This window comes from Eublepharis macularius, chromosome 15 (assembly GCF_028583425.1).
Source record: "Eublepharis macularius isolate TG4126 chromosome 15, MPM_Emac_v1.0, whole genome shotgun sequence".
In the NCBI taxonomy this organism is placed as follows: Eukaryota; Metazoa; Chordata; class Lepidosauria; order Squamata; family Eublepharidae; genus Eublepharis; species Eublepharis macularius.
This window is the reverse complement of record NC_072804.1, coordinates 56525714-56646212: the sequence shown is the minus strand read 5'-3', so window position 1 is coordinate 56646212 and position 120499 is coordinate 56525714. Positions and strand designations below refer to the sequence as shown.

General features: G+C 48.4%; 7 protein-coding genes across 7 annotated transcripts; 4 read left to right on the top strand and 3 right to left on the bottom strand.

The window, feature by feature from the left end:
* The first annotated feature begins 5921 nt into the window (after nucleotides 1-5921).
* Nucleotides 5922-14818, top strand: LOC129343685 (calcineurin B homologous protein 2-like). The gene is made up of 7 exons (XM_055000042.1): nucleotides 5922-6088; nucleotides 9238-9310; nucleotides 9918-9998; nucleotides 11955-12064; nucleotides 12325-12386; nucleotides 13219-13341; nucleotides 13798-14818. Exons 1-7 carry the CDS (start codon nucleotides 6022-6024, stop codon nucleotides 13849-13851), a joined length of 570 nt encoding a protein of 189 aa, XP_054856017.1. The 5' UTR covers nucleotides 5922-6021; the 3' UTR covers nucleotides 13852-14818.
* Nucleotides 14819-19717: 4899 nt separating this feature from the next.
* LOC129343205 (ras-related protein ORAB-1-like) lies at nucleotides 19718-25117 on the top strand. Its single transcript, XM_054999291.1, has 6 exons — nucleotides 19718-19740; nucleotides 20689-20761; nucleotides 22240-22335; nucleotides 23792-23887; nucleotides 24520-24651; nucleotides 24896-25117. Exons 1-6 carry the CDS (start codon nucleotides 19718-19720, stop codon nucleotides 25115-25117), a joined length of 642 nt encoding a protein of 213 aa, XP_054855266.1.
* A 3066-nt stretch (nucleotides 25118-28183) lies between these two features.
* ADAD2 (adenosine deaminase domain containing 2) lies at nucleotides 28184-39744 on the bottom strand. Its single transcript, XM_054998964.1, has 9 exons — nucleotides 39573-39744; nucleotides 37539-37673; nucleotides 35274-35396; nucleotides 34820-34970; nucleotides 32818-32982; nucleotides 31639-31850; nucleotides 30807-31038; nucleotides 29780-29912; nucleotides 28184-29029 (listed from the first exon to the last, which is right to left on the bottom strand). The coding sequence occupies exons 1-9, from the start codon at nucleotides 39742-39744 to the stop codon at nucleotides 28919-28921; spliced, it is 1434 nt and encodes a 477-aa protein (XP_054854939.1). The 3' UTR covers nucleotides 28184-28918.
* Nucleotides 39745-45238: 5494 nt separating this feature from the next.
* Nucleotides 45239-51136, top strand: LOC129343440 (cytochrome c oxidase subunit 7A2, mitochondrial). The gene is made up of 4 exons (XM_054999636.1): nucleotides 45239-45365; nucleotides 47902-47988; nucleotides 48946-49030; nucleotides 50843-51136. The coding sequence occupies exons 1-4, from the start codon at nucleotides 45351-45353 to the stop codon at nucleotides 50899-50901; spliced, it is 246 nt and encodes an 81-aa protein (XP_054855611.1). The 5' UTR covers nucleotides 45239-45350; the 3' UTR covers nucleotides 50902-51136.
* A 1733-nt stretch (nucleotides 51137-52869) lies between these two features.
* LOC129343003 (synaptosomal-associated protein 25-like) lies at nucleotides 52870-59801 on the bottom strand. Its single transcript, XM_054998963.1, has 7 exons — nucleotides 59730-59801; nucleotides 58305-58346; nucleotides 57493-57541; nucleotides 56338-56455; nucleotides 55572-55703; nucleotides 54553-54697; nucleotides 52870-52938 (listed from the first exon to the last, which is right to left on the bottom strand). The coding sequence occupies exons 1-7, from the start codon at nucleotides 59799-59801 to the stop codon at nucleotides 52870-52872; spliced, it is 627 nt and encodes a 208-aa protein (XP_054854938.1).
* Nucleotides 59802-74242: 14441 nt separating this feature from the next.
* CAPNS1 (calpain small subunit 1) lies at nucleotides 74243-89693 on the bottom strand. The gene is made up of 11 exons (XM_054999296.1): nucleotides 89604-89693; nucleotides 85664-85889; nucleotides 82342-82375; nucleotides 81212-81301; nucleotides 80970-81027; nucleotides 80761-80825; nucleotides 80191-80259; nucleotides 78879-78957; nucleotides 77652-77768; nucleotides 76378-76436; nucleotides 74243-75965 (listed from the first exon to the last, which is right to left on the bottom strand). Exons 2-11 carry the CDS (start codon nucleotides 85846-85848, stop codon nucleotides 75939-75941), a joined length of 783 nt encoding a protein of 260 aa, XP_054855271.1. The 5' UTR covers nucleotides 85849-85889; nucleotides 89604-89693; the 3' UTR covers nucleotides 74243-75938.
* Nucleotides 89694-92102: 2409 nt separating this feature from the next.
* LOC129343325 (transmembrane protein 87A-like) lies at nucleotides 92103-114688 on the top strand. Its single transcript, XM_054999485.1, has 20 exons — nucleotides 92103-92247; nucleotides 96162-96234; nucleotides 97126-97214; nucleotides 100041-100151; nucleotides 100903-100971; nucleotides 101660-101860; nucleotides 102180-102267; nucleotides 103127-103191; nucleotides 103775-103958; nucleotides 104645-104744; nucleotides 105070-105163; nucleotides 105756-105826; nucleotides 106577-106683; nucleotides 107449-107507; nucleotides 107772-107875; nucleotides 109117-109196; nucleotides 109764-109822; nucleotides 110704-110756; nucleotides 111748-111778; nucleotides 112989-114688. Exons 1-20 carry the CDS (start codon nucleotides 92113-92115, stop codon nucleotides 113028-113030), a joined length of 1815 nt encoding a protein of 604 aa, XP_054855460.1. The 5' UTR covers nucleotides 92103-92112; the 3' UTR covers nucleotides 113031-114688.
* The last annotated feature ends 5811 nt before the right edge of the window (nucleotides 114689-120499 follow it).

The window sequence follows — 120499 nt, the reverse complement described above, 5'->3', positions numbered from 1 at the left end:
GCAAGGGGGGTGGAATTGTGGTTTGAGAGCTGAAACTTAACTATATATTAACCAGTCTTTGGCAACTGCTTTTTCTTGTTTAATTCTAGGGGTTTTTTAAAAAAATTGAAAAGGAAGGTTTATATTATCAGCCTCACGTCGTAAACATAATGAATTGTCCTAGAAACATTATTTGAGTGTGCTTGTTGCTTTTAAAATTGTTTTAATTTTTTTTATTTAAAACACAAGAAATTCTGTATACAAGAAGTCTTTTGGAGATACTTTATATACATATTTAAATTGTATATACTGTATATTTATGTCATGTATATACCTCTTTCCAGCCAGTTCCCTTTCCCTTTTCTTTCTATGTATGGTCCCCTCCTCAAAAGAAAGTTATATAAAATATCTATTTTACTCAATAAAAACCAGTCTGCCTGATGCAGTCGTCTCACATTATGTTTTGCTCCATCTTTACTCACAAGTCATAAGGTTAGAAGCCATGAAGTCCAACCTAGAGCCACGTAAGCACTCCTGGATGTATATGGAGCCTCATGTGTGAAGTAGCTTCTCCATTCACATTTAGCAGCCAGTTTGGTGTAGTGGTTAAGAGCAGCAGGACTCTAATCTGGAGAACCAGGTTTGATTCCCCCCCTCCTCTGCTTGAAGCCAGCTGGGTGACCTTGGGTCAGTCACAGCTCCTTTCAGAGGTCTCTCAGGCCCACCCACCTCACAGGGTGATTGTTGTGGGGATAATAACACACTTTGTAAACTGCTCTGAGTGGGGCATTAAGTCGTCCTAAAGGGCTGTATATAAAACTATTATTATTATTATTATTATTATTATTATTATTATTAAGCTACATATATCCAGTTATGCAATTCCAAAGACTTAATAGCACCTATGATTTCAAAAGAAAAGGCAATTTCTGCCAAATCTCCCTTTCCACTGCAGACCCCTCTGATGCTGTTCCTCAGGATCTGCTGACCCTCCCACTCAGGGACAACATTTCCAGGGGTTCAGTGGACTGCAGAAGGAGAGAGCACTCTGTGAATCCCCCACGCCCCTTACAACAGACATGTGGCTTGTTTGAAAAGTGGCAGGAGGATCAGGGCCAGGATTCAACCATAAACACTTTGCTGTCTCAACATAGTTACAAAACAGCTATATCGGGCACCAATATGCTAAGAATGTAGGATATAAAGAACTAGTACTGGAGGGCATCCTTCATGAAAACAAAAAGCACCCCGGGTGCATCTCTTATCTCATAGAGCCAGTTTGGTGTAGTGGTTAAGAGCCGGGACTCTAATCTGGAGAACCGGGTCTGATTCCCCACTCCTCCACTTGAAGCCAGCTGGGTGACCTTGGGTCAGTCACAGCTCTCTCACAGCCCCACCCACCTCACAGGGTATTTGTTGTTGTGGGGATAATAATGGCATGCTTTGTAAACAGCTTTGAGTGGGCGTTAAGTTGTTCTGAAGAGCAGTATATAAATCAAATATTATTATTATATTATAGACTCTGCACAGGCATTCCTGTGATGCGCCTAGGCTTGCCCCGTAAGTCTTTAAAGTGCCACTGAACCAGTTTTCTTTTGCTACTAACAGGGCTGAAATTGCCCTATAAGGACAGTTCTGCCACCCTGCACTTTATATCCAGGTCTGTTTTTCCAATCCTCGAGGTATTCCAAGCATTCATTTGTATCGGTCATCTTCAAGGACCTTTCCAATCAGGACCCTACTGGAGACCACGATGCCCCCAAGTGTCGTGGTGGTGGGGGATACTGCGGCAGGGACAGAAGATCTTTTTTATCGTCCAGAAATGGGCCTCCTTGCTGAGAGGCCCCTTTTAGATGAAAAGCTTCTCCCGCCCCTTCTAAACCTTTCCCCTTGCCCCCCTACCCCAACCACAGGGGACTTGCTCCCTGAACTAATAGAGCAAAGTGTTAATGGGGAAACCATCAGGGAGCAATGTGTTAAAAGTGCTGACATGCCCCCCCCCCCATAGCTGTTTACAAGCAGCTGTCAACACATCACTGAAAAATTAGCCCCCACCCTACCCTGGGGTGCCGTGCCTGGTGTTAAATGTTGAAAAGGGCAAGGGAAAGTGATGGTTCTATTCTCAGTCCTGAAGTTGCAGGGGCTGGGGGGGGGGGCAGCATTTTAAACTGGAAAAGGTGCATTTCCAGCGTCTCAGGGGTTGTATGTGGCACTGTACCAAATAGTCACTTTTTTTCTCAGCTACAGAGAACAAGGGCGATGGAAAGTTTAAACCTGGTTGATTTCCCCCTTAGCATCACTTGAAGCAGAACTTGAACCAGTAACGTATACAGTTCGAGCAAGCCTCCAGCAAAAGACATGGTGTGTCTGATGTACATATTGTTTTTGCCTTGCTTTCCATGACACCTTCTAGCACTCTGGTAACTCCTCAGGAGTGCTAGAAGTGTCATGGGAAAGTGGTTCAGGAATCACATTAGATGGTCACTTGTGGGGAAGAAAACCCTTTTGGGAAGGTCTTCTAAACTTTATTGGTGCTAAAATACAAATGTTATTTAAAGCTCTAACTCACTGGCCTTTTAACTCCTTGAAAATGTGAAAAAGAAATCCCTAAAAGAATTTCAGATACATATCGGAGGGAATGCAGCATATGGTGGCACCTGGTGTAAAACCCAACAAAGTATTTCATCTGATCCATTCAGCCCTGTAATCTCCACACCAGCCATTGTTTAGTGTCTTCTCAGAGGATCGAGAGCATCCGCTTCAGAAAGCGCTGAAATCTTTTGGGGCACCTCACAAGAAATCTACACCGCCACCACCTACTTGGCATGCTCGAATCTAAAACCTTGCGGACGAACTCCTGCGCCAGAAATGTCTGGCGAAATGATCAACAAAGATGGATTCTTTTGACAATGTTGGGCATATCGCCAGCTCTTCCCAAATGGCGCTTCTGTCACCCTGTTAAAAACATGCCGGCATAATGATGCCTCTTCTTGCTAGCATTCTGTTCCACCTTTATAATGCTGGATAACCCAAGACTTAATATTATTACATACGTATAAGAACCTTACTGCGCTCCCCACATCTCCTGTTACCGCTCGCTTTAGTTTATTGATTTCTTACTATGTTGTCATTCTCCTGTATAGATTGTTTTGTAAAATTCCAATAAATTTTTAATAAAAAATACTGTAGACCAAGCAGCAAGTGTGGTCCATAGGTATATAATCAGATCTAAGAGGCAAGCTGAAGATACTCCTTCTGGTTTTGGGCAAGTTACTGATTTCTCAGCTGCAGGGGGTAAGATCTTCCTGACCAGGGTGCAGAACTAACAATAAAAATCAGTAAACCGCCAGATGGATCAGAAATGTTCCACGTAGATGCAGCCACAACAGTGGTACAACTTAGCAGAATCCAATATAGTTCACACGTTAATCTAATTACCAATTCACACAAATCAACCACCAAAGCTCTCACTCCCATAAATGCAAAGCACAAAAGAGACTGCACACATCTGGACAAAAACAAATAGAACCACACAGAAAACTGCTCAAGACAAACAGGAACCTTGTGGCAACTTAAGGACTAACATGTTTTCATCTGACAAACTTGCAGATTTCAGCCCACTTCCTCCAATGCATGAATGCCAAGAAATGAGAACAACTCGGTGCTTGACTTCTAAAGTATGACGAGATTCTGGGTTCAGAACAGCCCAGATTTCAAACCTGTCGCCAAACTGGCTGTGATTAATGAATATTACGGAATAAATATTCAGTACAGATTTGGGGCCGATTCTCACTTGCCACTTGCAGCATTAAGGGATGGCTTGCATGTGTGAATGAGCCACATTTGCAGATACCTAGCAACATGGAACTCTCATGGCCCCAGAAAACAGGACATTTCAGTGATGCAAGTTCACACGTTCAGTTTCAATGTAGGCTTGAGGCAGAGCAAGAGCCAGGATGAAGCGGCAAAAGTTTTTTTTTGAGGGACAGACAGCTGAATGTAATGTAGTGGGCGCCGAGGCAAGTCATCACGGAGATATCCCAGAACAAGAATGCTTGCCCTACCACTTCCTTACTTTGGGGTACGTTGGCCTGATAATCCTAACCGGGCAGTGGAGTAGCACTGCATAAATTCGAGATCCCTTAACAGAAACAAACCAACCCTTTAACATGAGAGTTGTTTAAAACAGAAGCATTTCAAGGCTATGTACTGGAGAATGATTCTGCAGAGAAAGAAGGGCCATCTGATCTGTGTCCACGAGAACCCCCACCTCACATACAAACCCTTCAGAAGTGGCTTCTGGGAGGGCAGTAAGGCTTCACCCCAAAGCATCCCCACAGTGCCCTCTGGTGTCTGCTCACTTTATCAACAAAGGACAAATCGAGCAGGAGTATTCCCTGCCAGAGTGCTGTTCCCAGCTCACTAGTACAACCTTCTTATAATTCCGGATGGGTAGCTATGTTAGGGCCAAGCTACAAGTGACGAATGACACTTGCCTGGCAAGTGAACAGACTCACGTGTATTCCTCCCTGTTCACTTGCCATTCACTTGTGCTCCACTCAATCAAGTGAAGTGCAAGCGAATGGCAAGTGAACAACTGGGAGGAATACACATAAGTCTGTTCACTTGCCAGGCAAGTGTCATTCGTCACTTGTAGCTTGGCCCTATGTCTGCTACACTAAAATTAAAGCAACCCCTTTGGCACCTTAAAGATTGACTGCATTTTATTCCACCACTATGGACTAGAGCTCCCTTCTTCAGAAGCAATGAGTGGATCTTCTCTAAAAGTCATTTTTCATGTCTCTCTGCTGCATTTTCCCACACTTCCTGCTTAAAATGTCTGCATATGAGGCACTCGTCACCTCTGAAGAAGTGGGCTCTAGGTCATGAAAGATAGCACTGGAATAAAATCTCTAAGGTGACACAAGAGTCGTCTTTATTCTTTACGTTTCTTATTAAACCTAGCTACATATAAATATGGTATTGTCAATTTGCTCCTTTAAAAAGCAAGTTTGTAGACCTTATTATTGCACAGAGGGAATTATAAATAAGGTAGAAATTGTGTATTTAAAAACTCAGGACTCTGTTTATGTGTGTTTCTGCCTTAGAAATGTTCCAAATATCAACTCCCTCTGTCTGGTATTCATCTAAGAAACCTGAAAAGGGGCGACTAAATAACATCAGGCTAACTAATGCCACTGGGCTAAGTTATAATTTGCCTCTTAGGTAAAACTTGACTAAGTTTACATAGGGTCAGGGCTTTTTTTCATCAGGAATGCGGTGGAACGGAGTTTCAGCACCTCTTGAAAATGGTCACATGGCTGGTGGCCGCGCCCCCTGATCTCCAGACAGAGGGGAGTTTAGATTGCCCTCCGCGCCGCTGAGTGGTGCGGAGGGCAATCTAAACTCCCCTATGTCTGGAGATCAGGGGGCGGGGCCACCAGCCATATGACCATTTTCTCCGAGGGCAACCCACTTAGTTCCACTACCTCTTTTCCTAGAAAAAAGCCCTGCATAGGGTGATTCCCCTGGTTCCTTTTCTTCCTCTTGTGACTGTTTAGCCTGAAGAAGTTGCCTGCATTACTCAAAGGCTTGCATGTGTGTGTGTGTGAAGTTGCAACCAACTTTTAGTCAGTCTCAGCAAGAGGTTCTCAAGGCAAGTGAGGATCTGAGGTGGTGTGGCATTGCCTTCCTCTGCAGAGTCTTCCTTCATGATCTCCCACCCAAGATTCACCCTGCATAGCATCCAAGATCTGACAAGATCCGGTTATGCCATGCCAGCCCACTGCCTCCGAATATTTTAAATGCTTGTTGTTAAGAACGTAGGATCGCTCTGTTCCTTCTGCATTACCACCTTAAAATATCCCTTCCTGGTCTTCCTAAGTCCCTCCTCCTCAGCTGCGCATCTCTGATTAGCTGTGGAGCTCTGGTAACATCTGCCCTATGAGTTGCTTTGAGTCTGAGGACTGGATGTTAATACGAGGCATGGGCTCACCACACAAATAGATCTGGCTGCCCTGGGGAGGGACTGAGTGCTTCAAGATGGGAGCTGAGAGTTCCCTCCCCTTCTCTGCTCCTGACATGGAGGCGATCACGACAGAAACTGGCTGTAAGGAAAACTTCAGGGAAAGCTTTTGCTCCTTGTCTGCATGTGGATTGTGGGGACTGTTTCAGAGGGAAAACAGAGAAGCAGGGCTGATTTGCAATGAGAGGTGCTAGGGCCCCTTGCGTGTCTTTGAAGCCCTGCTGTGTAACTCCAGAGGCATGGAGGGGTGTAGAACACCCCGCAGTGCGCTCAGGGCCTCTTCTTTTTCTTATTCTTCATAGAACTATAAACAACATAAATCAAAATAGAGTCCTGCTTGGTGCTTCGGATAATCAGGCGGTAGGAAAAGATCTGAGCTTTATGGGGGGATGTGTGTGGGAGAGAGATCTTTGTAACTAGAAAGAACTTGGTACTTGCAGGACTGGGGTGGGGAAACTGTATCCTAATTATGGCTAGGGACCGGAGACCTGAATGTTTGCAGGATTCCTGGCCTAGATGCCAGAGCCCTGGGAAGGATTCTGGTTAAAAGGAGGGAGGGGAGGGGAGGGTCCAAATGTCTTCAGGGTGCTTGGCTGAAAAGGGGAATGGAATCTAACAGCTAGAGAAGGAGCAAGTGATGGGGGACGCAAAGATCCAGGATGCAGGGAAGGAGGCAAACATCCTAAACTTTGCTAACTGCAGCCACTAAAATCTGGACACTTGAGTTCCTACTCTAGCTTTGGTGGGCAGCAGCAGTTAAACTAATGTGGCAGATTAGACATCTGTAAGTTTCATTCCCAGCTTGGAAAGGAAGGAAGGTCTAGATCGTTCTGACACTGAGCCAAAAGTCCAAAGCTCATATTTGCTAGCCATGGGGAGAACGGCAAACGACATTCTTTTCTTGCTGCATCCAAACCGATCAAAACAGAGAACGGGAACATTAGGGTCCTCTTCCGAGGGAGAACCTGTTGCTTTGAGAAAGGCTTGTATGGGCTTTTCTGACCAAAAAAATAGACTTGGGGCCTTAAACGCAACTGTAATTAAAAGTGAAGTCTGTGCCCCACCCGAAGCTCTGCATCTGATCTGGCAGCCACCCTCTCATTGTCTGTGAGAATCTGCAAGGAAGGAAAGGGTGGGGGCTGAAGCTTATTGCAGAGCAGAGAGAGCTGCTATGAAGTTCCCAACTTTGCAGTGGCTGTCTGGAAATAAATCCCCTAGGCAGCAGTGCTACAGGTTTTTTACAATGAGCCACTGATTTCCTTTCTCACACTGGACATGTCCCTTGTGTCTGAAGAGAGACTGAATCAGGGACTTTGTGGGAAATGCTTTCTATTTCATGTGGTTCTTGGAGGGAAGGGATTAGATATAATAATGACATGGGGGAATAAAATGTCGTTTCCAGAGCACAGGTCATCTTCCTAAAACAAACTGGGTTCCCCACAGCTGTAAGTGGCACAGATAATGGAGTTTGCAGCCAGTTTCTCACTTTCCCCCAATAAAGCTGGGATCCAGCGTTCTCTCTAGAAGTGACCCATTCACATAAATTTGCCTGAAAGCCAGAATTATATCTGCTAGATTTGTGCTGGCAGCTCCAGAAAAATAGTCTACCTTCTCAACTCTTTCTGGGCTAAAAATAAAAGCACACCTAATTTTAGGAGGGCATCTGGGTTAGTCTGCAGTAAAGGTAAGCATCCTTTGAAGCTAGCTTTTGGTCGGGCGGATTTACTACCTCCGAGCAGATTTATTACTACTCTGTTTCAAGTTACTGATAAGAAACAGCTCCTTTTCTGAACTGCTGTAGAAACATATTGGCACTTTGGTAACGACTATACTGTCATATAGACTGGTGTATTGGGACATTTGGTTTTGTATTCATTTCCAGATTTACTGGTTATGTAACTGTTTATTTAAGAATGTGGATTCTGGTTGCCTTGTATTTTGGAAAATTGGTACTAGTAACAATATCTGTGCGTTAACTCTAGAAAGGACTGACTGTGATATATGTAATTGGAATAATATTTTGTATATTTATGATTGATTGCACTTTTGCACATTTACATCTTAGTATAAAATTGTTGTTATATGTTTGAAATTTAAGAGGAGAGTCTTTTTGTCTGGGATTTAGTCTGCAGTAAAACAGCGGGATTTGTGTCCGGTGGCACCTTAGAGACCAACAAGATTTTAAGGGTGTAAGATTTTGAGAGTCAGAGTTCCCTTCTTCAGAGACCTAGTCCATCTTTTAAAAATGAAGGTTCTGACTGAGAAAGCAGAAATTATAGTAACAACAACAACATTTGATTTATATACCACCCTTCAGGACAACTTAATACCACACTCAACTGGTTTACAGTGTGTTATTATTATCCTCACGACAATCACCCTGTGAGGTGGGTGGGGCTGAGAGAACTCTGAGAGAGCTGTGACTGACCCAAGGTCACAAAGCTGGCTTCAAGTGGAGGAGTGGGGAATCAAACCCGGTTCTCCAGATTAGAGAACCGCTCTTAACCACTACACCAAACTGGCTCTGTACAGCAATGCCTCAAAGGCAAGGGAAAAGATCTTCCAAATGGAGGAAGAGAGCCTCACATACCACCCTGAACTCCTTGGTGGAAAGACCAGGAAAAAGATGGAATACATAAGGCAGCTATAACTTGATGGCACTCTGCACACATGGTGATGCTCCGGATGGATCTCTGCATACCGTTAGAAGGCACATATCTGGGATGGGCCACGGCTCAGTGATTAACAGAAACCTCTGCCTGACACCCTAGAGAACTGCTGCCTCCCAGAGTAGACAAGACTGACTCTGACAGGCCAAAGGTCTGACTCAGGGGAAGGCAGCTTCCTGTGTTCACACGACACAGCTGCTTTTTGGAGCGAAGCTAGTCTGGGTCTCATCAGAGCCTCAACGGGAAACCTCCTAGGGATCCCCTCCCCCATGCATGCCACCTTGAGTTCCAGTAGGACAAAGACCAGGAATAAATTTCCAGTGTGCAGGTGGTGGGATTTCAACACAATCATTCCCCCACGCCCGATCTTTTAAGTAAAGGGAAATATATAAATAAGTACTAAGAGTACACACTTCTGATTTCCTCGCAGCACAGCAGACCTAGCTGGGCCCACTCTCCAAAACGTTCATCAGGGGAACGTTACTTTTTAATATATTCCTTTCAAGGTCACTACGTCAGCATTGTCTTGTGAACCGTTAATCTTCTCCCTTCCTTTGTTCCTAGTTTCCCAAGCAAACATCTCGCGTCTTTACCAGCGCTTCCAGGCCTTGGACAAGGATGAAAAAGGCTACCTCAGGTAAGGAAAGGTGGAGAAGCATTATAGCATTGGGTGGGCACTAAGAGGCCAGTCTCCAGCTGGCTGTGAGGCCTCAACCCATAAATACGCCTTGACCATCTCACATTGCCCCACACATTCTTACCATTGGAGACCCAGTTCTGTAAGAACTTCTGTGACTATCACAAAGCAACCAACTTTAAAGCACTTCACATTGTCATCACATACAGTACCCTCTCACAACAGCACTGTAAAACAGGCCCGTATTAACATCCCCCCGTTACAGGTGAGTGGCTTGCCAGAGCAGGCCACCTAGCAAGTTCATAGCAACATTTTTTAAAATCTGCACAGCCAATCAGATCTCCAACAGGCAATCAGAAGCTCTGCCAAGCAAAAGCCCCATCTGACCCCACCCACTTTCTAAAAGCACTTGGGGAGTGCCACATTACCCACGGATGCCACGTGGGGGACCTCTGCCTAGAGTCAGCTCAAGAGCTTCAGAACAACAGGGAGGAAGACTTAAGGTTGCCATGACCCACAAAACTTGGCATAACCCTACTTCTTAAACTGCTTCAGCTTAATTTTCTTACAATTTCTCTACTTTCCCCACCCCCCATTCTCTCTGCAGCAAGAATGACCTCCAAGGCATTGGAGAGCTAGCGGTTAACCCCATCGGGGACCGGATCATCAATGCTTTCTTCCAAGATGGGTCAGTGTGCATGTTGAAACAGATACGCTAACTCAGACTGGCAAGCAGGGCTTTTTTTCAGTGGGAACGCGGAGGAACGGAGTTCCGGCACCTCTTAAAAATGGTCACCTGACCGGTGGCCCCGCCCCCTGATCTCCAGACAGAGGGGAGTTTAGATGACCCTCCGTAGGGCAATCTAAACTCCCCTCTGTCGTGAGATCAGGGGGCGGGGCCACTGGCCAGGTAACCATTTTCACCTAGGGTAATTTAACCTTTAAAACTTTAAAAAACTCCCCCCTTGTTCCAGCTGACTGGAGTTCCACCACTGCGTTCCACCACCTCTTTTCCCAGGAAAAAAGCCCTGCTGGTAAGGAAAAGGTTTTGCTCCTCCTCCCTGCTACGTACAAGTTTTCCAGCACAAGGGGAAACAGACCTTCATACCCCATAACTGACACTAGCGGGCACCTGGCTGGTACGTGTGTGAAATCAGGCTAATAAAACGGATGGTGTGGAAGAAGACCCCCGACAGCCCGTAGAGGAAAATTCAGGGCGACTTCAGAACATGAGCATAGGAGAAGGGCAGCAAGATGTGCCAAGCTTCTCTTGCAGGGAGTTGCACAAGCTTTAATTCAGATGAGATGGGAAAGAACAAGCAGCTAGGAACGAGCCCCACCACTTAGCAAGGGAACTCTGCCAAACTAGTCGCTGTGACTCACTCCAGATACAGCTGCAAGTTGCAAACTCTTCTCCCATTAGGCAAGGAAGAGTATTATTTCTGCAGGCGAGGCACCAACATAAGGTGCCAGGAATGCTCTTATCCTGCCTGCTGCCACCCTTTGCGTGATTCCGGTCTGTTACAGAGGAGTCTTGCTGCAGTTGAGCATACGCTTGGCTCCCCACCTTCACTGGCCAGTCACTTAAAAGTGGCTGGGGAGCATTACCCATCTTGTACCTGGAAGCTACAAAATATTTCCAAGAGGCTGCAAAATCAGGGGGGCGGGATCCGGCAACTAGATGCCCATAAGTCCTGGTGGGGAGAGGCTGCTGACCGGGGAGTGTGGGGCACAGTGCCTCCCTGAAGGGACCCAAAACGCATCCAGCCAGTCTCTTGAACAATCCTTGTATGAATACCTGCTCTGAATCAACCTCCTAAGTTGAGCACAGTCAAAGATTGACAAACGTTTCAGGGAGCCAAGAAAACCTTGGTGAATATGGCCGTTTCCCTTTTTTGTTTCCCTCTGCGGCCAGCTGTTTGCCAGGTCAGCAGGCAGGCTTGTCCTCTCCACCCCGCATGCTCCACAGCAGTCAGAGGGACCTTTGTTTTTTAATGGCAGCTGTTTGCTGTGCTTTGTTTTGGCTTTAATGTCACTCTTTGTCTAATTCTGAAACTGTAGCTTGACCTTGGTATTCCAGGACAAAAAGCTAAAAAGAGTAACTGTTCAGCTCTTTGTATAACATTTACAGAAACAGTTCCTAATTCTATGAAATGTTATAATAATTTCCATTCTTTAAAAAGTGGATTTCCTCTATCCACAACAGTTGGTTCAGTTTTTGTGATTAGCATAAGTACCAATCCTTGCTAATTACTGAAGTGTTGTTGTGGTTTGACTAAAATTAATGCTTTAGAACTACCTGACCAATATCTGACCAGGCAACTGACTCAGAGCCAAGCTACAAGTGACGCCTTACACAGGTCAGACACTCGTCAGCTTCCCTCAAGTTTGGATGGGCAATGTAGGCGTCCTGGTTTTACAGCTTGGCTCTCCATTACAGCTGCAAGACCAGGATGTGCCTACATTTCCCATCAAAACTTGAGGGAAGCTGACAAGTGTCCGACCTGTGTCAGGCGTCACTTGTAGCTTGGCTCTAAATCTTTTTTGGCTGGTCGAATGGCCAATGCTACTGAAGTCGAGAGCCACCAAGCGCCTTCTAGAAGTAGCTGCTGCATTAATTATGGAGGATCTTCTTCCTCCCTAGGAGAGAAACTACCGACTTCCGAACGTTTGTTCACGTTCTGGCCCACTTCCGGCCCGTGGAGGGAACTGTAGGTTCAGAGAATATAAACAGCCGACTTAGCAAGCTAAAGTGTGAGTATGTCACTGGGGAGTGGGAAGAGGAATCAGAGACTTGCTCTTCTTCAAAAGACAGAAGCTGAGGTTCCTAGACTGCAGAATTTTGCAAGCAGAGCCCAATTCCCTGACTACGCAGAAGTGAGAGAGACACCTGAAAACCTGCACACAAACCTTCCTTATTGAACAAAGAGCCAGCCATTATTCACTAGATAATGCTGGAACCATCTCTGTTTTGAACCCCTTATTAACTTTTGGTCCTTCCCATCTCCCTTAAGTTGCTTTTCAGCTTTATGACCAAGACAAGGATGGGAAGATCTCAAGAGCCGAACTGCTGCAGGTAATTACCACGTGTGTATGTAGCCTGATCTCATCAGAGCTCAGGAGCTAAGTAGGGTCAGCTGTGGTTGGTAATCAGATGGGAGACCTTCAGTGAAGACCAGGGTTGCAGAGGCAGGCAATGGCAAGCCACCTCTGCTAGCCTCTCGCCATGACAACCCCACCGGGGTCGCCATAGGTCATCTGTGGCTTGAGGTACACTGAGAAAGGTTGTAAGGCTGGAGCAAATGCATACACTGGTGTGCATGAGCTGAGAAAGAGGAGGAAGATCGTGCTTCATTTTTACGAAGCAGCACACCTGGGCTCAATGCAGTTTGGAAGCCTTGCCCCTTAACCTAACCAGTGCACATCTTATCCTACCCTTCTTCCAAGGAGCTCTACGTGCTTTAGCTGACCCTTTCTTCTTCCATTTTACCCTGACTATGGAGCCCAGTGCCACTTGCTCTGGTTCATGGCAGGGTGGGAATTAGAACCCACCCCCACCTCAATCCCTGCCTGACACTCTAACCCCTGCACTGGCTCTCAAATGAGCAGAGAGATGGAACTACTCAGTAGTAAAGGGAATGCACTAGGTACTTGCTCAGATGCACAGTCTCACTCATTCACTTGCCCCAGACCAGAAAGTTGCAACATGAACACCCCCACCCCCCCACCCCACCTCTGAATACTTCTGCCTGCCCTATGACTGTGGTCCAGCATCAGGACTGATCCCCAGAAGCAAAAAATTTTCTTCACCAAGAGATGAGTAACTAGAAGGATGGCAAAAAACCATCCCCACCCCCACCCCAAACCCTCTTCCCTCTGCTCCTGCTGTCTTTGTCCCCCCCAACCAGGTGTTGAGAATGATGATTGGGATCCAAGTGACAGATGAACAACTGGAGAGCATCACAGACCGCACCATTCAAGAGGCCGATCGGGATGGAGACGACGCCATCTCATTTGAAGAGTTCTCCAAGGTCTGGTTGGTTAGAGACTGGGCTGTACAGATGTAGACTCCAGTGGGGCGTACAAGTAAGAGGAGCCTGGCTGGATTGGTCCAGCAGTCCATCTCGTCCAGCTTTCGGTCTCACACAATGGCCAACCAGTTACTTTGGAGGGCCAGCAACAGTGCATAGAGGCTGAGGCCTTCCCCTAGTTTTGCCTCGTGACGCACAACATGTTTGAATCCAGTTTCCTTAAAAAACAACCAACAAGTCTCCCCGTTAGCTGGATGCCCTAACTCCCCAGGGGCAGTGTGGGTACAGGTTTCTCAGCAATGGAAGGGCAGTGCTTTGTACCTTCTCAACAACGTCCTCTTATCTCTCCATAATCTTATTTTCCAAGACTGAGCCCTGGCACTGAAAACTGAGGCTAAGTTCTGACTAAAACAACACGTGGTATAACCACCACCTCTCTCCCCTTTCCTCTTGCAGTCTGTAGAAAAGCTGAACATTGAACAAAAGATGAGTCTTCGGATCCTGAAGTGACCTATTGAGAGGCTGTGGAATTTGTACCCCAGCTTGGAAATGAACAAATCTGATTCGCAGTTCAAGGCAGGAAAGATGGAGGGATCCAGCCAACCTCTCCTCTAATCCTAATGGCTTGAGATGATTACAGCCAGCAAAGGACTGCAGCCAATCAAGATTCCTCAGTGATAATGGGACTGTGGCAGAGTCAATTCACCACCTGGTGCCCACGGAGATCCCTTGCCTTGTCTAAGCAGGGGCATGCTCTCTCATGTCAGAAACAGATGTACCATTTGCTCATTTCTGGAAAAGCTGTACTCTTTCTCTCTGACTTGCTGTGCAGCAAATACCTAGCTAGAACTTTATAGTGTTTTTTTTAAGACAACAGTTAGCTTTCTTTCCTACACGCTGACAGAATCTCACAATTTTGACACTGAAAAATGTCTTTGGAAGTATTAATGGGGAAAAAATTTTAAATGTAGTTTGAGGCACACCGTGATAACTTGGTGTTAGTTTGGACGGCAAGGACAGTGTCTAATTTTGGGGCTGTGCTAGATTTGGTCGAAGGAGCCAGCATTCAAGACCTGTTTAATTCCAGCAAGTTGGCCACGTTAGCCTGTAGTAGCAAAATAAAAAAGGAGTCCAGTGGCACCTTAAAGACTAATGCAGTTTATTCCAGCTTCAAAATTCCCGAGTCAGAGCTCACTTCATCAGATGCATGAAGCATTGAGGCATTAGGAAAAACATACCTATATAACCAAAGCTGCAGAAAACAAAAGGGTGGGAACAGGGCACGGAAATGTTATCTCATCTCAACCATGCTTGAAGTCTAGTACAGCTAGAGTGTATCTAAACAACAAATGAAAATTAGTTTTTAAATATGTTATCTCTCTGAGGACATTGCTGCTCCACTGTACTTTGGATGAGGGTTCACAGTTTAAAAAGAGAAACAAGTGAGTTCCTAAATGCACACAAGGCTAACTGCGCAAACCAGGGCTTTTTTTAAGCTGGAACATGGGGGAATGGAGTTCCGGAACCTCTTGAAAATGGTCACATGGCTGGTGGCCCCGCCCCGATCTCCAGACAGAGGGGAGTTTAGATTGCCCTCCGTGCCACTGCTCCCTCTGCTGGCGGTGCAGAGAGCAATCTAAACTCCCCTCTGTCTGGAGATCACAGGGCAGGGCCATCAGCCATGTGACCATTTTCTCTCGAGGGCAACCCACTGAGTTCTCCCACCTCTTTTCCCAGAAAAAAAGCCCTGGCGCAAACACAAGAAAAAAAGGAGGAGAATACCTTGAGAGATTCCTTTGCAAGATGGGGAAAAAGTTTCTTGGCAAAGTAGGGATCGTGGGACAAGGGAGCCCCCACCCCTACAGTTGCAGAAATAATACGAAGGCCTGCCTTGGTAAAGGCAAATTCCTCTTTTGGGGCACTAACTGCCATCCAAGCAAGCATTCTTGCTATACAAACTATTCCGTTTGGGACTTAGGACAAACTACAGTACACATGCTTCCCACAGGATTTTTAGAGACCAGCCAGTCAGTAATGAGATGGTGCAGATATTCCCTTGAGCTAGATTTAAACATGAATTGGCTGAGACAAAAGACCGCATTTGTGCAACTTGCACTTCTACCATGTCTGGTTTAAACTGGGCTACTACCTGTGCCTAGACCCTCTGAGGGCCCACTACCGCAAAGTCCAAAACTGCCCCAACCCAAATGAGACTGTTGCATTATGCAAGAGTCCAGACCTGTGCGCTAATGAGACACCAAGACATTTATCCCTGCGCTACCTTATGGTGATAAATTTTTGATGATTCCATTAGCATGTGCATCTTTGTTCCTCCACTGGTAAATCTGACAACAGCAGTTCATCCAACTTGGAAACTGAACCCAGACAAGACTGAAGTGATGCTTGTTGGGAAGGCAGAGATCTTGAAGGACATGGTACTCCCTACTTCTGATGGAGTTCGTCTGACCCTTGCAGACTTGGTTAACAGCCTAGGGGTTATACTGGATCCAGCACTACTACTAGAAAAAAAAAGGTTAAGGCAGCCACAAAAAATGCTTACCGCAATCTCACTCTAGCCTGGAAGGTTGCTTCTTACCTCGACACGGTCAACCTGGCCACCTGGATCCATGCTATGGTAACATCAAAACTTGACTATTGTAATGTATTGTATTGTAATACATTGGTCTCCCATCTAAGTTAACTAGGAGGCTCCAATTGGTGCAAAATCCTGCAGAAGTGAGCAGGAGCTTGAACATCACTCCCATCCTACAGTCACTCCACTGGCTACCCATCAGTTACCGTGCTCAATTCAAGGTATTGGTTATTACATACAAAGCTCTTCACGGCCTTGGCCCAGCATACCTACGGGACCACCTCCCTTCAGATGTCCCTCCACAGCAGCTTCGCTCATCTGAACAAGGTCTCCTGCAGGTGCCAGCCTGCACATGGGCGAATTCAGCCACCCATACACAGGCTCTCTCTGTGGTGGCCCCTGCCCTGTGGAATGGCCTGCCTGAGATCAGGCGAGCCCCCACTCTCCTGGCTTTCCGCAAATGATGCAAAACCAAATTATTAAAAAAGGCTTTTTACCCAGATAGGAGGGAAGTGTAGTAGGGCGGGGGTCTCAGATGCTTCGCTAATAAGTTAGGGACCATAGACTTCACCACTATGTTGTCTTGCACATTATCTGTTGCTTTGAATATGTACTCCTATATACTACCTGTGTTTCATGTTATCTAATGGTCATAGATCCAGTCTATGTTCGTCTGTAATAGCAAAATAGTAAAGAGTCCAGTAGCACCTTTAAGACCTGTGGCGAAATAGTAATGAGTCCAGTAGCACTCATCTGACGAAGAGAGCTGTGGCTCTTGAAAGCTTACGCTACAATAAAGTTGGTTAGTCTTAAAGGTGCTACTGGACTCTTTACTATATTATCTAATGTCAGTTCTAGAATTGATTATGTTCAGTTTCAGTAATTCTTCAACTCTGTATTGGATCCTTGCTATGTCTTTGTAAAATCCTATGATGTTGTTTACGGAAATGTCCTTGACACTGTATGGAAATGTCCTTGATACTGACTGTACTAATCTCACACTATGTAATCCGCCTTGAGTCTCAGTGAGAAAGGCAGATTATATAAATGACATAAATAAAATAAACAAACTTGGGACAACTGAGTTGCATCATACAAGGTAATAATTCCAGAGGGAAATAAATCCAGAGGGGTGGCTGTGTTAGTCTGTTGCAGTAAACAGGATTCTGGTAGTACCTGAAAGATTAACATGATTTTGTCAGATGCACGTAGTGAGTAGTTAGGCAGATGTCATTTTATATATAAATGCCTAGGGCTCACTCTGCTACACACATCTAACAAAAGCTGGTACTAGAATAAAATCTTGCTAGTTTTTTTAAGGTGCCACCCCCCCCCCCCGCCATGCCTGTTTATATATTGTAATGTCCACGTCAAACCATCCTTTCAGACTAGTGTAAGTAGCGCTTGCCTCTCTCTCACCCACAACATACACACAACTGCAGCGTCAAAGCTGAGGTGCCACATACAAGATCATGCCTTCATGTTAACGAACAGGAGCCATTTGAGGCTCTCTGCCTCACAGTCAACCACAAAGTCCGACGAACATCTGTCTTCCCTGCCACTTCATCCCTGAGCATGCACAGAAAACCCCTGCTTTCACAGTAACTGAGAGTAAAGAGAGTAAAACAACCAACATCGTTGTGTGGTATGCCTTTTCTTCCTGCTTCCCCTGCAAATGTGTGAGCGTGCACAAGCTTGCACAGCTGTCCCACCTACCCACCCAATGCCTCCTGCAGGGATCCTCCCCTCTTCCTTCTAAGATGAAAGATGCCGGCAGGCCGGTCCTCTCCCATCCCAGCCAATCCTTGGCAGCATCAGACGAGGTCATCTCCAACAGCTAGCCAATGGTGCATCTTCAACAGACAGCATCTTTGCTGCAAGGCGGGGGGGTGGGGGGGAGGCCAGCTGCTGGGAAAACTGGGGGGGGGGTGAGTTCTTTTGTTCCTCCCCCCTTTGAGGCAGCAACCCCAGGTGCTCTGGGATCCCGCCGGGCAACTCCTTACATGCTGCTGGCTTGTGGGGGCTGCACATCTCGCCATCTCTTACCAGGGCTCTGTCCACCTGCATGAGATCTCATCCTTCCTCACTCTCCACTGGATACCAGTGAAGGGGATCCATCCTGCCCAGGACACTTGGTTCATCCTCTGTGGATCAAGGAGCTCTGAACTGGACTGGAGGGGGGTCCCCGCTAGGAAACGGCAGCACCAAACCCAAAAAGGTACAGTAAACATTCCACGAACCTTAACGTCTGCATCCTTCCCCGCCCTTGTTCCCAAAGCTGGGAAAGAGACAAGGAGGGTCCGGCCAACAGAGGGGAATGAAAGGAGGACCAAGAAGCAGACAGTGTTTCCTCCTTCCCACAAATGGCTACATTTTCAGAAAGGATACAGTGGAATGGGGGGGGGGGCATTTTACTGCAGAGCTGCCAGCGGGTAGGGGTGCAAGGCAGCCAGGGGGCAGCCAGCTCTTAAGCCTGGGCAGGTTCAGAGAGCAATCCATGTCACTGTGCCTGGGCATTCTGCCAATGCTGCACGTCTCCCCTCGAGCAGATTTTTATTCCAGGCCACCCTGTCTCCTTAGTAATTAGGGCTGAGACTAACTGGCGAGTGGGAGGACAATCAAGAATCTCTCGGGAGGTTCGTATTAAGCAACGCTGGGTATAAACTGTACATTTTGGTGGATAGCGGCTTCTAAACATCCACAAGTTCAGAGAAATGGGAAGCTTCCCATTTTATTTTGGAAAATCCAAACAACTCTGCCAGAGTCATCAAAGCTGTTCATCAAAGCTGAAAAAAACCCATTGTGACATGGGGTAAAAAATCTGCAGCGAAGGAGCACTGCCCCTCAAACAGTCAGGGAGCTTCAGTCGGTATTTTCCTAGCAAATGCAGAAGATGGTAATTTAGGCATTATCTCTGATTTGCTGTATTTTAATAAATGGCAGGTATTTGCATGTCTGCAAGTAAAGAAAAAATCTAAGTATCTTCTTAAAGAATGGCTAGTTTGTGGCAGCAAAAATACAGGAGCACTATGACAAGTTTGTGTATATCTACACTACAAACCTAAACAGGTTTAATAATTTTCCTCCTTCCCAGGGAAGTCTGGGAACTGTAGTTCTGTGATGAGGATCTCAAAGACTTAGCACAATCACCGAACTACAGTTCCCAGAATTCCTGTGGAGAGAAGTATGACAGACACAGTTATAAAACCAATGTGTTTGCCATGTACAAAGACTCATAGAGGCTTGCTGGTTTACTGTGGCAGGAAGTTCCATAGACACTGACTGGATTCAGCCTCCAGCTGCATGAACAAGGCTAAGCATGGAACATGTGAAGAATCCTCTGCACATGTGCAGAGTGCTTTTCCTTTGTCAGAGCTGGGCCGCTGCATATTTTGAACTAAGAAAGCCAAATAGGAGACAATCTATTTTTTGTACCAAGACAACCTCCTCATACTTGTGATAAACCTAATCAAAACTGAGAATCTGAGCTGAATTTGAAAATACTACTAGATGGAAACATTTCAGTTACCAAACACCTTGCATGCAACAGTTCCTTCTTCCGAAATAGGAAGTGATTGGTGACGCGTGTTCCTTGAATTCAAATTATTTTTTTTATTTCAAAGGGAAAAAATTCAAAAATTCTATATGCGATGCATCTTCTGTTTGTCCAAACCACAGACAGTATCCGGGAAGCTGCGACACGGCACCTCTGCTCTTCTTCTGTTCCCTTCCCTGTGCTTAGAATAGCAGGAGGACTGACTTTCTGCATGTGTGCCTGCTAACATGTCAACCATCAGCCCTGAATAGTGAGTACCAAGTGTTGAAGGAAAGGCTCTGGCCAGGAAGGTGTTGTTAGCCACACAGTTACACGGGAGGGGAATTTGCATAAAGGATTCGTGAATGGGAAGATCCATTAATGCAGAGGTTGGTTGCTTGATCTTGGGGGTCTACCTGGAGAGGGAACCAACTGCTGATAATTGCCCCTGTGCATGCTTGCAGTGACTGGCATCACTTGAGGTTATGGGCCACCTATTGCCCTCGTAAGAAAATGAAGAGCCCTTCTAGATCAGACCAATGGTCCATACAGTGCAGCATCCTGTTTCATAAAGCAGTGAACCAGTTGCTCTGGAGGGCCAAATTACAGAGGCCAAGGCACTCCACTAACGCTGGTATTCAGAGGTTTGCTTCCTCCGTATATGGGAGCTCCCTTCTGTCACCATGGCTAGCATCCACTGATGGATCTCAGCTCCATCAATCTAACCTTTTAAAGTCATCTGTGCTTGGCCGTTTCCACACGACTTACCGGCCTCCGGAACGTTGCGCAAAACACACGGAAGATAGCGTCTTCTGGCACGAAATCACGCCAGCAAGATGCGATGTCGCGCAAAACTCCCAGATGATAGCGTCTTCCTGGCACGATTTCGCACAAGAAGACACTGTCTTCCGCGTGTTTTGCACGACGCTCCAGAGGCCGGTAAGTCGTGTGGAAACGGCCCTTGTGGCCATCACTACCTCTACCTCCATTGGCAGTGAATGTCACAGTTCGATTACTTGTTGAATAAAGAGGTATTTCCTTTTCTCTGTCTATTTCCCAACAATTTCATTGGGTGCCTTGAGGCACCCTAGAGGGAGAAAAAGCTCCCTCTATCCACTTTCTCCTCCCCACGCATAGTTTATAAACCTTTATCACGTCGTCTGTGGCCCCCTAATAAAATCTCACCAAATCTTGTTTTTCTTTTCTTCCCCAACAACAGCGATTACTTGTTTAAACTCCTGTTGATCGGTGACTCTGGGGTCGGGAAGTCGTGTCTTCTGCTCCGCTTTGCGGTAAGCCCTCATGGCAGAGTTCAAGTGCTTTGGCTTGCTTTTGCTAAAATCTCAGAAGAGAAGCAGGCAGGGACTAAGGGTTGGATCCTAACTAAGCTTTGCTTCCATTTGTGTAGCCTCACCCCCACAGGGCACTGGCAGTGCAAGAAGCCAATTTACTTCAGCACTTGAACCCAATTTAGTGCCAGGGCTAGCCCCAGAAAATTGTATAAAATAATAAAATAGCAACATGAGCCTAAGCATGTGCAAAGTGCATTTCCTTCTCCATCAAACAACCACAGCCAATCCGTCTATGTTCCAGGTAACAGCTGACAGTCCACTGGGTGAAGTTTTCAGCTATGGACTGCTGATATTATCTGGATAGGCAGAGAAAGACCAGATCCAGACAAAGTCCTCTCATACGTGGACCCATGCATTTAAATGTCCTATTTCAGTGGAATCTGACCAAGACAAGCTCTTTATTTAATCTATTTATTTAACTAAATTTATATTCCTCTTTCCCCGCAAGCAGGCTCAGGGCGGATCACAACAATATAATAAATATATTAATAAAACAGCAGCATAAAATATAAAATCATCAAGCTATGTACTGCACTCAAACAAAAACAAGTCAAGCAAATTCCCTTGTTAATCAGACCTGAGGAGGACTCCTTCCTACGGCTACTGATCTATATTTTGTGATATTGTTCCTGTACTTCAGCATCTACCCAGAAGCCATAACAAGCAAGCAAGCTTCTTCCTCTTGAACTTTCTCCAGGTTGAAAACACAAAAGCCCTAGCAGAAAAAAACCCTATTACTGTAATAAAATTAAACTTATAAAGACAACCAAATGATGCCACATAATTATTTTTAGATAAAAAACATTAATTTTTCAGTCTCGCCCCAGAACATAAATCCAGGTTTTCTTGCCCTCTCAATAACCTTAAGAAAATGCAGCAGTCGTTTTTTCCTCTATAAAAACACAAGATTCTACTCTGAATTAATCTGGCACTTCCAGGCTCTGAATTGTTCGACTAACAGTGCAGACACACGCGTGTTTACTGAGAATGAAGTTCCACTGTGTTCAGTAGGGCTTATGTCTTGGTAAGTGTACACAGGATTGCATCCTATGGATCTCAATATAGCAGCTCCATGAAGGCAGGCAGGCAGGCAGGCAGGCAGGCAAGCCAACCCAACAGTTAAGATGTAAAGTTAAGAGACGATACCCATCCAGCAATCTTAGACTCAACTTGAGGAACAAGTTTTGAAGCTTTCAGTATGCCTTTCCCCTAAGCAGCTCAGGATGGTGTTTGTGGTTCCCCCTCCCTTTTGCACTTTTTTTTCAAAGCAACTCTGTAAGGCAGGCTGAGCTGAGAGAATGACTGGCCTCCCGGATCCTAGACTGACCTGCTCACCACAATGGTTTCTGAAACTCACTTTCTCAGCAGGAAAGCCTCAAACTGTTGGCTTACATCTCCTTGATTCTCTCTTTCCTTAGGATGATACCTACACAGACAGCTACATCAGCACCATTGGGGTGGACTTCAAAATTCGGACCATCGAGTTGGAAGGAAAGACCATTAAGCTCCAAATTGTAAGTACAATCTCAGGCTGCCAAAGGGAAAGCCAGAAACCAAGAGGGCATGGATTCTTTTCCCACTCTAGGAGATTGGGGAATAGTTTCAGTGAGCAGGATGAAAAGGAGGACAGAGTTAGTCTTGTTTTAGGTGGCTGTGTTGGTCCACAATAGAGGAGCAGGATTTTAGTCCGCTGGCACCTTAAGAGACCAACAAGATTTTCAGGGTATAAGCTTTTGAGTCAGTGCTCTCTTCTTCTTCAAAAAAAGTTACATTTGTGGCTCCAATAGATGGAAAAATGATAAAAACTTGGCAAATAACAGTTTGTCTCCCTCCTGAATGACAAGCTGGACTTGCTGAAAGTCTTGCTCCACAGCTAGGAAAGAGACAGAAAGGCTGCCCTCCTTTGCTTCATGCCCACAAAGAGACAGTAAGGAAAGAGGTGAAAAGCCACCACTCCCTTCCCATCACCTGAATCCTCCACTCCACTTACTCAAACAATGGAAACAGTAAAGAACCTTGAACTTTCAGCAAATCAATACTGTAGTTAAACTACTGTAGTGTTTTCTTGCAGGTGCCCCATGAGGCCAGGAGGAAATTCTGGGAGGCCCAAGAGTAAATTTGGGGTTGGCTGACAAAGTGTTATCCCTCATGCAGCGCTTCACAGCCATGAAAGCTGAAGTTAGAATAAAATCCCATTTCTCTTTAAGGTGCCACTAGGCTCCTCTTTTTATTTTTCTTTCCAACAGATTATGGTTGCTTCCACACACAGATTTTGCTCTGGGTTGACATTCGAACCAGAGCCGGGTTTTTCTGAGCTTCCACATGATATTGTCCCTTAACTGCCCCCTCCTTTGCTCTGATCTTTCTCAAATCTGGTTTCATATGATTTTTTTGGGAAAGACGGCAACCAAAGTGTGTTTGTGGGCAGCAGGAAGGGGAAGGTGTGCGTTTTCGTAGGTCTCCTCCCCCACATCAGCACTGTTTTTCCTTGCCTAGCCCCATGGCTACCATCCTCCCCTGTCTTCCCACCAGAGCACTTGTTCCATTTTTTAAACTGGTAATTGTCATATTGCTACAGTGTTAAGTACAGACTTTAAACAACAGCAATATAACAATTACCAAATGTTCCCGACATATGGCTATAGCTTAAAACTGGTCACTGACTTATTGCTGGAGCTTAACGCTATACCAATATGACAATTACAGATTTTTAAAGGCCTGGAAAAGCCCTCTGATGGGAGGGGGAAGGGGAGCCATGGGGAGGCGGAGCTGAGTCATGCAAAGTGCAGGGAAAACTGGTTGTTGACTCTGCATTCCCAATAGCAGCAAGAGCCTCATGGAAAATCTTTGCCACATGGAAGCAACCTGCCATGGCTACCTCTCCAAAATTTGTCTCACAAATAGATAAATCCTATCTTTGCCCACTAGGAGGCAGCAATGAGCATAAACACACTTTTCTCTGCCCCACAGTGGGATACTGCCGGACAGGAGCGTTTCCGCACCATCACATCCAGCTATTACAGAGGTGCACACGGTATCATCATTGTGTATGATGTGACAGACCAGGTGAGACGGAATAGCCCTGCCACAACCCTTCCTCTGGCCCAGTATACTAAAAAGACCTTTGTGGGAAAGACAACATTAAAAAGTACTACACTTACAGATCACAGCTATGGGATTGTACTATATAGCCCTTTGACCAAACCAGACATGGGAACGAGGGTTGCATCTGGCCTGGAGAAACAATGATGTGTCACCCATTACACCTCCTTAATAAAGGGATGGGTCATTTTTCTCCATGCCAATTAGCAATCACAGGGTAGCCCTCTCCCCTTTCTCTGGTATTTTCCCCCTATCTGGAGCACAGAATTCATTGTGTGAAGGGTGAGGGAGAACTTTTTAAGTGTCCTACAAAAAAACAAATCTTTCCCACTAGCCCTTCTGCCTGACACATCTGATCGTGATTAGGAGCTTGAAAGAGAATTAATTTTTGCTTGTTAATGTGAAGATTATGGTTTGGCGGAGACAAGAAATCCAAAAGCTCTTTACAAGGCACAATGATGAAGACCCTTTGGAGAGGCAAGCGAGTCTCACGCTCAGGGAAAAGCAACAGCCAAGCAGCAGGAGAGGGACAGCATCCAATCCGTGGGGCTGCTCAACTTGTAGGAACTCTCTTTCTGCCCTCCCTCCACTTTTAGGATTCGTTCAACAACATGCATCTCTGGCTGGAGGAAATCAACCGCTATGCCAGCGAGAACGTCAACAAGCTGATGGTGGGAAACAAGAGCGACCTCTCTAGCAAGAAGGCAGTGGACTATACCACAGCCAAGGTGGGAAAGGAAGGAGCATTTCATACCAGCTTTGCTGCACAGCACAGACTGCACATTATACTGGGGAGTCTGCAATCAGATTCTCTGATGTGTAGCTTAATCTTTAAAAGTAGCTGGGGTGGGGGGCGCCTAAATTGGATGGGAAGGCCTGGGGTGCGGGGGAAGGAAGGGTTAGCTCTCAACACAAGACACATCCACAATTTTGCTTTTCTTGTGATTTTATCTCACCTTTTCACCGGTGCAGGAATATGCTGACTCCCTTGGGGTGCCCTTTCTGGAGACGAGTGCTAAAAACGCCACCAACGTTGAACAGGCCTTCCTCACCATGGCAGCAGAGATCAAGAACCGTGTGAGCAGCGGCCCCACCCAGAACGACAGCCACAAGCTCAGTCCCCACATCCAGAGCGGCCCCTTGAGGCAAGAAGGGCCTGGCAAAGGAGAAGAGGGTGGCGGCGGCTGTTGCTAGGAAAACAGCCACCTGAGGATAAGACAAGCGGATGGTTCAAGGGACTGCATGGGGCTCACAACCTTTGGGCCCCAGAAATGGCCACAGGCAATGGGAACTTCTCTTCACAGCATCCCAATATATCCTTTATGGATTTGGAACAAACGGTGGGCCTTCCGTCCCGCTGGAAATGCTGCCTTGGCTAGTCTGTGTTTGCTTCATCCCTTTTCTCCGTCTTTGACCCCCTTCTGACCTGGTGCATTGACCCCACACATCCAGCCGATGCGTCTATGATTCCCGTGGGGCAATGGAACTCATTGCTGCAAAGTATAATAGCAGTCGTGATGCAGCATGGCAGAACTGTGGAGGCTCTTAGTCGGGAAGAGAGACTTTTGTTCCTGTCCCATTCATCTTTTGTCCCATCTGGAGTTACTGCAGCCCCCTGGTTCTGAGCGTGTTCGCAATATTCAGTGTAGGCAAGTGACCATCATCGCCCTCACATACCTGCTTTTAAAAAATCAGTCTTTTGTTTCATTGATGAAGGACGTTAGATTAATCTGAAAGACGGGCTTCCTCACCTCTACCACCCTTTCAATGTTATTACTGCCTGCTAGTTCTGTGAATGTAACTTACACTACAAACTGAAGTGGTGGTTTCACATCATTTCAACTGCCATGATCCCTGGGAACTGTAGTTTGTTGAAGATACCAAGGATTATCTGTTCGTTAGCTTCCCCACCACAACACAGACACATAATTATAGTTCCCTGGGACAAGGGAATGAGTGTTAAAGGCAATTTACCCCCGCAAAGGTGGGGGCATATTGACATGGTATGGTAACCTTTAGCAGCACCACCACCACCCTGCAATGGCTCAGAAATCAAGAGCAACAAGTAGCAAGATAATTAATGTTCACTTTATTTGCAGAAGGTTTTCATCACCAGTTCTCTGTGCAGTGAATTTGTACTTGCGCTGGGCCACAATTAAGACAGTGGACCAGACCTCATGGCTACTAGGCACAGGACCACAGCAAGCCCTTAGAAACAGTAGCAATAAATTTCTTTGGGAAAGCCCCTCAAACTAGCAGAGTTATTTTACTGTCTTCTAAGGGGCAGGCCAAGTGGCATCCTTACTCCCTTCTCTTTTCAGGTGCTGTGCATTCTGTTCATCCCACAGGTACATCAACACAAATGTACCTGGTGACATCCATACTTTTATTTTTCTTTCAAAAAAGGAACAGTAAATTTCTAGGCTTCATTATAATGGAATATACAAGCAGTGTCTCACAAGCAGTGAAGAAGCTGCAAACACAAACGGGCTGGGAAAGGATTCCAGTGACCGAGAGAGAGGGAGCTGGAGTCCTAACCAAAGTTCCCCATATCCATTCTCAGCAAAGCTGTGAAACCACAGAACTCTCATTTCTACAACTTCATGCTAATTCCTTTCCTTCTGTCCAACTGGGTCTTTCCCATAAACTGATTTTTAAAACAATCCTGAATTTGTTAATCAGGCCAGATTATTTAGAAGCAATCAGTTGTATGCAAATTTGTAACTAACACCAATTATTTCCAGCATTCATTTCTGAAGCATTAGGGCAGAGTTTTCGCACAAAGAGTGACAAAAACTGGTCGTTGGGTGGCAAGGGTACTCATGTGCTTCTTGACTATGTTAAAGTATCTTGCTATAAAAGCAGAAAGCATTCATGGATTCAGTTTGTCTGATTAAAAGCTTGATTGGATACCAACTGAAAAAAATAAGATCTCTGATTAAGCAGGATCATCCATATGGGTTTTACAGGGGTCTTCATGTTATGCAGAGCTCCTGAATTTAGCTCCACTGAGTCACTTGCTAGTGCAAACTGCAAAGGATCTCTCTCTCTCTCTCTCTCTCTCTCTCTCTCACACACACACACACACACACACACACACAATGTGTGTACAGTCTATATAAGTAACACATAAGTACCTATTTGGCTCATGTGCACTCCAGTTAATCACAACAACACACACATACACAGCAACACTAAATGGAGTGGGGACAACGCCTCAAACAATGACTAAAGAGTAGCACCCAGGCAAACACAGCAGCAACTGCTAACAGCTGTGTAAGCTACACACAGTCTAAACTCAATAAGAAAGTACTCAGCATGGGCTAAGCGGAATTGCCTATGATACAGCTGATACTATACAATCTAGAAAGACCTGCCCAAGCCAATGAAACAATGCAATTATTAGCTGTGTATAGAAACTGACTCACACAAGCCTCTTCAGTTACAAGATCTGTTAACTCTACTGGTTGGAAAATACCTGCCACTTATATTATCTGCTAATTCCCTACCCCTTCAGCTTCTACTGCACCCATGGAGGTACGAAAGCCAGGTGCCTGAAATTACCAAGGATTAATGATATTTTCTGAATGATTTTTTTTTAAAGTTCAGCTTAATAACCATTTTAGCAAACTGGGACATGTTTGCACTTCCCTAATAATAATAATGATTGCAATGATTGCAATATGTGTTGGAAATGTTTTGAACACTCTAAAGCAGTAAATAAATTCAATTACCATCATTAGGGGTGCTCCCATTTTACTCCCCTGGATATCAAAGCTGACAGAGCTTCTCATGAGGTATTCCACATCTAATAACAAATTATTTGCCCTGCTCCAGATGTGCGCTGAATCCACACAGCCTTGTTCTCCACTTTCTGAAATCAGTGCCAGACGTCTCATTTAAAATCAAGATGTTCAGAAGTCCTAGACTGAAGACAGGAGCGTGCAAGGAAAAAACAGTGTTTCCTTACCTGTAACTGTTGTTTCATCAAGCATCTTCTGTGCCGTCCCAATGTCAACAATGTGGGACTGCACAGAAGGACGACAACGAAAAACAGTGTTTCCTTACCTGTAACTGTTATTCGTCGAGTATCTTCTGTGCAGACACACACTGTTGACATTGGGACTGCACAGAAAGACAACGACGAACCTTGGTTTTGTAGCTAGTAGCACAAAGGGAGAGAGATTCTTGTGGTGTTGCCATTTTCAAATTACGTGAGAAAATTCACAAGACACCAGTCCCATCTCAAGTTCAACAAGAAATGCTACACAAGTTTCTAAGTCAACACTTCTTTTACTGAGATCAAGGCTAGCAAAGATTGTTTTACACAAGTAGCAGACTCAATATCCACTCAATAAGCTCAATTGAAATGTGTTAATTTCTCACTCAACTCCCCCTCAGAAACAGAATGGGAGCACTGAAAGCTAAACAGCTGGGAAAGAAAAAGGTCATATGGCAGCTTAGTTTGGCAGGCCTGGACGGCTTAACTGGCTCTTCCATTAACTGTTAAGCAAAGAAAACATCTAAGTGCAAAGAGGAAAAACTTAAAACCGTTCCTTAAGATTAAAAAAGGCAAAAATCTAACCCTCAGTAACAAAACTTGGAGACTTTTGCTCTTTGCATGTCCTAAGAGATTAAAATGTGCATTAAAAAAAAAAGATCTTCAGAGGTGTGCTAGCTTCCACCGAGTATCTTTCTCATACCATTGTGTGTGCGTTAAATGATGGGGGCACAAACAAAAAGGAGGAACCCACAAGCTTCCCCATATACAAACTTAAATACCTGTGATAACTTAACCCCCCCCCACACACTTCCTACTGCAACACAGGGAACAGCCCTTCTGAAGAGACATTATGGAAACAAATTATTTTAAAACTTCTAGCCCCATCTTCCCAGAGAAGGCAACAAGATTCAAGAACTTCACTCGCCTGAGCAAACAGCCTCTGTTCTTTATTCCTCTAAAGCCTGGAAGGTCTTTAACCTGCTAGCAGCAGCTTAGCTGGCAAACATGTCCACAAGCCTTTTTTGGGACCATCTGCCAAAATCTTGCAAGCTCAGCTGGGCATACACCTGCTGCTTGACCTTCTGATAGGCCTCTGCTTGAACCTATTGGAGGGAAAGAGAAGAGGTGCCGAAAATGAGGAGGAAGAGGACAGGCTCCATGACATTCTACCCAACGTCCCTGCGATTTGGCCACAGATGAAAGAAGAAAAACCAAAATAAGGAAGCCGAAATGTCTGAGCTTGTCAGACCTCAGAAGCTAAGGAGGGTTTGGCCACAGTTAGTACTTGGCTGGGAGACCACGAAGGAAGACCAGGGCTGCTATGTAGAGGAAGGCAATGGCAAACTACCTCTGCTCAAATATTGCCTTGAAAATACCATGAGAGTTCACCATAAATCGTTTGTGACTTGAGAGCACTTTACTGCTGTTGTTAAAACAAGGACATTATCTGTGACGCTCGGATTCTGTGACTCCAGATACATGCTGAAGCAGCAGAAAGCACCAATATGGAACAAGGTCACACCACTGGGGACAGGGTTAGCTCATCTCCCCCATCCTGATAGCAATTACCCCACCAGCTGTTTAAAATGCCAGGGGGAAGACAAATAAAACAGACTCCTGTTTTTATCTTCTTGGGCGTAAAGCTGTATTCTTGGTTGGGGAAAACTGCATGGGGTGTATGTGCAAAGAGTGCAAACAAAGTTCCCTCTGCACTAATGCCTGTGATCCGTCCCCTCCATCACCTGCTCACTACAGCTCAAATGCAGCTCTGAGGATTCAGTCACAGACCCTCGTCATGTGGGATGTGAACCCTCCCCTCAGCATACAATCTTGCAGGCGACCGAAAGACTCACTTTGGCTTCGTGGTAAGTGGCCAGTATGGGCAGATCCTCTCTGTTCATCCCCTTCGCCACTTTCCTGAAGGACTTCAGCATTGCAGCCTTGCAAAGCCGGCTGGGGCGATACAGTCCTTCCGGGCTCACAATGCTGACAGAGGCAAGCAAGAGGGATTTCATCACAAGAATCAACGTCAAGCCACAGAACAGACCAGCCTCCCCACTAAAGCCCCCTACCATCATTTAGGTCTGATTTAAATGTGATGCTGGCTGAGGAAAAAGACCTCTCGCTTGTGAGATTCTGCACTGGCCTTTTATAGAAGTCAGCACCAGTAGCAGCCCCCTTTGAATGAGATGCTGTGAGAGGACAAAGTCCCACATAGTCGTTCTTTTGCCTCAAGCCAGAGGCAGGTTTAAGAGGCCGGGAGCCTCTGTTCTCAGGAAAGCCCTCAAGTCTTGAGCTCCTGATTCCATAGAACAGACATAACTGTGTTGGGAGAATGTTTCTAACTCAGCCTTCATATTAGAGGCAGCGGTGCAAAGAGAAACAAGAATAAGACAAAAATTTAACACGTTGAAAGCTTTCAGCAAATAACCAGGAACGAGATGAGAGAGAAAGGGGGAGGACCCCAAGGAGCTGCGGATACTGGCACCCTTCGTAATTTCCTCTTGCCCCAAAAGCACTCAGGTAACAAACCTTAAAAAAAAATTAGGCACAAAGAAATTTTAAAAATAAGTATAGCCAAATACACCACCAGTTCTGTACAGTTCTCAACCATCTCCCATTCAAGCTGTCTATAAAACAGCAAAAGCACACAATTCTCAGAAATCAGACATAAAAGCCTCTGGTCTTACTTTTCAATCATTGTTATTGTTGTTGAATCCATCTGACTGATTAGCAAAATAACACTTGCGCAGAAAGTGCAGAAGTCACAGCATGTGGTTTCTGGGATGCAGGTAACTACCCTTCCAGTAAATCAAAAAGCCACACAAAGCAAAACCACAGAGAGACGACAGGCCTGCCACAGCCCCACCCAGAACTCACTCTCTTGCTGCCTTCCCGAAAGCCCCATTCACAAGCTCCAGGGCTTCATCTCCACCACACCAGTTGAGGCTTAAGGAGTGACACTTGGGCGGCACGCTGAGAGAGGCAACGCTGGGGCCTTCAAAGAGGTGCACAGGATTCTGACAGTAGGGCTTCGGCAAGCCTTCCTCGGCTAGCTGCAACCGGTCATTAATGACCTGGTGGAGGATGGCATCGTCTTGGTATGGGTCAGCTAAAACACAGAAGAGAGTTACAGTCACTGTGGGGCTCAAACAGAGCACAGAAGCCAGCAGGATCCAGGAGGAAATGAGTGGCACAGGCAAGGACAGCACAGCACCTCTGGGTGTGCGCTAGCAAGGCTCCCAAGCTTGCTTACAAGGAGGAAAGAGGGGCAGATATGCAGGCGCACACGCACATGGCTGATAAGCACCAAAGCAGCACCCGGGTCAGCCGCCACTGTTGAACCCCACCCTATATTGCCCCTACCGGCCTTTCACTGGGAAACCTCCCTGTTAGCTTTTGCAGATGGGAGACAGTTTCACTAGAAACGTTTTGGGGAACCATGGCTTCAGAGACCAGAGACATCCTACGCTAAAGAAAGCCCCCCAACACACACACCCCACGTCTCCTCAGGGCTTTGTGATGTAATCCTGGATCAGGACAACCAGTTGTGTCCAAAAACCAATGAGGGCTTAGTTCCCCAATCAAGCCCTTCTTTTCCTGTCCCGGTCTAGGAGCCAAGAACGTGGTTTCCTTAATCTGGAAACTGTGGCTGGCTGCCAGCAAGGTGCTTGGGCCCTCAAAGAGGACTCTGCTATCCCCAGTTACTTGCCCAGGACAATGCTGGTGATGTAGACAGGGTGGATGATATGGCTCAGGAGGGCCCCCTGAACACCCAAGACGGTCCAGCGGGTGAGCTTGTCACTGCCGGACACGCAGCAGACATGGGTGGCCAGCGTGCTGGGACGACAGTAGGCCACCGGCCTCAACATGCCTTTCACACTGACGTGGGGTTCGACAGATGGATGCGGCTGTGACGTCACACTGCAGGCAAGGGAAAGGGGGGGGGAATTATAATGAGTCAGAGAGCAGTGCAAGAAAGTCTGGGTGTGAGTATAGCTGCATGGAGAAGAGAGCCCAGATTAATCAAGGCCCTCTTTTCTTCTGCATCCCAACAACAGTCTCCCTCATCATTCATAATCTTGAAGACATAGGGTACCTTTTTTAATTGCTTGACAAGCTGTTGTAGGTGAGTTATCTTAGTGGTTTGTTTTCGTTTATGTTGACAATTTATGACTTTTTTAGAAAAACAACTGTATTCTATTGTTTTAACTTGTAAGCTGCCTCAAGCAGGACTTAGGAGAAACAGCACACAAACTCGCTGAATAAGTAAGCAGGGAACCAGCAAAGGGTCCCGTCCCCCACCCCCCACAGAGAGCAAGATTCCAAGGAGGAAACCTTGCTCCCCAAAGGTCCTTCCCCACCTAACAGGCACCCTGTCCGAATCTCTCACAGTCTCTTCCAAACTCAAAACTGCCATTTCTTTCACACACGCCTGCATGTACTCCCTCACCCAGGAACGATCTCTTCCTCCAAGCTCCAAAGGGTACTTAACAGTACCAAGGTGGTGTAGCGGTTGGAGCAGGATTGGGAGACCCGAGTTCAGATCCTTACTCTGCCTTGGAAGTGAGTGGGGTGATCTTGGGCAACTCACACAGACTTCGCCTCTCAGGTTTGTTGTGAGGGTATAATGGAGAAGGGGTGAACGTTGCACACCAGTATGGGTCCACACTGGCGGGCGAGGGAGGGGGGGAAGTAGGGTATAAATGAAATCAGTAAAGAGCTGTCAGGAGATTCTCTCTTCATGATTAGCACCCAATGTGGAACACATGCCTGAAAAAATTAGCGCCCACCCCCACAGGTTCTGACTCCACCAAGCAAGCGGGAGGCTGTTCACAACAGCTTCTAGGCAGACCCACAGCTCTCATCTGTTCCCACAAGCAGCACTCACTGGAAGTTCTCCAAAGCTCCACTGGGCCTGCGGCTCAGATAGAGATGCAGAAAGAATTTTGGTTTCAAAGCCAGGTGCACTCCATCCTCTGTGAGGCAGAAGATACATCTCTCAATGGCTGCAGGGTCGTTGCTGCAGAACATAAGCAACTGCTTGTAGAAGTACCTGGGAAGGATTGCGGAAACAATCATAAACAAAGGTTGGCTCACTAGAATGTGCAGCAAGGCTCTCAGGTTGTGGATGTCACCAAGAGACGAAGGGACAACTCACTGGTGGGTGCTCCTGTGCAAATCCTGCTAAAACAAACTGGGGTCTGAGGCAGTCTTGAGCACAAAGCATCGAAAAAGAACCCTGCATGGAAGCAGCTGCACTGGGGGGGCTGTTACTTCTGTCGGGTTTTCTTTAACATTCTAAGAGCCCTAATTTTCATTTTAGGATAAAGTAGCAAGTTCCCAGCCCTCCTGAATCAGACAGCCTCTACTCAGTTTCAGAACTCTGAAACTATATAAATGTAAGATGCCTTATGCCAAGTCAGATAACTTTATTGCTCATTAAGGGCTGCTCTGATGCAAAGTGGATCTTCAAGATCTCAGGCAAAGAAAGGTCTGAGATCCTTTTAACAGAGGTGCCAAAAATGAACCTGGGGACTTCTGCACGCCAAGTGTTCTCTATTACTCAGCCACACCCTCCTCCTCGATTGTACCTGCACATTTTGTCCTGTGATCCTTGGGAATCAGAAGCACAGAACTCTATACCCACATTCAGCCTAGCATCCCTATTCCCCTTCCCCCCTCCACTATCATCTGCCAAGGATGCTGTGATAAGACAAAATAGAAAAGAGTCCAGTGGCTCCTTTAAGACTAACCAACTATAGCATAAACTTTCAAGAATCACAGTACTCTTCGTCAGATGCATGTGATGAAGAGAGCTGTGGTTCTCAAAAGCTTATGCTACAGTAAAGTTGGTTAGTCTTAAAGGTGCTACTGGACTCCTTTCTATTTTGCTGCTACAGACTAACACGGCTAACTCCTCTGGATCTGTGATAAGACAGCTTCAGTTTGATCCTATAGCTTGGAACAAAACTCCGACTCAGTCCTGGAAAGATGCTGAAGAAATCCTGTTGAGCACCTAAGAACTTAAGTACAGCCTGCTGAATCGGACCAGAGGTCCACCTAGCTCAGCCAACCAGATGCCCTGGAGGACCAAACTAACAGGGCAGAGAGGCCGAGGCCTTCCCTTCTGCTGCCTCTCAGCACTAGCATTCAAAGGTTTATTGCCTCTGTATAGGGGGGCTCCTTTCAGTCACCATGGCCAGTATCCATTGATAGAACTCTTCCCCCATGAATTTAATCTTCTTTTGAAGCTATGCTTGTGGCCACCATAGCCTCCCCAGGCAGTGAATTCCACAGCTGCATTTCAAAGTCTCACTGCCACACATGCCTCTGACGAAGAGAACTGTGGTTCTCGAAAGCTTATGCTACAGTAAAGTTGGTTAGTCTTAAAGGTGCTACTGGACTCTTTTCTATTTCACTGCCACACAGTCTCCCTACTCCAGTGGGGAGCTGTATATGGCTGACCTTTCGTACCTCTTGGTCTTACTTATAGAAAGCAACATAATACCAAAGAAGAACAGAATAAAAACCAGAGCCAGTGCAGTGTACTGCTAGGAGTGTCAGATCAGGACAGGGAAAGCCTGGGTTCAAATTTCTCCTCTCTTCACACAGGGCAGGTATAGGGAGGGGAGAACTCTGGATGTGTGCCTCAGAGAAAGGGCAGGACAAAAATATAATAGAAAGACAGCCTTTCAGCACGTGTCATGACCACAACCAGTTCCCCACCTCTGCTGATTTCCAGGTAGGACCTGACCCCGGGTACCTATTATCTTAGAAATTATGCCTCATACATTCCCCTCTCTCTTCCTCCCAGAGCTACTCCTCCCTTAGGGAGGCTGAAAAGAAAAAAAAACAGCACCGCACACCTGGGAAGGGAAAGGGAGCCTTACCTCATCAGTGCCCTGCGGGCCACCACCAGCCCGTGCATATCATGGAGGACTCTGCCACTGAACTCCATCCAGCCCTCAAAGCAAACGTCTCCTGTTCCCAGGGCAACCAGCTCATATGTCTCCCCACAGGGGCTCTGTCCACCAGCGACCTCTGAGAGACAAGAAAGGCAACATGGAAATGTGGCTCCCTCCAAAAAAAGGCAATTTCCAGGGGGGGGGGGACATCCATTCAAGGGTAACCCCCCAGCCAGCATCAGGACAGGATAAACACCGCATTAAACACTTTGCTGAGTGGGGCCCAGGCTGAACTGGGCCCCTATCCTGAAGTTTACATAGAGGAGAACAACTAGATGGGATTCCTCAGCCCTCTCAACTCTGATTGTACTATGCAACTTTTAAAAGATGTTGGTTTTTTAAAAAAATAGCTTAATCCGCTGGAATGCTTGGATCTGACCTCTCTCCAATATGAATGCTGCCACAGTGCTCATACAGTCTTGGTAGGGCAGCTCTGCCAGAAGTATTTCACAGATGTCACTGGTAAGAGCAGCACAACGGTGGTCATGGGGAATCTGGCTATCTGATGGAGACAAGAGAAGCAGACAACTACCAGCTGCTTAGTCTTTCGCCCAAGAACAGCTAACATCAGCCAGTGCTCAGCCATAGAAACCACTTATAAGTACCAGAGAGAACGTGAGCTACAAAAATATAAAATAACTAGCAACAAAGCCCATTGTGGGAAAAAATACAATGGGCTCTAGAAAGGGCCGGGCAGCCGGGCCAGGCATTGCCCCCTCCACAGCATCCTAATCGGGGCGCAGGGGAGAGCAGGGCTAGTTGTCACCAATATGGTTCACCTTTATATAGTAGTAGAAGGACATACATGCGCCGACTGACATTCTCTAGTCACCGCTGAGGTTGAGTTTTAGAACAGAAAATAGAAGGCATGCAGTGGAGGCATTTAGAACAGAAAATAGAAAGCGTGCAGTGGGGTTTTGAATACGCTGTAAAATCTCTTTCTGTTCGATGACATGGTTACAGAGCTCCTCTGCTCCTGTAACAGCCCCTACAAGCACTGTCTATTTCCAGTCTCGGTAACCACAACTGATGCCAAAACATTGCAGTGGCTCTATCCACACTATCCTTAAACTAGCATTTTCCATTAAAGTAATGTAAAACCAGCCTTTGGAGGGCTAATGATACATTACACAGCCTTCATGTCACGCCCCAGGTCTGATACAAGAACTTTCTAGCACTAATGCCAATAAAGGTTCACTGACTGACTGGCTGAACTTTCTAGCAGACAGGCACTGCAAGCTTCCCACCAGGGATGCAATCCCTAGGTGCATGAGGGCAAACAGTGGTCTCTGGTGCCATTTCAGGTCAGGAAAACAATGTGGGCGTGGGGATTTCCACAATACCAAGCTAAATCAGGGCACACAGATACTGCATAATGTGTCATTAGACCCCCAAGTAGTAACCTTTAAAAGCAAACTTCAAAGCCTCATTCTTACCTGCAGGCAAACATTTTATAGAAGGAATCGGGGGCGTTGGTAACCCTAGAAGATTAAAACCCAGAAAGAGAGAGATTAGGGAGTACTGGCTACTGAGGGCTAGTGTATACATTACAAAGTCCTCGTATCCCCTATATCTGTTTACCTAGACATGCTCTGGGAGTCTGCTCAGAATTCAGACCAGGAGCACAGCATGTGGAGCTCCAGACTCCCCACTCCCTTTGCATCATTTTCCCAACCTCGAAACAGCCCCTGGGAACTGCTATGTACAGTTTAACTATTTGATCTGTAGCTTAATTATTTAAGTCTTTGTGAGTATTGATGGACTATATGTAAGTTTCCCCAAGAGAGAAAACAAGGGCTCCCGGGGGAGGTGGCTTCAGTCCTCTTTTCCTATGCACCGCAGTCCTGATCAAAATCAGAATTAAGTTCCAAACACAGAACTCCTAGAACACCCCTCTCTCAACAAGACACACAGAGGACACGAGGACCTAGTAACAGGCAGCATAGCCCATATTTAATTATACTGACTATCTTCCTGTCAACCTTTCCCCTACAAATTGCAAGCCTAGAATTTGCTTTTTTTTTTTTTACCACCACACAGAAATTCATGCATGACCGGTGCAACAACAGCTGTCAACGATAATGACTAAATAGGCCCTCCATGTTTAGTGGCAATAACCCTCTCATATCAGTAAAGGAAGAGGAATGACAGGCAAAGGCATTGACCTTTTAAAGTCAGCTGGCTGCCCACTGTGTTAAACAGGTTGCTGGACTAAATCTCATGACTTTTTTAAAAAATCATCTTATACTTCACATGGTCCCATGAACACTGCTCAGGTGGGAAAGAAGCTCAGGAGGGAATGCCAGCATCCTTTCCTTTTAGTGAGTTCTGGGAGACAGACCTGGAACATATAAAGCCACCTCTGAACATGAACAGCCTGCTTCTGTCTCAGCACTGAGCCACAACATACACTCAGAATGAGTATGGCCCCAACTTGGCACCTCTCGGGTTGAGAGATGCTCACAGAGTGGGTCTATTTCTGGCTCTGATAAGAAACTAGCGGTTGGGATTATTAAAGTTAATTAGAATAAAATTCTGCTCTGAATTCAGAGTTTTCAGACTGTATTTCCAAGTCCATGGGTAACCCACAAGATAAAAACGAAGTCGGGATGCCCAAGCAGGCTTTGCAGTCCTCAAGACTCACCTTCATCTTGCTCCTCCACTCGCTTGTCACAAGCGCTGTCCATTGGCTGATCCCATCCGTCCAGGAGTGGCTTCTTGAAAGGTGGACAGGGTAGCGGAGCTGCAGCAAGAATATTGGTGGAAAGGGGAGATGTATCTGCAGAAGAACCAAACAGGAACATGGGATAAAAAAGAAAGGACAAACGGATCTTTTCACCAGCAGTTTCTTCCACCCACGAATTCTCACACCACCACAAAGCTCACCAAGTGGCTTAACTAACCTAACCTGTGGATAAGAATTACTTATAATCTATGGCTGTACAAATAACAAGCCAAACTTATTGACTAAGCTTCTGCGTTAGATCATCCAAGCAACACCCATGCTGCAAAAGGTTAAAGTGTCAGCCATATCCCTTACAAAGCCTAAAACTAAGAATGTAAGAAAAGCCCTGCTGGACCAAACCAGTGATCTATGTGATTTATTTTTTTTACTTCATTTATACACCGCCTTTCTCCCCAATGGAGACCCAAAGTAGCTTACATCATTCTCCTCTCCTCCATCATCCTCACAACAACAACCTTGCAAGGTAGATTGAGAGTGCATGACTGGCCCTAGGGCCTAGGTCATGAGCAAGCTTTCACAGCACAACAAGGATTCAAATATGGGTCACCTAGATCCTAGTCCAGACTCTAATCCAGCATGCTGTTTCACAACTAGCTGGGCAACTAGTTACCCTGGGGGGCCTTCCCCTGATGTTGTCTCCCAGCACTGAGATTCAGAGGCCAACTGCCTCTAAATATGGAGGCTGCCTTTATTCACCTTGGCTAGGAGCCACTGATTGTCCTCTCTCCTCCATGTAGCTGTCTAACTCCCTTTTGAAGCTACCTACAATTGTGGCCATCACTAAAGGCCAAGCTACATATGACGAATGACACAGGTTGGACACTTACCAGCTTCCCTCAAGTTTTGATGGGAAATGTAAGCAGCTTGGCGGAACGTTGGACAAGTGACAGTTGAAAAGTCCATTGGACAGCAGCCGGAAAGCCAAGTTGCAAGACCAGGATGCCTACATTTCCCATCAGAACTTGAGAGAAGCTGACAAGTGTCCAACCTGTGTCATCTGTCACTTGTAGCTTGGCCCTATGTCCACTAGCAGTGAATTCCACAATTTAACAACCTGGTAGATAAAGAATCATTTCCTTTAGTCCATCCTGCATCTACTGCCGATCAACTTAATTGAGTGCCTCTGAATTCTAGTGTTATGCGAAAGGGAGAAAAAGCTCTATCAATTTTCTCCACCCCATGAATAATTTTATAAATGCCTATCACGCTCCGCCTTAACCATTCTTTTCTAGCCTAAAAAGTCCCCAGACTCTCCAGCATTTCCCCATACAAAAGGTGTTCCAATCCCTTAATCATTTTGGTTGCCTTCTTCTGTACTTGTTCCAGTACTGCAATTATCTTTTTAAGATACTGCGACCACAACCGTACACAGTGTTCCTAGAGGAGCTACTCACTTATTTATTTAGATATTTATCTCATTTTCTCCCCAATGGGGATGCAATTTGGCTGCCAACATGGCTCTCCCCTCCTCCATTAGTAAGACAGGAGAGTGAACAGGCAGGAGAGCGACCAGGAAAGACACAAGAATTGAGCACTCAACTATGAAGCACAGATATGAAGCAAAGAGGGATTGAGAAGAATAAAGATAAAGGGTAGCACAAGAACAGGCCACAGAGGAAGAGCCTTACACACCGCACAACTAAACGCCATATTGATTTCAATCAAGTAGTTAAATCTCAGGCGGCGAGTCTCTTGGGAGATAAAGTGCATTAAAATGTGCCATAAAAAAATTAATCGTCCCACTTTTAGCCCACTTTTCTAATTTTCCCTTCTGTGAGAACACGGAGCTATAGGATCAAAGCATACTTGGTCGTCATCAGCAATGAACCCCTTTTACTCCTCTCCCCTTGTGACCTGGTCCAACTTAATCTATTTTAAGTTGGAGAATTTATACACCTCCTCTCCAGAGAACTCCGTCTTGCTCATACATACCCTTTCTTTGTGTGACATCAGCAGGACTGGAACAGTCCGAGTAAGAATGGGACTCCTCCGAGGCTACGGCAAGCAGTGGCTTTTCTTTCCTCTGAGACGGGAACTGGAGTGATGCTGCTGCTAACAGACGCTGCGGGTGGATCTCTTTTGGTGTCTCTTCCCTGCCTGCCATTTTTTCTGGAGAGGCAAACGGGGAGACATTACAACTGCGGAGCAAAGGATCAAAACTTCTTTTAAAAAAAAATTTATTACAGAAAATAATACCATTGCATTTATTCCTTTTTGGTATTTCATTAACACCACCACTCCACAGATACAGAGCTATCACCTCCTGGTAACATCTGTGAGTTGTGGAATTCTCCCTTGCCAAAACACTGTTTGGGTCAATTGACCAAATACTGGACAAATATTTTTACAGAGCACTGAGGTTCAATTGGAGTAACCTCTGCATAGGACTGCACTGTTAAAGCACTCACTTTACTAGAACACCTGGGAAAAAATACTTCAGTCACCAACAGGTTTGAAACTTATACCAATTACAAAAAAAAAAGTAGTTAACTGCTTTTGTGAAGCAATGAAATCTAATTTCAAAAGGGTGTTGGATGTGCTGTTTGCCAACTGGTCATGAAATTTGTTTGGCGAGGCCTACAGTTACCAAGTGGCCAAACAGAGGGGCTTTGCTATGTCTGCCCCCCACCTTCTGCAGGGCTTCAGGGGCAAGAAGACCCTACTCCCATCAATTTTTTAAAAAGATTTCAGATTTTTCTGCAGACCTGGGGCTTCCCTCAAGCCTGCAGAGAAACTCCCCTATCTGTTCCTAGCTCCATTTTGCAGATATATTGATCATATTCTCTATGGTGCAGTTCGGAATTTCAGTTAAATTGCTTATTAGATGTCTCACATCTTAGTGATGGCATTGACTTACACAGTGTGCAATCCCCCTTGAGTCACAGTGAGAAAACTGTAAACAATATAAATAAATTGATGAGGCATATACAGATGTGATGCCACCACCATTACTCCAGTCTAGGACACTGTCCACAAGGACCAAAATCTTTTGATTCAAATAAAATTTAAAAATAACTCCAAAATTTAATTTCCTAAATTGTTCTATTGTTTTCTGTTAACCTAAAACAAGTAAAAGTTTAAGAACATAACTGGAACTTCAAAATAGTAACAACCCGGTAACGCTGGCCCTACCCTTCAAAATAACTAGGATCAACTCTCTCTCTTGTCCTGCTAACTTTCCTGTATTTGCATTATTGTTTTTTAACAACACGTTTTTCTTTTCAAGTTGGTTGCAAATCTGCTTCACGGGCCAAAGCAGGGAAATAATAATTATTTATTATCCCACTCTTCAAAAAGGTCCACAGAATCGTCTCCCCCAGCCAGCTTCACAACAACGCCTTGAAAAGTTTGTTTCTCCTCGAAGCCCCACAGAACACCCCAAAGGTTAATACCCCCCCCCCCCACACACACACAGACAACACAGAAACCTTCCCTCGGGAGTAGCCTAGTGGTTAAGGGGAGCTTTTTTACCACACTTTCCGTGCAAACAGAACCCTCCGTGAAGTGGGCCCGATTTGAATTCTCCTCAGGAACTCCCCACAGGGCCCCCTCTTCCCTCAGGCCCCCTCAGCACATTACGGGAAACCTCCCGCATAACTTTACTCTTCCCTCAGACTTCAACTATCCCAAGCTCCACAAACACCCCCCCCAAAAAAACCAGAGCCCCCCCCCAAGTGGAACTCCCCCTTCCTCAATGACTCCCCCCAGTCGCAATGTTACGCCTCCCCAAAGTGGCCCACAGAACCCCAAACCCCAGCACCCCACCCCCCAAGAAAGCCCCCTCTTCCTTAAAACGCCAGGCTTCATCACACATTTCCCCAGAAAACACCCCATTAAATCCCTCTTCCTCAAAAAACACCCTATTAAATTCCCCTTCCTCAGAAAGAACCCCATTAAATCCCCCATCCTCAGTTTTAAGACCCCCCCCCAACCAGGAAACCACCACCGGGCCTTCCTCCCCCAGCCTGCAAGGAGGGTTAACTGGGGCACCATTTTAGAAAGAAGTCTTTGGGGAGCCCGAAGCTGCGCGAGGGCAACATCGATCTAGGGTTTCTATATAGGGGGCAATAAACACGTGGCAGGGAACGGGGGGGGGCTGCAACGCACTTGTGGGGGGGGGGTGCCACAAAATAGCTACTTGGGCTCGGAAGTTAGACGAGCCTCCCGTGTGCGCTTTGTTGCTGGGGGGCGCAGTTGCAGGCGAGGGGCTGCAAATACAGCCTCGCTCAGGAAGGCCTGCAGGGCAGCAATGGCAACGCCAGGCTGGGGGGCGAAATTGCATTTGCGCAGGAGCGCCCCCTTCTCCCTTTCATTCTGGAAAACCTTCCCCCCCCCATAAAGAATCCCACCCGCGTTTCAGCGGCCGCCTCGCCCCCCCCCCCCCTTTGCACGTGCCTTTGGAGAGCCTCGCACTCTGGCCCCACCTGAGCAGGATCTTCTTGCACACCCCAGACCCCCGATTAGGGTGAGGGCGCGAACCAATCAGATGAGGAGCGAAGGAAGAGGTCTTTCTTCTGCTCCTCCGGTCCTAGATGTGAAGCCGTGTCGTCTGCGTCGACCCCAGCAGCTGCGAGGCCAATGCCATGCCCCTTCCCCCACGCCCCGGTAAGCCCTTTGAGGATCCAGGTGTGAGCAGTCTCGAGGAAGGAGATGCAAATGAAAAGGTCAGGGTTGCGTCTCCAGCTTGATTGCAGAACCGGGGGGGGGGATTTAAGAAGGGGCCCTCTTTGTCCCCTTGTTTTGCATTCCTTAATTTTGTAAATGAAATATTGGTCACTGGGAATTCCTAGATGTGGTTTTTGCAGACTGCGCGTTTGCCCTCTTACGTAGTTTCTGCTGAGTTCAGTGCAGAGTGCCTGATACAGTATGTATTGCATTTTCATTCCAGGCTTTGAATGCAGCTGTCCTTTTCTCCGTTTTATCTTTATGACAACCCTGTGTGAGGGAGGTTTGGAAGAGTCACCCCGCCACAGTCCTGCAACACTGACCGTGAGAGACGGTCCCGCACGTATGTCGGTCCCAGTCCGCTAAGGGCTTTAAAAGTTAGAACCAGAACCTTGAACCTGATGTAGAAAGCCACTGGAAGGCAGTGCAGTTGGCACAAGGTGTAATACGTGACTGGAATGGAATTTAGGACTGATGAGAGGGACTGAAATTAAGAGAACAGCATTAAAAGTCTTTCCCCCCCAAAATGAGGCTTGGGGGGGGTAAAGTGACAGAAAAGCCTAGTATGGAAGCTTTCATTTTTGACCTAGTATTCTAGGAATGTGTGTGAGGTTTTTGAGGTTTATTGCAAGTGGAAAATGTTACAAGATATGATGTGGGGGGGGGGGCGACGGGTGTCAATCATTTCTCTGCTCCTAGACAAGCTGTAACTGTGGCTGCCTGCTTTGTTTCCCATCTCGCCCACCTTCTGTCCCCTTCCCTGCTTTCCCCTCCTTCCTCCCACAGGCTTTTCTTTTTCATGCTAGCAACTAATAATCTTAACATGTCCCTGGGTCTCTAGGGTATTATTGACAAGCAATTCAGAATGGCCAGGCCCAGTTCTGTTCTGCCCTTGTACATTGTATATTCTTACTTGTGCTTTCCCTTCGTTGCTCAACACAGTCACACTACTCATAATTCAGAGTAATCTCTATGTTCTGGGTGCCCGAGGATTGGTTACTGCTGCTGCAGCTGCAGCTAGAGTGTTGACCTGAGAAAGTTGTTACGTTGCATCCCCACCTATCCCGCCACCCCACGAGGATAGGAAACCTTCTTGGAGGAAGTTTTATTCATTCCCGTAGCTGCTATGTAATGGTAAGAGCACTTAAATCTCTTCCTGGATTCGAACAGTGACCTTAAAGAGGTCGTCGTCCTTGCAGAAATAATGATGCAGCGGTATAGAAGGGAGCTTTGACTCTTGAAATAGATCCAGAGGAGTTAGAAGTGTTAGTCTGTAGTAGCAAAATCAAAAAGAGTCCAGTAGCACCTCCAAGACCAACCAATTCCACTGCAACACAAGCTTGCAGTGGAATTGCAGTGCAGATGTGGACAAGCTTGTGCTGCAGTGGAATTGGTTGGTTGGTCTTGGAGGTGCTACTGGACTCTTTTTGATTTTGCTACTACAGACTAACACTTCTAACTCCTCTGAACCTTTACAGAAGCAAACTGATCTCCATATCAGAAGGAGCTGTTTGCATCTAACCCACCCCCCCCTCCTCTATATCTGACCAGTTTCTTTTGGCCCTCCATGCATCTGACGAAGAGAACTGTGATTCTCGAAAGCTTATGCTGCAATAAAATTGGTTAGTCTTAAAGGTGCTACTGGGCTCTTTTGGATTTTGACTCTTGAAAGCTCACGTCCTGGAAATCTAGTTGGTCTCTGAATCTTGCTGTATACAGCAGTGAAGTGTCAGATGGAGAGAGATGTGGACATACAAATCTGAAGCCAAGTCTTTGATTAGCTTTAACAATCCCTCCAGTTTTGGTCTGTTTTTTAAATTTTTTTTTAATGATTATTCATACAAAACAAAAAACAATGGTGGCAAATCTATTCATAGGTTTCTATCAAAGGTCCCCAAATACCTTAAACAAAGTCCGTGTGCGGTTGTCATCTGTATGCAATATGTTCAAATGTTGATAAATTCATAAGGTCCTCAGTCCAGTTAATGAGGAGAGATGGGCTTTTGTCTATCCAATGCTATGGTGTAAGGGCACTGAGGGTCCATTTCTCTTGACTATCAGTTAGGTTTCATGAGACAGGCAAATACCTTAAAAGTACATAAACATCCTCAAAAATAAATTATTCAAATACAAAATTAATATGAGTAATGACTTCCTCCCAAAAGGACCCGATAACTGAATGTACCGAAAGCTTAAGAGATGCATCTTATAAACGGGACACCTCAGATGGGCCGCTCTTAAGCACCCAGGAGCCGGTACAGTCCTTCCTGGTGGCTTCCTCCTGATACCAGCCCCCTTGGGTGGAGGTGTGAAGGGGCTTTGGGCAGGGGAGGAACCCCCCCCCTCCGGAGATTAAGGGGGGCAGGTAAATGAAAACGCACGCTCATGGGGCAGCCACAGTGAAAAGGGGACATTGCATGCTAGGAATATGTTACAAGAAAGGAACGTGGACTTCCAATGAAGATGGAGTAATCAGAAGCATCTCTGTGCCACTCCTGTCTCTTTAGTGTGTTACACCGTGATTTGGCCCTGTTTCGTTTGATACAGTGGTAATTTGCCTTCATTTTACTGTTTTGTTTCCTCTTTGCTTTTGTTTTGTGGCATGGGGGGCTTATGGTTGGGAAGAAGTAATTCCTTTGCTGGAAAAAATGGGGGCTCATTGAGGGCGAAAACCTTTCCTGTGGGATTTCCCATGCCCTTGTGGGCTGCCAGCCCCCCCCCCCCCGTGCAAAGCTGTTCCATGTGCTCCATAGCGGCTAGCCCAATTTACATCAGATGTCGTGTGTCCATCTACCAGCAGAGCCCTGCAGGCCAGCCAGTGTTTTGGCCTCCTTTGCCTGACGTTTCAATCAGGCCTCCGCCTGAGTTTTGGACTCATCTGCTGCCCTTATTCCTGGCAGCTGGACAAGAAAAATAAAACCCTCCTCCCCACCCCCCCTGCAGCTGTGCCCTTGTAAGGTTCTGCCGGAGGTCGCTGGGAACAGAGGGAACAGAGTGAAGGAGAAAAACAAGAGGAGGAAGAGGGCAAACGCCAGGCTGAAGAGAATGAAAGCCCTTCTGGTAAAGAATGCCCCTTTTCCATATGTGTGCACCCCACAAGCCCAGTTTGGCAGAAGCTTGGTTGGAATGGAGGTGTGCATGTGGTTTGCTTCTTTCTCATTCTCGGCTTTGGAGCAAACAGTTCTAATCAAACATTGGCAGAGTAGCAGGAACTAACCAGTAGCAGAATCCCGGTGTTAAGGTGATTGTTGTAGAGTCTGTCGGGCAGAACCTTCAGAATAAAAGGTTATTGTGACATAAGATTTTGCAGGCTGGAACACACTCGGTTGGGTGCACGGCAGTAAAACAGGCCCAAACTTTAATTGGGCCACTCTCTTAGGAACTGTCAACATTTGCTTCTTCCGGCACTGCTGGGTAAAGAATTTTCAAACTGTAGGGAGCATTAGAAATTATTCTTTGGCTGCTCGTTGCTGAGCAGGGGAAAATGCAGGTGCCTGCTGTTTTCTTTTAAATAAATAAATAAATGTCGTCATTATTGACTAGTCTACAACTTTGGGGCAACCAAAACCGTCTGTTCTGACAGTGCAGCGTCTCAGTTTAAAAGTACTAACATTTTCAACATTCCAAATGTTAGCACACATTCTCTAGCCAGATCCAGTCTACATATGCATCCCATCAGCATCAAGCAGGGGACTTGCAGGTGTAAATAAGTCTGCCCCAACCAGGCTTATTTACGCTACATATACTAGAATTAACGTGACCCAGTATACAGCAGAAGCAGTCCACAAATGTTAAGTAAATTGGTTATGTAGGTGCATGCCTGAACCTGCTAGCAAGCCAGCTCCTGCTCTTACCGATGCAACAAGCACATTGCAAATGTCTAGTGCGTATTCTTTATGTACCTCCATGCTTAGAAAATGAATATTCTCCCTCTTAAAAACAGACATTTGAAGGATCTGGAGTACCTCTAGCTTTAGGTTAGGCTGAGGGAGGCTGATTGTGTCACCGGACTGAGGTTTTGCAAATTTCATATATTCTTTTCAAGTCTCCAGGGACAGAGCAGGTGTGCACTTCTCTTTCACAACTGTGAAAAGTAGACATTGAAACAAAGTTACAACTATTGTTCTTTAAATCCCAGTTGTGTGCCCAACTAGCTATTTAGCTCTGATACAGAATCAGGGTTTGCATTATGCCCTGCCAAGCTTTGTTCTGTTCACCTTCCCAACAATCCTGAGAGGTAGGTCACCATTATTTTACAGAGCAGGAACTAAACTGAATAGCAAGGGTTTGCCTGTATTGGTGGTGTTGTCCCATTCTTATCCCACAAGTGCTTGGACCATGAAAAGGCAGCTCTATGGGAGGCAGCCACAGATCTGTTCCCCGACTTCTGATCTCCAGCACCCCAAGGCACTCCGCTTCTGGCCAACTCACAGTTTGCTGTCTTCCCTCTTCCCAAATGGAAAGCTGCTCATTCTTCTCACATAAACACACCAGTCTTTCTCCTCAACTTGGAGAACATATTCTATGAGCAGAACCACAAGTGACAAAAGGCACAGATTGGACACTTGTCTGCTTCCCTCAAGTTTTGATGGGAAATGTACGCATCCTGGTCTTGCAGCTTCGCTCTCTGACTGCTGTCCAACGGACTTTTCAACTGTCACTGGTCCAACATTCCGCCAAGCTGCCTACATTTCCCATCAAAACTTGAGGGAAGCTGACAAGTGTCCAACCTGTGCCTTTTGTCACTTGTGGTTCCGCTCTATCTTCCAGTGGGTCCCTTATTCACAAACAGAGAGCCTCTACACAACACGTCTTCCATGGGAATGATCAAGTGACTTACTTTCTGTGTGGGCTTATATTCCAGTATTCCGTCTCCCTAGCAGTGCATCTGTATCCACAATCAAAGAGAGTCCAGTAGCACCTTTAAGACTAACCAATTTTATTGTAGTATAAGCTTTCGAGAACCACAGCTCTCTTCATCAGATGCAACCATCAGGTGTGGTTCTCGAAAGCTTATGCTACAATAAAATTGCTTCTGACGAAGAGAACTGTGATTCTCGAAAGCCTATGCTACAATAAAATTGGTTAGTCTTAAAGGTGCTACTGGACTCTTTTTGATTTTGCTACTACAGACTAACATGGCTAACTCCTCTGTATCCACAATGGGAGAACAAGTGTAAGATCTTTCACTTGAGCATCCCTGTGTAAGATGGTTTGTATAGAGACTCCGTTATGCATCTGATGAAGAGAGCTGTGGTTATCGAACGATGCATCTGATGAAGAGAGCTGTGGCTCTCGAAAGCTTATGCTACAATAAAGTTGGTTAGTCTTAAAAAGGTGCTAGTGGACTCTTTACTATTTTGCTACTGCAGACTAACACAGCTAACTCCTCTGGATCTCAGTTATAAGGCGACCTGTGTCTAACAACTGGAAACATCTGCAGCTATTGAGGAATATTAGCATCATCTCAGAGGACCGGGCTCCACTCCTTTGAGATCAAACAGTCAAAGATCGGCATGTTCTCAGTAATTGGCTATTTAAAAGGTTGTTTATACTCCAGTTCCACCCTCCTCTCTTTTTTGGTTCCTTGCTCTAGGCTTCCCGCTTGGGGTCACTCCGGTTTTTCTCCACTTCTGGCCAGCAACTGAAAAACAAAGTCCCAGAATACCAGAAGATATTTCAGGTGAGAACTCTGGCAACACCTGGGGAGCGATTTCCCCCCAACACAACTACAGTGCTGCAGCAAGACTGGAGGGAGAAAAAGTACCCCCTCCAAGAAGAGGGGCCAACTGAAGGGGTGAGGGGTTGACCTTCAGTTGCCCAGGATTCCTCAGGAATTTTTGCCATTATGAGGCTACCATTGGATGTGTGCAAAGCCCAGGTTCAAGTCTCCCATGAACTCCCCTGCCATTGTCTCTCAGCCTGTATTTTGTTGGGTCGTTTTGTGTATAAATTGAGATTAAGCTTGTGTATGCTAGGGCCAGGGTTTCTGCTGCCCTGTTAAAAAATGTGCTCCCATGCCACGCAGCATGACTCCTGTCAGTCAGCAATTGCAAACAGGTCGAGTTCATGCTCCCTCATTTTCATTTTTAATTTCAGTGATCTAATGATTGGGGGTGGAGAGTGCTGTCCAGTCATAGCTGACTTACGGCAACCCCTGCTGGGGTTTTCATGGCAAGAGACATTCAGAGGTGGTTTGCCATTCCCTGCCTCTGATATTAATCCTGGACTTCCTTGGTGGTCTCCCACCCAGTTAGTAACCATGCCGACCCTGCTTAGCTTCCAAGAGCTGATGAATATTGCCTGTTATTTAATCTGAACGAAAGAGCTCCCTCATATTCCTGGACACTGTCATACCTCCACCCTTTCACCGACTGGCATGTGTTGAACCAGGGGAAGGTCTTCAAATTGCAAGCAAGGGTGGGGGGTCTTCCTCCAAGGCATGAACCTTTGGCATTTGGGTACCACGTGTGGTCACCTTGCCTGTATAACAGGACCAGCCCTTTATCTTGAGCTCTTTGAAGGAAAGTGGGGGCACAAATAAATAAAACAACTCTAACCCCCCAGGATAAGGTGAGTTAAGAGGCCTGGGCCTTGCTGGAAATGGCTAAAGGAAGCTAAATTCTCTGCCTTTCCCTAGGAGGACAATAACCTGCCTGTGCACCTGAAAGGAGGCACCACGGATGCCCTGCTGTACCGTTTCACCATGGCCTTCAGCGTCTTTGGTAAGAGGTGCTCTTCTCTCTGTCCCAATAACTTTGTGCTGGGAAGAAGAGAGAGCCGAGATCAGGGGCACCCTCTGAGCAGAAGCCAGGAGGATTACTACCTGGGCCTCAAGAGCATACTAAGAGAGAAGCTCTCTGGGAACTTGTCCTGAGCAGGATTCCAAAGCCATGGAGGATATTCTTTACTGGGCTAGTTGCTGGCATGAAGCAGATTGGAAGGAAAGAAAAGAAAGTATTAATCGCACAGGTGCTTCAGCCTTAATATTGCCGTTGCTGGAGTTAGTTTCAGGTGGGTAGCCATGTTGGTCTGTGGTAGAAGAGCAAGACTCGGGGCCTGAAGCACCTTAAAGACCAACTAGATTCCCAAGGTCAGATACCAAGGGCTTTCTAACTCTCAAAAGCTTATACCCTGGAAATCTAACTAACCATAGTTAGTTAGCTCACAGTCTAGAGATCTAACTAACCATAGTTTCAGGTAGGTAGCCATGTTGATATGTAGTAGAAGAGCAAGACTCAGGGCCTGAAGCACCTTAAAGACCAACTAGATTCCCAGGGTCGGAGCTTTCGAGAGTCAGTTGTAAGTTCTCCTTAAAATATTATATGAAAAACGGGTGTTTTTTAAATAGCCCAATTCTCTTTCACTCTAGCTGCCAAAAATAGAATTCCTTTTGAAGAAATGAGACTCTATGAAACTGCAGCTTCTGGGGTTTCCTTGCTGGAAAGGATTTCCCTTTTAAACTGAGGACAGGTTCCCTCTTAAACACCAAAAGAGATTTAGGGCTGAGACAACGAGCGTGTGGGGCAATCATACAGTTATTCCTTATCCCATGCCGAAAACAAGACTAAGCGGATATGCAGCGGTGCTCTAAGCCCTGGAGCTTTGCGGATAAAACACACTTTGGAACTCTCGTAACTGCTGACACTCGGTAGCTCCCCCTCCCACTAACCCCCCCGCCCCCACCTTAGAATGGAATAGGAGGGTCCTCAGAATACCGAAACCCTATACTCCAGGACCCCCTCTCCAGAGAAGGAAAAACATGCAGGCTGACGGACACTCGGTCAATTTTATTCAGATAGAATCAGGTGGACAAATGCAATGTAACAGTTTCTCAGCTTTCTGGTTTAGACGAGACAAGTCAGTATTGAAGATGCATGTTAAAATCACACCCATGGGCCATGTTTCCTCAGCAAAAGCCAAGTTTCCAGTCTGTTTCAAAAACAGCCAACACCAAGCTCCTCGGAGCAGACTACGACTGATGAGCAAATCCCTAGGGCGTGCTCTGGAGGCTGCCTAGCCCATCTGTCTCTCGGGTACCCTTTTGTGGGCTTTCCCTTGCTGAGTTCAGAAAACAGCTTGCAACACGAGGCTTTTCACCAGAACTAGCCAAGAAGATCCCAGTTCTGGACCTTCGTGAAGACGCACATTACAGACAAACTCCAGTGGACAAATACTGTTGCGTTTATGTTGAACGGGGCCTGCTGCACTTAGGAAACTGCCCAACAGTTTCCAGCTGACAAGTAGCAAAACAGGCAGGAGGGTAAGGGTAGAAGGCTGTGAATTCAGACCCATGATCCAAGTCTCTTCCAGCTTAGCTTCCGTCACTGGAGCCAAGAGGCCTCTGGGGCTCACTGTCTTGGGGTCTCACAGTACTCGTCCTCTTGTTCATTGGATGTCTTATGCTGTGTGAGTACATGGTTTTTACTCTGCAATCTACCTTGAGCATCAGCGGGAAAGGAGGACTAATGTATAAAGACCACGCCGAGGGGCTGGCTGCCTTTGCCTGGAACCAACATCCCTCTTCTGTTTTGCAGGTGTTGGCCTCTCCCTCTTCCAGCTGTTCCAAGCCGCTCAACCCAAGAAGAACAAGTGAGAATGAAGTGTATATGTGGGAGGGGGTGACCTGGAAGAGCATCCCCTCCCCACGCCCACACACGGGATTCACATTTCCTTTTTAGAGGACATGGTAAAGAACAAACAAGTTTTGGAGCGGGGGGGGGGGGGAAACGTGATCACATCTGTAGATTTCTGGGGAACCTCTTTCCAAAACAGCGCAAGTGTAAAATCTGTTTATGAAAAATAACAGTAATTAAAGAGACACACCCATACTTTTATAAGTGTCTTTAAAAACCACCTCGTTTACAAGCCTTAGTTTTAAAAAGTCATAATAAACAAAAATGGAAGTGTCCGGTTCACAGTGACAAATTGCATTGGAAAATGAGACCCTGAAGACGTTGCTGAGGGGGTTAAATAGGGGGCAGGATTGGACAGAAGATGCGACTGTTGCTAACTACCCTGTCTTCACTCCTTCTGAAATCCAGTCATCACTTCTGCACTCAGCTTTTGGAGGCTTTTCCGTGAAGAATAGCCTATAAAAGAGACCAATTTATTTAAATAAAAGTGCTTCTGCCCACCTAGATGTGATGGGCCTTCAGTATTACTGGGCATTTGGAATGTCAGGACCCGTTTCTGAAAGTCAATGTATGCTTCCAGACATGATGCACCATGGGCACATTCTAAATACATGCAAGGATAAAGTGGATCAACAGTCCTTGCAGGAATTAGCTTCTGAGATCCAGAACGCATCTCCTTGGCCCCCTGTTTTTGCCTTCATGCTGACTACAAGGAAGCGCTTCTGAGCACGCGCAAAGTTCCTTTCCCTTGCCAACATGGTCTCTTCCTGAAAACGGAACAACGTCCGATTCACCCAATCATTGCTTGGCAGGAACCAGGAGGGTGGAAGTTCCGCAAACGTTGCTCCATGCCAAGCCTGGAACTGTAATTCTCTGAAGAGAGTAGGACATTCTTGGGAAGTTTTCCTCAGCATCCCCATGGCAGCGAGAGGCAGCATCAACAGTCTGCACGGCAGACGTTTGACCCATCTGTTACCCCCTGGAAACAGGAGCATTCCAACCCCCCAGGATTGCAGCGGCATTTAGGGCAATCTCTCCTGCCGGAAGCGCACTGGAGGCAGTTCCGTCAGTTCCATCAGCTCCGATAGGATTTAAAGGAGCATCAAAGAGTCCTGCCATGTACCGCCTTGCAGGAAGGAGAGTCTGGACCAGATGCCAGAGATCTGTTCTGCCAAGGGCAGCGGTTTCTTCCCTTGGAAGTCTCCTTCCACCAAAGAAATCACATCTGCTAGCAAAGCAGACCTGTGAGTTCTAACCTAGTGTGTGTGTGCACGCGCGCATGCGCGCAGTACATCGCCCAAGGGAGCAGGAGGAGGAGCAACCATGAGCGACCAAACTCCCTGCTGGGGGAGGCAGCACATGTGGTCCCACATGTGTATCACATGTGACCCTTGTATATATGCTAGAGCCCCATGTACATTGAAAAGGCAGCTCAGAGCATCTTCCCACACAAGTCTCTTTGCAACGTCTGTCTCTGCACTGTCTCTCTCGCCCAGTAACTGACAGCTTCTCTACGAAGGTTGTGGATACTTTGCCTTTTAAGCATTTGAGCTTGCTCAGTGTTCTCTCTTATACATGCCCTTGAGTGGGTGGGATGTACATGTTGCCCTTTTAGCTATTGGGTTTCCCCAAAACCACCTCTAAAGGGCCCACGTGGGGTCCCTGACCATAGGTTTTGGATGATGGTTCTAGGCCATATTTAATTGCCAAGCAGTATCTTTGAAGCCGTTTGGAAGGCTGGCTCAGGAAACAGGTGGGTTCCAAACGGGGAAACTTGATTTAACCCAGTGATTTAAACCAGGCCCTTTCCCCTCTTCGTGTTCAAAATGGCCTAGACTGAAACCGAGCCGTGCTCAGAACCAGAGTGGAAGAAATCAGAGGGTTGGTTGGGGGGGGAGGGGCGTGAAAGAGGGAGGGCAGGTGGGGGTTCAGGATGACTTCAGCATCTTGGTGGTTATGGAGTTGGCTCCTCGGATGCGCGTGTCGTTCGTGTCAACCTGAGGAGAGCAAGAATATGATTAATGCCTGGGAGTGGGGTGGGGGAGATAATATTCTCCTTCAACTAAATAAATTAATTCAACTCTCGTCTGAGGCCCAAGTAACACATCGCATGCAAACTGTGTACCACAGTCTGATAGCAACTTTTAAATAAGGGGTGGAAGGCCTTTAAAACCTCAACGTGGGAAAAACCTGAAGTGCGGCAGTGTGGGGAAAGGTTGAGCACGGCCGGCTCACAACCACTACCCACGATCACATATACGTTGGAGAGGGATTCTCCTCATGTTAACATGTCTTCATTTATGTGCCTTACTTTGTTTTCACCTGTGCCTGCAAGAGCATTAGAAATCAAAGCGCCTCTGAGCCTAAGCAGAGTGCCCTCTACAGCATTTGTTTTCGCTGGCCTCCATACATTGAATCAGCAAAGTGATCCCTTGCTGGCATAAGGGGTGTGCGAGTCCTGGAAGAACTGAATCAATGAAACTATCTTCCCTATGCCTTCATACAACACTTAAAAGAAATCTTGTCGTACTAAGATCTAGAAGACTCAGGTTCGAATTCCCAGTCTGCCATGGAAGTTTGCTGGCCTTGGGACAGCACATACTCTCAGCCTAACCTACCTTGCAGAGTTGTTGTGAGGATAAAATGGAGGAGAACAGAAAGATCTATGCCACTTTGGGTCCCCACCAGGGAGAAAAGGGGGGTATAAAAGAAGTTAAATAAATAAACTAATTGTATTTTTTTCAGACTTGGCAGCAGTTTCTAATTGCTCCAATGTGGGTGGAGTTACCCCTTTTCCTCTACTCTACAGTCTTCTGAAATTTTTTAAGGGGAAGGTTCCTGGAAATGAAGTGAAGTGAAGTAACAGAGACCCCTGCTGGGGGTAAAAAAGAATGCATTGGGAAAAGCATTTACTTTGAGGCCACATTAGACACGAGTTTGGGAAATCTCTGATCATGCAGACCTTGGGTTCATGGCAAGGATTTTTGAAGAGATAAACTGCAGCTGTGTGGAAGGGGACGATTTGGATGGAGACCACAGTGGGGGAAGGAAGGTTTAATACTCCCCCCTACCACCATGCACACACACAATTTTCTCAGTCACAGCCAACTAGAGAAAATTTGTGGTAGGGTATGAGCTTTCGTGAGTCACAGCTCACTTCTTCAGATGCAGCTAGAATGTGAGTCCATCTGTCTTATATCTTGGAGAGAGGAGTGATTTCAAGAACCGAAGGAAAATAGGTGAACGACAATAACAGGTAAATGACAATAGCAGGTGTGATTTCTCCACACCTACTACCCCTCCGCATAACCCACCCAATCATGCCCGCTGTTGTCATTCACCGGCGATTGTCATTCGGCATCTGAAATCACTCCCCTCTCCAAGATATAAGGACAGAAGGACTCACATTCTAGCTGTGGCTGAAGAAGTAAGCTGTGGCTCACAAAAGCTCATCCCCTACCACAAATTTTGTCAGTCTTATAGGTGCCACTGGACTCTTTTCTACTGGTACTGACAGACTAACACGGCTACCCATCTTGAGCCAACAAGAGAAGCAGTTTGCTTCGCTGAGGCTGAGGGCCAACACACCAGGGTGATCGTCAAGCACTTGCCTTTTCCACAATGAGGTCCATCTGTTTGTTTTGGATGTCAATCTCATTGCCGATATCTACGGCCATGTTGCGCAGATTGCCCAGTAAGCTGTCCACATAGTTCATGTTCTGCTCCATCTCCTCTTCTGCGTCATCTTTTGTGATCCTGAATAACAGAAGACATGTCACACTAGGGGGAAGAAGTGGCCGAGGAGAGGTTCCTTCCTCAAACAGGATTAGAATTCTCATATTTAGAAAACAAACTGCGCTTGAGCAACTTTTGTGCACTGTGAGAATTAAGTTCATATGTTTTTAAAGGAGCCTGTGAATCCAAAGCAGCCACTCAGAAAGAAGGCTGTGTCTACAGGCCCCTTTTTATGTGCCCAGGTTAGTCCCCACTTTGGGGTCAGGAAGGAATTTTCTTCCAGGCCAAACTGGCCAGGGATCCTGGAGGTTTTTTGCCTTCCTTTGGCCATAGAGTGGGGGGGGGGGAGAGCTGTGAATTTTCCACATTTTGCAGGGGGGGGACTAGATGAGCCTTGGGGTCCCTTCCAGCCCTATGATTCTATGTGTTACTGCTGCATCTTTATTGTCAGTTTCCACAAGGATAGCTGGAGTCCTCCACTTTTTGCATCATGCACAATTTTTTCATTTGGTTACTCTTCACGCCGAGACACAGTAGGGATGCTGGCTGTTGTATCTCTACATGTTCCACTCTTCGAGGTTTGCTTCCTTTGAATCAGAAGGCAAACCTGGAACAGTGACCCAGGCAGAGGCACAGGCTGCTTAATTCTTAAGCTCTCCCTCCTTAAAAGTAAATTCTTACAGCTTACAAGTGAAGTTCATGTCCCATATTTAATCTGGAAACTCTCCCATCAGAGCTTTATTGCGGGAGCATATTGCCTGTCCGACTGTGGCTTGCTTTCCTGCTCCCCCCCTCCCAGGTCTGGTTCAAGGGGGCGATAGCAAAACTCCCCATAAATACAGGGCAAGAGAAGAAGTCCCACCATTCCCTCTTCCACATACAAGTCACTTATTACCTGTGAATGAAAGGACCGCTCATGACCATCTGATTTCCATCGGCCACCATACAGGGCTGTCGGGACACCACGTTGTCTTGGCTGTTGCCAGACGCTGTCTTATAAGGCTCCAGGGCTTTTATGCTCTTTAGCCTAAGTTTCAAAAGCAAAGCCAACTGAGTCAGAAGTTCTACGATATTACACCTCTGTGTTAGAAAAAGACGCAGTCTTGAGGGACGGAGGGGGGAACCATTAAGGACTGCTGCAGAATTCAGACAAATCCTTACGGGTCACGTCTGTTGTTTAACAACTAGGAATGACCAATGAGTAAGAACTCCATGGACAAGAGCACACTGCCACGGAGTGCCAGATGCCGCCTGCCGGAGAGAGAATCTGGACCATTTTTTTTCCGAAGTAAAGATTTTATTTAAAAATAAAAGATAGGACAATAGAAAGTGCATAGAAATGTATGCAAGCACTACATTTGAATCTAATATAAGCTAATAGAAATATATATTCAGAATGTAAAACAGCACAGCTAAATTATATAATAACTCTCATCCCCTCTTCTTAGTTGCTTTTACCCAAACTTTGATGTCAATAATTTTTAATCAGTGATTTCTCCTGTGTTTTATCTTTGTAGCATAATTACCTTAATTTATTTTAGTCTTAACCTAAGTAATCAAAGAAATCTTTCCATTTTTTCCAAAATTCTGCTGTTGGTCTATTGTGCATGAGAGAATCTGGACTACGTGGACCCTTCTGGGTTTGAGCTGCCAGAACTTACTTGGCACACGGGCAGACAAAAAGCCCGCAGCACTTGGCCATGTCCGAAAGATTTTTCTCCGCCTGCTTCATATTTTGATTAATTTGGTCTAAGCCTTCCTCAATCCGGTCCAGTTGCTCTGAGCAGAAAGCAATGGGAGAAAGTCAAATGAAACCCTCGGCCCCGTGCCCAAAGGAAGAAAGAATCAGCCTAGGTTAGACTGACACACTTTAACAACACTTTTTTGTTCTCACAAGTCATTCTCAGGTTGTTGTGAGGATAACATGGGGAAGGGGAAACCTTGCCCAAGGGTCCTCGGAGGAAAAGCCGGATAAGAATGATAACTAGACAGATCAGCGCATGGTAGCAGAATGAGGTTTAGAAGGGGTAAGAACGGACTGTGGCCACGCCACTCAAATAGCAAGCTACTACAGGAGAGAAAAGGGGCTGGCCTAGAACTTCTCCCCTTGGTGTGTTTACTTTCTGTTTGTGGAGAGGTTTTTCACAATGGTCCCAACCACCCTCCTTCTGAAACATCATAGTCCACTCTACCGCATTGTGGGAGTTTAATACTTAATACTTAGATCAACAGGGTTTAGCAGAAATGCGCATCGGAATGAATGAGAACAGACACACACTCCAGTTTAGCTCTGCAAAAATGCTTTACTACATAAAGGATAAAAATAAGGTTACATTGGTAGAAAATAAGAAACTAGCTGACTACATCTTTGCCAGTAGAAGGAAGTCCCAAGACTGGCAACGAGCAGGACAAAGAGCAATAAAACTTCAGTATATATCTTCACTTAATTGCACCCCCCCCCCGCCCATAAACAGGTTGCCCAACAGAGAATCCTAACTCTACCTCATTAAGCTTAAAGACTCCCCTTTCCCTGGCAGGAATCCTTACTCCGAGGCCTAAGTGGTTACATGCAATTAAGTTTACTAACTAATTAACACAAACAATTTAACTCTTTCATGACTGAAACGTAAACACTTGCTAAATCCCAACACTCCTGCCCATGTGCATAGAACCATACAGCTATAATAATATATAATAATATGTAGTGGGTATTCATTCCCAAGTAGAAATTTCCAACTGTGTTAGTGATTGGAAATATGAAAAGAAAAGGGGCTCAATTCTTCTCGCTCTGCCACCTTCCCCACGCTGGCACTTACCTCCCTGCTCATCCAGCATGACCAAGGTCCGAATCCCGGCATCTTTGGTCTGTTCAAGCGGAGGGGGGAAAGGAAATAATGGAGAAGCACAGAAATAATTCCTGAGGAAAGAAAGGGCTCCTTGGGTTTGCCATTAATTCCAAATGAATATTCAGCAATAGCTTTGTCATGTCAGACCCAGGCAGAAACAGGCTAAACGAGGGTCACCAGTAGAGATGGGCACGAACCAGGAAAATTCCGAACCATGCAGTTCGTGGTTCATCACGTTTCATGAACCGTGAACTTTCACGAACTTGCCCTGGTTCATGAACCGGTTCGTTCGGTTTGTGAAAATGTCACTTCTAGGTCAGCAAAAGGTCTGCAGAGAGCCCATCCTCCCCACTGCCTAGGAAACTGATTGATCAGTGCCAGGCTGTCTGCAGTGATGAACCGAAATACGAACCAGACGAACCGGGCTAAAATTTGTCAAGGTTAGTGAGAAATGAGCTCCCACGAACTGCCAGTTTGCAAACCACGAATCAGCCCTGTTCGTGACGAACTTCAGTTCGTATTTCTGTTTCTGTTCGCCTCTAGTCACCACTCACCACCCTCTACCCAAGTCCAGAGGCCAACCCTGGGATAAAATCCATTCCTGGGTTTCCTCTCTTTGTCACATGATACAGTGACCAAGAAATACAAACTGAGGCTGGACCATACGGATAAAGGGAGAGCAGGCCTAGCAGCGAGCACTGGCCAGCCCTTATGAAAATCCATCCATGCATTTGCTCTCCCACTTCAGCCCACATACATGCGCATTCCTTAGCATTCCTTACCTCCTCCACCAGATGTACCATCCGTCTGGTGCTGTCCAAAGACTACAGTGGGGAGTGTGGTAGACGGAGAGCCAGGATGGAGAAGGTCAGAAGGAAAATACACACACAATATGGTTACCAAAGGTACAGTTACGCTGCATGGCCTGAATCCCAAAGCACCTCCTCACAGACAATGTAGAACTCCAAGATTCTTAGCTGGAGAGGGGAGGGTGGCTTTTCCAGAGCTTCCTAGTTAGCCCTTTGCCAAGGAATTCAGACGGGGCCAACCCTAAATACCTGCATTTTGCTCATATTCGCAGTCCAGACTTAGATGAAAACCAGCAACACCTTGCAACTCGGGCTAAATGCCTCAGCACCAGCCCACTGAGCCAATCAGGTGTTGCTGACTTAGAATGAATGGTTTAATCTCAGGCTGCCCACTCTTTGGCCAGAGCATTGCTCATTCTGTCCTGCCAACAAAGCACAGCACATGTGAGTCTGAACTGAGACCTGGAGAGCAGCAGTCAGGCAAAGATGTTTTTTGGCACCCCGAGCCAAGCAGGTGCGCAGCCAAGGAGTTGGGGGAGGGGGTGGCACAAGTCTATGATTAAACCCTTCACTTCCAGCTTGTCCCATCCCTCTCCTTTCTAGTCTTCTCAAAGGGAAAAAACAGGGAGCCACCTACTAAAGCTTCAGACCCTGTTGTAGCTGAATGCAGGGAGGGAGAACTGAACTGCTCAAGGCAAGATGTAGACAGCTGCAAGCTTCCCAGGAGGTCCCAGATTAGGTTGGGAATGAGCTAGGATCACCATTCACTCTACATGAAGCTTTCCCCTTTGAAAAGTCAACGCTTCTCAGATCTGCTTGGATTCCTAGGGTCTGCCCATCCAGGCTTCTGAAACCCAGGAGACAGGCAGTGCTGTGTAGTAGTTAGGTTATAGGAACAAGTAGACCTGGGGTTCCCACTCTCCAATCAAGTGACTCCAACAAATAACCTAATCTACCTCACAGAGTTATTGTGAAGATAAAAACAACAACAACATCCCATTTATAAACTGCCCTTCATGACAACACCCACTCAGAGCAGTTTACAAAGTGTGTTATTATTATCCTCACAACAATCACCCTGTGAGATGGACGGGGCTGAGAGAGCTCTGAGAGAGCTGTGACTGACCCAAGGTCCCCCAGCTGGCTTCAAGCAGAGGAGTGGGGAATCAAACCTGGTTCTTCAGATTAGAGTCCTGCCGCTCTTTAACCACTACACCAAACTGGCTTTCTCAAATGTTGGCGGGTACAGGTGCTACTTGAAACTCCTTGCCGAAAAGGTGCAATGAAAATCTAGTAATAGTGAAAGACCAGGGGGCTTCGCCTCTGGCCCCTGGCTGTTTTCTCAGAGTGGTTTTATGGGGACCAGGGATGTGCACTGGGCACTGCTCTGTCCCCTACCTCATTGGTGACCTGGCTGATGCGACTCTGAAGCGCTTCCCGTTCGGATTCTGCCATGCCGTTGGCTGCCATCTTGGGGTCCTAAAGAAGGATTCCGAAGGGGGCAATTTCCCACGCCAGGGCCTCCTAAGAAAACAAGAGGGCTTGTTGAGAAGGAGGCATCAGGGTGACGTTTTGTTGAGACTATCCAGAAGTTGAATTCTGCAGTCCCATAGAAACAAAACCTTCACCACCTGACTACGAACTACACCTCAGCCCCTATATACATGCACCACCTTCCCCGCCCACTTCACACCTCCAGTGAAGCAGACCCTTGAAGTGAGAGCCCAACAAGAGAGGCGCCTTCAGGATGCCACAGAGGTCCTTGTGGTTCGCCACCGAAAGCACGTCGCTCACCCCGAGGGTCTTTGCTTTTGTGTTGCTCTTGTAATTAAAATTCCTCATGAGGAGGAATCAAACACGGGGTGGACAAGCCTGCCATAACGCCAGCCCCCTCGCCTGAGATACAAGCCGGCACCTAATAATTATTGCGCTTGCAAAATGCAGCTGTTGGTACTGAAAAACACCACCCACCGTTCCAGGACCTTTCTGTGCTCCTACCTTTTGTTGATGTACTGTGCTTGAAAAATTAAGGTGGGTGAAAATAGGTTGCTCTTCTATGTTTTTATTCCTCAAGTTGGGGAGAGGGGCAAGAAAAGGCAAACCTCTTTCTTGGGGCGGACAGCCAAAAGAGAGAGAAAAAGGTGGGTTGTGTTGGGATAAAAGCGGTGGAGGGATTATTAGGAAATTGGCTGAGAACAAAACACCAGCTTCTCCAGAGATACAAAGGAGATCTCAAAGGCAGCCAAAGAGAGAGCGGAAAGAGCACCTAAAATTAACAAAGGGCTGGAGCCTCTTCCCAGCAAGCAAAGATTCGAACTCGCAGGGGCTTTTAACTTAGAAGAAAGGTGGGGCGTGGCAGAGAGAGAACTTTACCCAGAGATTAATCATTTATTTAGAACTGTACAGGTTGAGCCAAGGGAAGAAGGCAAGCTACATCCCCACACAACCTCCATCCAGGAACGTTGCCTCCTTGAAATAGTTTCATGCCATTCTTCCAAGCTCTTCCTGGAAGAAGCACATTCTCTCATTCTGGCCCATCCTCGAATGGCAAGAACTGGTCCTTTCCTGTCCCAGGCAGGGAATGTGTGACATTTCTATGCCTCAGAGGCACCAGCTGTAAATCAAAGGGCTGGCAAGACACAATTGCCAACCTATTGGCAAGCTTCATCGTCAAAGGCCAAAGGTTATTAACCAAAAGCCTGCAAGTCCCAACGGGGAAATCACATCTAATGTTTTGGAATGATCAGGGAATCCCTTTCTTGGTAGCTGCATAGCAGAGGTGGAGTATGACATTGTAAAAGCCTGATTCAGCTCAGGACCACAGAACGGGAGGGGGGTCCTACCTCCCCCCTGCACCACTTGCCCATACCAAAACTGCCCCGGGGGGGGGGGAGTTATTTGCCTCATTTTCAAGCCATGCATGCGACTGTATGAACTAGAGAGAGCAGAAAAAGGGATTTCAGTATTACAACAACAACATTCAATTTATATACCGCCATTCAGGACAACTTAACACCCACTCAGAGCGGTTTACAAAGTGTGTTGTTGTTATCCTCACAACAGCCACCCTGTGTGGTGGGTGGGGCTGAGAGAGCTCTGAGAAAGCTGTGATTCACCTACGGTCACCCAGCTGGCTTCAAGCAGAGGAGTGGGGAATCAAACCCGGTTCTCCAGATTAGAGTCCTGCCTCTCTTAACCACTACACTGCGTGCATATGCATAGGAGAAAGAGACACAGAGAGAACAATAGAGTGGGAAAGCGCACATACAACAAGGTTTCAAGGCCCATTTTTAGTTATGTGCAAGATTAAGGTGGGGGGAGGAGCCTTTGCTGTGGTTACGTTTTGTACCATACAATAAAGGACAGTGTTTTGTTTCAGCAAAGGGATTTGTGGATTTGTGCCTCTGACCTGGTGCTTTGGCTTATATTTCCAGTGTGGATAAGAAGCATCACTGAGGGTGCAGAGCTCCCGAGCTGTCCAGTAGAGTGCCCTCAGCCCTGATCTGATCTGGAGCATCGGAAGGGGAATGAGGACCCCCCCCCCCCCGCAAACAGCACCCCAGAGTATGATGACAAGATTTTGCTTTCCAGCCCATGCGGGACTGCGGGATGGAGCGCTGGCAGAGTCTTTTCGTGCCCACAAAGTGGATTGCAATGCATCACAAGGGCCTTTGCTCCGCTAAATGCAGGGCAGGCCAATCTGGCCTAAGTTTGCCTGGGTGATTCACCCCCCCCCCTCCAACATGAGCCATTTACTCTCTTCGCTTCTCTCTCGGGGAGGGAGAGATCTAACTGCATTAAGCGGCGGGAGAGCCTGCCGATGCATTAAGGGGGGGGAGTGCACAACGCCGTAAATATAATGAACACAAAGTTCTCTGCCTACGTCATCTCCTGCTACAAGAACCTTTCAGATCTGTTTGGCATCAAAAGCAGAGATGAGGATGCCATCATCTCTCTCTCTCTCTCTCTCTCCCCCTTCCCCCACCTGTTCCCTGTGGGGAGCAATCGGAAATTGCAGCAAGCAGAGCTGAGGCTGCCAACTTCAAATCCAGTCCCTGCTTCCCGGTCTTTAACAGCAGAGTGATGGGCAAGCAGGTGAGCAGAAGGGAGGGAACGGGCTGTCTCCCCCCTCCCCCCCGCCCCCACAGCTTCATCTGGTCTTGTCTGCGCATGAAACGGCTGAGAAAGGCGCAAAAGCGGACCAGGATTTTATTCTCTGGTCATTTGGCAACTCTCTTCGTTCAAAATCGGCCCAGTTCTGCCCTTGCAACCCAGCCGATTGCTCACAGCGGTGGCAGCATTTGGGGGCACCAACGAAACGGCGTGTGGCCCAAGAGGAGCGCTCGAGGATTCTTGCAACAGGTGCGGCTTGAGGTGCATCACTTTGTGTGAAGGTGAGCATCCTCAGCAACATCGCAAAGGATCCTGGAGCATCTCTTTTGAATCACACCAAACAGCTGCTCCAGGAAAGCAAACAAATCTCCTCCTGACAGGTGGCCCCTCCGGCACAGGGCAACGGAAGGAACAGCCTGCCGCGTCTTTAGCAATGTGCAAGGCCAGAAATGCACACACTGAGCATGCCCCGCAGACACCGGGGGGGGGGGTCGGGGCACCCTCTCTAGCAGCAACAAAACATCTCTTTCCCTTCCTAGCCAGGAAGACCACTGCTGGCCAAGCAGAGCCGGTTCTCTGTCCAAGCAGCCCAGCCAAGCCCCTGAGTCTCTGGCAGCACCACTGGGGCTTGGATGGCACCCAGCGTGCCCAGCCAACTACCTGGCTCCCTCCCCACAACACACACACAAAGTTTTGTTTGCCAGCACCGCAGCATCTTCCCAGGTGGATGCTGGCTTTTCTTTCTGGCACTCCAGTCTGGCAGAAGTGATAAAACCGTCAGAGGCAGGGATCAGAAAAGGGAGCAGGGAGCACACAGCCCACAGCTTTACCCACAGGGCAGCTGGGCCAGACTGGAGCACTGAAACGGCTCAGGCGCAGGCTGAGGCAAGCGGGCCCCTGTGGCTTTGGCAGCCCCACTGGGGTTTGGCTCTACTTGCTCTTGGCTGCCACAGGCCTTCCAGGCAGGGCACCGGTCCACCGAGAGCATCCCCAGCACGTTAAAAGGACCACATTGCTCCTGGAGACAGCTCAGCTGTTGCACAAGCACCACTTCTTGGCCGTATTGGGAGGGGGATAACAATGAATCAGCATCAGAGCCCAGAAGAGTTCCCTCCACCCACAACACATTCTACAATGCTGAAAGAGATCCCAGAGTGCAGTCCCCGGATCAGGCAGTGCCCCACCACGGCTTGGAAGAAGAGGTTTTCCTTGGCCCACCCACTAAGCCTTCCAAACAGACCTGGGGGAGATCAGCCCAGCCCACACACTCATCTTCTACTGCGTCTTGCCTCCAGCCTCCACAGCTATTTCTGTGTCTTAGATTATAAGCACAAAATTGCCAACTTTACATTCTGCAGCAGCCATCTCTGCAAATAAAAGGGGAGGGGGGCTAATTTACCTCTCACTTGTTATCCAACTTCGCATGGTAACAAAACCGTGAGGTGTTTTGTACCTGTTGAACTAAATGCTGCCTTTGGTGAATTCAGCAAGAGGTCTCTCTGTTGTTCATGGCAATGAAGGTAAAGCCGGAGGGACAGGTAAGAGCTGAGGCGCTTGATCAGGAAGATCTTTCAAGAGCCCCTCCATATACTTAACATGTTCTTTGCAAGAGGTCGGCTGCAAGTTGTGTACGACGAGCATGCACAATCAAAGCAGTCTACCACAAGCAAGCTCCAAACCAACTTTGAAAAATAAAGGCGATCTGAATATTCTACCTGGAATTTACAAGTATGGGGCAGAACTGTATGGGTACAGGGAGCTTAAGGAAAGAGTTCCTTGGCAGAGGGGAGGTGGCAGCTTCTCATCTTAAAATAAGAAATTACTCGAGGGTGCTGGATCTAGGGCAAAAGACTTCAGCTGCCCTAGATCTCATCCTTCCAGTGGGGCTAATCTTGGGAAATTGTTTGGCATAAATGCATGTATCCTGCAAACACTGATTCCAAGGATTCTGCCCCAGGTGCTCAACAAATATTCAAAATGATACCATTAAGGCAGATTACTGGGACGAAAGGACTGACTTCTGGCTTCCCCTTCTTGTTTGTCATTCATCCAGGAAGAGATGCTGCCAAGCTTGTTCTATACTTTGACCCAGAAGAACCACCCCTCAAAGCTTCTCCTAGATCTAAGCAGATACTCCTAACTGGCGCTCTCATGGAATGCCTTCAATATCCAGCCATCTTAAAAGCCTCCGGGTCTCCCCCCCCTCCCGCTTTAAACCCCATGCATGTCAGCATCTCCCACCACCCAGCCCCACTGCAAGAGAGAAAGAGAGGAGAAGAAGAAAACTTTATACTTCCACAGTAACAATTCTCCCCCAGGCAAATAAACAACAGGTCGTTGGATCTGATTCATAAAGAAATGGCACTTCCAGCAAACTCTCAACAACAAAACACTGAAGTGTCTTCAATCTTCAGTAAAAGGCAGAGATGCTGAGAATTAGATTGCAATTCGTTTTTTTAAAAAAAACAAAGCATTAACTTTGAGCGTTGAAAGCTTGGCTCAGAATTTCAGCCATTGGATGTGATGGATGTAAACATTCCCCACTTAGACTTCCTCTAGAACCCCCCAAGCCCCCTTGGCATCCACTGCTAAGAAGTCCAGCAGTCCCTTACAGACAGTCCACCCCCCAGAGGGGCCGTCTCCCCCTTTTACCTGCTCCTTCTTCACTCCCAGACAATCTCTCTTCTCGCTCTCTCATCAGCAACAGCCAGTGCTCAGGCAGGGTGGGAGCCACTCCTTCGCAGCAAGGGGTACAGACAGTGCTGGCTCCACCCTCTGGAGTCCCTTCATTGGGCAGGAAGCCTGAAGGGCAGTGCCAAATGTTTGCTCATTGGCTGCCAAGCTGAAGAAAGGGGCAGGGCAAGTTGGAAAAGCCTTGGGCTGGTACCCACCCTCCCTCCAGGGGATGCTGTTACCAGGGGCAACCTTCTCCCACTGACGTTCACTGGGGAAGATGGAGAAGGCAACTTGGCACAGCATCCTGGGCAACTCAGTGCCTGGCAGAATGGAACTGCGAGCACCAGGGAGTTTTGGGCATCCTTGGGCATTTAGGCAACATGAGCTTGGCATGCACTGGCATAATAACTCGGTGAACTGGAGCACCCTGGCAGCAGATCAACCTGACAGACATGGCACGTCCTGGACATTTTGGGATTCCAGAGCATACCCGTAACCTGACACCGTAACCCAGGCAACTTGGACATCTGTGTAACCGGGGCAACTAGAAGATCTTGGTAACCTGGGCAACTGGGATGCCTGAGTAGCCAGGGCATCTTTGGAAACTGGGCAATGCAGCTGCTCACCTTGGTCCCGGATAATGCTAGCGTGGTAAAGATCTTGTGTGCAGTGGAAGGGGTGGGAATCAAGGTCTTGCCTCCACAACACTCAGACTGTAGGGAAGAGTACCTTCATCTCAGAAACAGACTCAAAGCCTTGTAGAATCGAGGGATTTGAAGAGTCCAAAATCTCATCCAGTCCTCCATTGCCTGACCTTCCCTTCTCTCACCACATTATTTACAGAATCGAGATTCTGGACCACTCTCTGATTCAAGGTGCAGAACAGGCCTGGCCTTCTAAATGGGATCCACACAGCCAATTTTTACAGCTGGCTCGAGCAAGCAAGCCAAGTCATGCTTGGAATAGAAACACAGCCATCTGATTCACAAGCCAACACCATGTCACTGCCCCTGTCACCTGGAAGGAAAACTCTCGCGGAGAAGCAAACGCTTGCAAGATTCTATGATTCTAAGGGGGAAAAATCACTTGTGTTGGCGCAGCAAAAAGCTTTCCTCTTCCTGACCCCAATGCAAACTCCAAACAGATCTTGTACAAAAAGGAGCCTGTGTTATTTGGTTAGGCTGCGCATCTTGAAGGAGTCAAAAACATCTGTGAAAGGTAAATGGAGGTCATATTCCATACGGAATTCGCTTGCCAAACACTGCCTTAGAACAAATTCCAGAGGTGCTACTGCTGAAAGAGGAAAAGAATCTTGTAGCATCTTAAGGACTAGCAGATTTATAGTAGCCAGGGCTTTTTTTCAGATGGAACGTGGTGGAACGGAGTTCCAGCACCTCTTGGAAATAGTCACATGGCCAGTGGCTCCGCCCCCTGATCTCCAGACAGAGGGGAGTTGAGATTGCCCTCTGTGCAGAGGGCAATCTCAACTCCCCTCTGTCTGAAGATCAGGGGGCGGGGCCACCGGCCATGTGACCACTTTCGCTGAGGGTGATTTAAACTTTAAAAAACTCCCCCCTTGTTCCAACTGACCAAAAGTGACGTCATTGTGCAGTCCTGGGAGCATGCGCACACTTTGAGTGCACGCATGTGGTACCAAGGGCACCACTTCCCGCCAGGACTTGCCCCCTGTGCTGGCAACCCACTGAGTTCCACCACCTCTTTTCCCAGAAAAAAGCCCTGATAGTAGCACAAACGTTTGTGGAGCCAAGCCTGTTTCATCCCATACAGGATGCATTATACAGACGCTCGTCTGCCAACTTGTGGGAATGTGTCATTAATGTGATTAAGAGGGACTTCGTTCCTAAAGATGCAGTCCTATGGTGAGCAACTCCAGTTTAAGCCCCTTGATTTCAACGAACTTGGACTGGAGTAACCCTGAATAGGACTGAATTATAAATCTGTTCACATTTAAGGTGCCAACTGTCTCCCTCTCCCGCCCTGTGCAACTTTTCTCTTAGATCTAACTTCACAACACAACTCCTTTCTAAAGCGACTGGCCCTGATGGACAGCTCATAGAAGACTTGAATCCAGAACCTGTCTTATTACAAAACAAACAGAGGATAAAATTATCTTCTTTATTCCTTGGCTGGAGCACTATAAACTGATAAATTATCTTCGGAGCCATCCATAACTTTATGCTTGGCTGTGTTTCCCAGCAGTGCCCCTTCTCCTCTACTGCCCCTTAGGATCTCCGCCTGGCTTCCCAAATCCTTTAACCAGAAGGTTCCTTAGAGTGAAGTAAAGCCACAGAGACGCCTGCAGGCTGGTAAAGAAACAGCCACAGAAGGCACCAGGAAATTCATTTCCTGTACTTGGTTCTGTTAGTGGGGAAGAAAGAACAGCTCAGAGGAGAGAGGGCTTCGTCCGTGATGATGCACAAATTTTTCAAATTCCTGAAGCAATATTGCAAGGCACCCTTAATTAGCCCAATGTATTCAAGGTGCAGAAAGCCACTTGGATGCAGAATTTTGGCTGCTGCGATGCAAAGTGAGTTTGTTTCATTGCACGCTTCCCCCCACCCACACAAGCGGCTCCTTTAGCTGCTCCACTATGTGGTCTGTATCTCACGAGGATCCCAGTCCCTGCTTGCCATTACTGTCATTCTGGGCAGGCCATATACCTCACACACACCATTCATGTCTCTCTCTACCATCACATTATCTTTCGTTACTCTGAATGAGAAAAATAGCAAAGAGTCCAGTAGCACCTTTAAGACTAACCAACTTTATTGTAGCATAATCTTTCCAGAACCACAGCTCTCAGATGCATCTGATTAAGAGAGCTGTGGTTCTCAAAAGCTTACGCTACAATAAAGTTGGTTAGTCTTAAAGGTGCTACTGGACTCTTTACTATTTTGCAACTACAGACAAACATGGCTAACTCCTCTGGATGAATGAGAAAAGACACACATCAGGAAAAAGGACTAAAAGAGATTCCGAGCTGTGGTTTCACCTATCACCAGAATCTCTGCATTCTTTGCTTTTTGAGTACAAATATTCATAGAATCGTAGGGTTGGAAGGGACCTCTAGGGTCATCTAGTCCAACCCCCCCTGCACAATGCAGGAGATTCACAACTATCTCCCCTCCCCACACCCGCAGTGACACCTGCTCCATGCCCAGAAGATGGCAAAACACCAGCAGGATCCCTGGCCAAACTGGCCTGGGGAAAGTTGCTTCCTGACCCCCAGGGTGGCAATCAGCCTTACCCTGGGCATGTAAGAAGGGGTCAGGTGAACTAAGCACTGATGTAGCCCTTCCTGCCCTCTCTCTCGTGATCTGCCCAGGTTCACAGAATCAGCATTGCTGTCAGGTGGCCATCTAGCCTCTGCTTAAAAATCTCCATAGAAGGAGAGCCCACCCACAAAGGAGGAATCCCATTGCCTCTCTGCATGCTGTGTGGCCTCTAACCCATGGAAGGCAGAAGACTGAATCCAGGGCTATATTGCAGAATGAACATGAAGCAAGAAAACACCTTCCAATTTAACACAGGCTGCAAGCCTGAGCCAATTCCCTTTGGAGAGGATCATGTGTACCAAGAATCCCGAATTTGCACACGTTCACACTACACAAAAATGACATTTGGCAACTCAGGCTAATTAGCACAACAGAAGCCCACTGGGCCAATCTGGGGCTACTGACTTAGACCAAGTTGTTTAATCTCACACCACCCACTCTTTGGCCAGAGACTTGCTCATTTTGTCCTGCCAACAAAGCACAGCACATGCGAGTTTGCACTGAGACCCGGAGAGCAGCAATTAGCCAAAGACATTTGCTGGCACCCCAAGCCAAGCAGGTGTGCGGCAAAGGGGGTGGGTGGGACACAGGCCTGTGATTAAGCCCTTCACCCCAGCTTGGCCCATCCCTCTCCATTCTCTTCTTCTCAAAGGGCAAGAATAGGGGACCACCTGCTAAAGCTTCAGAGCTTGATGTAACTGAAAGCAAGGAGGGGGGACAGAACTGCCCAGCAAGGCAAGACCCAAACTTTGTTCCCAGGAGGCTCAAGCGTTGGTCAGCTAGGAGTCTAGGCTCGTAGGGAACCATCTCCTATTCAAGCCACCTCCTCTTACCCTGGAAATCCAATTGGTCTTTAAGGTGTTGGACCCAAATCTGGTTTGTGCGTTCATCATTGATCTTGCATCAAGGGGGGGAAAGTGGCAACGCCAGACTCCATTTGCATATTTCATTGCAGGAATGTTTTCAAACCATTTCCATCATGTCCCTGCCCCTCCCATCTGTCATGGATCGGATTGCCAGCCTCCAGGTGGTGGCTGGAGATCTCCTGGAATTACAGCTGATCTCTAGCAGATAGAAATCAGTTCCGCTGGAGAAAATGGCTCCTTTGGAGGGTGGGCCTCTATGGTTTTATAACCCTGTTGAAGCCCCTCCCCAAATCCCACCCTCTCCAGGCTCCACCCTCCCAAATCTCCAGGAATTTCCCATCCCTGAGCTGGCAACCCTAGTCACGGGAGGGGCAGGGACATGAGATACCCCTCTGCTGACCATGAAAAAGCCTTGTCACAGTGCCGGCTCCTAAGAGGTCAGCAGGCAGGGCCCACATCTAAACGGCATCTTTGCAGCCACATCTCTAAATGAAAGATGAAATTCTCGGGCTGTTGAATTCTGCAGTCCCATAGAGGCAAAGCATTCACCACCCCATTCCGATTACACCTGAATCCACGTGTGTGTGTGTGTGGGGGGCTCATCAGGCGAAGCAGACCCTTGCAGTGGAAACGCAACAAGCGAGGCCGCCTTCAGGACGCCACAGATGTCTTCGTGCTTTGCCACCAGAAGCACGTCGCTCACCCCAAGGGTCTTTGCTCTTGTGTTGCTCTTGTGAATTAATATTCTTGCTGAGGAGAGATCAAACACGGGGTGGACAGGCCCTGCCATAACTCCAGCCCCCTCGGCTGCAATACAAGTCGGCACCTACTAATTACGAGGCTTACAAAATGCAGCTGTTGGTGCCGAAAAACACCACCCACCATTCCAGGACCTTTCTGCGCTCCTACCTTTTGTTGATGTACTGGGCCTGAAAAATTAAGATGCATGAAAATAGATTGCTGTTCTGTTTTTCTTCCTTAAGTAGGGGAGCAGGAGGGGGTGGGGGGTAAGAAAGAGGAGAAATTGCAGACCTCTTTCTCACAGCTGACAGCCCAAAGGCAGCGGAAAGAGAAAAAGGTAGGCTGTGTTGGGATAAAAGTGACAGAGGGATTACTAGGAAATTGGCTGAGAACAGAACGCCAACTTTTTCGAAGATACAAAGGAGATCTCGGAGGCAGCCAAAGAAAGAGAAGAAAGGGCAGCTAAAATTAACAAAGGGCTGGAGCATCTTTCCAGCAAAGATTCAAACTTGTGGGAGTTTTAATTTAGAAGAAAGGGGATGTGTGGCAGAGATATTACTTTACCTGGAGATTAATCGTTTATTTAGAAATGTACAGGCCGAGCAGGTGGAAGAAGGCAGGCTACATTCCCAAGCAGTCTCCCTCCAGGATCTCATCCTCTTTGAAAGAGAACTGGCACAGACCTGGGAGAGTTGGCTGCACTTGACTCACACACACACACACACAAACCTTCCACAGGGATCCCCCAGTTTAAGATCTAGAGGAGTTAGCCGTCTAAGTCTGTAGTTGCAAAATAGTAAAGACTCCAGTAGCACCTTTAAGACTCACCAGCTTTAGTGTAGCATAAGCTTTTGAGAATCACAGCACTCTTCATCAGATGCGTCGTCATCTTTTGAGAACCACAGCTCTCTTCATCAGATGTGTTGTCAGCTTTTGAGAACCACAGCTCTCTTTGTCAGATCTGACGAAGACAGCTGTGGTTCTCAAAAGCTAATGCTACAATGAAGTTGGTTAGTCTTAAAGGTGCTACTGGACTCTTTACGATTTTGCCCCAAGTTTAAGGCACTGTGGAACCCCGCTACAAAAGATCCACCCAGTTCCATTGTGACTCAGTTTCCCCATTGATCCTTTGGGTTGACAAAACGAATCACAGCTAAAAGCCTGGCCAGAACCAGGGTGAGAGATTGGCCGAAGCTTGCCAATGATTGTGAGTCAGCCACCGGACATGAGTCACTTACTCGCTGGATCTCAGTTTCCCCTTTGTCAATGGGGTGTTGTGCCCTCTCATGAATCACCGTTGATTTCTCCCGGCAAAAAGCAGAGCAGCAAATTTGGCAAAGCTTCCGACATGATTCATCCTCTTGAGCCATTTTCTGTCTCTGATGGGTGGGGGGGGGGGCAGCCAAACTGAGGCTGGAAGATAAAGAACGTGCCATTCTCCCTGGAGTCAGATCTCGCCACAATAACCTTTCAAACCCATTTGCAGTCAAATGTAAGGGCTATATGCTACTTGCTACTCTGGTCTTCCCAGGGCTTTTTTCCAGCAGGGACACGGGGGAACGGAGTTCCAGCACCTCTTGAAAATGGTCACATGGCTGGTGGCCCCGCCCCCTGATCTCCAGACAGAGGGGAGTTGAGATTGCCCTCCGCACCGCTCGGCGGTGCGGAGGGCAATCTCAACTCCCCTCTGTCTGGAGATCAGGGGGCGGGGCCACCAGCCATGTGACCATTTTCTCCGAGGGCGACTCACCGAGTTCCACCACCTCCTTTCCTAGAAAAAAAGCACATGCTATATATATATATATATATATATATATTGCAATATGCGTATATATATTATTTGCAAGATCCTACTGTAGGTTTACTGGAAATAAGTCACATTTAGCAAACGTTCTGCTGCTCCCTGCTATTTTGCATTTTTTTAACAGCTTGCCTAATTACTTCCTGTTCTCTCTGCCAAGTGCCACACCAGCCATCGATCACTGGCCCGTTATTAATCCTTTCTCTCTGTATCTGTTGTTTTCACTTTGCAGCCGAAGCCGCTGCTCATGATTTTAACTCTACCTTTTAGGATCGTTTTGAATAGCTCTATCATCATGATGAAATATAATAAAATTAAATCACTGTGTTTGGCTGCAAATCGAAAGCCAGTACTAAATCTCACCCCAATGATTCACTAATGCCATGGCAGAGAACACGAAGAAATGAATCCGGAAGAGGGCATTTTAAAAGGCAAAAACCGTCTCGCTTAGTGTCACCGTCCCCCTTGGCCTCAGGCCAGGAGCCACGCCGTCTGAACGTAGGCACACCCCCTTTGAATTTCTCCTTGGCCGACATATTTGGCCTTGGCATTTCCACTTCTGCCGCTGCTTTACTGTGGTGCCTTCAGTGCCTGCTCTGCACCCATCAGACTTCCACTAAGACAGAGTTCCTTTGTAGTGGGGTGGGGAGGCAGTCCACGGCCAGTCTGCTTGCTTGCTTTGTCCATTGTGCCTAGGACTTGTCAAGGGCTTCCCCCCAGCCTGGTTTCAAACCCCTACTCAGCAGTAGGGGATGTCGGCCTCAGCCCACTGGCCCAGCTTCCTTGCTGCCCCATGGGAATCGCTGCCAGCCACCCCCATCTTCTGTGGGGGTCCTCCCTGGGAAAGTTCCCCACCCTCCAGGGCATTTGTCTCTTCCTCTTCCTTGGTGCCAACTGCTGCCCTCCTTATGTTCCTGGCAGCCCACCCGTTTCCACTTCTGGGTTGCCTACTGGGGTACAGTAACGCTGCACAGACCTCACCAGCATTCTTGGCTTGACCGCACAGCCATGCTTAGTTTTGACCTCCGGTCTCTGGAGTAGCAGATTAGAGTCACCCAATGGGAGTCACAGTTGACAGGGCAATTGAACCTGGCTCTCGAACGCCAGGTTTTATTTCTTCAGATACTACTAAATATATTGCCGCTCCTGCAGCCTATTTTTACTTCCTTGAATCCAGTAACTCCAGAAGGGCATTTACTTTAGCTAGAAGTTCGACTCTACCCTCTGCTGTTCTGGAGGGAAAGTTTAAAGCTGTCCCTTACTCTTAGGCTTTGCTCCTGCCCCCTAAGAGAAATGGACTCAATGGAGCACATCTTCTTTAACTGCCCAAGTCACAGTAAAATTAGAGCGGAAACCATCAGCCCATTAGTAGAAAGATTCCCTGGAAGTTCAAATAAAATCAAACTTGATTATCTTTTGTCTGATCGGAATCACCAGACAACACGTCAAGTAGCAAGATTCTGCGCCCAGGTCTACAAGCAACGTAAATTGCATAAGGCAGACTGAATGTATTTTAACCTTTTAAACAACTAATTTATGGTGTATTGTCGAAGGCTTTCACGGCCGGAGAACGATGGTTGTTGGGGGTTTTCCGGGCTGTATTGCCGTGGTCTTGGCATTGTAGTTCCTTGGCATTGTAGGAACTACAATGCCAAGACCACGGCAATACAGCCCGGAAAACCCCCAACAACCATAATTTATGATGATCTTATTTTTTTACTCTTATATTTATTCATCGTTCTCCTGTATCGTCTCAACTGTTTTTAAACTGATTTGCAAATGGCTTTATATGTGCTGGTCACAGACTATAATAATACACTTGACTTGACTTGACCCTGGCTCTCCCATATCCTAGTCCAACACTCTAGCCACTCTACCACACTGCTTTCAATCTCATGGACGCCTTTGGCCATCTCACGATTCCTCCAGACTCACCACCAGCCCCATCTGCAATACGGGGATAACGTCGCATTTGGCTACTTGCAGTTGAAGAACAGTGCTGGGCTGTGCCAGATGCAGTGGGCACCTCCAACCACAGAAAAAGACAGAGAAAATGGGACCATATGAGAATGTGGGACACTCACCATTCAGCAGAGTGGAGAGCCAGTTTGGTGTAGTGGTTAAGAGCGGCAGGACTCTAATTTGGAGAACTGGACTTGCTTCCTCACTCCTTCGTTTGAAGCCAGCTGGGGGACCTTCGGTCAGTCACAGCTCTCTCAGCCCCACCCACCTCACAGGGTGATTGTTGGGGGGGATAATAATAATGCATTTTGTAAACTGCTCTGAGTGGGTGTTAAGTTGTCCTGAAGGGCGGTATATAAATCGAATGTTATTATTATTATCATCTGCTCTCCCCCAGTGACGGCACTCTTAGCCAAAGAGACAGTGAGTGAGACAGAAGGGTCCAAGCGCAAGTACTGTTGTTATAGAACTTTTATTCTGGTTGCTACTGAGTTATTAGAAAACAGAGTGGGTGTCGGAGAGAGACAGACAGCTGGTATGTTTCAAGGCAAGCCCCAACATTATTTGGCAGAGAAACACATGGGGATCCTCTGCTGGCAAAGATGTGACACCCCCCGCCCCCCCTGCTTCTCATTTTTGCACATGAGAAAACTCGAAGACGACATGCTTTCTCTTTTGCTCCTGACACGCGGCAACTGAAGCTGCTCTCTGTGGCTTTGGCTTCATTAAAAGCAATGTCACAGGCAGTTCATAGGAACAGGTGACAATTCTGTTGGAATTGGATCAAGCTTCAATGTTGACCAAAGCCCTATTTAAGAACAACGCTCCCTAAAATTCCCCATCTTGAGAGCAGAAATTGAATTTGGTATCCCATCACTAGAGGTGGACAGATGTAATAATATTTTATTACTGCAGCCCATCCCCGAAACGGGTATTTGAAAAGCTGGACTCCCAAGTATTTGACTTCAGTATTTCTGAATTCATCACAGCATTTTGGAAGCAGATACTGAAATGCAAGGTCATCCTCCCCACAACCTTTTTCCAATAAAAACTGGAGACTGGCAGCGATATCATGCAGGAATCTCAAACCCGTAGTTTCTGGATTTCAAAGCCCTGTGAACCCCTAAAAATGGGACTGAGACCCAAGAGGGAGAAACTGCAGCGTCCGTGTGTACGGAAGAACATTACAGGAGTAACGTCTAATTACCCAAGGCAGGACAGAGCAGAGCAGTTACCTTGCTATGCTTTATTCCTTCAAAATGCATGCACAGAAATCCCATGCGATGTGAATCTGATGTGGTGGGGGAGGTCTGCATGGCACACAAAGAGTTATTCAACTTGCATAATGCGCAAATTGTACCAACGGGCTTTGACAGTTGACTGTTACTAGAAAGCAAACTTTTAACAATGGGTTTGGGGCAAGACTGCAGCATCTTTTAAACAGTATAAGCCTCTATAATCGATCTAAATACTTCATGGCAGACTGTCCCAATCTCCAATCTACTGTTGTTGTTTTTTTAACATTACACCCATGCAACGTGTTAAAGAGACTCTGTTCTCCAGTTTTTAAAATGGGAGAGATTTTCCTCATTGCACCTGTGTGTATGTTGTTGCCTTCATCTCTGAAGGCTTATCAGTTCGTAACAGATGAAACTAAAAACAGCAGCCAACACCATCTGCCCACAGGCATGCATCACCCTCAGTGACAAATGCAAGGGGCAGGGGCAGGCTGTGATCTTTCACCCGACCCCCCCCACAAACGACAACAGAAGTGCTGTGGCTTCCCCTGGTTAAGGGCTATATCAGTGGCCCCCGATCCCACCCGAAACAGGGGCCACGGTTCTATAGAAAAGGCATCAAATCTACACGGCAGCGTCATAAACTGAGCCGTTTTGGGGAAAAGGTTAAATAAGATTAAATAAGTGGATTGCATAAATGTGAGTCATATTTCTACTGGCAATTAAAAATGCAAAACAGTACAATAGGAAAAGGGTTTCTTTTTTTTTGCTTTAGAAAAAAGGGGTAGAAGGGAAAAAAGCCAAAAAGAATATCAAGATTCTGTAGCACTTCTCGGGAGAACTGGAAATCGAACGGCGTGCAGAGCTCTAAAATATTCCAGACCGGCTCGACGATGTCCAAAGTAGATGCGTTCTTAGGAATACATGGTGAGCTGCAGCCACTGCAAGAAGAACGAATCACATCCTTCAAGCTTCCAGTCTCCACTGGTAAAAAAAATCTCCAATGTTCTCTTTTCTATTTACTTCTTTCCACTCTTACATCCCTCTGTCTTATCTGCTGCCTTTCCCCAGCTCACAGATCCATGCCTCTTCTTAAGCACCTGCACAGCCTCTTTGCCTCCTCCTGCAGGCAGGATTCTTCTTTCCTGAACCACACATTGGCAAATCCCCTTCCGCTTCGGCTTAGCCAGAGACCCTCCTCAGCCTCCCTCCACCCTGCTCCACTCTCCTCTTCTGCTTCCTGAAGCCCCCCCCCCTAGAAATGCCAGTCCCCCTCCTCTGCCACTTTGGGTTCTTCTGGGATTTCCTTGCCTCGAGGGCCTGGCACCAACAAGAAGCAGAAATCCCCCTCACCTCTTTTAGGGTCACTCGGATCTGTCCGCTACCATCTCTGTCCAGAGATTTGAAGGCACCTGCAAGCAAAGAAGAACACTGAGAGGGGCAACGGGACTCCTAATTCGATCACGCCGGGCTGAAGCTTAGCTGGAATCACTATAAGCAGCACAAGGGGGCCGTCAGGAGGAGGGTTCCCAGGTGCCTGCCGGTGGTGGGCAACCTCCCGGGGATTTGCCCCTCATCCGCTGATCACTCAGTGATCGGCAGGAAGGGCCAAACTCCCGGAGCTTGCCCACCACCAGCAGGCACCTCAGGAGCGCGCACACAAGAACGCCCCGCACAGTGACATCACTTCCGTAGGTGACGTCATCGTACCGGCCGCGAGAGCATCCCCGCGCTCCGTTTCAGGCCGATTTGGGCCCCCAACTGGCTGAATCCGAGCCGTGCGGAGCACAGGAGCACTCCCGCAGCTGGCACAATGACATCACTTACCGAAGTGACGCCACTGCGCGCACAGCGTGGTGACGTCACTTCCGGAAGGGCAGACAAAGGTAAGTGCCAGGTCTCAACCCTCCCTGCGGGAAGCTAGAGGGAGCTAGCATCCCTAGTCTGGAGAGAAGATGCCCACCCACAGGGGACAGGACCCTGAAGCAAAATCCAGCACCTTGAGAGATGCTGGCCATCTCCCTCACCCAGCTGCTAAACTAGAGAGATAAGAGGAGCAAAGAAAATCATGTTTGTGGCAAGCAAAGCTCACAGACCAGGGCACAAAGAGTGGCCCAGAAGCCAGGGCCTTCTTTGGGGCTGCACCCCATTTGTAGGACTCTTGCATGAGAAATGATAGCCATTCGGCCATCTTTCAAACGCAAGGCATAATCTCTTCCATTTGCCCTTCTCCTTTGGCGGTTAAATAATTTTATTTCTGGCAATGCAGGGTTGGAATCTTGCGAACCCATTTTGTGAGCGGAGGCACCTCTCTGGTGCTAACAGCCTTTCCCGATACAAGTGCGGGGAAGACTCCTTGCTCCAGGAGCAAACACAGCCACCGAGGGAACAAATCTATGGACTCCAACCCAGCACCCGTGTTTATTTTTATGCTTTTTCCCGTGTTGCTGCTGTCCTATGTTCTATATTGTTGGGGCTACGTCCTGTCAGCTGCCTTGTACACCCCTTGTGGCCGGAAGTTGGCAACTGCGACACAAAACTAGTCTGCTCCTCGCTCATTTTCTGCAACAGCCCTCATCTTGCACAGCAGCCCCCAAGCACGCAACAATGGAACCCCCAATACTTACGAAACATGGCGTCCAAGCGCACCAGGCAGCTGATGAAATTGTCGAAGTCCATGTTCCCATTCTCATCTGAGTATCTGCGCACTATCATGCTGTACAGCTGTTCGTTGAGCTGAAAACCTGGGCGAACAAACGAAAGGGCGCGAACGGAAATCAGGGTGACTTTTCGCAGTGCAGGCCTCGACTGCAGCCCTTTGACAACAGCCCATAAATATCAAGCCTCCCTTTCCTTCTGGGTCATTGGGACGCCCTTTGACAAAAACCAGGAGTCTCCAATTGGGGCAAAACTCTGCGGCTCGACTGTTATCAGGAGTGAGCAGGAGCATGAACATCACCCCCATCCTGCTGTCCCTCCATTGACTACCCATTAGTTACCGTGCTCAGTTCAAGGTATTGGTTATCACATACAAAGCTCTTCACGGCCTTGGTCAAGCATACCTACGGGACCGCCTCCCTCCCTATGTCCCTCCACTGCAACTTTGTTCACCTGGACAGGGTCTCCTGCAGGTGCTACCCTGCACATGGGCAAATAGACAGCAACTTGTACATGGGCTTTCTCTGTGGTGGCCCCTACCCTGTAGAACGTCCTGCCTGAGAAGGTCAGAAGAGCCCCCACTCTCCTGGCTTTCTGCAAACAATGCAAAACTGATTTAAAAAGTCTTTTTACTCGGATAGGAGGGCTGTATTGTAGGGAGGGGGTCTCCGATGCTTCACTAATGACCATAGACTTCACCACTATGTTGCCTTACGTAGTATCTGTTGCTCTAAATATGTGCTCCTGTGAGCTACCTGTGCTTCACGTTTGTCTAATGTCAGCTCTAGAATTGCCTATGCTCTGTTCCAGCATTTCTTCAACTCCGTATTGGATTCCTGCTACTGCTATGTCTTTGTAAACTTGTATTTATTCACCCTATGGCATCGTTTATGGAAATGTCCTTGATACTGACTATAGTAATCTCACACTATGTAATCCGCCTTGAGCTTCAGTGAGAAAGGTGGACTATAAATGACATAAATAAAAATAAATAATTTTTAAAAACCCAAGCACCAGGAGGGTTAGCTATGCAACACCCCAGCTACCATCCTGCCGTGCCCCCAATGGCACACTGAAGAAGGCCCACCCCATCAGCACGGTTCCCCATCAGCATGCACGCTCTCCAAAAAGCACCGTAGCCGGTCTGACGAAAGCCTCCATTCAACCCGTGAACGCTCGCCTCCCCATTTCTTCACCTGCTGCCTGAAAAGCTCCTGGGAGTTCATTGCTGCCGATGGTCCCCGACCGGTCCGTATCATACTGTTTGTAGATACACTGAGGTTGAAGGAGAGGAACGGAAAAGGTGGAAATGGTTACATGAAAGCTGACACTAGGACCGGGATGCAGCACAGCCTCTTTCCCAGCTAAGACCCCGATCAAAGTCCCCCTCCCACGTGGCCCTCACCACAGTCCCAAAAACTGGAGTGAACCAAGCTGTGCCTGCCTTACCTGATACTTCTTTTTTTTACATGTAAATATATTTTATTTCAATTTACAAACACAAGCATACAAACATAAAATATAAACTATGATCATATAAACCTAAAATAAGATCCATTTATATGGAACCTACTTAAACTTACTTTTAGCATTTCACTTCTATTTAACTATCTTTATTCTATCTTTACCGTCTGTCTTCATATCTAATATAATTTTTATCAACAAATAACATTGTTTTTTCGGCATTCTATGGTAAACTAAGGTATTCTCCATTGCTATGTATGGATGTGAAAGTTAGACAGTGAAGAAAACTGACTGGAAGAAAATTGATTCATTTGAAATTCTGGAAAATTTTGCAGATACCATGGACAGCCAAAAAGACAAATAAGTGGGTTCTAGATCAAATCAAGCCTGAATTCTCCCTAGAAGCTAAAATGACTAAACTGAGGCTATCGTACTTTGGTCACATCATGAGAAGACAAGATTCTCTGGTAAAGTCAATAATGCTAGGAAAAGTGGAAGGCAGTAGGAAAAGAGGAAGACCTAAAATGAGATGGCTGGACTCAATCAAAGAAGCCACGTCCTCCAGTTTGCAGGATCTGAGCAAGTCTGTTAATGAGAGGATGTTTTGGAGGTCTTCCGTTCATAGGGTCGCCATTGGTCGAAGGCAACTTGATGGTACATAACACACATTTTTGTTATAAGCATGTATTGCCTAATTCTTTCCTTCTATCGTTCTCTATGTTAATTAAATTTTGTTCTTGATTTTCAGCTATATAATTTTTTTTTAAATTTCCATTTATCTTGAAATTCTGAAGTCGGTCTATTATGTATAAAAGAAGTTAATTTTGCCATTGTTGCATATTCGTTTAATTTATTCTTCCATTCCTTCAGGTCTGGGCGTTTCACCGCTATCTATATTGCTGCAAATATTACTCCTGTCACCATATACTCAAATAGTTCACTGTGTATTTTTGTAATCTTGGTAAAATATTTAATAACATATTTTTCGGATCCATTGGGAACTTAAATTTTAATATCTTTTGCATTTCTTCATTCCTGCCTTACCTGCCACTTCTTAATGTTGTTCCAGAGGTACTTAAATTCGTCAAAGCCCAGTTTGCCGGTTGTGTCACTCTGCACCAGATGCAGTCAAGGGAAAAAAATATGGAGAAAGCTGCACACGCACATGCGCACGAATGCAAAGATGGGTGGCTGGCCCAAGGAATTCAGGAGGCCGAGCAAAGTTTGGCTGCATATGACACTATCACCTGGAGTCATCCACCTGTTCAGAGGTAGGTCTCGGGTGGGAGGATAGAAGTCAACAAGATCACATTTCTAAGTTCAGGAAGGAATCTGGAAGGAGACTCAGCCCTTTGGGCGAGGCATGGAAGAGAGATGGGAAACCACTTTGGTTGCCGAACTTAACAGTATTGTTTTGCTTTGATGCTAGTAAATCCAGTGAGGGTTCCTAGGAACCTTAAACAAGGAAAATGGAGCCCATCTTGGGAAGGGAGAACGCTCCTCATGTGCCGTCATATCTACCTGATGCTACTTCCCTCCATAAATATACTGTGAAGAAATGGGAGGAGATTTAACCCAACCCTGAACTGGGGACAGCGTTTGGCAAGAGGATACATCCATGACTGCCACCATGCTACGACAGGTGTCGATTCCGAATCCATCAGTCTTCATGTCAGGATCTAGAAATCAGAGGCGCAAGCTGAGACTTCTGCCAGGCCTTGGCAAGAAAAACGCCACTTATGGCAAACACGGATTCGCTTGCCCCGGAAAGAGACCCAGCTCCACTCCCAGAGCTCTCCCAGGGAAACGCTCCCACCACTTACGTCTGGTAACCACTTTGTTGAGGATATTCATCAGCTCCGAAGCGCTCACCTCCATATCCTGATAGCAAAATAGGAGACCCACGTAAGCTGCGCTGCCAAGGAAGAGCTGTGAAGAAATGGCACGTAGCCCCACACAGCTCAGACCTCCCCAACATACATCTCCTCCCATCAGCCGGCCCCCACATCTCACAGCGTCAGCAGCCTAGCCCTCGGTTTTTCGCGAACGGGCGCCAAAGACTCACGTCTCCTGCCAGCTGGGTGAACAGCCGCCGGAACTGCCGCACTTCTTCACTCTCGTTGGCTTCGATGTTGGCGAAGTGGCTACGTGGGGGCTGCAATGAGGACAGAAGTGGCAAGAGAGAAAGCGCACAGGAGAAAACTGGGTGAGGAGACAGGAAAAAGCAAAGCTATGCGCTTTTGCAAAGGCCCGTGTGTGTTTTCATGCATTGTTTGCTATGTATTTAAAATATTGCTGCCCTGCCTTTTTGTCCCAGCACCCAAGGCAGCTAGAATTCACCGAGAAGTTTGATGTTGTCCAGTGCAGCCTCAGTCGTGTCAATGGGTTTCCTCTCACATGACTTGGCTTAGCTTAACAAGTCTAGGCTGGCCTGTTGTCACAAAGGGCATTTTGCCTCCTCTCTCATACCGAGCATGGCCTAGAAGTGTCCCAGGTGGCATCTGACTACCTTTGGATGCCGCAGTTTTTTACCCACACCCATGTACGAGGGAGGGCATATATATTTGCAAATGGAGAATCTGCTTTACACATTTGATGAAGTGGACCCAAGTTGGTGGCAGCTTACCCCAGGGTCTATAATTAGTCATTAAGGTGTTGCAAGACTTGTGTTTGTGTTGCAACAGACAAAGCCTGCAAGCCAAACATGGCCTCAGCAATTCTTGGGCATCTGACAAAGTGAGGTGTGACTCATGAAACCTTCTGCCCCGCAAAATTCTGTTGGTCTTTGTGCTACCCAGATCAAAATTTGTTCAGCAATTCTCCTGTTCCTGAAGCCCACCTGTCATGCAAAAATACAGCAGTTCTCAACATCTAGCAAGGCAAAGGTAAGGCTAGTGGGAGGATTTCACCGGGGGGGGGATAACAAGCTGCACATCTCTACTCAAATGCCACCAGCTTCACCTTTGTGGGCTTTATTTCCACAATCGGAGGTTGCTCAGGGGGTGTCATCTTAAAGTAGCAAACACTTTGCCACCCCAACAAGGAAATCCAGGGTGCTGCAGCAACCACATAAGATTCAGCCAGGGTACGTGGGGCACGTAGCCCAGTATCTTGTCTCCCACACAAGCTGCTCTGAAAGCCACCAGGCAATAAGGTAGAGCCCCTCTATGCTTCCAGTATAAATTAAAAACTTACCGGGGGTTCTGGGTTATACTGCGCCGCTGCTTCACTGTTACAAAAGCAAAGAGAGAGACAGAGAGAGAAATTATTAGAAAGATGCTCCATCCCAGCAATACACCTTCCTCTCATTTTTCATTGTGGAAAAGTTACCAGCCTAAACGCCAATCTGCTCTTGCACACTCAAAAGAAAAATGAGTAGATTGGTGTCCTAAATATGGTTCTTCCTGCTTAAAAAATATATTTTCATGCAAGGAAAAACACAAGCGGGCGATAAGGGTGGGAGGGAATGGGCTTCAAAGGGGATTCAATGAGAAATGGAACTTCATTTTGCACCCTGCCCTTCATTACAGTGGTTAAGTGGTCGGGTTGCGAGTCAGCACTCTGCCAGTTCGAATTCCACTCCTGCCATGAGCTCAGCCGGTGGCTTTGGGGAAGCCCCTCCTCTCAGCTCAGCTCCCCAGCTGTATTGTGGAGATAACAACAACTAGGGTTGCCAGCCTCCAGGTAGTGGCTGGAGATCTCCCGGAATTACAACTGGTCTCCAGGCCAGAGATCAGTTCACCTGGAGAAAATGGCTACTTTTGGGGGTGGACTCTATGGAATTATGCCATGCCAAGGTCCTTTCCCTCTCCAAACCCCACTTTCTCCAGGTTTCTCTAGGTTTCACCCCTCAGATCTCTAGGAATTTCCCAACTTGGAGCTGGCAACCCTAATAACAACACTGATTTTGTTCGCTGCTCTGAATGGGGCACTAATCTATCTAGAAAAGCAGTAGATAAGCACCGTTACTATCTTCCCTCAAGGGGATGAGGTTGCAGGGGAGACTGGCCCAGAGGCCAGGCTGGGTGCGGGCACAGGAGAGAGGAGGCAGATGCAGAGGTACGCTGGTCTCCCCACCCAAACTTAGGGCGAAGCTACAAGTGACGAATGACACTTGAACGGCAAGTGTATTTCTCCCTGTTCACTTGCCCTCCACTCAATCCACTTGCCGTTCAAGTGTCATTCGTCACTTGTAGCTTGGCCCTTAGGCAGTGCTTTTCTAACTCTGGAAAAGATGCAAAAGGGGTTGCGGGGGCGGGATATCTGCATAATCGCTGAGTGCCGAGGCGGGGAGAGATGAGGCTGCCTCTCCCTGGATCGTGGCACCTTCATTCACTTCCCCTAGAAAAACTCTTGGACTCCAGTTGTGGGGTGTGTGTGTGTGTGCCTGTGTATAATTCTAGTTCCTCTCTGGGTATAAAAGGCCTGAGCTTTGCCGGTGGATGCTGCTTGTCTCTGCGGATTATCTGGGCTTCCCAAACCAGTCGCACGGTAAACACAAACGAGGCAGAAGGTTCCAGTAATGCAGGCCTACCAGCCCATCCCTCCAAGCAGGGCAAGGCTGGGCCTTCAAAAGAAAACTCCTCTTGGCAGGGGAGAAGCATTCCTGCTCTCGGGGGGGGGGGGGCAGGCCAAATTTGCCAAGGCCCAGCCCGCAAACCACAAGGACAATGAGCCCGGAGGCTGCAGGCTTCCGGGAGCGACCCTACCCAAACGCCATGCACAGAATACACGAGGCATAGCGGGGACTTTGCCTACGTTTATTCTGCTTAATCTGTACAAAGGCAGTGACAGGGAGACCCAAAAAGAATATGTAGCATTTATACAATGCTGTCTGTGCAAAGTTATTATTTTATTGTAATCCTTACAACTGCCCTCTAAGGTTGGGCAATATTTATTTCATTAATCCCAGTTTTTTCCACCATAGAAATCAAGAGGGCTTACAGAGGGAGTCCTGGAAGTCTAACCCTGAGCAGACGTGGCTCTGCTTAGCTTCTCCAGGGCTGCTGCGCCTCCCACCCTGCCCTTATCATCTGGCTGGGCCTCTATTATCCCCGCTGGTCAGATGGGAGGCTAAGAGGGGCTCAGGTAAGGCCACCAGGTGAGCTCAGGGGAGAGGCTCAACTTTAACCACGGACCTGGCAGAGGAAGGCCTTAGAGAATTGGGAGGGCGGATCCTCTAGGAGTGAGTGTTTCAGTACTTTTGCAGTTCTTTCTCCCCCCGCCCCCCCCCCACACACCAGCCCAGTTTCTGAGCAAAACTTAATGTATAATACAAAGAGTCTTAATTCCCCAGAACTCCTACCTGGAACTTATTTTTTTCATCCTGCCTTCAATGGGGCCTCCCAAGAAGCTTACACAAGCCATAGGCTGGACAGGAAAGCTGAGATTTTGGCTTGCCCATTTGGATGGGGTTTAGCTGGCACTACCCAATTAGGTGTGGAGCCTACGGGTAGTTATTGGTCTCAGCGCTGTTATCAAAGAGGCAGGTAAATTCAGCTGATAGACGTTCTTTCTTCCATCTTCGCCTGGCATGGAAGTTGGCTCCCTGTCTAGACTCAGCTGAACTGCCCACAATGATCCACAGCAGAGTAACCTCAAGACTAGACTACTGTAACACACTCAACATGGGACTACCCTTGAAGACATTTCTGATGCTTCAGGTGGTTCAAAGCTCAGCAGGTGGTTAATTATCAGGGGGCAAGAATCTTACACCTGTATTACAAACTCTGCATTGGTTACAGTAGAAAAGAGCAAGAGTCCAGAAGCACCCATAAGACTAACAAAATTTGTGGTACGGTAGGAGCTTTAGTGAGTCACAGCTCACAAAAGCTCCTACTCTACCACGAAGCTCACACCCTACCACAAATTGTGTTAGTCTTATAGGTGCTACTAGACTCTTGCTCTTTTCTGCTGCTACAGACAGACTAACACAGCTCCCCTTTTTGATCTGTCTGCATTGGTTACCCTTAGCTTCCAGGCTCAAGTCAGGTAGCGTGTTACTTATTATCTATAAGGTCCTTAGTGGCCTGGCTTTCACATTACAAATTACTCCGACAGCCAGCCCCCAGGGTCATAGACATAAGGCAGGGTTGCTCAGTACGATGAGAAAGAAGCTCTTTGCAAAGGCTCAGAGGGCTTCTTGTCTTTCTTATCCAGGGGTGGGGACTGACGCTGAAAACAGGTCATGAGGCAGAGCCCTGGAATGAAACGGGCCGTTGTCCCCAGCAAAGTCATCATAAACAAACAGCCCCCAGGCTTCCATTTCTAGAACGCCCAGCCTCGGGGGGTAGGGAATATCCCAGATGTTTGGGGCACCCGTCTCTACGCTGGTGTTCAGGACTGTACACGTTCACAAGTGCTCCTAGCCTATGAAAATTTGTACCAGCCAGGCAAACCACACGTGTCTGCATGGCCCACCTGAGGCACATCAACTGTCCCCAGAAAAAAACCGCCTCTTTCATTCTGACAGACGCTTCTCTGTCCAATGGCCAAAAGGCCGATGTCACAGACTCACCTGATGGCACTGATGACGCCGCCCAAGATCCCCATAGCGCCGCCGCCACCCCCTCCGCCTCCCCGCCCGCCGCCACCTCCACCACTTAGTAATCCTCCAATAACATTGCCGATGTTGATGTTCCCTCCTCCTCCGCCGCCACCACCACCTCCTCCTCCTCCAAGGAAGTTTTTGACGAGGAACATTTTCCGCGGTTGTTAAGAAGTCAGGTGAACACGCAGATGGCCTGGCGGAGAGAAAGGAAATAAGAGCTGGTCATGCAGTTGGCAGCTTCGGTTCTCCACTCGCTGCTCTGGGCATGCAAACCCTTGAAAGCAAAAATCAAAGCATGCAGCCCAGGAAACAGGCTTTGGACTTCCACATAAGCAGAGATTCTTTCAAAGAAATAGTTACACCTTGGAATATTTTTTCCAACCCAAATGTGTAGCTTGCCGGTAGCAGGTTTTTAAGGTACTGCCTGCCAGGGGTTTGTTTGGAGGTAAAGCTTGTAACTCTGAGTCCCTGGTCACAACCTTTCAGGGAATCTCATTCACTCATAACAATTAATCACTCCACAATGTGCGTGCAACTGTCCTACTGAGCCCGTTTAACCACACACATGTATACACACACACGCAAAAGGGAACAGCCGGAATGAAAGAGATCAGCTGAATGAACTATCTAAAAATAAAGCTGCTATTTGCAGCTCAAAAGACAGGCAGCATCAGAGACAGCCCTGCCGTTCCGTTGTTTCTGGATCAAAAGGGCTGTGCTAGCAGGAGGGACACAGAGAAAGAGACCACAAGTGAAATGACAACTCTCTAATCTCATCTGGATTCGCAAAAAGGCAAGGGCAAGGAAATAGCCGAAACAGCCCTTCCAGGTCTAACCACTAGTCACCATTTTCAAACTCCAAATAGTACCCAAGGATCTTGCTTCCTGCTCACAGATTTCGCAAGCTAGGAGCCTATGAAGATAGGTCAATATGGATAGCTGTGTTAGTCTGTCTGTAGCAGTGAAAAAAGCAAGAGTCCAGTAGCACCTAGAAGACTAACATTTGTGGTAGGGTAGGAGCTTTGGTGAGCTACAGAAGTGTGCTGTGGCTCACAAAAGCTCATACCCTACCACTAATTCTGTTTCTCTTATAGGTGCTACTGGACTCTTGCTCTTTTCCACTAGGACCTTCGAGGAATTAAAGGGGGGGCAATTGGGAAATCCCACCTAATTTCTCAAAATCCCCCCCTCTAGGATCCCATATATTCTCAGAGGCTTCGTCAGGCCCATTTCCCTCCCCTTTAACAGCCTCGGGACTGCATTCAACTTTCTGTGCGCCACCCCCCTCACTCACCCCCCCATCCTCAGGCCTCAGTGCCCCCCCTCCTCACTTCTGGTTGATTTGCAAGCCGTGTTTTTGGCATATCTGAGGGGGGAGGTGTCACAAGCATGAAGAACCCGAGGTTGCTGCTTTGGGGACTGGCTTGAGGCCCCTGCAAGTTTATTATTATTTTTATTATTGTTTTTGTTTGATTATAGTCCGCCTTTCTCACTGAGATCCAAGGAGGATTACATACTGCGAGTGAATGCAATATAATGATCGGCTAGGACATTCACAGAGTAAAACACAGCTTGATCAGCAGTTAGGAGGCCATCCATTGAAAACAGATACAATAGGGCATGGTAGCAGCAGATACGAAAAAGCAGCATAAAGCCAAACACACAGGGCCAAGCTACAAGTGACGAATGACACTTGAACGGCAAGTGGATTGAGTGGAGGGCAAGTGAACAGAGAGAAATACACTTGCCGTTCAAGTGTCGTTCGTCACTTGTAGCTTGGCCCATAGATGAAAACTTTCTGCATTAAAGCGTAATTAACATGACATCTTTAGCAATGTCAAACTATCCAGTAGGAGCTTATCTACACCAGCAGACAGTACCCAACAGCCTCGTCTACAGTCCCTGGCATCTCTTTGAGTTATGACTTATGACACAGCCTTATAATCTGAGTAGATCCCCATCTTCTGTCGTGCAATTCAATGGGGGGCTTACACAGGACTCTTCGGGCACTGATCCAGCAACCCAGCCAGGCTGTGGTGTCATGAGCCTTCGGATCATTCTTTGCGCCCCATATAATAACTAGATTCTTTCCAGCTCTGGAAATCTTAATTCCTTCCTAACTCCTTCTCTAACGGGCAATTTTTTGTCCCCTAGCCCTGGAGCTGCAAAGATGAGGAAGGAATCCTACCTCCCTGCCTTATCCCTAACCACTAGACTTCACTGCCACGTGACAACTGGAACATCCTGGCTCTCAACCTCTGGATCCTCAAAGAAACATGTGAGAGGGTCAGGAAAAGAGCTGCATCCAAGTTATAGAATCACGAGTGAAACAGAGCGGGGTGGGGGAACTGGGCTACAGCAAGAAATAACGGCTTCTCAAACGAAGCCGGTTGGCTTGTCTACACTGCAGAACCACACCGGATTAACTGTGGCTTGTTCCTCACACAGCACTCTGGGAAATGTAGTTCTCTAGTTGCAGGATGTGGTTGAAAGATCAGTGAGTGAGGTACTGGCCGCTCGGCGCTACGGCCTTTTAAACTGGTTTCAGTGGAATTGCTATTAAAGAATCTTTGGAATAAAAGAATGGATCTGGGAGTGTTTATGTGGGAAGGACACAGGGCCGGGATGTGAGTTGACCTGTCCTTTTCAGCGCACACCTCTGGGATGAGGGCCCAGAGGCACAGTAGCAACCCCCTCCCCAATCGACAGAGGCCAACAACAGGGCACCCCAGAAGTCCCATTCTACGGAGGACCCACAGCCACACAGCTACTTATTGGACGATATTTAAAAATACCACAGGAACAACGCGTTCGTATATGCAGAAGTTCAGCGGAAAACCTCCTTCGTTATGTTTCGGTTTGTCCTTTACATTTGGAGTCCAGGAATAATTTTCTGGCTAAGACAGTAGAGACTCTAACTTCTTTTTCCGATTCCGACAAATGAGTGTTTATGTTGTCAGGTGTGGATGGTCCAGCCACACACAGCCATCCCTCCCAAGGCGAAACTGGTGCAGAACGTTAAATCCAGAGCATCAGAAAGATCCCGTATGTATTGGATTCTATCCCAACTCTCCCTCCACCCCCTGGCCTGCTCACCCACCCAGGGCCCCATCCAACCCTAGAAATTTCAGAAAGATTGGAGAGCCCCGGGGGGGGGGGTGGATCTTCAAGGGGGGGTTGTTAGGACCCCCTCCCCCCCCCAAGGATCCAGGGACATGGCAGAGGAAGAGTAGGAAAAGAGAAAAGTTGGCTAGGGCATATAATTAAATCCAGAGGGCGAAAGCTCACACATTGCAGCAAGTTAGGAAAAGATAAAAGTTGGCCATGGCAGATTACAAAGCCACAAATTGCAAATTGGTCAGATCAAGAGGAAGCAGGTAAGCGCACAGGGAGATCCAGAGAGATCTGGAAAATTAGGAAGGGGACTAAAAGATTCCAGGAAGTAGTGGGAGGAGGAGGAAGAATAAGACCCAAAATCCGCAGGGGCCAGGAGGAGATTCCGAGGAATCCAGTCGGGCGGGAAGTTAAGAAAAATTTCCATAAAGGAAATGAAAATCTTTTATGGGGGAGGGGGCTGTCTGGCGAAGGGGGAGAAGAGAACTGGAAATGGCGGGGAGGAACGGCAGTGGATTGCCAAGCGGCAAATAAATGCGGAAAGGATCCCGTGCCTGAAAGGATCCTAGCAGCCTACAACGGGTGAAAACGGATCCCCGGGCATTGAAAGCAAAGGGGAATTGCCCCGGGATTGCTAGGACATGCAGTGAAAGAAGCAGATCTGGGCAGAAGGGTGAGATCTCTCCCCCCTCTCCAGGGGGGAAAGTCTGGATCTCCAGGGGATCTACTGCAAGGGATCGAGGGCGGGGGGGGGAGAACCCGGCCTCCCCCTCCGGCTCTCCGGCCTGCTTACCTCCCGGCGGGCGCTGCTTCGCGGCGGCTCTTGCTGCGGGCGGATCTCCGGCGGAGCCTCTGCGGGATCCACCACGCCCGAGCGAGTCACTGCGGCGGAGCAGGCCGGGCGATCCCGCGGGGTCCTAGCGCCGCTCGTTTCACGACTCTCCTCCTCGGCTTCCCCCTTCCTCTCCAGGCTCCTGGGAGCCGCCTGGGCACGGCAGACAGAAGTTCAGCAGGTGCAGCTCTCCGCTGAACTTCTGCGGCTGCCGTTTCCAGTCGGGTCCCAGGCGCTGCAGGGAACCCTGACCGCTTCCAGCACTTTTTTTGCAAAAGGCACATTGCAAAGAATTAAAATAAAAACCATCAATTTTATTTATCTATTCATTTATTTATTTGCATTTGTACCCCGTTCTCCCCGCACGCAGGCTCAGAGCGGCAAACAACCACCAAACACATTAAAATTCATTATATACAAATTACATTAAAAACATACAAATCAGAGCACATACAAATCGGTGCAAGAGGCAACAACTTTTCCTGCACCCCATATGCTAAATCCAATCAGATAACCCGCCCCCCCCAAATCCCATGCAATCTGGTTTCCGACCTCCCCCACCCCTTCTTTTTTCTCCTCTCCCTCCCGCTTTCTGCTGTTTCCTACAAGAGAGCTCCTTCGCTGAGCCACAAGGTAGCAAGTCCCAGGAAAGGAGGTGATGAGCAACGATAGCTGAATGGTGCTTCCAGGTTCAGGAGCAGTCTACAAACAAAACACCAGGGACAGACGACGACAGGGCAGCGGCATTCATGCTGGCAGTGGCCACTGTTGGAAAAGAAAGCCGGCCCTTTGTCCTAATCCTGCAGAGCTCAGTTTAGATTCTTATCCCATTGAAATCGGAAGTCATCGCTCAGCGCCTGTGAGCCGAGATGGCTCAAATAGAACCTCCACGCGCAGTGACAGTCTACCCCTGAATTCCCGTTGCCGTGCTGGGGGAATCGCTGCAGACTTCACGCCCTGCTCGCCAGCCTCCCCGCGGGGGCCTCTGGCTGTCCGCGATCGGAAATAAAATGCTGGGCCTTTGGGACGGATCCAGCGGGGCTCTCGCTACCTTCGTAACTCCTCCCTCCCCCAAACACAGCAAGGACTGATTCCCACGACTGGCAAGCGAACCGGGGCTGCCTAGAGAACTTTGCTCTTCCTTCGGCGCCCTTGCTGTGAAATCCGAAGCGGTTCCGCATCCTAACCGGAGCAAAAAGTGGCTCAGCGTTACCAGGGCGGAGGCCCTGTTTTTGAGCTGCAACTTTCGTTTTTAAAGCGCCCCGTGGTCTCCTTTCTGTCCCTGCCCAATAACTCGCCTGGCCGGTTTTGGACGGGCTGCGGGGGGACCGGAGCGGTTCTGCAGGCGCCACGGCCCTGAGTCAGGCTTCCGGAATGCTGGGCGGTGGCCAGCGGGGCCGTGGCCAGCGGGGCCGGCATCTCTCCGCTTCCCTCCCAAACGCTTCGCGCGCCAATCTATCCCCGCAGAAATGCAATTCGCTTTCTATTTCCTTAGCATGTGGCATGTCCAAGTACAGCGACTGTTTGCAACTGAAAAGAGCAAAAGTCCAGTAGCACCTATACGACTAAAAACATTAGTGGTGGGGTATGAGCTTTCGTGAGGCACAGCTCGCTTTTTCAGTAGAAAAGAGCAAGAGTCCAGTGGCACCTATAAGACTGACACAATTTGTGGTAGGGTGTGAGCTTTCGTGAGCCACAGCTCACTTCAGATACCAAGAGTCCAGTGGCACCTATAAGACTGACACAATTTGTGGTAGGGTGTGAGCTTTCGTGAGCCACAGCTCACTTCAGATACCAAGAGTCCAGCGGCACCTATAAGACTGACACAATTTGTGGTAGGGTGTGAGCTTTCGTGAGCCACAGCTCACTTCAGATACCAAGAGTCCAGCGGCACCTATAAGACTGACACAATTTGTGGTAGGGTGTGAGCTTTCGTGAGCCACAGCTCACTTCAGATACCAAGAGTCCAGCGGCACCTATAAGACTGACACAATTTGTGGTAGGGTGTGAGCTTTCGTGAGCCACAGCTCACTTCAGATACCAAGAGTCCAGTGGCACCTATAAGACTGACACAATTTGTGGTAGGGTGTGAGCTTTCGTGAGCCACAGCTGGCTTCTTCAGATACCAAGAGTCCAGTGGCACCTATAAGACGGACACAATTTGCGGTAGGGTGTGAGCTTTCGTGAGCCACAGCTGGCTTCTTCAGAGCCACCGCAATTTCGGGAGAACGCCAGGCCCCACCTGGAGGTTGGCAAGTGAGCGACGCGCGCATGCGTCCATCGAGCGGCCTCCCAATGCCCTCTTCGTTCTTCGCCAGGGCTGCCTCTTTGCACCCGTTCCCTGGCCGTCCCAAAGGGGCGGAGCCGCGCTTCGCCGTGCCCAGAGCCTGTCACTTTCCCCGACCCTCTCCTCCGCAAGCCCCGCCCCCACCGCGCCGCCTGGCCACGTGACGCCCGGTTCCGGAAGAGGATGGCGGCGGGATGGCGCCTGGCGTGGACGCGGCTCTCGTTCCGGCTCGGGCTGTTGGCCTTGGCCGCCCTGCTGGGGTCGGACGTGGCCCGCGGCGCCGGCTCGGAGCCCGGCCGGTGGCAGCTCGAGATCAGCGTGAGTTTGGCCGCGGAGGGCGTGGCCAGGGACGAGGGGCGGGGCCTGATGGGGAGGGGAGGGGCCTGAGGAGGGAGGGAGGGGCTTCCACAGCCCCTTTACTTCCCCCCCTAAATAAGCAGAGTCCAAAAAAGTTTGTGGTAGCTGCCTTACCAATAACACTAAAAATACCATTAATGTTATTAATAATTATTAATAATATCATTGGTGACATTATTACTAACCTTAACATTGTCCTGGCTACTGATTCTGCTGCATTCACTTGCAGTAGGTATGTAATCCGCCTTGGATTTCAGTGGGAAGGGCGGACTATGAACAAGCAACAGCAATCATCATCGTAAACATTGGTTGTTTTTATTAACACTGGCAGCAGTTTCTGCCGATGCCATTATTTATTATCATTGGCTGCAATAGCAGAAGGCTGTGCATACACAGCTGACCTCCTGTCACACTGTGGAGTGACCAAGGGAACTGTGGCGGTGGGGGGGCAGTGTAGATAGGTGTGGCTTTGAATAGTTGGGCGAGTCACCAAAGGTGAGGATCATCAACGTGGGGAGACAGGGACTGGGTGGCAGAATGACAGCTGCTGGCCTGGGGCTTACATTCAAGCGATGTGTGGAGGCTGCACATCGATCGAGCATGAGAGCCAGGCCAATGGCTGTGGTTTCCGCATGTGTACACACATCAGTTATCCTTTGCTCTTTGGTGACTCTCAACTGTTAAAAACGAAGCCTGTTTCTGTCTCCATAACTCCACCACTCCATCTGCGTAGCCCCCACCGAAATGTTTTAATGTATCAGGCCAGCAAGCGTGATCCCTTCCTCCCCTCCCCTTGCACATCCATTCTCTCTGCACTTTAGTCCACTGCAGTTTACACAGAGTCCACCCTTAACTTTGTTTTGGGGGGGGGTGTCTGTGAATTGCTTGTGTAGGGAGTGGTAGCATTTCCATCCTTCCCTGAAGTGGAAAAACAAAGCACTATGCTCAAGAGAGATGGTTGTGGTGCAGACGGACTCTCCCCAGCAGCCCTGATGCTGAGTTTCTTTGCCCACTGGAATGGAGGTCTGGGATGTGGGGTGTGCCTGTGTACAAGAATCTTTGACGTGGAAAGGGAGTCTCTCCCCACGTGCGCATCTTGGGAGGTGTATGGCTGCCATGCGAGTGAAGCACCATTCTTGGGGCTGCTTCTGCACTGAATGCCACCTTCTCACTATTGTAGACATTGGTGGGTCATACATACTCAAGTTAAAGGCACCCCCCCCCCCCCCAGGAAATTGCAATGTGTACCTATGTGCATGCAAAATGCTTTGCTTCCTCCTTCCACACACACACCCTGCTACTCTTAACAATGGGTGTTTGGCTGTTCCTAGCAATATAGTAATATAGAAGAATGTAGGCCTTCATTTCCTTGCATGGATTCTCAGAAGAAGGCGGCTTTATCTTGTCGTCCTCAAAGACAGGAAAGCCTAGAGAGCAGGGGTAAGGACTGGAGCTCTGTGCTGGAGGGAAAGATTTGCATGTAGGCAGCTGGGCTGAGAAGGTGCCTGCCTTTCCGGAAGAACTTCCGGGAGCAGAGTGCTGTGCAAATTGGGTCTCTGGAGAAAGGAGGGTGTGTGGAGTGTGTGCAAGAGAGACTTGAAGCATGGGCAGGTCAGAGTTTTGGTGCCTGGGAGCACTTTCTAGAAGACTGAGGGCTACGGGGGTGGGGGGATAGGCATCTGTAGATAGATACCCCAAACTTTCCCCCCGAAAGAAACAGTGCTGCTCTTTCACAGGGCGTCTTGTTCCAAAAGAGCAGCGTGGCAGTCGCTTTTGGGATTGGCTTCAGGGTGGCCGTGGCGATTTTCGCAATTGATATGGGCAGTTCTCGCTGTCTTTGCAAATGCCCCAGGTCCCCCCCCCCCCAGGAGAAGTCTGGAAAAGCAGCAGTCACACTGGGCAAGGAGGGGAGGGGGAGCAGCCCCAGGTAACCTACTTGCTCTTGCTAGTGCTGACACAGAGCCTGATACTATCTCTGGACGTGAGAAGGCGACCCTCCTTCTCCATTCCCAGACAAGACACAGTCAGCTGTGCTCTTCCTGGCTCCAGGCTAGTCAATACCTGTCTCCTTCCCTTTTACCTTCCGCTGCAGGTGGAAGAGCTCCTAGCCCCTGTGACCGAATGAGGTGGTGGGTGACACTCTAGATCAGTAAGACTTCTGGGCTATGGGCACTTGATCCTGAGAAGGAGTAGCTTTCTCCCTTCAGGGGTTTTTAGGCAGAGCTGTGCAATTCTGGGTAAGAGCTCACCTTCCATCCACGTACCGACTTAGGGCCGGCTGTGTGGTTATTTTCCAGAGTAGATGGACAACCTTCGTCTGGCTTCTCTCGCATTACCACAACACACACACACACTCCGCATGCCAAATCAGTGATCCATCTGTTTTTTCTGGCCTTCCGTCAGAGTTCCCAAGGCAATAATGTTCCCTGGCTTGTGGGGGTGGGGGGGGAGAGCTTTCTGCTTGGTAACGGTCTGCCTGAATCTGGCGTCAGGCGATTGATGCCAGCCAACCAAAGAATCCTGTTGTGGCATCGGAGGCTGGAGTTGACTTGAAATACATCTTAAACTATTTGTAATGAGCAAGCAAGGAAGGAGCACGTGCAGGGCAGGGAACGGAGCCAGGCGCTTTTGCTGAGTCTCCCAACCGTGTAAATATCTGAGCTAGAGAGACCATCTTTGTGAATGAGCTGTAGTAGTCCCCAGGTGCTAAGGGGGCAGCCACCAAAACCTGTGTGGAGCAGACCTGGCTTTTCAGGCTCTTAAGCTTTTATCTGCACTTCCTCCTTTTCTGGAGTGCTCTTTTGGGCAGAGAGCCCCAGTGCAGCCATTGCTGCAAGAGAATTCCATAGAATTGCATTTACAGCCATGTAAGATGAGGACTGCTTTGTGGTATGGAACGTTTGTATAGTTCTCAGAGTAATCTTGCTGTGGGTTACTCATTTACCTTGGCAATCAGCAGGTGGTAATCTCAATTAGGACAGTAAAGAAACACTGCTCTTTGTCATTGACAGGTAGGCCTTCACTAGAGCATAACTTAACCGGGGGAGGGGGGGCAGTGGAATGGCTTTTCCGTGGTCTACTCAGGAGGAATAAGAGCTGCAGCCTATGCTGCAAGAGAGAGGTCCGTTCGCTTGGTTAGGGTTTAAATTGAAGCAGAGGAATTTGTGGTGGATGGATCGCCAGTTGTGTCTCCATGTAGGCGGGATGGCTTTGGGGTAAGGAGGACGTGAGCGTACGGTTCTCAGCCCCATACGAGGGCAGAACGAATGCCAGGTGCAGAAGATTGGGCCCATGGACTCCGTGGCAGAGCGGGAGATACTGGGTTCAGTCTCTAGCCCCAGAGAGCAAGGAAAGGGAGGGCTTTTCCCTTTCCGAGGCTTTGGGGAGCCACTGCCAGTAGAGCCAAAGACACGAGTTGAGCTAATGTCTGGTGTGTGATTCAAACGGGGCTTCCTAGTGTGAACACGCAAAGCAGCATTTTGCCGAGTCAGATCGTTGATCCGTCCAGATCAGTTGCTCAGGCAGGGAAAAGCCTTCCTCAAGATCTGCTGTCTGAGATCCTTGTAACTGTGGATGACTGACCTGGGGCCTTCGTTATGAAAAGCAGTTGGCCGTGCCTCTCTTCAGTGACTGCATTCATTTCCGCTATACTGGCTGTCCTTGGAGAGCTGTACCCTTTGGGACGCAGTGCCTCTTTTCACGCCACCTCCTTCTCAGAAGCCAGGTGGCCTGCAGTTTTCCACTGGAAGCTGCTATGCGCAAAATTGCACAAAGTTGTTGTTTGCTTTCATTCTGAGTCAGAGAGGAATCTTCCGTGATGTCTTGTTTGACCCACGGCTGCCTCCACGAATCCTCCCTTTGTTCTTCTTTCTCAGGGCCAAAGCGAAAGCGAGCACTTGTTTGTGTTCCCCAAGACGATGTTTAATAGGACCGCAGTTACTGTCAAATGTAAGTCATTTCATTAAGCCTTGTGAAAGAGAGCTAGGGTGGTGGTAAAGGAACTTTGACTCATTTGATAGACTTCTTTGGAGGAGGTGGGTCTGCGTGGTGGGAGGGGAGTTCCTTTGCAGATATTACCAAATAGCTCATTCATTTGTTTTTCCAGGGCTGGGGGTGGGGTGGGGTTTAACAACCATTGCCTGCTATTGTTAAGGGGTCAGCCTGCACCCAGAATATTCAGCAGCGAGAAGGGGTGTAACTGGTGTGGACCTTGGGGCAGTCAGCTCAAGTCCCATGGAGCTGGGACCAAAGGAGATCGCCCTCCCCCCCCCATTTTTCCAGCTTCCCCCATAGAATAGGTTATGCAGCAGAGACCACATCGCATGGCATAAGAGGGGGCTTAACAGGCAGGTGGCTCTAGGAGACCTGCAAACCACACGCTGCTACAGAGAGAGACATACGTACGTAATGAACCAATTTGAGGCTTCTGTGGTGCCAGAGAGCGCCCGCTGATCCTTTGCACCGAGTTGCCTTTTACAGTCAGTCTGCACTGGGCAGCAGGTGTGGCTGGGGTGTTCGTTCGCTCCTGACTTGGGACACTTCACTGCCCTCAAAGGAGAATACGTGTCGTGTCTCTGCATGTCTCTTCTTTAAGCTTGCCTCCTCCTAGTTGGGAACAGTGACTCTTGCAGCAATATAGATGCTGGGGGATTCTTTCCTAGGCTGAGTGTCAATTTGGGGGGGGGCGTAAGAGCCGAGGTTCCTTCCAATTTTAGTTTGGAAGAAAAGCGTAGTCTGGCTGTGAGGAGTCTGGAAACTGCTGGATTCGATAAAAGCAAGGCCCCTGGCAGGTGATGCCCTGGCTTCCCGTTTCAAAGCTAACCATGCTTTATTTTCCAGTTTTGAATGAGACCTGTGATACAGATGTCATACTTTCCATCACCTGCTACCTGCGCAGCTCCCGATGTCATGACGAAGTCTACATAAATGTAAGCAGCTGGCTTGTTTGTTTGTTTGTTTGATTTATATGCCGCTTCTCTTCAGTTAAGAGCTTGAAGCAGTTCTTTGCTTGGTGGGTGAAGATGGACGGGAGAGGAATCTTGAAAGGGTCTGCCGGAGGGCAGCATCTCCCATGCAAGACAACATCGGAAAACCAGAGTTGCCAGCAGATGAATCAAATTCTTAGTTGAAGAACAGCCGGCCTTTAAACCAAATAATTGATTATGGTCTACGTTTATTTCCTTGTTCACAAAATCTCCAGTATAAGAGAATTGTGAATAAATGTGCGACTTAACAAGAAGCTAGTCCCATCGTTTAGCCATCTTCAGTGTTCTCTATTTCCTACTCCCCTACAGTATTGCACCTGAACCAAAACAGCCTCATGACAAACAGGAAAGCATGTTCTTATTATTATTGCATGTTCTTATTATTATTGCATTATTGTTGCATGTTCTTAATTTTCAGCTCCTACAAATGAATGAGTAGAAGCAGGGCTTTTTTTCAGCAGGAACACGGTGGAACGGAGTTCTGTCACCTCTTAAAAATGGTCACATGGCCGGTGGCCCCGCCCCCTGATCTCCAGACAGAGGGGAGTTGAGATTGCCCTCCGCGCCGTGGCGCGGAGGGCAATCTCAACTCCCCTCTGTCTGGAGATCAGGGGGCGGGGCCACCGGCCATGTGACCATTTCCGCAGATGGCGATTTGAACTTTAAAAAATTCCCCCCTTGTTCCAGCTGACCCAAAGCGACATCATTGTGCGGTCCTGAGTTCCACCACTGAGTTCCGCCACCTCTTTTCCCAGGAAAAAAGCCCTGAGTAGAAGTTTTACTCAATCTACTGACTTCAGCCAGTTACAGCCGTAGTCCTACTCAGCAACAGTAGTGATTTAAATGCCGCAAAGCATTCCTTTCTGGCTCCAAACTGGAGAGTTGTGGGTCTTTCCTTCTTACGGGCTTCGAGGTGGACTGTCTGGCAGACCACAGTCTCGCTTGCTGCTCTGGGACCATTTTAGTCATTTTCTGATGCCACAAGAACATTGGAAACGGGAAAGCGGGCTTGGAGTCCAGTGGCACCTTAGAGACCCGCAAGATTTTCAAGGTGCAAGCCTTTGTTCCTTTTAGTTGCTTAAAAGCAAATTGATTCATAAATCTTGAGCAGCGGAAAATACTTTTTGGATGCAAGGGCTAAAAGGACTGAGACATATTTTGCAATCGCTAAGGTAAATTTAGGATTGTTATTGCTAAGCAAAAGAGCCAGGGTTTCTCGAGTATAAGGGGACGGTTGGTTCATTACGGGCTTAATATAATAATCCCTTATATTTTTGAAGACCCTACTTTCAAGCAGAGAATGAAAGGATGTATCAATCCTATTAAGGCCACAAGGGCAAATTCTGTTGGAATAGGATTAAAAAATCTCCCCTATAAAACCGTTGAAGGTATAATATTCAGTCTTGCGAACAAGAAAGCTCTGCAGCATCGTGGGATGGTAACATAGTACATATAAGGGGGTAATGATTTGGGGAAAGAAAGACCAAAAGGTAGGGGAGGTGTAAGCTTTCCAGAGTCAGAGCTCCCTTCTTCAGACGGGAACCGGAAAGTGATTTTGCACATAAGTCATTATGGTATTGCATTTACTTGTGAGCCACCGCAAGTAGGCGTCTGGACAGGCAGGCTGGACATCACCTGCATAAATAAATTTTTTAAATGGAGGCCAGTAGTGGTCCCATCACCGGTTTTGTGTGCAGAAGGGTGCTGGTTCAGTGGTGGGCATCTTCGATTGCCGAAGGCAAGTCTCTGCCTGGAGACAGATTGAACTAGAGGAATCATGGGTGTGACTCTGCACACAGCAGTTTTGTTATGTTATATGTGTGTTTTAATATTTAGAAAAGGCTTTGTCTCAGGGCTAGCTTTAGTTTCCATATCCCATCTAGGACTTAGGCTGTTTCCACACGACTTACCGGCCTCTGGAACGTTGCGCAAAACACGCGGAAGATAGTGTCTTCTCGCTCGAAATTGTGACAGGAAGACGCGATGTCACGCAAAACTTCTGGATGATAGCATCTTCCTGGTGCGATTTCGCACAAGAAGACGCTGTCTTCCACGTGTTTTGCACAACGTTCCGGAGGCCGGTAAGCCGTGTGCAAACAGCCTTAGAGCCAATAGGCTGTTCGACCATAAAAAGACAGCCGTCTAACTTAAACATTAATGCTTTTCAATATCATTAAAAACAAACGGTGTTTAATTGCAGCAGCTATATATTTAGACATATCTAATGTTATATTAAAATCCAGGTCTGCTAACAGAGTCATTAAATGATAGTTAGAAGAGCGAATAGGCTTCTCATTCAGGTGAGGATACAAAAAATTTTTCTCAGATCCAAATAAATTATACAAAAGAAGAAGAAATGCTCAGTAGTTTCTACTGAAGACTTATCACAGATACAAACTCTGGATCCCCTTTCTTGGCCTATAATTCGTCCATGTAAGACAGCAAGCAGAAGTGAATTCATTCTAGCAAGGAAAAAAATCTCAGATAACATGGTACCGTACTACTATAGAAGTAATATTGCAACTGGTATTGATTAAAATATGAATATCCAAAATACATGGGTGAACATACGCGCCACTTCGCTTCTTGGAGACCTCGCCATTCTTCTGCCAAAAAGTGGCTACTGGCTAAACCATATGCCCTAGTCTTCCATAAGCTTTAGTTTTAAGCGCTGCAGCTTTGGGATGAAGACCCACGGATTCAGCCGAGGGTCTCACTGGGAAACTGTGTCAAACTCCCGCCCCTCCCCTCCCTTTTCATTTTTTTCAGGAAAAGAAAGCCATCAGCTACCTGAGTAAATACAGGTCCACAGACAGCCTCGTTGGGGGCGGCCAGTATGTTTACCAGTCCAAGGATATCGCATGCCACAATCTCAATGAGGTGAGAAATCCAAAAAGGCAGCTGGGAGGGATCGGGTACTCGGTTTGGGGGGACTGGGCTGTGTTGGGGAGGTGGGACCCTGTGGGGGTGTGGAGGAGGGAGGAGGCTGGGTTGGTGGAGATGGAGATTAGGCCAACGGGTTCTGGGGCAGAAGGTTTGGGGCGAAAGGGAATATCTAATTGGGGAATGTTTGGCCAGGTAGGGTGATGAGAAGGGGGTTTTGAGGAGGGGCAAACAAAGAGGTTCTGGACCTTTGGGCATGCTTGCCCAATTGGAGGGAGGGAGGGAAGGAGCAGGGCTCTTCTGTGGTGGGAGCAAATCTTCTTGTATAGGGAAACCAGGGAAGCATTCCCAAATACACAAGCCAAACTACGATACGTTAGACTAGTGCCGGGAACCTGGGTTCGGTTCCTTGCTCAGTCATGAAGCTCTCCGAGGGTACCTTGGGCCAGTTGCCCTCTTTCAGCTTAACCTGCCTCACCAGGTTGTTGTGAGGATAAAAAGAGGGGCGGGGAAATCGCTTGCTTTGGCCTCAGCTCCTTGGCAGGTCGAAAACATGAAGCTAGACAAAGGGAAAGAAAAGCATTTACTTGGGAAGGGAATTGGTGCACTCAGTCCCAGTTGGGATCAAAGGTTTTATCCCAGTTGGGGGGTGGGAAGGGGGACGAAGAAATCGGGGTGGCGTGAGAGCAGCAGAGAGCAGCAGCCACTGACCTCCTCCTCCTCCTCCTCTTCCTCCTTTTTCTTTTAGCTGCGTAATTGGGAACTCCCTTTGCCCCAAAAGCTGGAGACTCCTCAGGAGGCCCATGTGCCCAATTCGGTCAGTTGCGATGTTCTGGAAAGGGGGGGCCAGGTGGGGGGGCAGGTTGTCGGGGTCACGTTGCCTGTGTGAGCAGCAGAGGGCAATCTGCAGGGAAGTCTCTTCATGCCCTTGCAATTTAAAAAGACCCTTCTTCTCCTCCCCTCCCCGCTGCCTCTTTTGGAAAGCAGCTCTTTTAGGGGCTTGTGTCGCTGCCGTAAACGTTTGTTCAGAGCAAAACAGCCCTCCCCCTTCCGGGGAAAATTCTGGGCATTGGTGCCTGCAGGCACGCCGGGCTCCAGAGATGCTGGCAGTGGTGCAGGGGCCACCCAGTTAAGACTGCGGGGCAGTGTGTCGTGGGGCTCTTTAATTTCCCAGTTTGCCCCAGTGTTTGTCCCTTTGTAGGGGTTATTTCCAGGCACCTCTTGTGATTTTTCTGTCCCATTTAGCACATTTCCCTTGCGGCAACAATCGAGACTCACCTGTCCTCCGGGGGTGTCTGTTGTTCTTCTCTTTTAGTTGAAGAAGTGCTGGGCTTGACAGCATGTATGGCCAGAGGGGGTGTCCTGGGTTGGGGAGGGAGAGGTGGGTCCCCTCCTCCCTGCGTTTTGCTGTATGCGCCATCTGCCAGGACACAGGGAGAGCACGTCCCCAGACCTCATGCCCTTCCTCTTCCACCCATTTGCCAATGTTTGCATTTCACCCAAAGGACCCACCTGGTAAGACCAAGAGGGAAGCCCCGAAATCGGCAGAAGACCAGAAGACACCCCCCAATGCGAAGCCAGGACCCGTAAAGGATACTGGCAAGGAGCAGGCAACGAGCGTGGCGCAGCCAAAGGTCCCTCCGCCTGCAGAGGAAGCAAAAGCTGATGGGGGGAAAAAGGGCACTCCTGCGAAGGAAAAGCCAGAGGTTGGTGGGTGCACAAGGGCTCTTTGCAGCTGACCCCCAAAGAGGGAGGGTGAGAACGCTTTCCTGGGACTGGGGCTGCAGGACCCTGTCGTACCTTGGGAGGCTCTCGTTTTCTTCCTGGGTGCAATTTTCCGGCAGCAAAGAACAATCCAAAGACACAATTCCTGCCTGGAATCCAGTGGGAAAGAACTGCTGGGGGAGGCGGGGGGGGGGGCGCACGGCACAGGGCAGAGAGTCGACAGATGGCTCTGAAGCCTCCGGGCAGTGACAGAGGCATAGATCCTGGATTCAGGCTGAACACTTTTGGTTTTGCTTCCAGCTGCCAGCGATGGCAACGACGTGGGATGACGGGCCGTACGTCTTCATCCTGAAGATCGCCGGACGTGCCCAGAACTGGAAGCTGAAGGGTAAGTGGGGTTTACAGCCCCGAGGCACCTTCAAACCACGCTTGGCCCCGAGAAGAAAGGAGTTTGTTTCCGGCCGCAAGAGCTCCCCTCCTCTGGAGAAGACAGGGCAGGTGCTTGACGTTCCTGGGACCAGCAGCCCCCGTCCCTCTCCTGCAAACAGATGGAGAACTTTTGTTTCCCACCCTTGCAAAACATTGCAACAGCCCGCCCCCCCCAAAGGAACATAAGGCAGAGTTGCAACCTTCAGCCCTCTTCCTAGTGAGGAATCCAAACTTTGGCAATTGGGGATTTCCCCCCCTTAGGTAGAATCAAAGAAACATGGAAGTGACCCCCAAGGGTCATCTAGTCCACCCCACCCACCCCCTGAGCAAATCCAGGCTTCTCCTTTTTGGAAGAAATCAGACAGATTGGGTCAGGAAGCAATTTTCCCCAGGCCAGTTCAACTAGGGATCCTGACAGTATTTTGCCATCTTCTGGGCATGGAGCAGGGGTCACGGGGGGTATGGGGAGGGGAGATAGTTATGAATGTCCAGCATTGTGCAGGGGGTTGGACTAGATGACCCTAGAGGTCCCTTCTAACCCTATGATTCTATGAATTCTGTCGTGGAGAGCACTGGTACCCAACCGGCCTGGGGTTTGTGCATGCAAGACCCATTAGAATTCAGTGGCGCTTGCTTGTGAGTTAAAAGATTGAGCTGTGGGCTAGAAGACTGGGCTGCAGCTTTTACGGAGAGGATGGGAATTAGCTGCAAAGTGGAGGACTGGCTGCTGTTGTTCTTTCCCCTGGTGGACTGAGCTGCTGAAGGGCTTTCCCTTGGAAGCTGTTCACCCACATGTCTCCTTCCATTGTGACCCACAGTTGATGTGCAGATGAGGCACCCAGAGCACCACTACATCTCTGCCTCGGAGTGGCCCCTCATGGTGGTGAGTAGCAGGGGTCTTTCTTGAGGTGGGGGGGAAGGATGGGCTATGTTGTACATTGGGGGTGGCCCCAGGTGGGTTAGGGAAGAGGCACGGTTGTTGGTTTCTGTTGACTGATCTCTTTTTCCAAACTCGGCCCCCAGCCCACCTCGTCCCACCCGGGACCTCTTTTCTCCCCTTTTCCTTTCCCCACATCTGCATTCTCCATCTTTTCGAGGGCTGAGCTTGCAAATGTTCTCTCGTGTCGTGGCGCACATCCTGTTGACGCACGTGGAAATCTGTGGATTGCGACCCAGATTTGACACGTCTTGGCCCTTTGGTATAGGATCGGGTGGTGGCTTGCCTCCAGAATAGTTTCAGTTTAGCAGCCATGGGAAAGAGGGACAGTATTCCCTGTGGGGTTTTTGATGTGGGGGACAGACATTTGGGGAGGGATTGAAATATATGCCATACTGACTTTCGTGCTCGTGCTGAGTTTAGTTGGCCGTGGATGTGACTCTCAAGCCTAGCTCTGCCCACCTCTGACACAGCACCCCACCTGATCCTCTGGCCTCAGCCATCTCCCTTCTTTCCTCCCCCGCCACAGTTCTATATGGTGATGTGCATAGTATACGTGCTGTACGGGGTCCTGTGGCTTGTCCTCCTGGCCTGCTACTGGCGTGACATCCTGCGCATTCAGTTCTGGATCGGCGGGGTCATCTTCTTGGGCATGCTGGAGAAGGCCGTCTTCTATGCTGAGTTCCAGAGCATTCAGAACCATGGAGTGTCGGGTGAGTCGTGATCCGTGTACCTGCCACGTCAGTCCCAGCAACTCGACATTAAGGTGACTTGCTTTGGGAAAATAGCCCATCCTGGACTGCTTAAGGTACCCCACCTCCCACAAAGCTCAAGGCAACTTTTGAAACTAAGAAAACACTGCGGAAACTTTGAGCATCCGTTAAAAAACAAGTAATCACACAACAGGTTAGTCCTTGCTGGATTAGATCTAAGGCTCGGCAAACCCAATATCCTGTTTCCATCAGTGGTTGAACAGAGCCCCCCCCCCCACACACACACACAGAGTATCTGATATTTAGAAGCTGGAGGGCTCCATTTAGCTGTCATAGCTAACAGCCGTTGGGGGACTTATCTTTCGTAGATTTGCTGATCCCGTTTTTAAAACCCTCTAAGCCACTGGTCCATTATCACATTTCATGGCCCCAGAAAATAATAGGAAGATGATAAAACAATATCCTTCAAAGACAGGCCTTAATCCACGCAGGGTTGTAAAAGGGGAAGGGTCAGGCATCTAACTGGAAGCCGTTGCCGCTGCTTGTCGAAGTTTCCCGGCCTCCCCCCGTTTTGTAATGGGCAACAGCATTCTGCCCCAGCTGGAGTCTCCATCAGCCACCGTCGCGCCTTTTGGATTTGACTCGAAGTACGACCCCTTCTCTTCTCCTTTTTCAAAATGTCCCAGTCCAAGGGGCTGTGATATTTGCGGAGATCCTCTGTGCTGTGAAACGGATGTTGGCGCGAGTCCTCGTCATCATTGCCAGCTTGGGATACGGCATTGTCAAGTGAGTGCCCGCCAGGCATGGGGACCGGGGTGGGTGGGTGGTGATTCGGGCACGGGGAAGCGTTGGGTACTGCAGTAGGGGGAGGCCATCAAGACCATCGCTGTGTTTCCTTCCTTAGCTGCCCCCTCCATCTCCCCCAGAGCAGAGCAAATTCTTGCCCACTCGTGACCTGGGTGCAACTTACCCAAGGGAGAGCGGCCATCGTTGTGTTCCTTCCCGGGCTCGTGAATCCGGGAGGGCCCCTGCTCCCCGCATCGAGTCCTTGTGACGTTCCGCCTCTGGCTAGGGCCCCGCCGCTCCTGACCGTATTCTCCCCTTTCCACAGGCCCCGGCTGGGTGCCCTCCTGAACCGCGTGGTGGGTGTCGGTCTGATGTACTTGGTCTTCTCCATCATAGAAGGGATCCTGCGGGTGAAATCGGTAAGGGGAGAGCTCTGGGAGGAGCGGGAAGGGTCCCTTGGGCGGGTTGGCTCGGGGCTCAGCCGCTGCCGTCTCTGATTGTCCCCACTCCACTGTAGGAACAAACTAGCTCAGCCGCACTCATCTGTGAGATTTTCCTGGCCTTTGTGGATTCCTGTATTGTCTGGTGGATATCCTTTACCGGGGACTGAAAGGGGGTGGGGGGGCGCCTTCTCCCAGCTCTGCGCTTCCTTTGGCCCTTGGTGTTCATCAGAGGGGTGATGGAGGGATCCAGTCCTGCAGACAAGCCCACTCAGGCCTCCGACCCGTAGAGACCTCCATAAGATGTCTGCCGGCATAGACTTGAATTGTCTGTATCAGAGGTTGCAACTCTCCCCCCCCCCCCGCCCCGGTGTTTTTAGAAGGCTCCTTGTATGGTCACCTGGTAGTGACTTTCTGTTTGCCATAGGTGACTAACTATTTGCAAGCCTGCGTTTTCCCCTCCCAAAGAGCCCTGCTTCCTGCCTGCCGTTGTGTGCGCCTTTCCCCACCCCTGTCTGTCCCCCGTACCACTTTCATCTCCTTTCTCTCTTTCTCTCTTGTTTCCTCCCAGGCACAAGATGACTTGGTATTGCTGGCTGCCATTCCCCTGGCTATGCTTGACTCTGCCCTCTGCTGGTGGATATCCTCCGCATCTGGCTGGCTGAGGAGGGCCCCGTCTCTTTTCTGCCTGCATGTCCCCCCCCCCTCCTCCTCCCTCTCCTCAGAATTGTTCTTTTGATTTACAGCCTCTTCTGGCCACAACTGATTTGCCTTCTGTGCTTAGAAGTGGAAGGTTGAAATATGTTGGAGTATGGAAGCTAGGAAGAAGGGAATTCTGGAACCTGAACTGCAGTCTTTGGTTCAGTGCAGCTCCCACGGGTGCAGGACTCAGGCCCAAAATAGGGGCGGTGTTTTGGGAGAATGGGCTCCTGGCTTTTGTCCTAAGATTGGGAGGGGCCCCCTCTTATTTAAAGACTGCAGTGGGAGCTGCTTGTACACTCTATGCAGGCACTCTGTGCAGGGAGCCACCCTCCATCTTAGATCTGGCAAAAGGCACAGCCTGGTTTGTGTGAGGTCACATGTGCAGTGCAACGGGTCGGAGTGCCTGCATGATCGAAGAGCTTGCCGTCGCATCGGATGCCGGGGCTCCTGAGCTCCTGTGGCAAAATGCTCTTTTCACCTCATAGCAGCTCGGGACTAAAATTGACACTCGTTCCTCAGTTGCCTTTTTTTGCAGAGGCAAAGATCTAAAAAATTCTAACCTTGGAGGGATGCTGTAGGGTCTGGGGTATTTTCTCATGGTGTCTGTATGGGAGGGGTGTCAGGAGATTGAGATGGGATCCCCCCACCCCCGCTTGCGCACTTAGCCATATTCCTTAACAAGCGCCACATCCTTATCAGCCTGGTCCAGACGATGAAACTCCTGAAACTCCGCCGGAACCTGGTGAAACTCTCACTCTACCGCCATTTCACCAACACGCTCATCTTTGCAGTCATCGGTGAGGCCGGGCTGGGAGGAGGGAACTTCTTGGAACCAATAAAATATAGCTAGACTAACAACAAAGCCCATTGTGGGAGGAAATACAACAGGGGCTGTTTTCACGCGTCTTACCTGCCGCCGGAACATCATGCAAAACACCCGGAAGACAGCGCCTTCTTGCACGAAATCATGCCAAGGGTGTTTTGCACGATGTTCCAGCAGCAGGTAAGACGCGTGAAAACGGCTAGGCTCTATAAAGGGCCAGGTGGCCGGGCTGGGCATTGCCCCGTCCCCTGTGCCCTGATCTCGGCGGGCGGAGGGCTGGGCGGCCGGGTTGGGCACTCCTGCCTCCACTGCTAGCTCGGCCTGATCAGGGCTGGGAAGGGCAGCGCAGGCATGCCGAGCCTTCCTGCTGCCTGCGCTTGATACATAGATAGATGGATAGACATTTTTTAAAGCCTCTCCAATTCTCAGAAGAGGTTAGGGTGATTAATAGCCTGTCTTGCGGGAAAAGGGGAGTTTTTAAATACTCTTTATATCAAAAATTAACCTGCCAGTAAAAAATTCTCTAGCCCCAAAATGCCCCATATAAAGCTTGTGTGGGTGTATGTGTGTGCGCACCCATGTGTGAATAACAGTCTAAAAAACACAAAAGGAACAGATTGGCTACGGCTGCCCGATTTGCCCGGTCCGGTTGCCCTCCCACCCCTTGCTCTCAGTTAGGGTAGGTGCCCTCGGTCTGCTTCTCTATGGTGGCAGAACGGCGTTGTGTTTTTCTCCCCAGCATCCATTATCTTCATTATCTGGACCACCAAGACTTTCCGGCTCGCCGTGTGCCAGTCAGTGAGTAGCCCCCTCTGGTGCGAGGGGATAACAGCTTCGGGGGTGGGGTGTCAGCGGACTGTCTCTAGGCTTTGCCTTTTTAAAAGAAAAATGAAATGCTGGAAACTCAGTCAGTCAACTTGGGTTTTCGGTCTCCGTTCTTTAAATTGGTGGTGGGAGGGGAGACCCACCTTGAATTTACAAAGCTTGCATGGCGAGGAGGGGGCTAGTCCCTGCCAGGAGACTGTCAGCCATCTTCATCCTTTCTCCTTTCTGGCTCATCAGGACTGGCGGGAACTCTGGATCGATGATGCGTTCTGGAGGTTTCTCTTCTCCATCATCCTGTTAGTTATCATGTTCCTCTGGAGACCCTCGGCTAATAACCAAAGGTACGGCGGGCCCTCGGCAGTTCTTGGCAGCTGGTTCTCCAAGGCACAAGTCCCAAGGCAGGGGTGCCCCCCACAGCTCAGTAGCAGAACGAGGCTGACGGCCTTGGGAGCCAGACGGAACGGCAGGCGCAGAGCAAGGCGATCCTGTATTCTGACTGGGTGGGAAAGAGCAAAAATCTACAGCTCTGTTTTTAGCCCAGATCAGCAATAAAGCGGGTGTGGAAGCTCCCGGATCCAGTCTCTACCACCTCCCGCTAATAAAAGATCTCAGGCGGCAGAGCTGGGAAAGGTTTTTCTTTGTTCTGCAGACTGTGGAGTGTCAAAATATAAACCACAAAGGAAGACTAACATCTCTAGGATTAGATCCAGAGGAGTTAGCCATGTTAGTCTGTAGTTGCAAAATAGTAGAGTCCAGTAACACCTTTAAGACTAGGTAACTTTATTGTAGCATAAGCTTTCGAGAACCACAGCTCTCTTCATCAGATGCATCTTCAGAGCTGTGGTTCTCGAAAGCTGACGATGCATCTGACGAAGAGAGCTGTGGTTCTTGAAAGCTGACGATGCATTTGACGAAGAGAGCTGTGGTTCTCAAAAGCTTATGCTACAATAAAGTCAATTAGTCTTAAAGGTGCTACTGGACTCTTTTCTATCTCTAGGAGTAAAATTGTCCCACGCTTAGGTCGTCATCATGGCTCCGGCAGCGTAAGAACCATCTTAAAAGCAGGTCATAAAAATGGTCTGCCAGCAGGTGGGCTGTAGCCCATAAAGCGTTAAAACAAGTGGGATTAAACTTTGAGCAAGAAATGACCAAGTAAAGCGTAAGATGTTAACCTGGTGCCTGAAAGAGAGCAAGGTAGGTGCCAGGTGAGTCTCAAGGGTTAGGGCATCCCAACGATGGGGAGCCACCACCAAGAAAGCCATGCCTCAGCTCCACAATCCTCTCTTAGATGGTCCAAGGATCTGACTTGGAACGAATGTTTTATAATAGGGGACATCAATAGCCCTTTTATGTAGAAGTTCATCTCCAAGTAAGAAGGATGAGCTGTGGGGCTGGATGAGACGTGGACCACCGTCTTCCATCTCTCTGTGCCGTGAGACTCTGCCCGCACCCCCATTTTCAGCTTGGCAATTAATTTGGAAGGCTTTGCACTCTCAGGTGGAAGGCTGTGGGTGGGGACACCAAAACACTGGCATCTCCTTCCCGCATCCTCTGATGTTTGGCCATCGGCCTCTCTCTCCAGATACGCTTTTATGCCCTTGGTGGATGAAGGCAGTGAGCCAGAGGATGAGGAGGATGAGCAGATGGTCAACAAGGCCTTCGGTAAGTCAGGCCGGTCCAGCCATGCGGGGCCAGGGGGTGGAGTGTGCTGCCAGTTTGGATCTTGGTGATCTGGACCACCAAGACTTGGGGTGAGGACAGGCCAGGTGTGTCAGTGCGTCTCCTTCCGTGGCACAGAGGGTTTGCTTTGGGAATCTTCTTCTGCTAGCTGTGGAAAGGGGCTACGCCGAAGCCTCCCCACTCCTTGACCCTCAGGTACGTGCATCAGCTACCCCTCAAGCAGTTGTGAGCTTAGAAAGTCTTGGCCACCCGACGGCTAAGACATGTTTGAACACCAAATTCCATGCCTGGTGCCACGTTCTGGGTTTCCATGCCGTCTCCGCCTACTCACACACGTCTTCCCGACGCTGAGCATCTTTTCACACCCCGATGCAGGAGGGGATCAGCAGTTCCCCCGTGGCAAAGCCCTCCTCACCCTTTTGGAGTCGTTTCTGGGTTGCAGGATTCAAAGTGCGTACTCAGCCACGGAAGCGCAAGCGATAGGAATTTCCTTCTGGTCTTGGATGTGGGCTGATCTGGGGCTCCTTTATTTGTCCTTTTCTCCACAAGGGATGAAGAATAGAGGCACAAAGCCTGAAGCCAACGGGATCCTCAAGGGAAGCCGAGTGGTAAGACACCCTCTGCCTTCCTTTTGCCCAGGCACATGCCCCTGCCTCGATGTAGATTGCAAGCTTGCTGACCGAGATTTGTCTCTCTGTGGAGGTGTTTATTGTAAAACAACCCCTCATAATTGTATGCACTTCACAGATTTAAAGGGGATGTCCTCCAAATCAGGGAGTTGTAACTAGATAAAATGTTATAGAATTTAAGTTCGGAAAACAGCAGAGAGGGAGAGGCAATTTGGGTCTGGGCTTTAGCACAGGGAAGAGGTATGTGTGCTAGGCCGCTTCTCTTGCGGGTTTTCCTGTAGAAATCTCCCTAAACAAAGAGAATACAGCTTGTTTTCTTCTAACCAGTCTAAGAACTGGGGGGGGGGGGAGGTGTGACCATTTTTACTATGGAAATGGCCTGGGGCAGCCAGTCCACCAGGTGGCTTGGGGCTCACTTGCCCACTCATGCAGCAGGAGGAAGTGGGGGGGGGAGTCGTGTCTTAACCTGGAAGTGACATCACTTTTAAGCGTTGCTTTAAGAATCCCCACAATCTCTGGAGTTAAAGACCATAGAGATTTGCGGATTCCTAGAATGTCAGCAGCCTGTTCTGATGTGACACCCCCTCCCTACACACACACACTTTCTTCTGCCTCATTGGCAGGCAAGTGAGCCCTCAATCAGCTGAGCAGGGCCCATCTTGAGTCACTGGCCAGTTTACTAGCTGGCCCTGGCAGCGGCATTGGGGCTGGGGGCACTGCTAGTGCCCCACACCTGGTTCCAGACCCCCAGTGCTTATTCTCTCTTATTTCCCACAACTGCTTTAAAAAAACACCAAGTCAGCTCTTACGTTTATGGATTTTACTCTTTCCACCTGGCTTACTCCTTTCTCCTTCTGTAGGATGAAGACTTGAAATGGGTTGAAGAAAATATTCCCTCTTCTATGGCTGATGTGTAGGTGTTTTTTTAAAAAAATCTTGTTAATTCTTTCCATCCGCAGTCAAAGCCCCCTGTTGTAAAAATCGATCCCAGTGACTTCTTAAAAACATACCATTTCAGGGCTTGTTGGTGTTAGGAAAGATGCAGAAATAAGCATCTGCAGAGAGTGGGTTGCATTCAGAGGTGCCCCTTCCGTTTCCGCCGCGGGCAGGTTGCTGCACTTGATCAGACCGTCTTCTAGCATTGTCCGTGCTTCTAGCAGTTCAAAGCAAAACTCCCTAAAACTTTTTGTTGCGGATACAACCTGGAAAGCCAAAACCAGTTTTCAAGATTCCTTTTTGCTGAATCTAACGGGGTAAGAGGGAAGCAGTTCATCGACACTGCACTCTCTCGCAGGCTGCTGAGCACCCAGAGGTCTTGGTTAAATCTCGGCCTGGCTGACTAACCTGACATTTTGAATATGCCATTGACTTAATTGCTCCAATTAACTGGTTAGAGTTTGGTGTCTTGGGCTAATAGGAGGGGGAAAGTATCTTTGGAAATTTTTACAAGTCGCTTGAAAGCGATGATATTTGCTGCTAGAGCTTTGAATGGAGTTGCAGGCATTTTGTTAGGTGTGTGTTGGAGGGGGGATTAGGATTTTATTGTTAACTAGAAACAAAGCCCATTGTGCAAATAAATACAACAGGCTCTAGAAAGCTGGGGCTGGGAAGGGCTGGTGGGAAGTGCTGGCAGGCAGGGGGTCTGGGAAGGGCTGGCTGGCAGGCAGGGGGGGTCTCGGAAGGGCTGAGAGGCAGGAGGGGTCTGGGGAGGGCTGGCAGGTAGGGGGCAAGGGGGATCTGGGGAGAGCTGAGAGGCAGGAGGGGTCTGGGGCGCAGCAGGATAAATGTGCGTCGCCGGAAACCCGCTAAGACAATTACGTTACAGGGTTATGTATGGTGAACTGTGTTGAGCCATGGGGAAATGCACAATATAGCTGTTTTAATTTACCCAATTTCTTTTCCAGCGTGCTGCCCCCTTTGCTAGACTCTGACGAGGTAAGTCACGTTTAGCTATATTTATTTTTTCTTGGTCGTTTTCTTGCCACGGTGATTCCAGCTGGGGTAGACATCTGCTTGTGACTGACTTATCCAAGCCTAACGGAGGTGCGAGTGGGGCCGCTGATGTGGGTGGGATGCCTGCCTTGTCTTGCAAGCACACATTTCTGCCTCAGGCCCACAGCTGGCAATTCGAGACGGCGGCCAGGGTTTAAGGGCCACCACGTTCCTGCCACCCTCCCGTAGAATTGCTTCCCCTAATGCCCCATTAAAGCTTTTTCCTGTACCTTCCCAGTAACACAACAAAATGAGCTGGAGACCCTTCATGTTCTCTGGCTGCTGTGAACTCACAGCAGCTCAGCCAATGAGGGAAGAGGTTTGTGGTTGACAGATTGTTTTCTCAAACTAACCATCTGCTCAGCGTTCCTGATGGGGTCACTGATACTCCAGACAGTCTTTCCCTGAGAGCCGGCTGCATTGTGATGCCTGAACTCCTCTTACCTTAGATGCAGCAAGTGGTTCCCCTTTTACCCAGACTGCTCCTCTGAGTTGCATCCTTGAGGTGCTTTTCTGCTGAGTGCCTCGCCCACGGCGGGTTGGGTTGAATTGCAGTTCTTCCACATCCTGTGCAAGTATTCGCTTGCCAAACCTCAGGCTGCCTGCCCGCAAGGCTGCTTTTACTGTAGGCCGTATTGCTGTGAGGTCACAGCAGCTAAAGCCTGCACAGACAGTAGTTGCTGGACAGAGGCTGCAAAGGAGGCGGCTTCAAGCGAGGGGATGGTGCAGATATTCATTTGAGAACTTTGGGAGTGGAGGGCTCTCGGCGTGCTCTGGGTGGTCCCATGTGGAGCAAACTCGGGTTTGGGACCATCTGAAATCTAAGAATAGTATGGACCCTACATTGCAGGGTTTCTTAAGATTATAGGTGGGGGGTTCTGAATGCTTGACACCAGGGCTTTTTTTCTGGGAAAAGAGGTGGTGGAACTCAGTGGGCTGACCTTGGAGAAAATGGTCACATGGCTTGGCGGCGCGGAGGGCAATCTCAACTCCCCTCTGTCTGGAGATCAGGGGGCGGGGCCACCAGCCATGAGACCATTTTCAAGTGGTTCCAGAACTCCGTTCCACTGCGTTCCAGCTGAAAAAAAGCCCTGCTTGACACACTGTATACGCCCTCAGTGCTTCTATCCTTTTTTCTTTCTTTTTTTTTTAGGAAATAGTAACCACAAAGTTTGAAATGTCCAAGATGGAATGAAGTCAAGAGCGAAGTCAAGATTTGATGACTAGCTGTGCTCTTGTCCTGTTGGATTTTGCGTGGATCGAGGCGCGGATGGTCACCTTGTTCCTTTTTACACGTGCATATATATAGATATATATATACATACACACACACACATATATATATATTTGTATATGGTTAAAAGATTATTTTATTACCGTTTGCGTTTCTGACTGGAGCTATGGGGCTTTTTCTGGGCAGGGTCTCCTGCCTGCCCCGTCAGCCAGGAGAGGAATTCCGACATGGTTGTGCCGCCGGTGGGACGATCCGACTGACTGTGTTCCACCTGCATCTCCCAGACTGTATTTGGAACTAGTATTTCTCCAGCTGTGTGTACCAGCACCAGTTTGTAAGATCAGCCCGTGTTCCCTGCCGTTGTCCTGGCCCTGGCTTTCCACTGGTGCCTGGCACTGCGTTAGGTGGTGCAAAAGTATTGGGTGTACATACGACTCTGGAGGGGGGGGTGGGATTGTGTCCAAGTTCGTTTCAAGGACGGGGAGGCATTTCTCTCCTCCTTCCCAAAGTCAACCTATGATGATACGGAGTGGGATGTGGTGACCAAAGGCTGTGTGAGTGTGTGTGTGAGTGAGAGAGAGAACATAACATGTACGTGATTGTTAATGACATCTTCAAGTCCAGTGTAGGGAGGAAGAGGATCGTGGAAGATCAGTCTGGGGTTGAGTGCCTTTGAGTGGTGCTCTTAGGAGAGGCGGAAGTGCTCGGTTGTGTGGCAAAGATTGGATCGGGCAGCAAGTGAACTTCGGCGGGTGACAACGGACAGTTCCTTGCTGCAAATGAGAACAGGGTCCATTGTGAGCGTTCCGGCACGTACTCGGAACGAGAAGGGTCTGGGCTGACTCCCCACAACAAGTGATCCCTGCCCACCTCTCTAAAACTATTTCTCAAACTCTGCTGAGGGATGGAGGACGCTTGCGGAGGGGTCCAGCTGTGAACGCACGGCTGCTTGTGTTTGATGAGCAACTGGCTGCATTTTGGCAGCTGTTGGTGCGGTGGAGGTGGGGTGTTGGTTCCCACATGCGAATGCCGCAACATGACACTCTTGAGCATGCTCTTACATGTTGCAGTAGAAGAACATTCCTCTTCCCCCTCCCCTGGGGAGGGGGGGTAGCATCAGGTGGGGAAAAATAAACCCTTCTGTGCACAACACGCCCTCCTTTCCCACCTTTTCATTCCATCTCTGCATTCTCTGAACTTCCTTTACTGCTTCAGCAGAAGAGACCCTTCTTGGCCCCAAATGCCTGACGCACACAGTACCCAACTCTGCATTCATTTACTTAAATTGGAAGAAAAAGAGTTTGTTTGCTCAGAGCTGTGGCCTGAATTCTCCAAGGTGTAGGAGTTGCTTTGGCAACAGCTGAGTCCTCCCCCTACCTTCACCCTTTCACTCACTCTCACACACGCTCACACCTGGGTCCATTTCCTCTGACCTGATAATGATGCTTTAAGGTGACCTGGATTAATAAGTGGGGGAGGAAGAGAGAAAATAAGATTTCTTCTCCAATAACCTTTATTTATTTGCAATTGTACATACGTTGTCTTCACTTGGGGAGGAAAACCTTGTGTGTGTGTGTGTGTGTTATGCAATAATATTAAAAACAAAATCACATCCTCTACTTCAAGCATACGTTTGGGTTCTTTTGTGGCGGGGTGGTGGTGACCATCCAGGCTTTTAGTCCTGGGCTATTTTACTTATACCAGAATTTAGCCTGGAATGTAATTGCAGGGAGTGCCTCTGAGCATGCATAGAGTACCTTTCCTTCACTAGTCCCAAACAGCTGCATTAGCAGGGAGGGGATTTCTTCCCTTTCCGTGAGCCATCAGGAATGTCAAATTTGGGCAGTGAAGGAGGAAGAGTGCAGGGGACTTCGGGGACATGGGCTCAGAGCCTGCCCCCTACGCTAGCCATCCACGTCGCCCACCCCTTGCCTCTTGGCAGTCCCCGCAGAGGACTCGGCCGTTGCTTCTGCTTGGCCCCAGCGTCCACCTTCCTCTTCTCTCTTCCGAGCCACCTGTTCTGCCGCTGCATCCATAGCCGATTCCACAATTTCGACCGCCACCATGTAGATGGAGTGCTTTGGGTCTTCTTCTGGCCCTGCAGTGGCCAGCCACGGCGTGGCTCTGTGAGGCTTCTTGGTGGATGGCGCTGGCTGCCCTGCGGGGCTTCCTTGAGGGGGTGGGCTGTTTGCCCCTGGTGGGTCCAGGGCGACTCTCTGAATGGGCCTGCCTTCAGCCACTCGCTCCGGTGCCCTGGCGGAAAAGGAGGGGCGTGGCTGCAGCAGAGTTGGCGGGCTTCTTCCCTGCGAGGAAGCGGGATGGGGGGCTCCCACCTCCTCTGCGGTGGAAGTGTCAGAAGGGGGTGATATTACTGTGCTACTTCGGCCATTTTCAGAGAGGGCCGGTGGAACGCTGCAGCCACCTCCACTGGCCTTAGCAGGGGATACAGCCCATGCCTGCTCCTCCGAGCATTTGGACTGTCTGGGGCTATCTGCCAGAGCGACGCTCTCCTCTTCAGTCCCCTCTGTATTGGGCTTGCTCCTTGTGGAAATGGCGGTCTTTCCTTCCACCTTCTGCCCGTTCACAGGGCCCCCCAAATCCTCGCTGTTCAACCATCTCAAATCCCCCGTTGCCATGACCATACCCTGTCCTCCAGGATTCTCAGCAAGCTCTGCCAAATCCTCCCCAGCAAACATCTCCAGCCAATGCCCCCCATCTCCCCACTTGGGGCCTTTGTTTTCTGTACTTGTCCCTCCCGCCTTCGGCCTGTTTCCCCCAGGAACGTTGCAAACTTCAGAAACAACCTCTGGGATTGGGTTTTCTTTGCAACAGGCATTTCCCTCATGGACTGGCAGCTTGGGTAGAGGTGTTGGGAGGCCTTCCACCCTTCTATGGTTCTCCATTTGATGGTGGGGTGCTCCATGGCCGTCTTCATCCTCTTGGGAACCATAAAGCTCATCTGCCTCAGCTGGGGGTGGTGCTGAGGGAATTTTGTCCTCTACAGCGATGACATGGCTCTGTTCTTCTCCAACGGGTTTTTTGGCATTGTTGACCGGAGATGTTTCCAGCTCTGCCGGCAGGCAAAGGTCCCTTTCTCCGATCGCCCCTTGATTTAGCTCATTCCCTGAGAGAACGGGTGCTTTCCTCACTCTGGTGGTTACGATGTTCTTGAACGTTCTCCATGGCTTTGCCAACCATGACGCGCCCAGGTGATCGACCGTTTCTGCTGGCTTGGCGGGTGAGCCAGCCCCCTCTGGCTCCTGCGTCTCTGCTCTGGGCTTCCACCTCAAAGGAGATTCCCCATGCGGGTCGGCGGTTCTGCTGAGGGCAGCGACGGGCCCACATCTCTCTTTCTGAAGAGGTGATGCCTCCAGGCCGAGGGGCGGTTTCTTCAGCCTAGACTTGCTGGCCTTCAGGCACAGCAGTTTCCTGAGCAAGGAGGTGCCCGTTTTCCCTGGCGCAGCGTCCCAACCGAGGGCCTCTCTTGAAGGAGGCGCTTTCCTGACGGCCTGAATGGGGCTTTCGTGGGTCGCTTCTACGCACAGACGGCTCTTGGAGACCGCCAGTCCCTGAGGAGAGTTTGGAGGCCCTTTTCTGTTCAGCCACAAGGGGAACTTCCTCTTCAAGAAACCTCTTCCAGACGGACATCTCCCTCCAGCCTTGGGTGTGGATGGGGATCCTCTGCTCCCTGGAGAAGCCTGAGAAACGGGCGGGTGGCTTGTTTCTTGGTCTGTTGGAGACGCAAGCTTGTTCCCATCGCCGTGCAAGGTTGGATGGGCCTCCGTTATCTCTGTGGCAGTCTGCATGTCTCCTTCCTTGGACTGCTGATTAATTTTTGTGTACCCCTTTTTCTGGGAAGAGAGCTTTTCTTTCCGGCTGCTGCTTCGGACCCTCAGATTCTGTCCACCTTGCTATATGCTGCTTTCCTCCTCTCTTTTAATGCTTCCCGTCTTTCAATCCAGCTAAAGGCTCTACCCTCCACGGAAGTCTCACAAATTCTGTTTTACGTCTTCAAAGGCTCGCCCGCCTTTCCTGTGCCTTTTCCAAGCAGAAGTATTTGCATCGTAATTTGGACCCGAAGAAGAGGGTGAAAAGAAGTCAAAGGCAGTTCACGATGATCTTGCAAAACTTCTGGAAAATGTACACACAAAATAAAAACCATTGATTAAATTATTCTTGGATAATTTTAAATAGATTGTTATCTTGCAATTACAAAAAGGCTTACAGTTATTCACAATTCCCTCCTTTTTAACCAGGGCCGGTTCCAGGTTTCGGAAGGCCCTGGGCAGAGAGTGTTCAGCACCCGCCCACCACATGTCCACAACTAGGCTCTCCTTCTTGCCCTCCCACCCACCTGCCCACCTGCTGGTTCATCTTTCCTTTGCCTACACACAAGCTCTCCCACCACCTGCAGTTACACAGCTGCCCACTCTGCCAGTGCACCCCTCTCATGGTGGCATTGGGTGCAGCTTGGAGTGCCACTGCTGTGGCTGCTGAGAATGCTGGTGCTTTGTGCACCACCCACATGCCCTTCTCCAGCAACACATGGCAGCATGCGCAACTGGGAGCAGAAGTGACAAAGCACTGGCAAGCTGGCAGTGGACGGGTGCGAGTGCAGGCATCAGAAGAGATGCACAAGTTGGGGGTCGGCAGCAATGGGCCCCGCCAGAAGCCATGGGTCCTGGCAGCTGTCCGCTCTCAGCATGGACTAATGCCGGCCCAGCTTTCAATGCACCCTGTGGTGATGTAGAGGTATTGGCACATATCCTAGCATTCTTCTCGACAGGAGTTTTAGCTTTCTTCTAGGCTGAGAAGCCTTCCGCTGCCTCCTGCCCCAGCCGAGCAACTTAAATTAGACGAAGGTACCGTAGGCTGGAATAAAACTTCACTCTAATAAAACCCATCGCTGGTGAAAAGGTGCTCTCAAGTGAAAACATTAAACAAGCTGTCACAGTAATATACCACAATCCAACCAGCAAGTCAGTTCTTGGCTCATTTCTCTCTACAACCCGCTCACGTCAATTTAAAATGGCCTCCTACGGCGAATCAAAGAGAAGAGCCTGAGTTGATTTGTTCTGGCTATTAAACGTCTTTGCGTTTTTGCTTGCAGCTGAAATGCCTTCGTTCCTTCCTATCATGAGGGGATGGAGGCTTGTAAAAACCTCCTGGTGCGATTTGTTTTCCATTTTAAAAAGATGCATGGGAATTCTACCTTGAACGTTTTCACTGATTTCTCCTCGGGGGTTATGCGAGATGAGTAACTATAGAAATGGGACACGCAAATGTCGTCTTTGATTTCTTTCATCTCATCATTAGATATGTACAAAATGGCTGTGAGAGCGTGCGCGTGGGAGAACACTTAAACAAGGGGGCGCAAGTTCTAGAACCCCGTTTCCTGAGCCTCAAGATAGGACGGGCAAGAGAGAGAAAGAGAGTGCTCTAACGCGGAAGCTTGCCAGCTTTGCAATATCAGCTTCTGCTCCCAACACGTTGGATGTGCAAGGCAGATTTGAAAGATGCTCAGCCTGTGTTTTTAACGCTTGGTTTCTGTTTACACCTCAGAACTGGAGCCTGGCGTTGGCGCAGGCTCTGGCCTCAAGCAGCAAGGATGCCCAACTGTAATTTTAGACTATTCTTGCCTGAACTGCCCTGCCTCTAGCAGTAGAAAAGAGCAAGAGTCCAGTAGCACCCGTAAGACTAACAACATTTGTGATGGACTTACAAAATTTGCTCTTTTCTACTGCTACAGACAGACTAACATGGCTACCCATCTTGCTCTATCTGCCCCCCCTCCAACCGTAACCCCCAATTGCAATCCTGCTTCTAAGTAAGCAATAATCCAGGAATCCCAAACACCAGCCTGCATGGATCTCTCTGCCTAATCTGTTAAACTTCACTCTCGTCTCTAAGGTCGCGAACAAAGGTGCCTTGTGGCCTTTCTCCCATTGCCTGGTGTGTTTGCCATGGTCGGCAGCGTTGGAGGTAGCAAAAATGCTCTAAAAGGGCACTCAGAATTCCAGATGTCATGGTGATGAGCAAGAAAATACTGTTCCGCCGGCCGTGTGCTGCCGCTTAAAGCGAGAGAGAGGGTGGGGGGAGCTTGGGCAGGCAGGGTGTTTGTGTCCAATGGAAAATCAGGGGACTTTAAATTCGAGCTCTAGAATGCACCAGCCAAGATTGCTTCTGAGCATTGGCAGAGTGTTTTCACCTGAGAAATCAAAAACTGTCTCCATGCATTTTAAAAAATGTTTCAGGCCATAATGCAAGGTGGCTTCCAGCAAGACCCAGCACCTTTTTGGGGAAAGAGGAGTGGCACCAGCGAACTGCTTTCAGGCCCACCTGCACAGTATAAAGCTGGAGATTTTTAAAACAAACGCTGAATTATTCAAAAGAACAACCACCATCTAGTTCCAAACTCTCAAGTGTGGTTTAGGATCCCTGTTCCACATAAAGTTGCGAGGAAGGGTAGGTGTGGGAACCCATCTTGCATTAAGATTGCCAGTTTTTATTCCTGTTCCTTTAATACTCTTCAGCTGCTGAATTTTACTTCGTGCGGCCGCTGTGCATTAGATGGGGCTGGATCAGTTGAATGCCTGCCTCTCTGGTGCCAGTTAGAAAGGACAGGAGCCTTCCTGGAATCCAAGAACAGACCCCCCCCCTCTTCCATTCACCGTCCCGCTCATGGTTTGTGAGTGTGCGAGGGTTGCTAAACCAGGTTTAACTAATCCGTGTTACGTGATCCTAAGCAGGCAGCCTCAACCACCCTCCCCAAGACACCTTTGTTCCAATAAATGTATACTAGCCACAAATAAAAATTGCCTTAAATGGAAAGTCACTGGCACTCAGGATGCCTGTGTTCTATGGGGGGGGGGCAGTCAGAATGCTTGTTAGGGGGCACAGCCCCGCCTTTGCCCCTCTATTCCCCTATAGATGCTCCTAGTCATCAGCTGGGAGGGGGGCAGTCTGGATTCTGGTCAAGAAATGCCAGGTGCCCATGCACAACTTCCTTGGCTTGGGGAGAGGGCCGGGAAGCCAGGGTTTGTTTCGTGAACGGAGGAGCTGTGCTTAGGGGCAGGGGGGGGGGAAGAGTCGAAGGCTCAGTTTCTGGCACAAAGAGGGGACACTGCTTGTCCAGTGGGTCGACTCTGAAGGGAACAAAAACTCCTGGGGACTGGGGTCAAATGGAGTGTGGGGAGGGGAAAGGGGCATTGTAGAGATTTCCTTCATTTGGGGAAGAGACAGAACGGTGGGAAGAGAGCAAGCAGTGTTGTTGTTAGCCCTTGGTTCCGGGAAGCCTATGGACTCGAGTGGTCAGTGGGAGGCCAGGATGAAGCCCTCCACACACCTCTGCCTCACAAACCCCCACACCATCCCCACAGATTAGTTGACCAGCGTGCAAAATCTGACCCGGCTGTCCAGCAGAGGCGTCC

What these genes read in the sequence shown, in the direction of transcription:
- ADAD2 (XM_054998964.1), bottom strand. Translation starts at nt 39,744, where the DNA reads ATGGCAGGCAGGGAAGAGACACCAAAAGAGATCCACCCGCAGCGTCTG. An exon ending in GGAGCTTTGGAGAACTTCCA is followed by an intron (nt 31,851 to 32,817) that starts GTGAGTGCTGCT and finishes CCTTGCCTGCAG; the next exon opens with TGTGACGTCACAGCCGCATC. An exon ending in CATCACCAGCATTGTCCTGG is followed by an intron (nt 31,039 to 31,638) that starts GCAAGTAACTGG and finishes TCTGTGTTTTAG; the next exon opens with CTGACCCATACCAAGACGAT.
- LOC129343205 (XM_054999291.1), top strand. Translation starts at nt 19,718, where the DNA reads ATGTCAACCATCAGCCCTGAATA. An exon ending in GTCTTCTGCTCCGCTTTGCG is followed by an intron (nt 20,762 to 22,239) that starts GTAAGCCCTCAT and finishes CTCTTTCCTTAG; the next exon opens with GATGATACCTACACAGACAG. An exon ending in TGTATGATGTGACAGACCAG is followed by an intron (nt 23,888 to 24,519) that starts GTGAGACGGAAT and finishes CTCCACTTTTAG; the next exon opens with GATTCGTTCAACAACATGCA.
- LOC129343685 (XM_055000042.1), top strand. Translation starts at nt 6,022, where the DNA reads ATGGGAGCTGAGAGTTCCCTCCCCTTCTCTGCTCCTGACATGGAGGCG. An exon ending in CCGACTTAGCAAGCTAAAGT is followed by an intron (nt 12,065 to 12,324) that starts GTGAGTATGTCA and finishes ATCTCCCTTAAG; the next exon opens with TTGCTTTTCAGCTTTATGAC. An exon ending in CATTTGAAGAGTTCTCCAAG is followed by an intron (nt 13,342 to 13,797) that starts GTCTGGTTGGTT and finishes TTCCTCTTGCAG; the next exon opens with TCTGTAGAAAAGCTGAACAT.
- LOC129343440 (XM_054999636.1), top strand. An exon ending in AATACCAGAAGATATTTCAG is followed by an intron (nt 47,989 to 48,945) that starts GTGAGAACTCTG and finishes GCCTTTCCCTAG; the next exon opens with GAGGACAATAACCTGCCTGT. An exon ending in CATGGCCTTCAGCGTCTTTG is followed by an intron (nt 49,031 to 50,842) that starts GTAAGAGGTGCT and finishes TCTGTTTTGCAG; the next exon opens with GTGTTGGCCTCTCCCTCTTC.
- LOC129343325 (XM_054999485.1), top strand. Translation starts at nt 92,113, where the DNA reads ATGGCGGCGGGATGGCGCCTGGCGTGGACGCGGCTCTCGTTCCGGCTC. An exon ending in ATGACGAAGTCTACATAAAT is followed by an intron (nt 97,215 to 100,040) that starts GTAAGCAGCTGG and finishes CATTTTTTTCAG; the next exon opens with GAAAAGAAAGCCATCAGCTA. An exon ending in TCAGAACCATGGAGTGTCGG is followed by an intron (nt 103,959 to 104,644) that starts GTGAGTCGTGAT and finishes AAAATGTCCCAG; the next exon opens with TCCAAGGGGCTGTGATATTT.
- LOC129343003 (XM_054998963.1), bottom strand. Translation starts at nt 59,801, where the DNA reads ATGGCAGCCAACGGCATGGCAGAATCCGAACGGGAAGCGCTTCAGAGT. An exon ending in CATGCTGGATGAGCAGGGAG is followed by an intron (nt 56,456 to 57,492) that starts GTAAGTGCCAGC and finishes CTTTCTGCTCAG; the next exon opens with AGCAACTGGACCGGATTGAG. An exon ending in TGGACCTCATTGTGGAAAAG is followed by an intron (nt 52,939 to 54,552) that starts GCAAGTGCTTGA and finishes TGCTCTCCTCAG; the next exon opens with GTTGACACGAACGACACGCG.
- CAPNS1 (XM_054999296.1), bottom strand. Translation starts at nt 85,848, where the DNA reads ATGTTCCTCGTCAAAAACTTCCTTGGAGGAGGAGGAGGTGGTGGTGGC. An exon ending in TCACCCAGCTGGCAGGAGAC is followed by an intron (nt 81,028 to 81,211) that starts GTGAGTCTTTGG and finishes TTTTGCTATCAG; the next exon opens with GATATGGAGGTGAGCGCTTC. An exon ending in TCCGAGTGACCCTAAAAGAG is followed by an intron (nt 75,966 to 76,377) that starts GTGAGGGGGATT and finishes TTCTTCTTGCAG; the next exon opens with TGGCTGCAGCTCACCATGTA.